This window comes from Peromyscus eremicus, chromosome 8a (genome assembly GCF_949786415.1).
Source record: "Peromyscus eremicus chromosome 8a, PerEre_H2_v1, whole genome shotgun sequence".
In the NCBI taxonomy this organism is placed as follows: domain Eukaryota; kingdom Metazoa; phylum Chordata; class Mammalia; order Rodentia; family Cricetidae; genus Peromyscus; species Peromyscus eremicus.
Window position 1 is genome coordinate 73,256,333 of NC_081423.1, and position 144,179 is coordinate 73,400,511.

At 44.9% G+C, this 144,179-nt stretch overlaps 1 protein-coding gene across 3 annotated transcripts; it reads right to left on the minus strand.

The window, feature by feature from the left end:
• Positions 1-33,093: 33,093 nt before the first annotated feature.
• Positions 33,094-91,547, minus strand: Hlf (HLF transcription factor, PAR bZIP family member). 3 transcript variants are annotated; one of them, XM_059271508.1, is made up of 4 exons: positions 91,007-91,547; positions 88,565-88,900; positions 43,206-43,426; positions 33,094-38,181 (listed from the first exon to the last, which is right to left on the minus strand). In XM_059271508.1, exons 1-4 carry the CDS (start codon positions 91,119-91,121, stop codon positions 37,963-37,965), a joined length of 891 nt encoding a protein of 296 aa, XP_059127491.1. In that variant the 5' UTR covers positions 91,122-91,547; the 3' UTR covers positions 33,094-37,962. The 3 variants fall into 3 exon arrangements, with proteins under 3 accessions (XP_059127491.1, XP_059127493.1, XP_059127492.1); XM_059271510.1 differs by lacking the exon at positions 91,007-91,547 and adding an exon at positions 90,349-90,433; XM_059271509.1 differs by having other exon boundaries at positions 33,095-38,178; positions 91,007-91,543.
• Positions 91,548-144,179: the final 52,632 nt, after the last annotated feature.

Here is a 144,179-nt window from a genome sequence, read left to right on the forward strand (position 1 = left end):
TGCATGCTCACATGTATACACCACACCAACACACGTATATATAAACACACACACACACACACACACACACACACACACACACTACATATCTATAAAATATCCCCTCTTCTAAATAGTCCTTATCTTTGCCTCCCTCCAACCCCTACCACTTTGTCACCAAGAACCTACTAAGTGATTAAGAAACTCACCTACGTTCCCAGACATTCTTTGAGCATCTGCTGTACTTCATTCCTTTGGTGACACCCAAGATAACTGTGTCATCTGCTACGACCTGAATGTCTGTGGCCTGCCATTCCTGTGTTGAAACCCTAGCCTCGATGATGGTAGTATCGAGAGGAAGGGGCCACTTAAATCAGAAGAGCAGAGTCCTTGTGAATGGGACTGAGACACCGACAGAAAGAAAGCAGAAGGAGATTGCCCTTTCGGTGAGCACAGCCACAGAGGGAAGGCATCATCTCTGAGGAATGGACCCTCAGCTGACACCAAATCTACCAGCACCGTGAGCTGCCTTTTCCCAACCTCTAGACCTCTGAGGATGACATTTCTGTTGTTTATAAGGCACCTGGTTTATGGTATTTTGTAACGGCAGTCCAAGTGTTTCGACACTGCCCTGCTCTCCCACAGTTCAAGACTGGATGGTGGGATAGGTGTCTCCTTCGTTCCCCACTGCTACTTCCAGACAATTATTCCTGTTAAAACCAAACTGAAACAACACCACATAGCCATTATAAACACAACTTCTTTCAAGCCAGGACTGGTTTATGTCACCCCTCTCTCCCTGTTACTGGTCACTTCCCCTGTTTGAGTGAAGAATTTAGGACCTGCTGCATGATCTTTGTCTCCCGCAAGCAGCAAGCACACAGCCCATTAGCTTTGAAGCAAGCCAGCTGCTTACCCAATACCCGGGCAGTATGAACTCACTGACCTCCTCACTCCTACCCCAGGTCATGTACTCACAAACATACCCAGGTGTCAGGTGTCACCCTCCTCACAGATTCGTGTGCCTTTCCAAACCATGGTTTTGCCGTTCTCATTTTTTTTTTCCGAGACAGGGTTTCTCTATGCAGTTTTGGTGCCTATCGTGGATCTCGCTCTGTAGACCAAGCTGGCCTTGAACTCACAGAGATCTGCCTGGCTCTGCCTCCCGAGTGCTGGGATTAAAGGCATGTGCCACCACTGCCTGCGGTTCTCATTTTTAAACCCTTTTTTTACCAGCAATTCCTCACCTTCAAAGAAGCTTTCAACCCGTTAGTTGAACTGCCCGTTTATCTTTGGTCTCATGAAGTTATCTCTATTTTATGCTGATCTGTCAGGACCTAGCAGGCCCAGCCTCCCTCTGGCCACTGCTTCTCTTCTGCCCTTCTCACTTTCACCGCAAACTGAACAGTCCCCCATTTACCCCAATGCCTCTTTCTCCGAACTGGTCTCAATGCAGACCCTCAGGATGTTTTTCAATTCAAAGTACAATGCACTCTCAATTAAGAGAGGACTGCGCTCTGAGAGTTTATCAGGAGCTTGGAATTCCTAATGCTTAGTACTTCCCCCCGAGAAATCATGCTGGCTTCTGCCTTGATTTCTAGTCTAATTCACAAAGACTGCTGAAGGCACACTGTTCTTGGAAACTTCCCAAGGGCCAAGAGCCTGTCTAATTCATCCTAAAAATTCAGCTTCATGGAGATAGGATTCAAGCACGGTACAACTCACTCACCACAACATAACTCTAAGGCATTTTTATCTCCTTTCTTCTAACAAACCTCATGCCCTTCAGCAAACCATTACCCCATCCTACCACTCCGTCCCTAGGCAACCATTAATCTACTTTCTGTCTCTATAGTTATTCTGGACATTTTCTGAAATAGATCTGAGCACTTTGTGACTTCTTGTGAATGGATTCTTTCTTTCATTTAGCATACTTTAAAACAACAACAACACTTATTTTGTTGTGTGTGTGTGGGGGGGGGGGACACGGCACACATGCCACAGAGCACTGTCAGGGTAAAAGGACAGTGTGCCAGAGTTGGTTCTCTCTTTCTACCAAGTGGGTTTTGTGGATCAAACTCAGGTCTTCAGGCTTGGCAACAGGGCCTGTTCCCATTGAACTATCTCACTACCCAGAGTAATGTTTGTTTTTAGTTTTTTTTTCATCCATGTTGTATTATCACATCTCTTCAGTGAAGCTGAACCATGTATAAGGACATTTCAGTCAAAATACCACATGTAAATCAGTGGTCCCAGATGATCACAATGGGATTGAAAGACCTCTACCAACTATGGTATAGTTGTAGTAGTACAACATGTTACTGGTGTGTTTGATACAGCTGTACATAAAGCTACTGTGCTACCAATTGTATATAAGTACAGCACATGCAATTAACTACCATATGATAATATTTGGTAGTGATAAGTGCCCACGCTCCTGTTTATGAACTTCCTGTGCTATGCTTTTGTCATTGTTCTAGAGTATAGTCCTGTTCATTTTTGAAATGTTTGGCGTAAAATAATATGCCCTGCTACACCAGCATAAGCTTTATCCTCTCACGGTTGCTGAATCTCTTGATTACATAAAGAGTCCACAACAACAGTGTCGCCTGTACCATGGAGGTTTGTTAAGTGCACTCTATGATGTTTATATAGTGATGAGATCACCCAGCAATGCAGTTCTCAGAACACATGCCCACTGGCAATCCAAATATGACTGTGCTTCATTCCTTTTTATTGCCAAATATTATTCCATGTGTATGTGGTTTATTTATTCATCTGCTGATGGACATTTGCAGTGTTTCTGCTTCTTCAGCTACATAAACAATCCTGCTGTGGACATCGGTATGTGTGTGTTTTTGTGTTCACTTCAATTTTAGTTTTCCTAAGAGTGGACTTACCAGGTGATGGAGCAATACTGTGTTTATGTTTTTGAGTATGTGCCAGGTGGTGTTCCAAAATAACTGTATCATTTTGTATTCTTGGTGATTTTTGCCTCTGTGGTACTTTGAATGTGATTTCCTCCTGCTTTCTAGCCTCCCCTGTTTCCCATGAGAACTTGACTTTTAGTGTTCAGAGAACCCTGTTTTCAGGGTTCTCTCATTTCTTCGACATTTGAATAGGATGAGTCTTTGTGTGTTTACGTGTCTTAGTGTTCACTGATCTGGATGTGCAGATTAATGCTTTGCATCAAATTTTGGGCATTTTATCCATTCTTGTTTCCAGTGTCTTCTGTCCCTTTCTCTCCAAACCTTCTGTTGTTCTCATTTCATGGATGTTGGTGTGTTGAACGGTCCCACATACTACTGGGTTCTAGTTACTTTTTTTCTTTTTATCTCACTGCCTAACTAATCTCTCTCAATCAGTCTATCGATTCATTAATTCTTTCTTCTACCAGCTCATATCTGCTATGGGGCCTCTCTCTGGAGGTATTCATTTAGGTTGTTACCATTTTCAGCTACAGATCTCATCCTTGTTTCTTTGGAAAATAATTTGTATTTGGCGAGATTTTTGCGCATTCACCTTTTCTGTGAGCAAGTTACCCTTCAGGTTTTGAACATCAAAGCAGCTACTTTGAAATTTTTGTCCATTAAGTGCATCATCTAGGCCCTCCCCCAAACAGGTTTGGGGTGCCTGCTTCTCATTGTCTTTCTTATGTGTAGGTCACATTTCTTTGTTTCTTTGAACGTCTCACAGTCATTTCTTGGAAAGTGGACGCATTTGATAATCCACTGTAGCAGCTCTGGCCCTTGGTCTCCCAGGAGTGGTTGTTCCCTTGGCTGTTGGTCTGTCTAGCAGCTAGGCTGAAGCAATTCTGCCAGCTATTTTATCTTCAGCATGAAGCCTTTAACATCATTGCTTGGATTTTTTCTCCTTCATTTTGCCTTTTAGCCAAATGAAACTAACTAGTCCAATACTGTATGTTCAATAACACTTGGCCACAAGATATGGAGGCTGTTATCACAATCCAGAGAGCCTTACTGCTTTTCTTCCACATGCAACCAAGAAACCATTATTTGGTGGGTCCCTCTGATTCCCCCTATGAGGGTGCAGCTTTGGACGTGTACATTCCAAGCTGTGAGGGATGGCTGACTTCACTTCTAAGTCTGGCTTTCTAGTATTATTCTGGTCTCAGTTGGTTATTCAGGTAGCTCTTGATAAGAAGCTGTGGCTAAGCCCTTTGTGCCATCAAGTTTCCAGTCTCTGTTGCTGAATCTGTGGGTGCCATGAGGAACATTTTCAACCTGCCTCATATCCCACACTGGCTGCTCCTAGTGAGGAAAACTTAACAATGTTTCTGACCCCCTCAGGGTAGAGCTCATAAGCTTTTGCTATTGTCTGTGGCTGTTTAGAAAGCCCCTGACCTTCCTATATAAACTAGGATTTCTGCAGACTGAGGCTCTGGATTTGGTGAGAAATGCACTCTGCTTTTCCAGGGGAGAAACCATAGCTTCAGACTTGGGAGAGGCCACACCTCATCAGTGTTATAGTACAGCATAGCATGCCCCAAATGCCACAGACTCTTATGTTCTTACTAAGATGTTATATATTTTCTAGATTGAATGTTCTACCTTTGCTATATGGCACATAGCAGTGGTTCTCAACCTTCCTAATGCTGCAACCCTTTAATACAGTTCCCCATGTTGTGGTGACCCCCCCAACCATAGTATTATTTTTGTTGCTACTTTATAACTGTATTTTTGCTACTGTTATAAATCACGATATTAATATCTAATATGCAACCCCCAAAAAGGTGACTCACAGGTTGAGAAACGTTGCTTGTACACTTTCTGGATACTTTAAGTAATGCACATTTTGAATAATTTTGTCTAATTCAGTTGTTCTTTTTCTTAGGAGAATCTCTACTAACATTTTTGTGAGATCATTCCAAAGGTACTGCCTCTAAATTATTCTTTATATACAGACCATAGCATCTCTTTCCATAACATAGGAGTCAGAGGCACAGAGGCCAGTCTAACCTGCCTGGATTCAAGCCCCTCTTCTGCCACTCACTATCTATGCTCTTTGGGATGAGTTACTCAGCAAACAGTAGCTACCTCGCTTGTTATTGGATTGCTATGACGATGGATGAGCTAACCTACAAAAACTGTCTAGCCTGGAGCGTAGAATTAGGTACCTCTGTGATGACCATCTTAGAAACATCTGCATGGCTTCAGATCACCACCAGGGGGCACCCAGCCCCATGCGGAATGTTGAAGGACTCAAGGGTTTCTAAGCCATCCCAACAGCCACATTAGTAGACTAATCAGAGGGAAGTGTCTTTCCAGACAACAAAACATTGAAATCATTTCCTAACTATCAATATCCCATTTTATACAAAAAAAATTGAAGATCATGATCCTTCCCCAAATCACTGGGCAATATTCTCAAACTAGAAAGTTAGTGTATGAAGGAACTATGTTGCAAGGAGGAAATATCTTTTCTGTTTGTGAGGCACTGTTCCCAAGTACAAAGGTACTGTTCCCTGAACTGGAGAGAGGCAACAATTCCCTTAAAGAACAATAAAACATACCGCATTGGTGCTCACTCACTGGGGGCAGACTGTGTACTAACATTCTAAATAGCCTAACACCTTGGCCTGTTTCTTTCGTTCCGACTGAAGTGGGTCCCCAGAGGATTGGGTAAGGCTTTGACATGTGGCCAAAAGATGATTAAAGAAAGACAACAAGACATTCTGGAGCACAGAAAGGTAAACTTAATGAAGGAGCATTCTGCGTGATTTCCGTAGAGCGAGACACAGGAAAGAAGGCTGGCCAAGCTGAGGGGTGCCTCTAGAAAGGTAGCTATTCAGTGGTGCAAACACTGTTAATCAGACACTCAAAATATATCTGAGTTTTTAAAACCCATAATAGTCAAGAGGAATGAAAATGGAGCTTTTGTTCTGGCTGGGACAATAGTAGAAAATCCAAGTCTCCACCTACTACGCCTCCCTCTTACCTTCTACTATTCTAGAAGGTTATGGCTTTGAAAAACTGAATCGAATGTTGGAAAAATCTTGGATTTTAAAGAACAATCCAATGACTGAAACAGTCAAATGAACGGGGAGGACCTGGGTAAAGGATGGTTGTGGGGAAGGAGAAAATGGAGCAGATTGTGACGGAATACCTGGACCCCACAGGTACCTTTGTTCAGGCAGAGCCACATTCTACACTCTCCATCTCCTTCTTTGGCACTGTTATTCCGAGTTCCTTTACATTCTGTCCACTTCCTGGTGGTAGCGTGGCCTCAGCGTTGGAGCCCGATCTGTGGCATTGATCTTGTTTCTTGTCATTAATTCTAACTCACGGCTGCATCTCAGTCTCCAAAGACAATCTTGCCTGACCCTGCTCCATACGTGAGAGATCACTAGCGAGCATGGGCCCAGAGGGCTAACCACTCTGCAAGGATATTCTAGCTTCTGTGACAGTGAAGAGAAGCGGATGAAAAACACCTAGCTACTGCCTATGCTGAGAGTCACAACAAAGGGAGGAGTCAGTGAAAGGTGGGAGCATTATTGAAAAGCTAATATTAAATGATGTTTTATGGGTTGGATACATTGCTAAGTACGCGTGCGCACACACACACACACACACACACACACACACACACACACACACACACCTACCAACAAATATCTAACTCGGAAGTGGTAGAGTAAGACTCAAATTCACATTGGACTTTAAACCTCTTACACTTTGGTATTCTGTAGATTCTAAACTTCTTTGTCTACTTGGCCAACCATCCATATTTAATCCCACTCCAAAAAACCATAGCTAGTCAGAAGGCATCCACTAACATGAACACAGGACGGCTCTTGTATGTACCATAGCATTACTATGGATTCTCAGCACAATATCTCAGATTGCAGATTCCACTTTACTTAGTGAAGTTCAATAAACACTCACTGAGTGATAGTACGGTCCATCAGAGACCGAATAAAGGGAAAGTAGACAGACCCTGACTATTACAAATCGGCTTCATTACCCATCTTATTACAGCTGCATAGAGTCTCATACAGCAGACATGACAGGATGGTTGTCTCTTTCCTGGAGATGAAGAAACTATAGTTTGACTGCCTCATGTTAAACAAACCTTACCAATTCATCCTGGTCCAAAGAAGCTGACCGCATGACCTAAGTTGTCTCTAAAGAAATTACTGCTGGTCTCTGGCTGTACAGTCGTCAGCACCTGGGTGGTTTCTGTCAGTACCAGCCATAGTTTTCCTGGTCCAGACAGAAACAGTGATTTTACGAACAGTGGGGGTTTGTTGTTGATGGTTGTTTTTGTTTTTGTTTTTTACAAACATAAACAGAAAGCCAGTCTCTAAATTTTCCCACCATTAATAATCTACCGAGTACTCAGAAATACCCATTTTAGATGGTGAGAACTGACAGGTTGTCCTCTGACTTACGGACACAGGTCAGACAGAGTGGGACAGGGATGAGATCCCTGCAGGCAGCCCCAGAGCGGGCAAGGTAAGAGGATGTGAGGATGAAGGCAAAGATTGGGGAAGACTGTGGAGATGCCCACAAACATGGAGTGGCTGCTGAGGAAGTGGGTAAACCGTGAACAGAGCCACTGATAAATGTAAACATCAGCCAAAATACATCGTTCTTCCTTTTAAATCATTTAGTGAGATAGGATGGGCGCATGACTCAGGAGGTGAGGAGGACTCGTCTGGCATGGACAGGGCCCTAAATTCAGTCCCCAGGATGCCAAAGAAAGGACATTGTTAAATTATTACTTCTAGGTATTTTGTTACAACAGTAAGAAAAGTACCTAATATAGTAGCTCAGGCTGACCTAAAACATGTCATTTTCCTGCCTCACCTTCCTACGTGCTGTGATTACAGGCATGTATCTATCTCTGCATCGGGCTTGGGGTTCGTCTTTTTAAATTTGTCATTCAATTCCAGATGTTTGTCACCACATGCTCTGCCACTGAGCCACACCCTTAGTCCTCCATTACTGAGTCTTCAAAATTTTTTCGCTACCTTTGTTCTCCTCTCTCCTGTTTGGTATGTCATTATTCATATATATTAGCATGTTGTGTGCTCGATGTTTGCTCACAGGTCTCTGGTGATCCCCGTTGATGAGGTTTTTCTTTTTTCCGCAGACGTCACAGGCACAATTGACCCACTCTCACGCTCGCCCTGCAGTAAGCTCCTCTAGCCAACACGGTTATTGTAGACTTCTCAACTCTACAACTTCTATCTGGTTCTTCCTTATAACTTCCGGCTCTGTATCGATGGTCTCCATTCAGCTAGGATTGGTCTCACGATTTCCCTGCGTTCCTTGCATATGGTTTTAGATCTTTGAGCAGAGTGATAATTGCTGCTTTGAATTCTGAGCTTCCTCACAGGCAATTTCCATGGAACACTTCATCCTCTGAACACAGAACACAAGCTATACTCTTCTCTCTCTCTCTCTCTCTCTCTCTCTCTCTCTCTCTCTCTCTCTCTTTCTCTCTCTCTCTCTGTCTCTCGGTTTCTCGAGACAGGGTTTCTCTGTGTAGTTTTGGTGCCTGTCCTGGATCTCGCTCTGTAGACCAGGCTGGCCTCAAACTCACAGAGATTGGCCTGGCTCTGCCTCCCAAGTGCTGGGATTAAAGGCGTGTGTCACCACCACCCCTCACTGTACTCTCTTTTTATCTCCAAGTTTTGTTGTTGGTTTTGTTGAAAACTTGATAATTTAAATGGTACAATATGGCACCCATGGAAATCAGACATGATCTCCTCTTAAAGATTTGCTATTATTGCATTGTTGTTTGCTTATGTAGCAATGTTTCTGAACAAATTCTGAGAATTCTCCACTCAATCAGTTGGTGGTCAGCTAACAACTGAATAGAGATGATTTTAAATGCATTATACTACTTTGCCAAGGCCCTCTTTGTGAGCTTTATGATGAGCCTTCTCTACTTGGGCAAAGCATTTACAACTCTGCCTCCTTGGCCTTCACTTCCTGCTAATGTGGGGCCTTGCTGCCAACTGAAGGTAAGACGTTGGAGTACTCTTAGGTCTTTTTGAGGGCACAGCCCTGCACACATGTGTAACCTTCTCAATCTCTTTAAAGATGCTGCAGATCCGTCTTGAGTGTTTCCTTTTAAGGCTTCATCTTTGTCCCAATTGTGACCTCTGCTTTAAGCGACCCCAGTGTTAAACATTGTTCATGATTGTTTTCAGCAGATGCTCCCAACTTGACCTATCAACAGAGCTCTGAAAAAGATTCAGTAAAGTTAAACTCGAGCTCCTTGAGACACAGGCACGGGCAAGGACTTTTTGGAAAGGATTCCCTGATAGCTCATAAAGTAATAGCAAGCATCAAAAACCCAAAGACTTCTGCATGCAAAGGAAACATCAGCAGAGTCAAGAGACAGCCTATGGAATGGGATGACACATTTTCCAACTATTCACTTGACAGGGGCTAGTACATATAGTCTATAAAGACTCCAAATGACTCATCCTATCAATAAGTGGAAAAATGAATGGAAATTGCTAATAAATATTTGAAAAAATGTTCAACATCCATTGCTGGAAGGGAAATTCAAAGTAAAACTATACATAGAGAGGTAGTAGATCTTTGAGGAGAACATACTACCACCACTTTACTAGACTAGCCTAACTCCTAACTAGATTCTAACATGTAACCTTATACCTACAGAGAAGTGCAGCCCTCATCCTCATCAAAGGAGATTCTCTTTGCAGTGACCAGAGACCATTAAGAAAACCACAACTGATCATATTATAAAGATAACAGATCAGGGGGTGCCAGGCTCAGTGGAGATAACACACATCCATAACACAATTCCCGACATCTTAGGATCTGGGAGCACGGAGGAAGAGGGGGGCAGAAAGATTGTAAGAGCCAGAGGAACAGAGAGTCTATTGTGAGACTGTGTCTCCTAGAAAGGAGAGAGAAGCTACAGCCATGCTATCTCAACAATGTAACTTCCTAAAAAAGACCTGAGCAATGGCCATACCAGAAGACATGCTAACATGCAAAGGGAGAGTCTTGCAGAGTCCCATCTCTAGACAAAGAACTGCAGGCAAATAAAAATTGAGTCACCCCCAGGGGTGATCCTCTTGAATTGGCTATCCAATTCCAGATGGTCAGCCCTGAAATTATAAACATACAAGCAATACTAAATGGACTCATTGGTTTCATTTACATATTTATACATGTATGCATATATATACACACATATCATAATATATATACATATAAAATTAATAACAATTAAAGAAAATAAGGCCATGAATTTTAGATGGAGCAAGGGGGAAAAATAGAAAGGGTTGAGGGAGGAAGGAAAGGGAAGGAGTGATATATTTTAATTTTAAAACTAAAAAAAAGTTTATAAAAAAATAAAAACCCACAAAACTACATGGAAATTCTGTCTCATACTAGTCATCAATGTCAAGAAAACAAGCAGCCGGGCTGTGGTGGCTCATGTCTTTTAATCCCATCACTTGGGAGTCAGAGGCAGACAGATCTCTGTGAGTTCGAGGTCAGCCTGGTCTACACAGTGAGTTCTAGGACAGTCAGGGCTACACAGAAAAACCCTGTCTCAAAAAACCCAAAACAACAACAACAACAAAAACAGAAACACCCCCCCCCAAAAAAAAACCAAACAAAAACCAAAACAAGTAATAACAAATGTTGGAGAGGATGTGTGGAAAGGGGAACCCTAATGCACTGCAGTGGAAATGCAAACGGATGCAGCCATTATGGAAATCAAAATACAGGTTCATCTAAAAACTAAAAGTAGGATTGCCATCTGAACCAGTCCTGTGTAAACACCCCAGTCAACTCCTCCAGAGATGCTTGCACAGACATGTTTGCTGCTGCACTATTCACAACAGTCAAGACATGGGACCAGCCTAGATGTCCACCAATGGATGAGTGGATAAAGAAAATGTGGCCTATATACACAGTAGGGTTTCATTAAGCCATAAAGTAGAATGAAATTATACCATTTGTTTTTTTTAAAAAAAGGGAGGATTTGTAGGTCATGGTATTAGGTAAAATAATCCAGACTCAAACAAATATTTTCTGTTTTCTCTCATGTGTGAAATAGACTTAAATATGTATGACATGACAATAGACACACATACCCACATAGGACATAAAATTAAAGAAAACTATGAGGGAGGAGAGAGGAACTAAGAGGGGGGAGGGCATGGGAACAAGAGAGAATAATGGGAAAAAGAGTGTGGAATCTAGATGTAACTATATGCATGTATACACACACACACACACATATCTCTATCTACCTAAATCTATCAATCATCTGTCTAACATATAAACAGAAGGGATGCTGCTAGTTAGGGAAAAAAAGAGGACCAATGGGAGTGAGGAGGAGGGACAGAGTAAGGTCGTGGAAGGGTGAACATGAGCAAAGTACAATGATAGGCGTGTCTATGAAAATATCATCATGAAATCCACTTTAGACACTAAAATTAGTGCTAGTTTTTATTTGAAAGACAAGCTCTGCAAGTAGAGATCTTCAGGGGTTCCCAGACAGGCCAAATAGCAACAGCTCTCTGTGTTAGGTTTTAGGTGGTGCTCCAAACATGCTTTGCTCTCCCTGGGCTGCTAGGATGCTGATTTTCAAAGCCACCAAGATGGTGAGGCTATGAGGTTTTATGGCTATTGTGATGCTGGGATAAGGGAAATGGGGTGAGGTAGATGCTCTAATTGCTTTTCCTGTTGCTTTGATTAAACACCCTGACAGAATCTACTTAAGACATACAGGGTTTATTCTGGTTCTCAGTTTAAGGATTTAACCTGTCATGGTGGAAATCCCACAGTACCAGGAGCTTGAAGCAGCTGGTCACATCACTTCATCACACCCCACAGTCAAGAGGCAGAGAGCGATGGATGTATGCTTTCTGATGCTCAGCTCTGTAGCAGGTTTTCTTAGACTGCCAATCCTCAAATCATGACATGGAGACTTATTATTAATTATGAATGCTTGGCCGTCACTTAGGCTTGTTTCTAGCTAGTTTTTTTTTTTAACTTAAATTAACCCATTTCTATTCATCTATGTGCTGCCCCGAGGAGGCTCGTTTATGTCATCTACATACTGTCCATCCTACTTTCCTGCTTCTTCCATGTCTGGCTGGTTGGCTCTCAGCTGGCTGGCCCCTGGCTGGCTGGCTGGCTGGCTGCCTTTTTCTCTCTGCCTGCCAGCTCTGCCTGTCCCTCCTCTGACTAGCTATTGGCCGTTCAGCATTTTATTAAACTAATCAGGTGCCTTAGGCAGACAAGGTAAAACAGCAACACATGTTTACCTAGTTAAACAAATGCAGCATTAACAAAAGTAATAGATCTTTACATAGTTAAAAACAATTATTCTGTAACACAAACAAATGCAACACATCTTTATATAGCTAAACAAATATTCTATTCGACAACACAACTCCCTTTCTCTGCTTACACAATCCAGGATCCCAGGCAGGAAACCATGCCACCTAGAGTGAGTAGGTCTTTCTACCCTAATTAACTCATTCAAGATAATCCCCAACACAAATGCCTAGAGGTCTATCTTAGGGTTTCTATTGCTATGAAGAGACACCATGACCACAGTAATTCTTGCAAAGGAAAACATTTAATTGGTGCTGACTTGCAGTTCAGAGGTTTAATCCATTATCATCATGGTGGGAAGCATGACGGCACATAGGCGACTACATCTGGATTTGCAGGCAGCAGGAAGTGAATACCACTAGACCTGGCTTGAGCTTCTGTGACCTCAAAGCCCACCCACTAGTGACTAATGACACACTTCCTCTTACAAGGACACACCTACTCCAACAAGGCCACATCTCCTAATAGTACCACTCCCTATGAGCTTGTGGGAGCCATTTTTATTCAAACCAAGACAAGACCCATCTCCCAGGTGATTCTGGATCCTGTCAAACTGACTGATAATACTAGCCATTACAGTAAGTTAACATGCCACAGAGCTCTCCTGAGCTATTAACCCCATTCAGAGGGCTCTGGTGTGCTCTGAGGCTGGCCAGTATTTTTAATCCCTACAGCACCTAGTCAGTAAGTAGGTGCTTATCCTCATGATAATGAGGATCTGCCATTTCTCCATCTATGAGAGCTGCTGGCCTGCTTCCCAAGTCAGGCATACTATACCATGAGTTGAACTGGATGTGGAGAGCCCCAGCTTATGGACACCCACAGCTTATCTGCTTCCTGAAAGTGTCATCACAGTTCCAATGGAGTATGGAGCATCTGTGATCCCGAATGCAAGAGGATGAAAAAGTCACAGGGTACCAAGGAACACTGCTGTTGAGATACAGTGTAGAAGAAATAAAGGCTCCAAGAGCACAGATAAGGGTCAAATTCTTTGGCAAGTTGCTTGGTATCTCTAGGTTTCTAATTCTTAAAATAAAAGCATGTCTCCGATTAGGATTTATAGGAGAGAAAAAGATGTGCAGGTGACACTCGACACCCCAGAGGTCCAATAAATAGTACTTAGGGAATTTCATTTTCCTTCTGTGAGCAATTGCCAACATTTACTGCTAGGTGGCGCCAACGAGCGGAGCTGCTGTTCCCAAAGGCTTTATTTTTCACCCTAGACGCTAGGTAATCCTTCCTCTCTGCCAGTGCTCAGGCTGGCATTTAAAACTCCAGTGCTGCACACAGACTTTGTGTTTTTTGATCCATCTGCTCCATGGAGAACTGTGAAACTCAGAAATACCTATTCCTAGCTAGACATCCATAGGAGTTTTTAGATGATAGAACTTGGTGATAGCTAACCGTGCAGCTGGGCATTCAAAAGAAGCCAGACAACACTTAATTAGTCATCTGTGTCTGCAAGCTTACCTCTATTATACATTGCGAAGGCTGCAAAGAGTTCAGAAATTCAAGTCCAGGCTCTTTGGGGTTTTGCGTCAGTGACAGCATTAGCTTGGACAATGATTTGGTCTCTCTAAACCTCAGTTTTGCAGCTTTGTTGGGATGTGATACTGGTGATGACAAATGAGATAATGCACACGTCAGATACTTAGGAAGTGTTCACTAGGTACACGTGATGATGCCTCCTGGAGTGTGAGCTTTGCGGTCAGATGGATATCGTTTCGACATCTTAGCTCTTTCACCTGAAAGCTGTATGATCTTGAAATTGTTAGGTAACCCCTCTGTCTTCCTTGGGGTTTCTATTGCTGTGATAAAACACCACGACGGAAAGCATCTTGGGAGAAGGAAAAGGTTTACTTTGGTTTACAGTTCCACATCACATTCCATCACGAAGGAACGTCAGGACAGGAAGTCACACAGGGCGGGATCCTGGAGGCAGGGGCGGATGGAGAAGCCATGGAGGAGTGGTGCTGATTGGCTGACTCCCTGTTGTTTGCTCAGCCTGCTTTCATATACACCCTAGGATCACCTGCTCAAGGGGTGGCCCCACCCACAGTGGGCTGGGACCTCCCACACCAATCATTGGCTAAGAAAAAGCTCTGTAGACTTGCCCCCAGGCCAATCATATGAAGACATCTTCTCAGTTGAGTCCCTCTTCCCAGCTGTGTCTAGGTTTGTGTTGAGCTGGCGAAAAACCAACCAGCAGACCCTCTGAGCCCCACGTCCCTTGTCAGTTGCGGAATGCTGGGAAAATTACAGAGGTCTATATACTATATATTTTATTCGCTGTTTAATATTCTTCTCCTTGATCCAGAATTTGAGCTTAGTTGTCCAAAGGGGGAGGGGAAATCTTTCCAAATATTCATTTCGTTTCATTGTCAGCATCAAGAGGGAAGAAAGGCAGAGACAAAACAGGAAAAGAATAAAGGTAAGATTGGCCTTTTATATCGCATCACAGGATTTGGTAGATGTACTAGGGATGGGCCACAGATTTTATTTTGTTTTATTTTATTTTTATTTTTTTTTTGGCCTGGAGCATCTGAGCATCCACGGCAAGAAAGGAAAGGAAATATGGTTGGTTAGGTGACTCACAGTGCCAAGATAAATGCAGAGGAGTTCTAGAGAAGAACTCTGTATTCCTAGGCCCGATACTGAAGACACAGTAGCACATGGAGGATGCACAGTGATTGTCTATATGGTAGCTGTCCTCATCTTTGAACACAGAGGAAAGAATCACCCTAAGAATAGAGGCAATAAAGAGGTAGGTAACTTTGGAGCTGGATTAGGCTGAGTATGAGGTTCCTAGGAGCCTGGAGAGCCAGCAAAGGGAAGAGACTTTCCATGGGGCCCAAAGCTGCAGCATCCGGATGGTCCTCACACACCAAGCATGGTAATTTTAAAGTACAGGGCCCATGCAGTGGAGAGATTCCCTTTCAGGCACAGGAACCTGTGGTATGAGGTCCTGGAGGGCAAGGGGACCTGAGAAGCCATGTCCGCACAGCTGCTTTGTTTTATAGGATTTCCCTCCTGGACATCTGGTACTTCATGGCAATCCTTAGTGGGAAGTCAGCTGTTCTTTTATTGTTTCATAAAGCGTGTTTTCTTTAGTTCTGTTTTCCCTAGGACTGAGGATAGTACCTCTTGAATGAAGAAAATGACCAGAAGAGTTATAAAGGATGTTATCTTTCCATCTACACCTTTTAATTCGTTACAGCCAGAAGAGACACAGGCACAGGGCAAAAGGAAGCTTGGAAGCAGGGGTGAAGAAGTGGGGATTCTGGTACTCAAATGGGTTTGGGGGAGGCACATCACCTTAACAGGACACCAGCAGCATTTCGTTCTTTGTGGCATCTCAGAGTGGGGGACTCTCAGAGCTGGGATGACAACTTTTAGCTCCTCAGTTTATAGACAAAGGCCAAGGTCATGAGTGTTGTAATGTTCAAGTCATGTAGGCCACACAGGTAGCCCCTATCAGAGCAAAGGCCAATGCCTCTGCACTCCCAGGCTTTGGAAGAACACGTTGTCTCAGAGCATGGGTTAGGAGCAGGAGAAGAGATCTGAGGAAGAATTTTTGGTCTCATTCCCCAGGGCAATAAAGCCCATATGAACTAGCTGTAGGGAAACAGCCAGGGGCCTTTGCACAGACTAATGGCCATGTGTCTGCCTCCTGGTGCCGCTTTGACTCCAACTCACCAGCTGGAAACTCAATGGAGCTCCAACTCCTGCCCTGCCACAGGAGATCTGCCTTAAGTAGGCCAGCTGTCTACAAGTAAATGCACAGTCTCATTTTAACTATCCAGTAGATGCCAGGTGTTCTGTCAACATCTGGGCCTCAGGCAAGATACTTTCTCAGGAGCCTCCTGGTCTAGTAAATAGGCAAGGGTAAGTGTAACAATCACGATACAGGAAAATGCTCTATGGGAACATGGGGGGAAAAGAGTATTTTAACCAGCCTGGGAGAGAGAAGGGGTCATGAAAGTTCTGGGAAAGGAACGCTACCCAAAAGCCCAAGGGTGGAGTAGGCACTGAATGGGAGAAGGACTGGAGCATAAGAGGCAGAGGTAGAGGATAAAGGTGTGGTGCATGGAACCAAAGTACATGTTTAGAAAAATGAAAAACGTTTGTTTCCCGGAGTGAGTAGTCTGCAGAGGAGATACTGAGTACCAAGTTCCTAGGACTAATGTAATGAAATGCTTCAACTGGCACCTTAAAACAACCAAAGTTCATTCTCTTATAGTTCAGGGGACCAGAAATGCAAGATCAAAGTCCCAGTGGGGGCTTCTTTACTCTCTGAAGTCTTTAGGTAGGAGAGGGGCCTTCCTGGTTTCTTTTAGCTTCTGGTGGCTTCGAGCAAGTCTTGGCATCCATGGGCTGTCACTAGCCCCTGTCTCCATCATCCCATGAACAATCCTTGACATTCCATGGGCTGTCACTCTGTCACTAGCTCCCGTCTCCATCATCCCACAAACAAGCCTTGGCATCTATAGGCTGTCACTCTGTCACTAGCCCCTGTCTCCATCATCCCATAGATTCTCAACCCTGAACTCTAGGTGCTTTGTAATCCTCTCCTCTTCCTACAAGAACAGCAGTCATTGGATTCAGGATCCACTCCAATTCAGTTTGACCTTTTCTTTTAAAATTACATCTTCAAGGACCTTATTTCTACATAAGATTGGATTCAGAGCTTCTGGGTAGATTCCAAAGAGAAAATCCATAGTTTTTATTAATTTTTCTTCTAAAAAGGTCCCCAATGCAAAAATCTTGAATCATTGCCTAGATACATTTTGATTTGGGAAAGGGACAGGAATCATTGTTCATTTTAACTAACACATTGTCACCCAGTTCTTAACCCCAAAGCTAGTCTGAGCCAGAGCTGCTAACACTCCCTAGCAGATGGTTGTCCAAACCCCCTAGAACCCTTTGCCAAATGTGCCCGGGCAACACAGGTGGAGCCAGGAAGCAGAAAATGGCTGGGAGTTGTCCCTCTGCCCCTCTCAGGGTCTCTCATCTGTAAAATGGGGCACAAATCATTTGACAGCCCATCTCCAAGGCTGCTGGAGGACAAAGTGTTGAGTATAAGCAACTGAGATATGTTTTTCAGGCTGTGAAAGCCCTCACAACTGTAGGGAAAGATATTCTTATTGCCACTCACACCAGCATCATGGCTTCTTTCTCCTTCCTTTTTCATTTCCAAGTTTCCGTTCTTTGAACACATTACCTATCTATCTATCTATCTATCTATCTATCTATCTATCTATCTATCTATCTATCCATCCATCCATCCATCCATCCATCCTCTACCCTTCTTCTTCTTCCTTCCCCTTCCTCTCTCTTTTAGAAGCAGAAGGAATGTAGGATAAGCGTCACAGAATCTGCTTCCTTCTACTATAGACAAGGGAAGGTAGGGGTGAAGGACCATTCAAGTGTCCCATCCCCTTGGGACTTTGTCCTAAACTAGCTGGATTGCAAGGACATGGAGCTGCTGCATTGGATGTGTTCGTGCCCAGGAGGTTGACATGGGCTAATTAGTAATCTCAATTAGATTGAATTCCTGAATACAACACTTGGAATCATTGCCTTGCTCGCAGGGGCAGTGGAGTGTAGTCACCCATTTCCAGGACTTCAGCACCTTTTGTACGCTTCTGCCCAGGACAGACATAACCTGGTTACAAGAGCCCAGGGCAGGAGCCTCATATCTTAGCTGTCATCTGTTTCCTAAGAACTGGCTCTAGGACCAGTTCTCTGTATCGTTCTGACTTTTATTTTCGAATCCTCAGCAAGTGTGACCCGTGCAGTCTGGCCAGGAATCACAGAAGGGAGAAAGGATTTGACGGTCCAGCTATCTGAGTTCTGGGTATGAAAAAAAGAGATATGGTGGCTTTGAATAAGTCAGTTTTAAACTTTGGTATCCAGTTTTACCAACTATAAAAAATAAAAATATCATGTATTGGGCTGAGAAGATGTTTCAGTTGGTAAAATCTTGCTTGCTTTGCAAGCATGGGCACTTGAGTTTGACCCCCAGAACTCACGCAAAAAAGTCTGGCTGTGGTAGAATCCAGGGCTGGAGAGGAGGAGGCAGGTGGACTCAGGGCTCAATGACCAGCCAGGCTAACCTACATGGTGAGTTCAAGGCCAGTAAGAGGCCTAAACTCAAAACAAGGTGGATGACACTCGAGGAACAGCACCCAAGGTTCTCCTCTGCCCTCCACATGGGCACATGTATATCTGCACTTCCACACACAGGAGCATGTGCATACACGGAAATCTTGTGTTTAATTTTTTGACATTACATATTGTAATAATTGGACTTGATGGTGAAGAGAAATAGCTTACGTGCCATATTGTTCGAGAAAGAACCTTGTCAATTTCTGTTCCAAGATGATTTCAGTTATGTGACTCATGATAGCAACAATTTAGAAAGAGCATGACCCAAGAAAGCAATTCAGCTCAATGATGTTGGGACAATAACTAAATAAACAGCCAATTTATGGGGATATGGAGGCTTTAGATACAAGATGAAATTATCTTTAAATAACACTTTTACTAACTCTTCGAGACTTTCATATAATGTGTTTTGATCATATTCACCCCTGAGTCCTCCCAGATCCCACATCTCCATACTAGCTTGACTTTTTGTCTCCTCTCCTCTCCTCTCCTCCCCTCTGCTCTCCTCTCTTCCCCTCTCCTCTGCTCTCTTCTCCTCTCCTCTCCTCTCCTCTCCTCTCCTCTGCTCTCCTCTCTTCCCCTCTCCTCTGCTCTCTTCTCCTCTCCTCCCCTCTCCTTCCATCTTTCTTTAAAATGTATCAAGTACAATTTGTATTGCCCAGATACTCTTGGACATGGGGCCTGCCCTAAGGCATGGCTGACCTACCAGGGGTCACATCCTTTAAAGAAAACAATCTCTCCTTCTTCCAGAAGCTATCAAATGCCAATAACTCCTCAGCTAGGAGTGGGACTTAGTGACTGCCTCCTCCTTCTGTGTTTTTTTTTTTTTTTTCTGCCCTGAGGTTGCACTGGTCTTGTGTGCAGGGTTTTGTTCTGCCCTGAGGTTGCACTGGTCTGTGTGCAGGGTTTTTATCTGCCCTGAGGTTGCACTGGTCTATGTGCGGGTTTTTTTTTTTTTTTTTTCTGCCCTGAGGTTGCACTGGTCTGTGTGCAGGGTTTTTATCTGCCCTGAGGTTGCACTGGTCTATGTGCAGGTTTTTTTTTCTGCCCTGAGGTTGCACTGGTCTTGTGTGCAGGGTTTTTTTCTGCCCTGAGGTTGCACCGGTCTGTGTGCAGGGTTTTTATCTGCCCTGAGATTGCACCGGTCAGTGTGCACTGTCACAACCACTATGGGTTTATATGTACAACTGTTCTGTTGTGTTTGGAAACATTCTTTCCTGGCAGTCACCTACTGCCTCTGGTTCTTAATCCTTTCTGCCCCTTCTTCTGAAATGGTCCCTAAGCCTTGGGGATGTGTGTGTGTAGATGTCCCATTTAGGGTGGGCACTCCACAGTCTCATTCTTTATACCTTCATCAGAAGAGGGTTTCTGTGTTAATTGCCATCTCCTGTGAGAAAGGTTCTTCCTATACAGCCTAAGCTTGCCTCAAATTCGACAGCCCCCTCCCTCAGCCTCCTGAGTGATGGGATCACAGGTATGCACCACCACGCCTGCAAGGAAATAGTCTCTTATGTATGGGTTCTTCTGGAGGAAAGGATCCATGACTATCATCGTTTTTCTCGAAAGCATCTGTAGCCAACAGAGATTAACAACTAAGAATAATTGGGAATGTCAGACATCTAACTGTTGAGCAGCTTTTTGTGGATTGCCAACTGCATACAAGGTCCTTGGGTATGGCCCAAGGCTGCAAAAGCAAATAAGACCCTTTCAAGGAGGCCATTCTCCTGTGGAGAAGGCACAGCTACAGAGAAAGGCTTATACTAGGATGTAGCATATAAGGTACTGTGACGCAACAGTGATACCCTTGGTAGAGCAGCAATGGTGTTCACAGGATGACTGGGGAACACAGAACTCTTAGAAATGTTCGGAAATTCTGTCCTTACTTCCAGAGGAGGTGTGAATTGTTAGAAAAAGAGGGGGCTGGGAGGCTTTTGCAGCAGGGCCTCACTTCAGGGGGCACACACCCTCAAGTTCATCTGAAAGTGCAAGTCACTGGCCTTCTCGTGCCCAGCATCTTTATATCTTTATGTCTTTCTGTCTTTCTGCCATCCACATTAGCGATCTTGGACGGACATGGGCCTCTTCTTTTCTGTCTGTCTGTGTCTTCCTCAGACTTCTTCAGGGTCAGATGCTCCACAAGGAGTTCAGGGTCTCTCAGCTGTTGTTTTTTGTTTTTTCCTGCCCTTTCCTGGTGGCCTCCCATGGTTTATTCTGTGACCAGCATTCCAGGAAGATGGATGTCAGAGATGCTGGTACATGATCATGGCTCAGACCATGTTACTCTAGTTCCTGTGGAGACATTAGCAGTCCCCATTGACCAGGTCACCCAGCAGAAAGCACTGTTTGGGAGGGGAAGATTCAAGCATATTTTTTTTTAAAGATTTATTATTTATTATGTATACAGTGAGTGTTCTGTCTTCAGGCCAGAAGAGGGCACCAGATCTCATTGTAGACGGTTGTGAGCCACCATGTGGTTGCTGGGAATTGAACTCAAGACCTCTGGAAGGACAGCCAGTGTTCTTGACCTCTGAGCCATCTCTCCAGCCCCGGATTCAAGCATATTTACACTGCCATATAGTAGGCCTGGAGCAGCTGGTTCAGTGGGCTTGAGCACTAGTTCCTGTTGTCTTACTTACCCGTGGGATCCAGGCCTTTCCATAATGTCCCTACCTGGAGTCCAGGCTACCATCTCTTCCACTGTGGACTTTTCCACTCAATTTGCGTGCAAGCCTCTTTCTAATTCATTCGCCATATGGCAGCCAGAGGGATCATTTTCAAATGTAAACCAGAGCAAGCCTCCCCTCTGTTAAAACTTTCCAAATATTTTCACCGCTTTTAGAATACAACCCGAGCTTCATACCATGGCCTGTAAGCTCTTCCATGTGCTATGTGCCCGTGCTGGACCCCTCCACATCCCACCAGGCCCACTGATGTGTCCATTCCCTGCATCAAGGCCTTTGCACTTGCTGCTGTACCTCTCTCTTCTTTCTTCAGATGGAGGCATGGTTTCTTCCCCTCATGAACCGTGTCTCAGTTTTAAAAGCTTTTGGGTTTTTTGAGCGTCTCTCCTGACGGTCTACCCCCTCCCCACCATCACAGCCCTTTAGCGCCACCCTCTCTCAGTCTCTTCTCAGTGTTCATTATAACCTGAAACTACCCTGTCCATTCCCTTACCTGCCCTCCCTGCCATGTTCACTGCCATTGACTGCTCCATCCCTGCCATCTAGAATACAGACTAGCTGGCAGGAGATGATGAATAAATACTTGTTCAATGGTTATGATAAAAGGCACGTGATACATCTGAGGCCCCACAATTCTTTAGCAGAAAAACAGAGAAAGGAAAAATGGCTGCATAGTAATCATCAAGGACCCTAGGCAGACTAGGCAGATGCCGCAATTAGAGTCATGTGACTGTTAAAGAACTGCAAAGTCAGGGGCTGGGGAGATGGCCCAGCTGGCAAAGTGTTTGAAACACAAATATGAGGACCAGATTTCAATTTAAAAGCACCCATTTAAAAGCTGGGTGTGGGCTGCACACCTGTAATTCCAGCCCCAGCAGGCTGAGGCTGGAAGATCCCTTGGACCTTCCATCTAGCTGGCCAGTCCATCTAGCTACTTCAGCAAGCCCCAGGTGGTCAGTGGGAGGCCCTATTTCAAAGAATAAAGTGGAGAGCAATTGAGGAAGATGGCCAGTGTTTCCCTCTGGCCTCCACATATGCGTGTGCACACATGCACACATGCACACATACATACACACAAAGAAATACAAAGTCAGGTGGCTTGAGGATTTTGAGTAAAATCATAGTTGTAGGCTGAAAATTAATTTTCATCAAGATTTAAGAAAGAAAGGCAGGAGACAGGAACCTTTAAAAATATATTCCAAATTTTATGTCTCAGCAAACTGATAGCCATTCATTGGCAAGGTGGAACTGAACACTACATGTGGAGCAAAAGCGAAGTCTGTGGCTCAGACTTTGTTTACACACACACACACACACACACACACACACACACACACACACATACTTCTTATTCATGCGATTCACTCTGAATATCTCCATCACACTCACAATTCATTTAGTTACACATAGGCCCCATCCTATCTCTATTGTTGACAGGCAGACGCCCTAACAGGTGAATAGTGGCTGCAGGGAGGCGTCCCTGAATAATGCTAAGGCCATGCTCCCTGATAGCTCCTAAAGCATTTGGTTCCCAATTAGATCAGTTGCTCAAACTCTCACCTCTTGACCAAGTAAGATAATGACCATGATGCCCATTACCCAGGATTCTGGCATGGAGTAGAATTTTTTCCCCTACCAGATCCATCCCATTAAAAAAAAATATAGTTCATATGACTCTTGTGGTCTTTTCTTAATCCACAATCTGTTCGAGCAACTGAAAGCAATAAGCATAATTTAAGTGCTATGTCTTTCCTAATTAAAATCTACCCCAAAAGGAATTCCAGAGTTATTTTAGTCTGTGTAGCACAGGAAGTTCCATTATACAAATCCAGACTTCTAAATCAAGTCCAAGGGGAGGTATGCCCATTCATGTGTGTGTCACACGCACGTCGCATGAGTTTGGGGGTGCTACCAGGAATGCAGAGTTGGCCCTGAACAGGCTGAAGGATCTGAATTGCCAGAGACAGCTGCTGACAGAGCGATAGGGAGTTACTTTTGAGGTTCCTGTGGCTAGTAAAGAGTCCGGGAGTCCGCCCTGGACTTCTCTCGCGGTTCTGAAGAAACATACTTGAATGTTTTTTTCCATGAGGGAATGTTGTCTGAGCTCTCTCAGGAGAGGCCCCACATGCTTGGCGACCCTCCTTGGAAACACTGGTTGCCAGCGCAGCTGTATCGGTCTGACTTCCCCAGAAAAGAAGGCAGGCAGGCAGGCAGCAAGCCCTCTGCTCACCCAGGGGCTTCTTTCCAGGGACAATCCACACAGGAAACCAGCCCAGAGCGAAGGCAGAGGACAGTGGAAGAAGGGTAGAGAAAGGACAACTCGGAAAAGCAAGGGGGTTTTCAAAGCTTACTCCGCAGTCTCTCTGAGGGTGAGTTTGGATCTTCAAGGGCAACAGATTATTTCCGTGTGGGAGGACAGCTGGCAGAAGTCTGAAGATAATTTGGAACATGCTTTTTCATTTTCACAGAATTCTTCCCATCACCTGGCCATGAACCCTCACCATAACTCTGTGAGTGTTTTTTGAAATGGACATCAATGTTTCGATAAATCTGCTATCCCTTGGAAGGAGAAAAAAAAAAATGTTTCATAGGTTCGAGTAGATAAATTGTTAAGGGAGGAGTGTCCTACTTAATTACAGGTGTCAATTTGACATAGCCTAGAGTCACCTAAGAAACGAGTCTCAGCTGAGGGACTATCCAGATCACACTGGCCTGTTAATTGGTGTAGGAGAGCCCAGCCCACTGAGGGCGGCAACACTCTCTAGGCATGTTGTCCTGGGCTGTATAAGAAAAGCTAATTGAAAAGTGAGCCGGCTAGTGAATCCCCATGGTTTCTGCTTCAAGTTCCTGCTTGAGTTCTGCTCTGACTTCCCTCCGTGGTGGACTAGGACCTGGAAGTACAAGCCAAATAAACCCTCTCCTCCCCTAAGTTGCTTTTGGTTAGAATTTTATCACCACAACAGAAAGGAAACTACAGCAGTGAGAAAAAAGCATGGTGGGGCATGCCTGTATCTTGAGCACTTGAGAGGTGGAGGCAGGAGCATCATGAGTTCAAGGCTATCCAGGGCTGCACAGTGAGACCTTGTCTCAAAATGAAAAGAGAAAAGAATTCCCTACTCCCCAGGGGGAGGGGTGGTGGTGGTGGCCGTTGCAGTTCTGAGGAGGTTCAGAACAACTTGGATTGTTTCAAGTGGGAAGGAAGGAAGGATGATGAGCAGGACCACACAGATAAGGAAATAGAAAAATCACTTACACCTGACCTAAAGAGAGTCCTTGGTCCACACAACTCATCCTCCAAGATAGCTCCAAGGCAGCAGGATGAGGGCCGGGAAGGTGTCCAGGTAAATTGGCTTGAAGCCCTATATGCTAACATGCACAGATTCTAGTTGATGAAAGACATGAAGGACAAGAACAGACTAGGTGATCAATAAGGTGACTTTAGGATGCAGAGACCCCACTCCCAGAGGCCAGGTCTGGGAAGACACATTAATCTCCGAAGAACAAGATGAACACTATGAACTCAGTCTCAAATATCCCAGAGGTTAGCACAGACCTGAGGCCGATATGTGGATTGAAACTCTACCACTCACCATCATAGGACTGATAAGTTACACCCGACCCCAATATACAACTCAAGAGAGAGGCTGAGGAGAGAAAAATCATAAGCATTTGTCCTTTGAATTGATCTTCAAAGGGATTGTGTTGAGTGGAAGAGCCTCTTTTAATTTAGAAAAGAGGGAATTACCTTTAATTGGGTAATTAAGGTTTGAGGGACTGAAATAAAGATGAAATCGAGTTCTGGATCTTTTGAAGAGATTCATTTGCCCCCCCCCCCCAATTGAGCTGTTACATCTGATTCTTGACCTGTCTATCATAATGACTTTATGAAGCTGTACAAGTCATTTCCCTGTGTGTGTTATCTCTTGTGAACTTTATATCAAATCAGAATGGATGGTATTATTTTTGATTTCTAGGTGTGGGGTCAGGGGAGAAGAACAAGAGGGAGAGCTCAACAGCATTGGCCAAGTTCAACAACATAAAAGGGAACCGTTTCAGCAAAGCAATGCCAGAACTCCGTCTCTTACCGTGGTTTTCAACTGAGTGACTTCTGGCGGGAAATTCTGTTGTCACAGTCAAGGAGGAAGTACTTCTGGTATTTAGAAGGTAAACACAGAGATGTAGCTGAACATTCTAGGATGCTCAGGCAGTTCCCCCTAATGAATTGTCTGGCCTGTCAATAGTGTCAGTGTGGAGAAACCTTCCACTCTCTGACAGGAGGTTCTGAGGATGGAAAACGTCTTTCTCCTTTCACACTTACGAAAATGGACAAGGACCAGAAATTTAATAAGAAGCTCCAAGTAATATACCTCCTTGCCAGAGACATCACCTTGTTTGAGCTCTGTTTCCAAAATTCTGTGGGGATGTTGGAGATCTTGCCAAAAAATGGATCTCCACAGCAGGGGAGTACCCAGCTTTTGTTTGGAAAGCAGCCAGCTTATAACCTCCTCTCCTCTGTCCAGTGTAATTATTTTTAGTAATGTTGCAACTTGTAAGAAGTAATAATATTGGCTAGAAAGCCATAATTTGGTTCCACTGACTGCCTTATTAAAAAAAAATCACAGTAGTAAAATAAATATAATAAATCGGGGAAAAAAGAGTAGTTATAATAATGTTTTTAATTTTTCACTAATTTTTGTTTGTTTATTGTTTTTAAGACAGTATTTACCTATCTAGCAGAGGCTGGTTGGAACTCGTCATGATCCCCCTGCTTCAGACTGTCAGGGCGTGCGCCTTTAGTCCCAGCACTCGGGAGGCAGAGCCAGGCGGATCTCTGTGAGTTCGAGGCCAGCCTGGGCTACCAAGTGAGTTCCAGGAAAGGCGCAAAGCTACACAGAGAAACCCTGTCTCGAAAAACAAAACAAAACAAAACAAAAAAACAGACTGTCAGGGAACAGAGATTATAAATCCGTTCTACCAAATCTTTCTTATTAGTGTATTTTGTATGTATGCAATATATGTATGTGTGTGTTAATATGTTTGTATATGTGTGGTGCACATCCATGTACATGTGTGCAGAGGTTAAAGACCCACCTCCAGTACTGTTCTTCAGGAGTTATGCGTCTTGATTTCTGAGACAGCCTCTCCCTGGTACCTGGGGCTTGATGATTAGGCTGGTTGGCCATTGAGCCCCAGGGATGCTTCTGTCTGCTTTCTCAGTGCTGAGATTACAAATGTGTGCCTCCACACTTGGTTTTAGATGGGTCCTGGGGAAGAACTCGGGTCCTAATGCTTGTATGGCGTGTACATTACTGACTCGGCTTTCTCCCCAGTCTCTTGTTAGTACGTTTTTAAAGGGAAAAACTCACACTTGAGTATTGGCCTGTTTCAAAACTATTTTTATTGTAGGTTTTATGTTTATGCCTTAACATAGGTATATTTTTTGACTGACTGACTGTCAAAATTGCACTTTTTAGCATATTCAGTTTTTGGACAGGGTAGCTTTTTTTCACATCAAGCTTTTTTCGTGTGTGGGCAATTGGAGAATGCTCAACAATCTAATTTCGTTCACATAAAGCAACAGGTTTACAAATAGGAATTTTCCAAAAAAAATTTGAATATTCATGTGTGCCCAAGATCAGCAGTGATTCATTAAAAAAAAATATCCCATTTCCCGATAGATTCTCCCAAATTACAACACTCCCAATGTCTTTGTTTTCCTCTGGGGTCTAGTCTACCAGTGTTCCAAGTTTCTACAACTAAAATTTTCCACTAAAATACCTTCAGCAGAAATTTCACAATTCTGATTGTATTTGGTAAATGTTTAGATAAGTTTATCCTGAGAAAAGATAAAATGGTCAGATAACAAAGAATATTAACATCATCTCATTTCAGATCACTTCAAGCTAGGCATAATGGCACACTCCTGTAATGTAGTGTGGCACTTACAATGTGGACACAGGAATATGAAGGGTTCTAATGGAACTTTCCCAAGTCCCTGCCCAGATAAGATTCCTCCCAGAGTCCTGGGGAAGACACTGCATCCAGTGTGGGGTTATCTGAGTGAAAAGATCTACATACCCCATGTCCTTTGTCCATTTACTTTATTCCTCTATGACAAAATTCTATCTATACAGCTTCAGTTCCATCCTGAGCCTCAGTTCCTCTCCGTATCTACTTTTTCTGTCCCCTCATTGCCTTAGTAATAACTAAGCCCTTATACTTTCGATCTCATCTTCGTCTCCTGTTCCATCGTCTTCCATCTTTCCTTCCTCTTCTCCTCTCCTGAGCTGATTCACCTACAAGCTACAAGAAACTTTTCCTTGCTCCTCACTCCTCAGCCTGAGTCACTCTGCCTCACCGTCTACAGAAACTCTCCTTGTTCTTTCTTTTTTTTGCCCTGTGGCTCTCTGCCTGCCTCTGGAATTCTGCTCCAGTCCTTACTGCACCTGGTTATGCAAAAAGTCCTATTGCTCCCAGTCAATGCCACTAGGCCTGAAGGCAAGGGATGGTCTGAGCTTCAGTTGCACAAGAAGCAAAGCTATGCATCTACAGTCGGCCTGTCTCCTAGGCTCTGTGGAGGAGTGTTACCTAGTGGATCAGCATCTGAGAAGCTCACACAGTTTGCCAATACAGTCTAGTAGTAATATGGGCCCACAAGAATTTCATAGCAGAAGATAGCTGAAATATTAAAAACTGAATAACACCGAATATTCCATGATAGATGGCTTACTCTAGAAAAAAATGCCTTGAAATTTCTAAGTATAGCTTTAATATACAGCTGAGTCTCTATAATATATTCTTGTAGCCCACAAGAGGTTTCAGTGTCATCCTGAGCTACATAACTTGTTAAGAGCCAGTCTGGGATGCATGAAGTCCTATTTCAACAAGACAGAACAAAACAAAAATCACTTCTGAACAATCGGCTTCTTACTACCTGTACCTGGGGCTGACCCAGCCTACCACCAGCCTTTGGTGTGCACCTGTTGAGGGTGATCCCTTGAGAGGTTGTTTCACTAGGATTGGGTTATACATGGCAAGCAGACTTCAATAAATAATGGTGCTCCAAGGTTAGATTCTTGTCTAACTTTGTTGTGTTTCGTGTGTGTGTGTGTGTGTGTGTGTGTGTGTGTGTGTGTATGTGTGCATGTTCATGTGTATACATGTGTACAAGCATATATGTGCACATGGATTTAGAGATCAGAGACCAACTTCAGTTGTTGTTTCTTAAGTGTAATCCACCTTGGGATTTTTGTTTTGTTTTGTTTTGTTTTGTTGGTCTGGGACTTGTCAGGTAAGCTAGGTTGTCTGGCCAACTGGGGTTGCAAGTGTACAACACCACACCCAGCTTTTTCAATTTCTATATATCATTTATTTTATTTATGTTTTTAGTACTTTCTGGGGGATCAAAATCAGGTCCTGGTTCTTGGAAGACAAATATTTTTACTGACTAAACCATCCTCCCAATCCTTCATTGTGTTTCTCACTTAATCTTCATCAAAAGCCAAGAAGGGTTTGTTGTGTTTCCAAAAAAAAAAACAAAACAAAAAACAAAAAACCACACATACACACACACAAAACAAAACAAAACAAAAAGCTTTGCAAACCAAATCTGTGAGAACAGAAACACATTTTTAAAAAGCTCACACAAAGAAGTAGTTAGGGTTAGATTTAATCACAGTCTCAGGCATTGAGTCTCCATCCTCAGAGATGCTGGCATCTTTTAGGCCCGTACTATACTATGGACCAATGTACTTAATCCACATTATAGGCAGTTAGTCATCACAAGAGAAGGACATAAGCAGCCTTTAGTGGAAATGGGTGAAATTCTAAGGAGGGAGCAACCACTGGCAACATGGGAGACTACAGAACATTTCAGAGAAAGTGATTTCAATTTATAATGAAGAGTGGGCAGGATTTAGAGATTTAGAGCGAATACTCCATCCTAGGAGAGAGTGGACAGAAGGGATGAAGGTCTTCCTGTGCTCATTTCTCCATCTGCAAAACAAGAATCAGACCAGTTTCATGCTTTGGGTCTAGTATGGGGAAATAGCCAAAGAAGAAAGAGAGGGTACCGCATTAACCACTGGACTGGAAAGCAAGGGCTGCTGGAATACATTTGTGTGTAACTGTGTGCCACGTTCTGCAAGTCACCTTTCTTCTCAAGACCACAGACTTCTCATCCAGAGAGTGGAGGGATTTGATAAACGGAATCTAGAAAGGGCACCTTCTGATTCCAACATTATGTTGTGATGCTAGGAGGTCAGTCTTTGAAGATGGGAAGCTATATTGACGTTTTGGTGAATGGGTCTCAAAACCATGGCATGTATATAAGGTCACTGTCAGAGGGCCAGGAGGTCTTGGCTGCCCTCTGGCCTTTCCTCTTGGCCATCCTCTGCGTGGAGACATGAATCTCATCCTCACTTTCCCACCTCTTGTCCATGGGCAGTTATCCCCCTGCACACAGGGGGAGAGAAGAGTGAGAGCCGGGGAGCGGAGAAGAAAGGGAAAGGGGAGATGAAAGACTATGATTGAGAAGGAGAAGGGCTCTCGGCACACAAATATCTCAGATCCAAGGCTCCTACCGGGAGCTGGGAGACCAAGGAACGGCTCATCTTCTCTCTGTACACCCACTTGTCTCCTCTTTCAGACTGCATCCCCCCTACTTCTAAGTGTCGTCTTCATTCAAAAGAACGAAAAGCCTTTGGTCTTCTAAGAGTTCTTTCATGAGTCTCCTCTGTGTCTCCACTCCTGTCTGTAGCTGTGGGAGAAGGCGACCTGAAAGAAGGATCACAGGGTTCTACAGTGCTGCCCGGTTAAGAGGTAGGCAGCTGCAGACAGGGCGAGGCATTGCCAGGAAGCTTTGTCAAAGAACACCCATTTTAACGGCAACGTTCTGAACCGAAAAAATTAGGGAGAACTAGATTCCAGGTGAAGGAGGTTCATTTTGGAGAAGGCAGCCCTGTCTCAGATGGAGTCAGCCCCAAACTGTCATCTCCTTTGCAAATCAGAACCTTCCATTTCAGGGGTAGTGGGTGGAAAAGCACTGGGGTGCAGGCTAGGGACTCAACAAACTGCTTCCGGCATTCATTTTCTTAAATTTATTCAAGATTATTTAGTTATGGCTGAGGACATTTGAGTGCGTGTGCATAGGACTGAGAATGACACGTGACCTTCCCTCTCCTCCCCCGCCACCCCTGCCCAGACCCACAGGGAAGGAGGCTGGGTCAGAATGCACCCCCTTAGGAATAAAGAGATGTCAGCTGGCCTTGCCACAGAGGGCTGTCCCACTTCTCAGACCTTTGGGTGAGGCTTGCCATCGTGAAATCTGTTTCTTTGTGTGTTCAGCCCTGAATACCTCCCAGAGTTCCTGAAAGGGCTGTGTTGAAAACCAGGTGAGAGAATGTTGTTCATCTTAGGCAGTGATATTCAGACATGGTGGGATCCTCATCACAGGGAAGGGAGCAGGCCACCTCCCTGCTCCCTTCTCCACGGCTGCTTCCTCGAAGAAGTTCATGGGAAGACCCACTTCCCCTCTTTCCTCTTTCCCCTTTCCAAGACGTGAGATCCTGAAAAGATCTCAACAAAAAGACAACTGATTTCTGGGGAAGGAAACTGGATTGCATCTGTGCCTTGTGACTCACGCTAGAAGTCCACCCAGCCTACTTCCAAGGAAAACTGCACAGTTTCTAATTGGCTGGTGACTGCAGGTTCAACTCTAGGGCACAGACATCTTTTGTATCTGTAGTTTTCATTTTCAGTAGTGGTTTGGGGGTTCTTCCTAGAAGAGGCTTGGGGGCTGCACTCTGAGTGGAGAGGTTACAGAGCTGAAACAAAACTATGTTAGCCAAAAAAGCACTCTTTTTGCTTGTGCATATACAAAATTGGGGTGCCTTTGGGAGAGAAGCCCACAGTACTTACACTACTGCTTTATCTTGGGGGTGGAGGGTGATGACTGTTAGGAGGCTGTCTTTGTCCCTTTTCGAGTTATTGTGATAAAATATTCAGACAATAGCAACTTAGGCAGGAAGAGTTTATTATTACCACCAGGGTTTGGTCTATCCTAGCAGGACAGTCACAGGAACTTGAAGCCACTGGCCACGTTACATCCATAGTCAAAAATGGAGAGTGATGAATGCCTGCTCAGCTCATAGTCCAGGATCCCATCCCATGGAATGGTGCCACTATGGTGGGCGGGTGGGTCTTCCCACCTCCATTAACCTAACTAAGGTACTCCCTCAAAGGTGTGCCCAGAGACTCATCTCCCAGATAATTCTATGTGTCATGAAGTTGACAGTTGACATTAACCATCACAGAGGTGTATTACTTTTCTCACTGAGATGACCAGATAGACAACAGATATAAAGAAGGTAGCAATTATTTTGCTTGATGGTTGCCGAGCATCTGGCCCGTGGTCACTTGGTCCTTGTGCTTGGCAAAACAATATGGCTGCAGAAATGTGCAGCAGAGAGAGGAGTTCACCTCAGACAGGAAGGACAGGGGTTGGGGGAGGAAGGCGAGAAACAGTACCTCTAAGCATCCATCCCAGTGACTTACGTCTTCCCTCTAGGTCCCAGCTCCCGGAGATTTTTTGAAACCTCCAAGCATAGCTTCAGCAGCTGGTGACCACACATCAATCCATGAGTCTGTGATGGGTGGACATGACAGATATAGGGATCATAACGGATATACAGAGATGGCCGGACCATTAATCCACTTCCTGTCCTCTAATACATTTAAGAGAGAAACCTTGCATGTGACTCTAGCCTGAGGGAGAAATGGCTAAATGGGCTCTTTGTTTCTTTACGCCCCTCCTGGTACTCATTTGATTCTCAAAGGCCAGACAGAGGACACTAATCCTGAGCCAGTTAATTCTAGAGGCTTCTTATCTATCATTTGGAATGTCCAAAGAAAAGGAGAGGGGACTGGGCAGTATGGGGGAGCAACTCATATTTGCTGGGTATTATATATTTGACAAGTGATGTGTGTGTGTGTGTGTGTGTGTGTGTGTGTGTGTGTGTGTGTAAAATCTGATGGTGTAATGTAAATGATATTCAAATAACATCAATACGCCAATTCAGAAATATTAACTATAAAGTTACCAGCTGGGAAGAACTGGTTATAAGGAACTGAACTCCTCTCAGATTAGCCCTTTAAAGGGTGGAGTTGGAGAGGGTAATTCTAGGGCTATTGATTTTAAGGGAATTTGAACAATGAGGCACTGGGAAGGTCAAGACCTGGGAAGTCTGAGGACGTCGAAGGAACACAAAGGCCTTTATAAGCCTGTCTTTCACTACTGCGCTGGTCTCTTTAGCACCTCTTCATCATTTCGAGGAGGACTTGGCAAACTTTGAGTGTGCACAGGGATTAGCTAACTGTCAAACTGACGCACCTGGTAGAAGACAAAGTATTCCCAAGAAACACATGCACACAGGCAAAGTTTAAAAGCATTCCCGCCACATGTATATATGCTTTCCTTTCCTGAAAACTGATGTCTAAGAGAGTACTTGAGCAAGGCTCAACCTGGATACTGCTCTTCTATGCTGTGTAGTGGGCTTGGGATGGTTGCATCTACACTGCACATGCACAGACTTTTCCCCTCTTCATCATTCCCTATAAATACATCCTCTTATATAACGTTTACATTGTAGTAGGCATAGGTACCACAGAGGTGAATTTCAGCATCAGTTGGAGGGTATAAATACAGGCTACATGCAAACACCGCACCGTATTATATAAAGGACTTGCGCATCACAGATTTCAGTCACCATCGAGGGTCCTGAACCAAGCCCTTCAGATCTGGAAGGTCAACTACGCTTGATCATATGTGGCAATTAGCTGGGGGCACTAAAAAAAAAAAATCCCGATTTCTGGGCCCCAACTCAAACTAGCTTCATAATTGCTTGGTCTGTGCCGCTATAATATGTCCCTGTGTGATTTTGTTTACCCAACAAGAACACAGACCCAGACGAGCTTTTGTGATCTCCCTGTATATGGTACCTAGTCAGCAGATCAGTACTCATTTCTGTAGCTATTATGCTTATCACTTTGAGAATGTTTCGGTTTTATTTTTGTTTTTAAATTTTTATTTTATGTGTACGGGTAAGTTTTGCCTGTATAAACGTCTGCACCCACAAAGGCCAGAAGAAGGTATCAGATCTCCTGGAACTGGAGTTATAGGTGGTCGTGAGCTGCCATGTGGGTGTAGGAAATTGAACCTGGGTCCTCTGGAAAAGCAGCCACAGCTCTTAAGCACTGAGCCCGCTCTCCATCTCCTTATGTAAGTTTCTTAACTTGCCTACACTGTCATGGCCTCTTTTGTAACAATTGTTACTTCATTGGTTATTTTGGAACTTACATCTTCCATGTGTATAGTGCAGTATTTGGTACATAAGCCATCCATAAATGATACTTTATTACTAATAGTACAATTAACATCTCTTCAAATCTCCGCAAATGAACTATCGGTTACGTTGACTGAAACAATCAGCTGCTAGTCGGCTGTTCAAAAAAAGTACATGAAAAAAGGGAAAAAAATCAGTTTATTAAACATTTAGAAGAACAAATAAAGTTTTGGACTTGACAGCATAAATACCACCTACGTCATGGTGTACAATTACACTAACCTCCAGCTAACTTGAACCTGTTTAACAGATGCGATCTTTGTGGTGTTGCCGGAAGGATAATAGCTAATTGTTACATCTGGTGAGGTGCTAAAAAATTTACAGATTTTATGTCTCCACTTAAATATCCACACACAAACACACATCGCCTTGCGTACATTGTGGCAAAATGCATTGGCTGTAGTTACTAAAACTTTAATCCGTCAAGACCTATGGTTTTGTTCATTTGTTAATGACACTGATTTTACCAAACATCTGGAGTTGAATTTGGCTTCACCAGAGGGATGTCCTGAGGAGCCCTCAGCAGGAAACAAGCACCTTCAGAGCCAGAGTGGAAGGTATCTACCAGAGGGAAGGCATCACACCTCAGCTCAGTCACCTGCTGGGGACCGACCTCCAAGTTAAATCCTGGCCCATGGAGACAGGCCACACACAGTCCAGTAGGCCACCTGCTTGCGGACCTCATATTTAACTCTGACAAAGTTTCAGTTTTTCCTCAAAGGAACAACAGGGACAAACAGATGAACTCTTAGAAACATCAACATCTAACTTGTATGTTGTACAATGTTAATCACTTCACCCTTGGGCAGGAGAGAAGTTGCCATCTACAACTTTGTCCCCCCACCCCACCCCGCCACCCTCCACAGCTCTCCCCAAAACAAGGCTACAGCCCTTTCAAAGGTATATTTAGAATTAATGTAAGTTCCCACAGTAAGATAATGGGTTAGAAGGAACCTCTGGGTTCTCTAATCTAGTTCCCACTCAGCCAGTGACTGAATTCCATTGTGACTTTCTCAGACACAGGGTCCTTCTGCTTCAAGGGATGGTTCTTTAAAGGCCTGTTATATTTACAGACAAAGACCTAGCTCAGCCATGCCTGATGTGGTTTGTGAATGGTCCAAAGTATCACTTCCTCTAGAGTCGAGACTTTTATTTATAGCCCTCCCATTCCTTCAAGGTAGCATGAGCAGAGGGACACACTGATTCGTTTTTGTTTGTTTTTTGCTTTTTACTTTCTTTGAAAATAGTTGAAAAAATGAGATGACATGACCTGGTAAGGAAGTGCTATACTGTTCATTCCAAATTATGTCTAGATCACATAGCATGCTACAGCTTGGATGCATTTTTAATGGCCAAATAATCATTGAAAGATGCCTAGGTTGAAATGGTGACTGTTGAAAACAGGACTTTCCTAATGGCTGTGATCTGCTGTAATCATCTGACCCTGGGCCCTAGCTTCTTGGGATACTGAGCATCATTGTTTTAATGTCTCCAGACAGACAGAAGTCTGCCAGGGGAAGGAGGGGGTGATAATGACCTATATATAAGGCACCTGTGGAGACTCCAAAGTGGTGGTGTTTTGTTTTGTTTTGAATGAGGTAAGTTCCTAAAACCTTCCCTGGCATACAAAAGAATAAGCTTTATTATGATCTTTTTATGTCTTCTGCAGAAAACATTTGTAAGGTTCATTTGGTACAAACAATTCCAAGAAAGACCAGGCATGCTCTTCTGTCAGTTACCACTTAACAGTCCCATTTGAATCTGGATGGTCTATAGTACAATACTTCAACACTTCTCTACTTAAGTTTAAATATATTCATCTTTGCTCTGATGAATACTGTCATTGAGCAGTTCTGCAATCAGCCTCTTTATCTTCAAAAAGACCAACTCTTTGTCATCTCATGGCTATTACTGAATCATCTCTTATTCAGTTCTATGTGAGGCTGTCGAAGTATTTTTATTAGTAATTTACTTGGAAAATGTATTGCAAGTCTCGTATTCTCTCATCTTCTGCCATTCTCTGTGGCTTGGAACAAAACAGGTACCTGGGACTAAATCCTAAAGGTCTCATGTTCCAGAACTCTGACACTAGACAGAAGAGTGGCTGATGGAAAGAGAAGGGCATCACCAGATCTGCAGAGAATTCAGATACTGTGGAGGCAAGGAAACTGGAAAACATCCATGGATGAAAGGGGATTTTAATCAAGCACAAAATGTGCCTTTGAAACAGCAGCAGACTCTCTTGACATTATACAACTCAGTGAAACAAAAGAACAACCATCTTCATAGTCAAAACATCTATCAAATCATAAGCCATACACATAGCACCGAGGTCAACCTTGCATTGCCTGAAATGCACAGGCCAAAAGAGAACCAAAGCACTTGGGGCTCTGGCAACAACACTCCAATCCAGCAACTCAGAATTCTGAAGTGAACATTTATGTGGCAGATGCTTTTCCTAAAAAACACTGTATCATCCAATAAATATTTGACTAAAACCCATTTTGTGCTTTTGGGTGACGTTAACTGACTTCCTTCTGAGACCTAATAAGAAACAAGAAAGCGTTGGAGCAGGATTCGTCACAGCAAGCCTCAATATTGTCATAAAATTTTAATTTTAAGCAGAAAACATGCTGATGTGTCAGTAATAGGTTTAAAATATTAAAGACTTCAAAAACCCCCAAGCACTCCTCTGAACAGCATTGGTGAATATATATCTTTGCTATATAATTTTAAAACATGGAATAGTTTTCCTTTTTTTCTCTTTTCTATATATAATATATGTCTTCCAAAATACATTGTCAGTATTTATATCTGAAAAATACTGTACAAAAAAAGAACTTCCTATTATTACTCTGTATAAACATTAAACAATTTAATAATCTCTCCTTTTGGTCTATAGTAAACATTTAAATTGATTGGATAAACCACAGTTTGTGACAACACCATCCCCTTCTGAGATACACCAGTGTCTTTTACATTCATTTTTTCAGAAGTCCACTTGACAGGCGCACATATGTTCAAAAGCAAACAGAGGATAAGAAACACAGGTTCCAGAATCATTGATCTGTGAGGCATTCAAAAAGGACACCACAGGGGGAAGGGGGCTTTCCAAAACATCAACCCTTTAACTTAATTAACTGATTTCTAAAAACAGCAAAATATCCTCCCCGAAATATACATTACAAAACAAGTGGGTGAACTGAATCTTAAGTAATTCCATCGTTTTGAATATCAAGAGGGACTTGTTAACTAGAAAAGTGGGAATGAGCTGGGTGTGGGAGAAGGGGGATAGCAAAACGAAGCACATCCATGGCAAAGGCTTCTCCAAGATGCATTATTATTATTATTTTTGGCTTACATACTGATAAATCAACCCCTCATTCTTAGGCCTCCCATTGCCCTCTGCTTCCCTGTCCTGAGAATATTCTGGTCATGCGCAAATGCATTACTTTAATTTTGATTTTTTTTTTTTTTAAAGACAGTGAAATTCCTAGGTAGGGAAAATTTCCTACGTCCACTAGTAATACTCAGGCAGCATGCTCTAGCGTACACTAGGATTATTGCTTTAGGTACAGACAGTGCAAAACACACTCTGTGTTCTATAATGGTACTTACTTATCTGGGGTTGGTAGAATTAAAAGGAAACTTAGTAGGTAGCAGTAAGTAAATATGGGATCTACTAAATCTAAACAGCACTTTAAATTTGAAGACAATGATCACCAAAACTGAAAGGAAAACGAGAAAGGGTAGGAGAGAAAGAGGTGGGGGTGGGTAGGGAGGGGGGCAACCTAAGGAATTCAGCTGCAGCGTAGTGCTAGGGTATGCTGTGCACCTTTTTAGCATGGTAACTCGTGGCTGAAACAGAAACAAGAGCTTATGTTCTAGATAACTGAGATCCACTGCTTTACCAGGGGCCCCCACTTCCTATAGCCACGCAGCCCCTGGAAAAGTGAGTTCGCTGGAACATGAAGCAAGGTGGAAAGAGGCAGGAGTGGAGAAGGGAGGGGAGGAAACCCCACAGGAGTCTCCAGAGTCTAATAAAAACATGGCACCTTTCTTGTTCGGAACTAAAAGACAACAAGAGGACTATCTTTAAATGGCAAATGTGAAGGAATACACGCACATACACACACGCACACATGCACACTGCTGAGCACACATGGGACCATAAGCACGTGTACACACACACACACACACACACACACACACACACACACATACACACAGATGCACACCGAAGTATGAGTCAGTTTGCGTTTATGCCTCTGGTAAAGTGCTGATGTCGGAAAGGTTGGTTTTGGGTGTGGTGCTACCAGACAGGAAACAAGCTGTCCATCTAGTCAAAAGCCAGCCCACAAAAATGCCATCCTACAGGGGCCCGTGCCTGGCCTCGTACTTGGCAAGTATGTTCTTGCATTTGCCCAGCTCCTTCCTTAAATCAGCCACCTCCTGGCGGAGGGCTGAGTTCTCCTTCTCCAGGAACGAGGCCCGGATGGCAATCTGGTTCTCCTTCAGCCGCCGGGCATCCCGGGAGCGCTTGGCCGCCATATTGTTCTTTCTGCGCCTCGCCCAGTACTTGTCATCCTGCTCATTAGTTACAGAAGGAAAAAAGAAACAAGGTATTAGGTTTCAGCCGCACACACTGGGTGTCAGCCAGGGGTGTGCTGGGACACCAGCCTGGCTCTCTTAATTCCTGTCTCCTTCCTTTACAGCGTCTACATGGCTGAGGGCATGGTCTTGCCAGCCATGGCTTCCTTCCTAGAGAAAGGACCGACCTGTCACAACAGGCTTTGCCCAACGCAGTAGTGTGCCCAGTAAAGCAGAGATCAGAGCTCGACTGAAAGCTGGAAGCTCACCACACACCCTAAATTCCATTCCAATTTTCTTCACTCTCTTGGTTGAAAGGTTTTCTTTTTCTTTTTAACTTATTTTTTTCTTCCGTGAATACACATGTAGGCTTTTCTTTTTTTTTTTTTTTTTTTTTTTTTTTTTTTGGTTTTTCGAGACAGGGTTTCTATGTGTAGCTTTGCGCCTTTCCTGGGACTCACTTGGTAGCCCAGGCTGGCCTCGAACTCACAGAGATCCGCCTGGCTGTGCCTCCCAAGTGCTGGGATTAAAGGCGTGTGCCACCACCGCCCGGCTACATGTAGGCTTTTCTATAAGTTGGGACCCTGTTCCTGTAAGGCAATATGGTGATATTTCTCAGTAGTATACATACATAATTTTTGTTTTTTAACTAACAAATTACCTCCCCCCCCCCCCACTGCCCCCTTATGATCAGGTCTTACATAGCCAAGGCTAGTCTTGAACTCACTATGTAGCTAAGGGTGGCCTTGAACTCCTCATCCTCCTATCATTGACCACTTAGCACCATATCATGCTAAAAATCTCTAAAATATATCTTCATGAATACACTGTTGATGTAGCAACTCCACCTCTATGATTTCATCTCACATTCTCCACGTATGCAGACACAGGTGCAATTGTTTATTATAGGATTGTTTGTAAAAGCTAAAAATGAGAATAACTAATCATCTCTAGTAGAGTCGATAACTACATTATCATAGAGTCACACAAAGGGATATTCTACAGTTGTTAAAAATAAAGACCTGTTGTGGGGGGATACTGCACAGATGTGTGCGATACACTATGATGTGTGTAGAAATTACAGCAACCTGCTGGAGAACATGCATGTTTATCACAGTTCTATTAAAACTATACTAGTAGTGGGAGGCCCAGATGGCTTTACAGTGGCCAATATAGGTGCCTCTAATAAGAATGACCGAACCAGTGAGGCAACAGACAAAAGGAAGATCTCTCACCCTTTCAGTTTATATATCCTGAGCTATCAGAATGTCACATAAGGGGCATGTACACTTTGGTAATTGAAAACAGAAATGAAAAAAATGTATTAGCTTTCATTACTCAGTGGACTCCTACCAATGGCTAACATTTAAATAATGTATTCTAATTTCCTATGTAATTGCTTACTGGGCTTCAGTTACCCTATCTGGAATTCCCATATCTGCCTCCATCATTGCTCTCTCTACCAAGACAAAGAAAAGCTCCTAGGAGGACAGAGGGGGATCTTTTTGACCTTCTTAATCCATCCATGAGATGGTGCCAAAAGGAAGTTTCTAACTCCTTTTGTATCAACAACGTGCTACAGCGAATACCTCTGTCTTAGCAAAGCTGATACTTTATGTCACCTAGAATAAATGGGTGAGGCCAGTCCCTCCCCTCTCTCAAGATGCCAAGAGACAGTTAGTATCTGAAGAAGTCACTCACAGAGGTGGGGCTCAAGGCTGCAAAAGAAGGCCAAGATCAGTGGTCTGCCCCTACACTTGTCCATTATCCTCAGCAGACATGTACCTTTTGCTAAGACAGTGTGTGAGATGGAAAATGTGTGAAGGGACTTCCTGTCTGCTGGTCACAAGATTGTCCTTTGTTCATAAAGTGTCTCTGGACTTCTATATATTTCATAATGTGTCACAGGAGGAAAAAGTGATCTTTAGAATAGCTGATATGAGAATTCTTCTTAGGGAGGAGGCAGCCCTTTGGGGAATACCTAGATGAGCAAGTGGGGACAGGCATGTGGTGGCTGTTGATAGAATTTGTTGTTTGTGCTTCTCAAAGCTGGTGAGAATGGCAGAAAAGGAGACTGGCTGGGAGGTCCTGGGTAACCCAGTGACATCACATAGGCGAGGGGAACCAAAGGTATCTTCCTAACAGTCAAGTACCCAGCTTTGATGGAGGCCATTTGGCTCACTTGTTGTCATCCTCCATTCCACCCCTTTATGGTATCAGGGAAGGCACCACACTTGTCATTGTGCCCAGGAGTATGGTTTCCAAGAACATTCCGATGGAGGGCTGAGTCAGAATGGATCAGAACCTACACATGGGAACATGAGGGCACAAGGTGAGGCTGTACATGAGAGCAAGCCCTTGGGAAGTGGTAGAATGAATTGGGCACTCTGTGACAATTCTGACCATGTCTTTAAGGACCACGGAGTCGCCAAATGACCTTAGTGTAACAACCAACTCTTCTTCCTCAATTCTCTTCAGATTTAACTCGGTTTTTGTTCAGACCTCTTATCACATGTAAGGTGCTTTTTTTTTTCCCAGGCTCATCTGCCCACACGTGCAGATGAGCTAGCAGAAGTGTGGAATGGAGAAGAAAGCTCTTAAGTGGGAGGGAAGTAGAGAACAGAGCTGTAAGAAAGGATGGAGGAGATGGGAATGATGGAAGAAGGAATGCCCTGACCTAGAAAAAACATCTTGCTCCTTTCATCATTCTGCCTGGAGACAGGGAGGCAGGATCTCTAGCAGGAATGACAGACTTGGCACAGGGTCCCCGTTCCATCCTGTCCCTGCCAGGAGCTGATGCTATCTGGCTACCCAGGGACCATCACACAGCAGGGACCTACTCATCCCACCCACTTCTAAAAGACACTCCCCTCTTCTCTACAGACTAGAATTTCCATGAGCCCAAATACAGTGTTGGTGTTGGCTTACTTTAGCCTACATCTCTGAAAGATGTCTGTCAAGGGAATGAATGCTCCTTAAGAGTGGTAAGAAATAGATGTGACTGTGTGTGATCAGTTAGGAGCCCCCTATATGTCCCTGTTTAGCTCTCCCTCAGTATTTATGCCAGCCCAACAGGCCAACTTCAAAGAAGAAATCCAAGCACTGATGGGGAAAACCATTCTTGGTAGGTCCCATCCAACTCTATTGCTCTGTCATCCAGTGCTGAAGGCCACCTGCACCTTGTCTCCCACCCACCCCAGCCCTGTCCTCTCTGTGAAAGAACACTTCTTCTTCCTGCTTCTCAGCAGCTCCAGATTTGTGCCTGGTGGCTTCACCTGCAATTGTAAAAAACCCCTAAGGGCACATTGAAAGAGAAGGTTCCTGCCAGTTCCCTACCCACCATGTGGAAAGGGCAGGCTGAGCCATGACAGAAGCAATACGCATCATTCCAGCACAGATGGTTTAGCACGGCCTCTTTGCTGCCAAGAGCACACGGGCCATTAAGTAGGCTCACTCTTCCAACATGCAAACTTGGAGACTCTGTGAAGGTTTGGCTAGAAGTTCAATCTACTGCTCAGTAGCATCCTGTCAAACCACCTTCCAGTCAAGAAGTAGCCTCAGCTGAATAGGCTTCCTGGTTTAGGTGAAGGGCTAAAACTCTGAAATACAGAGAATTAGATGACTAAGAACTCAAAACCCCTGAAGGCATCCAACTGTAATAAGGTGTTTAACTCGACTTGGACCTAATCCTGTGGCCCCTTACAATATAACCATCAAAGCCCTGAGAAGTTTAGATTTTCTGGGATTTTTCCTATAGACGGTCTTGGTTTTGATTGGTCTTGGTCTTGTCTTAGGGTGACAGCTCTTGGTTTATTATGCAAGGGTCCCTTGTCTGGGTTAACATGCTACAGTGACCTTTCCAGAATCTGTCTTACTCTGAAAGTAGAGTTCACCTCAGTTCCCCTTTCTGATTCTCTATATCCTCCAGTGTAAAGTGATAACTTTGGACTTCAGCCCTGACACTTGCCCATTCTGCAGCAATTAAGGAGTTCTCAGATGTGAGATATATGTGAGGATAACAGCTCTCTTTAGATCTTCTGGGCACATCTGCCTCCTGTGTTCTTTCTAGATACAAACAGGTGGAAAGACTGACCTTCATCAGTTCACACAGTGTCCCAGACTCTCATTTTCCTAGGGAGTGTCTCTACATATGAAGCATATTTATGGTTGGGCAATGAGGATTGGGTATCAAAAAGGGCTAATTATGCTTGGTCTTAATGCCTTGCATACATATAATAATTTATTGTTTTCATGATTGGAAAGAAGCATGAACAGAAAAAGCCCTATGCAACGGCTAATCACACATAGTTCTGTGCTGGCATAATTTCAGGAATATCTCTTATCCTAAGGTAAATGTATCAGAATAAACAGGCAAATCTGTTTCCCTGGATAAATGCTGCATCCCCTTCAACACTGTTGAGAAAACCCACTCAGAACTAACTGCTGAGTTAACATCAAGAGACCCTTACATGGCAGACAAATGATAGCAGTGGATCCCCCATCTCTGCCCACAAGATGCCATCCTGGTGGCCCTGAGTCGGCAATATGGAGGGGGGAGTTCAGACTTGTTTAGTCTCCAAGGCACTCAGGGAAATAATGGTAGTGCTCACTATCAACAAACAATGAACAAAGGAGGTACACCTCAGAAAACTGAGACCCAGGTTCCCTTTTCCAATCATCTTTTTTTTTTCTTTTCCTTTGCAACCTTGAAAGATTTGGGCTTGATACATGGGCTCATGGGATTCCTTGTAAAGAGGAGCCAGTTTGCTTCCTGTGGGGACTTAACATCTCTCCAGCCTTTTACTGCTTCTCCTTATTTCTGATCAGTATCAAGACATGAAAGCATATTTCAGAAAACTCCTAGAGAGGAAGTACCATGCCAAGAAGTCACATGCCAACAAACATAATCAGAACTCACAGGCCCTCCCTTTCCAAGTGTGTGCAGCCTTCCTGGAATCACCCCTTTAATTTCTCCTAATCCTGCTTTCCATCTACCCACAGCCTGATTACCAGTTCCAATTTACCTTCAAATCATCTGGGATGAAGACTTTGCGAGCTTTCTTAATCATGGGCTGTGGCTTCAGTTCTTCCTCGGAGAACTTGCGTTTGCGAGGGTCAAACATTTCCTGCCCTGGGATACTGGAGAGGGCAAGGTCTGCTGGGTCTGGTTCATACCCGACAGGGACCTGGATGGCGTCAGGGTCAATGGGACTCGGTGTATTTCGGTTTGCCGGTAACAGCTGGCCTGGAACAACACATGAGTTTTCGTTTATATCGCTTCTAAGTCCACCCAGGATACAGCCACTTAGTGATTCTCTAGGCGTGTTGAGAGTCTTTAACCAACCGATGTCTGGCCCCACTGCCATCTGTCCTTATTTATCTTCACTGTGTTTCTGAGGACACAGCAGTCAGAACATGATCGACTCATGTCTTCTCAGGCAAAACAAAGACACATGCATACTTGTTCACAAACAGGATGAAGACGGTTTAAAAAAAATACACATTCTTTTTTTCCTATTACAATCATTGTGTCTGTTAGTTTTATGTCAACTTGACACAAGCTAGAGTCCTTTGGGGAGAGGGAACCTCAATTGGTAAAATGCCTCCACCATATTGGCCCGGGGCAAGACTGTGGTGCATTTTCTTAATTGATGATTGATGTAGGAGGACCCAGCTCATTGTGGATGGTGCCACTCCCAAGCTTGTGGTCCTGGGTGCTACAAGAAAGCAGGCTGAGTAAGTCTTAAGGGGCAAGCCAGTAAGCAGCACCCCTCCATGGTCTCTGCATCAACTCCTGCCTCTAGGGTCCTGTTCTGTTTGAGTTCCTGTCCTGACATCTTTCCAGGATGGACTGTGATGTTGAAGGGTAAGCTAAATAAACCCTTTCCTCTCCAAGTTGTTTTTGGCTATAGCGTTTTATCACAAACATAGTAATCCTAACTAAGACAGAAATTGATAGCAGAGAGTGGAATGTTCCTGCGACTGACCCCGCCATTCTGTTTTGGGGAGGATTGTGGAAGGACTTTGGTACTTTGGACTGGAAAAGTCAGTCAGTGCTCAGAGATCAGTGGGTTGTTCTATGGGAGCTTTGAAGATAATGTTGTGCAGCATAAATTATGGAGGCCTGGCATGTGAAGTTTCAGAGGAAAGTTTGAGTTCCTTAAAGACTTTATTAGGGCCATTTGATATTTTGAGTTTAAGAAGCTGCGGTTCTGGTCAACTGGGGCTGTAGAATCAGCTGTGATTAACAAGAGATCAAGACAACGGAAGTGAAACCTCTGCTTTACTAGAAAAACTAACTGATGGTGGGTACCTGGGTCAAGAAATTTGTGGTGATTAAGAAGAGATCAGCATCATTGAGATGAAATCTTCTGAGAAATGTTTCCTTGGAGTCAGCACAGAGAAGCTGTGTTCCAGAGGTGGCCAAGGTTGGACCTCATGCTGGCAGCCAAACTTGGCCATGTGTAAGAGTCTCCCAGGTGGTACTGGTTTTGAAGGCATGAAGTCAAGTGCAGCTGAAGGTTGGCCTCATGGGAAGCTAAGTAAGGCCACTAGTGAATGTGCAGCTTCAGTTGAAGTATAAGTCCCAAGACTGAAGAGTTCATGGAGAGAAGTTGAGACTTGCTACTATGTGGATAGATCAGAGTCCTCAAAGAGAGCCTAGGAGAGGCTATCTGTGAAGGTGCAACTGAGTTGACTGCAGAATTATGGAGAGGTCAGAACCACAGGAAAACCACCATGGTGTTTCATCACAGCAATAATAACTCTAAGACACACACGGGGAGCATCAATCCATGCCAGGCCTGCTGGATGGTGTGATGGATAGAGTTACAGGATTTTAGGAATACAGTTGTAGGAAACTCCAGGTGTTTCCCAGGTGAGTCACAGAGACAGGCCTGTACTTAGCCAGTTAGGGTAAGGGATCGTGGTAGAAGGATGGAAGTAAATCCCATATACAGCCAGAGTGGAGGAAAGCATACATAACCTAAGAGAAGTTAGAGGGTGATCCTGGTGATGACACCTGGTCCAGCTGCATCTTGGAACAGATAGTAAGCAGCAAATAGGTACTCTGGCCACAAAGTTAAGATAGAAATTTTCAGGTGTTTCAGTGTGTGTGTGTGTGTGTGTGTGTGTGTGTGTGTTGTGTTGTATGTGTACTTGGCACGTATGCCTGCGAGGCAAGGTGTCATTTCTCAGTCATTCTCCACCTTTATTTTTCAAGATGGTGCCTCTCATTGAACTTGAAACTCATAAATTTAGTTAAGCTGGCTGGCCAATGAGCTTCAGGGGTCTCCACCTGTCTCCATACCCTCTCCCTTTTGGGTGTTCAAATGGGGTCTAGGGATCTCAACTCAGGTCCTCATGCTTTGGTGGCAGGCAATTTACCAACTAAGCCATCTCCCCAACCCCTTTGTTTTCTCTCTTTTCTCTCTCTCTCCCTCCTTCCCTCCCACCATTCCTTCCTTCCTTCCTTCCTTCCTTTATATACTGGGGATCAAACCCGGGGCCTTGAGCATTGTAGGCAAGGGCTGGACCACTGTGCTACGTCCCCCAGCCCTCCAGTTTGCATTTTTTTTTTTTTTTTTGAGAAGCTACGAATCGTCCTCAGTGGTTGGAACTCAGAACCAGAAGACAGAATAGGTTTAGGTAAAGCCACAAGAGATGTGGCCACAGGCAAGGTGAGCTGTGGGGAATATAACAAATGACTCTGAATGTCACAGGAAGACTTTGAGGAGAGAAGTAATGAATAGCTGGCTTAGAAAAAGACTTGCAGTAGAATGGACTGAAGGGAGCACAGGTGGATACAGGTCAGATCCAAGGCTGTCGTGACAGACCAGGCACACTTTAACAGCGGCTTTCCAGACGCTTAAAAGGGGTACTTCAAAAAAAAAAAAAAAAAAAAAAAAAGATCAGAAAGGGCATAATGGAGACAACCTAACTTCAACTTGAACCCTCTGCAGACAAGGCCACTGAACTGCACCAACATCCGTGGAACAATGGGTGGATTGTGTTTCTTTGTCGAGCTGGTGAAAGTGAACTTAATAACAGGCCAAATGTTTATGCTGGGAGTCCTGAAGCTTAACTTCTGGTTTCATCGGAGTTTTACAATTGCGCCTTTCATGCTGGAGGAATAAATAAGAGGATGCAGCTTGGCTGTGTTTGGCCCAGCTCCTCTTCTCCTTCACTGCCAAAGGTGGGCCCTGTGTATGAAGGAATCTTTACGTTTCATTAAAAACCTACTCGAGGGTAAAGCGAGAAGTCCATTGCTTATATTGTAGTGAAAACGAAACCCTGTGTGCCTGTTTCAGAAAAGGCCTGGAAGGGAGCTTGAAAAAGAAATGACCCAAATGACCTTCTAGGTTCCTGCTCTGCTTTGAGCTCTGTGTACTGCTTGCCAGAGAGGAAGAGACGGCCGGCCCCTGAGGCATTGGCAGCTGATGGGGTTTTCTCATTAGCCAAGCTGCCTCACAGCTCCAGCTACTAGGGACTGCAGGGCTCCGTACTGGATGGTGATAGTGCAGTTTCATCTTGTGCCTCTTGACCTTGCCTTAAAAAGGAACCTCATCTCCATCAAATAGGGATGTTATTTTTCATGGAGGAAATCTCTTTGAACTTAATAACAATAATACCTAATGTTCTCTCTTCTTCTAGCTTCTTGTTATTATATTCGTGTGTGTGTGTGTGTGTGTGTGTGTGTGTGTGTGTGTGTATGTGTGTGTGTGTGTTGGCATGCATGTGGAGGTCAGAGAACAATTTGCAGGAGTCAGTTCTCTTTTTCCATCATGTGAGTCCTGGGGATTAAATTGATGTCGTCCCTGAACTTAGGTTATTATTACCAGCCTTGGTGCCTTTATCCACTCAGTATCTTACCCACTTCTTTCCCTACCTCTTCCCCACTTCGCTCCTGTTTTTTCAAGACAGGGTTTCTCTGTGTAGCCCTGACTGTCCTGGAACTCACCCTGTAGAACAGGCTGGCTTTGAACCCACAGAGATCCTCTGCCTCCTGAGTGCTGAGATTAAAGGCGTGAGCCTCCATGGCCGGCTTTGAGTCATCTCTTACTGCGTCCCAAATAGAATTTCTCCATTATTTCAAATTCCTCCTTCAGACTTCAGTGTTCTGTTTATTATACTATCTTAAATGGTTTTAAGCTTTACACACATGAGCATGCATGTGTGGGCAGACACACACACACACACACACACACACACACACACACTTTCTATCAGAGGGCATTTTAACTATTTCATGCCCATCCAACTCCTTGTTATGGTATCTACTTCCACATTCAGCTCTGGCAAAGAGCAATCCTATTTTTTGGGGGGGGGGAGGGGAGGATGGTCCTCTGAGACACTGAACTCTTTTTTTTTTTTTTAATGGGTGCTGGGAATTGAACCTGGGTCCTCCAGAAGAACAGTTAGTGCTCTTAACCACTGAGCAATCTCTCCAGCCCCGAGACACTGAACTCCTGACATGCATCCATGGTCACTCTAACAGTGGCACTTTCCATTTAGGCAGAACATTCTAGCATTCTATCTCTGTAGCCCTCTTCTCCAGAGGAGCAGGTCAGCATTTCCCACAGAAAGGGAAAATGTAAGTGGACCTCAGCAGGAGTAAATGGCCGCCCCAGGGTCAAGCAGAAAGTGGCTAGGGATGCAAAGAGACAAAGCCAGGTCCCTCCTGTCATCTTATTTACCCATCTTGTCTGCTACATTATCTCCTGCTGAAGTTGTTTTACCCTTTCTTGAAAACTCCGAGGAGTCACTGGGTCATGGGGAGAAAGGCTTTTGTTATATTTTTCTACCTTTTATGAATTTTCAGATTTCTAATGTAGGAATTATTGACTTAGAGCAAAGCATTACATTTTACTTTTAAATTACCGAAAACGTTCACCACAAAACCTCAAATGCAGAAATATGTCAAAAAAGTGAATGTGCAGTTCCCTTGGCTCTTCTCTCTCTAGCCCCTCTCAATACCCCCCCCACCACCACCACCCCGGGGATGAATATCTTGATGCAAAACCTTGAATAGTTATCATTTCAAAACTTCAGGGATTGGTATTGGGGATCAAATCCAGGACTTCCAACATGCTAGACAAACACCCTACCACTGGGCTGCACCCTACCCCATTATGCCTTGGCTTTTACACATAAACAGTATAAGCCAAGTGGGAATATGTATCTTATATTGCTTTTTTAATATTTAAGGCATAAAAATATTAATACAAATAGTAAATGTATGATGCATTGCTATGTAAGCATCAAGCTCAGGGACTCTTGCGTGCTAACGAGGTGTTATCACCCCACCTCCAGCTCCGTCCCAAGTCTCTACTTTGTTGTTAAAGAACCAATGTTGAATATAATAATTATCCAATAATTCCCCAGCTAATGAGCTTTCTCAGTGGTTTTTTTTTTTTTTTTTTTACTCTGTAGCCCAGGCTGGCCTCGAACTCACAGAGATCCACCTGGCTCTGCCTCCCAAGTGCTGGGATTAAAGGCGTGCGCGACCACCGCCCGACTTGGTTTTTTTTTTTTTTTTTTTTTTTTTTTTTAAATACAGGAGATCCCTAGAAATTGGGCTGCTCACGTGAAGCCAAGTACATTTTTTTTTTAATATTGTGATGAATGTACTTCCAAATTTTGCCCTAAAATGTCATCCTATTCATACTTACACAGGCATAAAGGAGGGTCCAAATTTCTTTTAACTAAACATTCATTTTAAAATGATGCCAGTTTGAGAGGCACAAGTTTTCGTTTCTCTGGTTACTAGGCATGCTCATCATCCTACACATTTATTGGGTACCAGCTTCTTCTCTGTACCCCTCATAGTTTTATCCTACCCAAAGGGGTACATCTACAAGGCAGCGCCTACACCTATGGCTCTGAGAACATGGAGGAAGAGGGGGCTGAAAGATCGTAAGAACGAGAGGACCAGAAAGTCTGCTCCGAGACTGTGTCTTCTGTATACGACAGGGAAGCTGCACTCATAAAATTCCAACAGAACAGTGGCCTAAAGAAGACCAACACAATGACACTACCAGTTAAAATGCCAATGTGGATGGGGAAATCTTAAAAGGCCCTACCTCTAGATGAAGAACTACAAGTAATTAGTGGTTGCTGAGAGAGGGAGAATTGGTGTTCTCCAGGGACAAGCCCCCAGCAGTTTATCCAATCCATTCCCAAGTGCTCAGTCTTGACTTAATAATATATATATATGAATCTTGACTTAAAATATAAATATGAAATTAAGTAAGAGGTCATGAATCTGAGGGCACAGAGTGGAGGGGGAGAGGAGAGGGAGGAGTGGAAATGATAGTGTAAACACAATATACATATGTGAAATTCTCAAAAAGACTTAAAATGATAAAGTAGATTTTATGCATTTTAAAATACATTTGCTATATTTTATTTATTTGGTGAGCCTGTGTGAATATTTGTGTGGGCTCATGTGTGCACACAGAGTGGAGGTCAGGACAACATGTGGGAGTTGATCCTTTCCTTCTCCCATGTGAGTCTTGGGTATCAAACTCAGGCCATCAGGCTCAGTGGCAAGTGCCTTTACCCACTGAGCCATCTTGTGAGCTCAGTGTTTATTCAATTTTAAATTAAACTTTATAAACTATTGATATACTCTTCTCATCTGGTTTACATATAACAGTTTTCCCCTATGTTTATGATCTTATAGTTTTTCACCACTGAGAGATTTTTCCATTGTCACGGTATATCTTACATATGTACGCAGTGTGCCCACATATCTGCATATAACCCTGTACTTTTCTTTATTACAACTGTAGCTGGTTTATTCCGAATCACCCAGAATTTCTTTTCATGTACAACATAAAAAGGATGTTCACTAATGCTTTCCAATGCCTGGCTCTAATAAATGATAATGGTAAGGCTTAATGTTTGACAGGACAAGTTCTGTCTCCATTATTGTCCTTTGTAAAAAATGTCTCTGGTTGCTCCTATACTTGCATCCTTTTAGGTGAGTTTCAGAATGCATTTGTTGAGTTGTATTTAAAATCTTCATTAGGAGCTTTGTGAAGATCACCAGTGAGCCCTGCAGGAACAGTTATCCTTAACATCTCAATTTTATTTTGGGAGTCTTAAAAAACATGTATTAGTTCAGTTCTTACAGTAGTCTTAGCTTTTCAATTTTTTTGCTGTGTTTTTTAATTTTAAATGCTCTATGGTGGTTGTTACTCATTCCCTTATTTCTTCACTGGTTATGGCTGGGAGGTAGGAAGGAGCTGGTCTTAAGGTGCCAGGCTCACATCCAGCCACTTTCCCCATCCTGCTTCTCACAGTTTCAGCAAGTCTGACTTTTCTTAACTTTTTGGTGAATAATTTTACCATCCGCCTCTAGGGCCGGTTACAGCTTGTTTTGAACGCTTCTAATTCCCACTTCTTCCTTTGGGAGAGGTTTAATCTGCCTGCATCAGCTGCACCTGCAACATGAGGTGGACTGAGGTGAGATGGGTGATCCCACTGTACAGACGTCAATGGAAAATGCTGTTGACTCCTCAAACCATTGAGACCGAAGGGTTAGTCTCATGGTTAAGGAGTTCCACCCGTATTGTATTGGCAGTTCTTTTTTTTTTTTTTTTAATCAGAAATAAGAATGTTAAATTTCCTCAAATGTGTCACCCTCTTTAAAAAATGTTAAGATAATTGTGTGTTATTGTTTGTTTTCCTCCTGTATTTTCTATGTTCAAACTTGATGTTTCTCTAAGGTTTGATTTAAATAATGTAGGTTCAACCTCCACTATGTAGATTCTACTGTCTGCTGCGCATGGGTTTCCTCTTCTACAGGCCTCATGATGACATTTCCAGAGGAGCCAAGAAAGATTCTGGAGGAAAAGGTAGAAGAGAGGTCCTAAAGAAATCTGGGAAGAGATTCAAAGTCACCCTGAAACCCAAAGTTGGTCTCTGCTTTGGCCACCACAAAGGCCTGCTGAAACCTTCTCATTCCTCCTCTTTAGTGAGAGTTTAGCAGCCCCTGTCCAATGAACTGATTAGCTGGCAGGCATCGACGAGTGGGGACAGCTGCACTCTGTGTCCTGTCTGCTCAGGTCATTGGTTTATGTTCTTAATTTATGGCTGTATCAAAGTAATAAATAATCACGTTATTTATTGCTTAGTCCTCAAGATTAGTTGCAGCAACCACAACCCCTCTGGTGTGCTCCACATTCAGGTAGCTCGGTAGACAGACAGGCGTTAGATTTAAAGCAGCCGTGTCAAAAGAGGCAGAGACATGTCGCTCAGTGTTTGTTCCTCAAGAGCATGAGCAAGCTGAGGGCAGTCATCCTCTATCAAGAAAGGCGGAGAAAAGCGAAGGTAGTTTTTACATTGGCCAAATGGACCCCTTTCCATCCGGTGGGTGAAAAGCCTTGTGATCCAGAGCCTGGTCTTGGCTCTTTCTTCCTGCCTCCTTCTCTTCTCTCCATCATTAGCTTGGATCCTTTTGCTTGTTATGATCTTCTGGATCCCAGATGGGATAAGAAAATAAGATCTTTTATTCTCTTGGCAACCCCCAGATTTCAGGAGAAAACAACATTGGGGGTTCATAGCCTGCCTGCTTCAATACAACACACCCCTGTTCCTGGAAATCCCTTTAGAATGTAAGAAGCCCATTGCCTTGGGAGACTATAATGATATTTCAGGATCAATAAGGAGAGTTTGCAGTATGTACAGAGATTAAATAAAAACTTCCGGAGCATATCCTAAAAGTATGGTTCTCCCCAGACTCCGAGCCCAGGCCAGTTGGTTTCTGATGGCAGGGGATGCAATTTCCTTTAACAAGTGCAGATATGTGCCAGTGGTCCAAGGTCCCATCCCTCTCCTGCCCATAACTTTTCCACATGGCTTTGCAATTCCAGGCACAGTCTATTTCCCAGCCTCTCTGATCCAGGCTGGTCTCCTGCCTTGCACTGGCCAAAAGAATATGGGAAAATGCTTTGGTGTTTCTGCAGCTAGGCCTAAAGGCACTATGCAGGTTCCCATTTCTTTATCAGTAGCATGTGTGCCATCACCACAAACATGTCTGGGCAAGCCTGCTGGAAGATGAAGGGCGCTGGAAAGGCCAGGGATCAGCTCAATCACCTGCTTCCTAGATGCGTGGGTCCAGCTAAGGTCAGAGCAGCCACTGACTGACTCACAGCAAATGCAGATGAGTGAACAATAAATCCTTACTTGCGTATGTTCCTGAGGTTTTGCAACTGGTTAGCACTCTCATGACAGCACACGACTGACCCAGGAACTGAAGCTACTCTGCATGGGGGATGTTTACGGTCTCCTTCACATTAAGCCAGAGGTTAAGGAGGTAACGTTGACCTGGGAAGTGAGACACGCTTAGGTTCTTTCGAATTCCAGTTCTGCCACCTGGCTAATATACATCAGGACACTTGCGAATAGAAGGACAAGATGAATTGCTCTGCCACACCCCATCAAAGTCTGTTTGGGAAAAGGAATAATTGTTCTCTCTCTCTCTCTCTCTCTCTCTCTCTCTCTCTCTCTCTCTCTCTCTCTCACACACACACACACACACACACACACCACACACACACACACACACAGAGAAACAGACACACACAAAGAGAGAGAGAGACAGAGATAGACACAGAGACAGAGAAAAACAAACAGAGACACAGACAGGCAGAGACATACAGTGATGAAGAGACACAGAGTTGGAGAGAGAGAGAGATGGGGAGAGAGAGTTGGAGAAAGAGAAGGACAGAATTGGAGAGAGAGACAGAGATGGGGAGAGAGAGTTAGAGAGCAAGAGAGAGAGAACGAAAGAGAGTTGGAGAGAGACAGAGAAGTTTTATGGTCTCTTTCTGAGTTTTGATTTCCTTGACTACAAAAGGAGCTGAGAGTGTTGGCCACACAGCCTGGGGGAGGGATATGTGAAAAGGAACGAGACAATGTACACAGGCAAAATGTTCAGCAGAATACATAGTACCTGGAAAGAACTTGGTGAATGATCTATACATAACCACACATGCAAAACTGTAGATGTTGTGATCACAGAGACTGACTCACACATGGATTCATCCCTGTTTCTAGGCCAGCACCATCCCTCTCCTGAACCTCTGGAACCTCTGTCCTCCTAGCTAGTCTCTGTCCTTCCACCCATGCCCCAACCGTGTAATCCAGCTGCCAGAAGACATTCTGCAAGCAGACAGACACGCAGGCAGGTCACCTCTAGTATCAGAGCTTCCAGAAAAATTCCGCTGTCACATGTGACAACACTGAAGACCCCTGCCCCACACTAGCCCTCCCTCTGCATTCACACAGGCAAGGCCTGGGTACTTGGTATCATCCCCACCTCCATTCTTCCCCTCCATTGCCTGCCTGCTCCTTTGCATTATTTTAGTTCTGGCTCCAATACCGTCTCCTCCCATCCTCCCATGTGCTTCTGCCCCACCCAGTTCCCATCCAACCTCTTTGGGTTTTCTCATAGTATTCATCTCCATACACATTATTATTATTATTATTTTAAATAGCACTGGAACAGGGACTGATTTTTCTCATTTTTGTTTTCGAATTGCTTCTCATGGGCATCTTTGCTTTTCAAACTCTGAAGAATAAAAGCATTTTTAAGCAGGCATGTTTTCTTGGATACCTATGTTGTAGGGAGCTGTTCTACATGTTGCCGAGGGAAGACCACCCAAGGAGCTAGAAAGTTAGAAGAGGAGGAAGAAAAGGGGGAGCCAAGGAGATGTCAAAAGATGGGATGGAGGAAGAACCCAAAGAAGGGACATAAGAGTGAATGAAAGAAGAAATGCAGGTTAAATAAAAAGAAAGGATATGGAAGGGGAAAAAGGAGTTAAAAGGTGGGGGCGGGGAGAAAAGAAAAAGACAGAGATAGAAAAGGTTTACCCTGGGGCTGGAGAGATGGCTCTCTGGGTAAGAACACCTGCTGCGCAGCATGGAGATGATTTCAGATCACAGCATCTAAGGCACAAGGACAGCAAAACTGGGCATGCTCCTGTGGCTGCTATAACCACAGCACTGAGGGACTGGGAAGGGGGCTTGCTGCCCTGCAGCCTAGCTCAGGGGAATGAGCAGAGAATAATACAGCAAGGATGAATGCTTCCTTCTCTGGCCTTCCCATATATATGCACCATACCGTGTGTGTGTGTGTGTGTGTGTGTGTGTGTGTGTGTGTGTGTGTGTGTGCGCACATGCTTGCACATGCATGAACAAAAGAAAAGGAAAGGTTTAGCTTGAGATTATACTGAAATGGGTCCTCTGTTCCCCCAGGAACTAAGAGCTTGCTAAGACTTGAATGTTTTTAAGTGTCCTGAGCCTGGGATCCTGGTCACTCATTCTGCCTGTTTCTGTCTCTACACACACACACACACACACACACACACACACACACACACACACACACTTCAAGCCTTCCTCAGACATGGTGCCAGGAAGTCTTCATTCTCAAGACTGCAGAATAAATACAAAGGAAGTCCCACTGTAAAGATGCCTTTGATCTCCAGGCTCTTATCCAACACCTCTATTCACTGAGTAACAGGCTGTCAGCAGAAACAAGGGTAAGCAGTAAATCTGCAGAGCCATCTGAGCCCTGGTGTGTAAACAGCAGGAGGGGAGCTGCTCTGTTCCATCCAGTGTGAAGATGGATGCAATGTGTCCTGGGGGCAAGCAGGTGGGCTCCCTCCCGTGAGTATCATTGTTACTAACCGAGGGGTAACCAGATGGAACCTTTACTTCCACCAGCTTTTCAGAAAGCTTGTGTTTAATCCTCACGTTAGCGCTCTGAGGGTGGAATCACTAGGCTCCTCATTCTCTAGAAATAAAGGAACGGAGATCAGAAGAACAAAATTGGCTCTGAAATGCCGCATCATTTGCCAGGCATGCCCAGTAACAAAATCAGATTCTTCTGACTTTTCTTCTTCACTCTGCAACAGACAAATGTACCAACGGGGCGGCGGGGGGGGGGGGGGGGGGGGGGGCGGGGCATGAAGCCTAGTCCCACCTCTAGGGCAAGCTAGGGGCAGCCCTGCATCCTGACTGGGCTAGGGATTCTCTGAACAGAACCACATTGAATCATCAGCCTGCCCTGCTCAGGGGACACTGTCTCATGTCTTACAGAAGGAAAAGAAAGAGGTCATAGCGATGAGACCACTCACACTGAGTCAGTCACTCAAGTCAGCTGGACTCGGCCACCAGCCAGCCAGACCCTAAATGCATACTTCACCTCTACCTCACCCTCTCCCTCACAGGCGGCAGAGGAAGAAAGAGGGGTGTCTTCAGATCCCAACATCTCCAGCCCAATGGGCACCTCAACAAGAGCTGGTAATCCAAAGAGACAAGTATAGCCTTCTGTCATGCACACAAGCCCCAGGAAAGTCGGCTCTCCACCCTTGTCCACCCGTCCGTCTGTCCATCCCTCCCTCGGTGTCATCCATCCATCTCCTCCCTGTTCTGGTTCCAGAATAGTGAGCTTCTGCAGAAAGTGGGACCACATTTGCCAAGACAACCACGGACGCACCGGGCTAGCACACCTGCCACTGTGGTCCCTCACACCAGCGTATGTAAGGAACCTCTACGTAGCCAGACGCTCCTCCTCCTGAGGAGACAGGATTCCTAAAGGGCATCACATATACCTTCTGTACATAAACAAAAAGTTGGCTTACAGGTCACTTCATGGGCAAGAAGTGTTTTATATCTGCACTCTTTAGGATTAGCATGACGATGGATGTTTGGTGTGGGTAGAATGCTATTCGGCGGCTCTCACTCAGGCCTAGGACCCTTGTCTGGGACCTGTCCTAGAGGAGGGAGGGAGCATCACTCATCAGAAATGCAGACAAATCAGGGCTTTTCACCCACAGAGCTTGGGGCTAGTCACTCTACCCTGAAGAGTCCTACCCTGAAGAGTCCTACCCCCCCCACTCCCCCCCCCCCCCCCCCCCGTGAATTGGGTTGAGACAACACTGCTCCCCTCTCCTGGAACCATGGGACATACAGAAAGAAGAAAGGCCCTGAGTAGGTCTGGAGCCTGAACCCCTCTCCTGCCATGCCCCTGGCACCCATTTCCTCCAGCCCCAGCCTCGCTAAGCCTGTTAGATACCACCAAGTGTGACCCTGTGCCCAGGACAAGCACTTTGTCCTGGGGCTGTGTATCAGCACTCGGAGTGGCCCTGACTTGACTCGGCAGCTTCTAACTTGGCAGGAGTTTGGCCCGGAGGATTAGCAAGGCCTCTCATTCCAAGGGTGTTTGTCACCAGGCTGCTTGCCAGAGCTGTCAGCAAAATCTGCTTTCTTGAACCCGCTGAGCGAGCGAGCGAGGGAGCGGTGGGACCAGAGCTCACAACCACAGCCTGGCAGAAGCCAGTCGGGTGGGGAGGGAACAGATGTTTCAACTAGAGGTCAGAGTGTGTGTGGCCCTGGGCCTTCCCATTTTTATCATCGAGAAGAGGACCGCAGGGCACCCTCTGCCTGCTCTTCCCTAGGCTGAGGACGTCTCGCAGACCTGGGCGGGAGCATCACAGAGTGGCAGAAGTCAGCATATATGGCTCTATGGGTTCTCTATAGCTGTGACTGCACTCCAGGAGGCCACTAAGTAACTCACAGTGCCAGCTGGGATCTTGCAGCTCTGAAGCCCTAGAATGGGGAAATTCTAGAAAGGGAAAGATGGATACAGATGCTATGGATAGGATGGGAAACAATGCCCACCCCCATCCCATACCTATTCTCTGTCCCACACTGCACCCCAATGTTTGGAACTACATAGAAATGGGCAATGTCCTAGTTTCTGTCATACTTGTGGGGAATCAGGGGGGTGGCAGGGCTAAATCCTGGGGAATGAAAGATGAAAGCAGGTAGCCAGTTGCTGGCTGGCTCAAACTCTGTAAACTGTTTGGCATAATAGTGGTCCCTCTTAAAAGGGAGCAGCAGCCAGATCCCTCTTCTTAGCGCAGCTGTGGGGGCAGAGGTGTAGAAAAGAATAGCCATTCCAAGCTGCCTTTCAACAACCCCACATAATAAAGGACAAGTCAAAGGGTCCAGTGAAGTGGGAAAAATGGAGATAGCCTACAGTCAACCCACTACAGAGCCCCCTGTGGTATGCAAGGTGACAACGGCCATCAATGCCACCATATCTCCACAGAGGAAGGGGAGGGCGCTTCTGCTCTCAACACTAGACCTTTTTGGATATCTGCTGCCCACCTATGACCTCATCCTGCCCCTCTGCCAACCCTGTGAAATGGGTAGGACTAAATGGGTACATTTTCCTGGTAGAGAAATTGAGCCAGTAAGCAATCTACCTGACTCCCCCTAGGCCGGGCGACCTCCTTATCGAGTGGGGGAAATGAGCTGGCCTATACCTGCAGTCGATTTTCAGAAAGCGGCTCTTCCCGTTTTCAATGGCAGTCCCCCCACCACTAGCATCCGTGCTGCCGAGGTCCCCCGAGACTCTTTAATCGCTGGAGTTGGTGGAAATGTGCAGGCCTAGTCATTTGAAATCCGCAGTTTACAAAGTGCTGCCAGGGTTAGTTATTACACAGACGGCTTTCCTTTGGGCTACGTGCAAATTTTGGTTTGGATCTAGAAGGGGGCCGTGAGGCAGGAGAGCAGAGGAAGAGACCGGTGTTGGCTTTTTGTCCATTCCGAACCTAGGCTTGAACCGCAAACAAAGCGCCCATGCGCTCCATCTTGACACCCTTGCTCTCCCCCCACCCCACCCCCAGCCAAATTAAACAAGACAGGAAGGAAAACAGGATTGTTTGAGACATCCACTTCTGGACAACATGAATAGCACTCAGGTGTGTCCCTGGCATCTCAAGGAGTCCCCCCCCCCACGAGGCACCAAGTTTGGCCCCCGCCCCGTAAACGTGCTTCCCTGCCTAAACCACCTTGTCTTGGCTTTTGTCCAAGTGCTCTCTGCAACCCCCCTGCATTAAAGTTCACCCAGAGTGCTAAATGGCCTGCTATTTCTCAACGCTGTCCGGCCTTAAATTTTAACCATCTACTCTCAGGCAGAAAGGAGAAATGAGCCACGGTGTGGATTCCAAGGACCCTCTTCTCAGTATGGGAACCTTGGGAGTAACACCCTGAACCTCAGTTTGCACTCCCATGAAATAATGAGACAAGGCTGAGAGGCTAGTCCAAGCTCCCTCTGGGTGTAGTCACAAATATAGTCCAGTCCAGTCTCTTATTTGTGTTTTGGACCCCTGTCGTGGGCTGGATGCAGGCCTGTTTATATAGGACTTGGACAACCAAGCTATATTTGTACCTGATCTTTCTGCCATCTGCTATTCCAACAGAACATCTTCATGATCCAAGGCAGCCCATAATGTTCCAGCGCCTCTCCGTCCCAGCCCTTTGATGGTGGATGACCTCCATGGTGAGGCGTATCGCCCCTGCCTTGTACAATCTGCCCAAGGCAAACTGTTGTCTTGCTTTCGAACCCTTGTGTTCATCTCTCTCCAGTTTTCTTTGTCCTGTCACCTTACAAGCCCTGATCCCAGCCCTTCACCTCCCCTGAACTACGACAAAGTTAGCTGAAGTTAGGGCAAACTGATCTCTCTCGGGATACTATCTATGCCATTTTGCACTTAACATACGCCAACCTGGAGTTTCTATCATATTAACTGTCTCTTGACGTTTAAGTAATTACCAGTTCTCAAACTTGATTGTAAATCTTTTCAGGCAAGACCGTATCCATGACTTATATAGGAGAGTAATAAATGCTTATTGATAAAAAAAAAATGTGTTTGCTTTAAACACTTTTATTGGGTGCCTATTGTGGACTGGGTTCTGAGAACATAAAAAGGAAATCTAAACTCTACGAACATGCAGTCTGGCTGTGGAGACTGCTAAGTACACGGATGATTAGAGTACAGGGTGTTAAGTGATTGAAAGAACTCTGTCCAAAGAGCCAAAGGTTACAGTTGAAAGGTTGCTTATTAATCTCTCTCTTTGGAGGGAGTACAGGACATTAGGAAACGCTTTTCAAAGGGAGCTGGCATCTATGCTAGGCCAAGTTCTGGAAACTGGCCAGACAGCAAACAGATGAAGAGCAAGGGGAAAGGAACTGAACACACGAAGATTCCAGACACAGGAGAAGTCACACACCATTTGGGGATCAGCTGGAGTTCAGGGGCAAGGAGTGTGGACTGAGAGCCAAGAACAGTTAGAGATGGTCAGATTGTACCATCCAGGAAATGGGTGCCGGCTGGAGAGACTGGAACAAGAGCATCACCGGCATGGCTCTTTTCTGGAAGATGGGTGTGGCTATGGCATGGGGGCGGGGTTGGAAGAGAACCAGAATGGGTGAGGGTCCACACACACCAGGGGCAGAAGCCTCACGACCGATGTGAGATAAGGATGAGTTTCAGCCAACTGCATAGGAAGAGAAGGAGAGGGTGATGGTAACGTGGCTACCTGGACAGGAAGGAGGTGTTATCATTCATTGGTGAGGGAATAGGCAGAGTGAAAACATTCAGAGGAAGAGGCAGAGTCTGGTGGCCCCATCTGCCTGTAGATGCCTGATGGAGCAGCCTCGAGGCCATGCACCGCAGTTTTATGGGTAGATTTAGGTGTCTGAAGAGCTGTGTTAACGGGTTACAGATGTACTGATCTTGAGGCCTCTCCAGGAGAGAACACACAGCAGCAAGAAAGTCAAAGACAAGATCCTGGGGAAGGGACACTGACCCTTCAGGGACAGGCAGAAGAGGGGACTCGGAGCAGCACACTTAGAAAAGGCTACCAGCTCTTTCACAAAACAGAAATGGGACTGACCAAAGAGAGATGCTCCTGACTACACTGTCAATTGCTCAGGAGCAATTACCAGGCCTCGTAAGTAAGCAGCGACCATATCACCTCCATTAAACAAGAAAGAAAGAGTTCAAGCTGAGTGTGGAGGGACACACCTATATAACCCAGCACTGGTAAGTGGAGACAAGAGGGTGGCGAGTTCAAGGACAGTCTGGGCTAGTAGCCAGATTCTGTCTTTAAAAAAAAAAAACTAAGCCAACCAGACAAACAATGTAACTGAACGAATCAAGTCCTTTGCTGAAGCTTAAATGGTGTGTTGAAAGAGACTATATCCAAAGGCAAGGCTAACTCCAAAGTCCTTTTTTCCTCCACCTCCACTCCCACACACCCAAGCCCATCAAAGATATCCCTAACACAAACAGCTAATGCCAGACCATTTCCTTCAAGCAACACTCACATGGCTCCTGCATGAGGCAGGGATGCTGGGGCTCTCGCATGTGTCTTGGGGTGTCGGGTGTCTGCATCTCTGCGGGGAAACCCAGACAGATGCTCCTAAGAGCATCTTAATAGACTGAAAAACCTAGTTTGATAAAGGTGCCTCTTTTTACTGCCTAGTAAACCTATGGCCTCATGATGCTACTCCATTTTTTTTTTTTATGTGTTTTTATATCTAGGTCTGGAGAATGATGTTATGGAAGAAGAAAGAATGGCAAGTGAAATGCCTATAGAGACATCCTCTGTGGTCTACTATCAGGGCCATCTGCCCCGTAGGCTGCGAAAATACCACAGAATAATGGTCATTCCCTCACTATATATTTGTCATTGATAATTCTGAAAGATTATGGAACATGTGTAGTTAGGTGGAGGGAGTTCCAGGGGTAGGGGTTGGTGATATGCTTAGTCAGGAATATGGCTCTCAGAGGACAAGTGGAGTTAATTCCACAGGGGCACCTGGTGCCTAAACAAAATGGATTTCATGTTTCCAAGATCTCAAGGTGAACAATCTCTCCAACGCTACCAGCCTTTGCACTCGGTGACGGACAGGTTAGTGTCATGCATGTATTCAACGCCCAAGTCTTCTTGTGCTAAATGGTATGTATCTGGATGTGTGTATTCTTCATAGCATGGGGGACATCATGGACATCTACAGCTCCTTGGTCAGTCTCTGAGGCAGTAGGATGCTGTGGGATGGTCTGTATGTCAAGTGTGTTGCTGATTGGTCAGTAAATAAATCACTGATTGGCCATTGGCTAGGCAGGAAGTATAGGCGGGACAAGGAAAAGAATTCTGGGAAGTGGAAGGCTGAGTGGGGGAGACTGCCTGGAGCCGCCGCCAGGACAAGGAAGATGTAAGGTACCAGTAAGCCATGAGCCATGTGGCAAAGTAAAGATTAATAGAAATGGGCTAAATATAAGAGTAAGAGCTAGACAATAACAGGCCTGAGCTAATGGCCAAGCAGTTTAAATAATGTAAGAGTCTTTGTGTTTATTTTATAAGTGGGCTCTGGGACTGGCGGGACTTGGTGACGGGAGCTGGAGAGAAATTCTCCAGCAACAGTAGGAAAGGGAATATTATAGAACCACATGTCTATTACAAAAATACCTATAATCTGAATCAACAGTCATGGAGGATATAGCTGATTTTTACATTCAGATGCAAGCCAAAATTTGGAGAAAGGCCTACTTGGACCTTCCAAATAAATTCAAGTCTTTCATGAGAGGAAAACTGTTTAACAGCCATTGATACAGCAAGCAAGAAAAATGAGGGGGCTTCTTAAATCTCTTCTTAATATGTAAATAGGAAAGAGGGGTACAGGCAAATCCTCATACATATACCTAAGCAGACAGTAGTTCAGCTTTGCCCTATAGTCATGCCGCTCTCTTACACATACATGAGAACAATATTCCACCCCAGACAATTTCTTAGAAATGTGTTATTTCAGTTGAAATTGCCCAGCTTGCACTAAGATTAGCCAAACTGAACCCATCTGGCTTCTGCATAATGTAGTCTGTGCAAAAACCTTCATGGGACAAAAGCTGCTTTTCTCTTTCACAGACACAAGGTGAGGTCTGTGTGCCTCTTGGTAAACAGAAACGCAGCATTGAGTCATCACCAAGCAGTTGGATCATCCATGCTGTGGCTCCCTTTCAGCTCCTCTAGCTCATGCCCATCAGGACTGTGCACCAAAAAGAAGTCCCATGTCAGTCTCTACATTTCCATGGACCAAGAGCATCCCAGAGCCTCCAAATCCCATTTGTCAGGCCAGGGTGTTGACAGGTAACACTCTATTTGGTGTATGCTTCCTACACAAAACCCCCTATCAAAATCCATCTTTACCTAACTGTGGGAATGAGCTGAATGAAGAGAAAACCATTTTTTAAGGCTATGCTGAGCTTCATGGTTACTTGACTACCAACTTGACATGACCGGGAATCACACGGGACCACAGTCTTACTGAGGAATTGTCTAGACCAGGTTGGCCTGTGTGCATGTCTGTAGGGGGTTGTCATGATCGTTAATTGGTGAAGGAAGACCTGCCATGAATGTGCGCAGCACACTGCCCTAGGCAGGGGGGTCTTGCACTATACAAGGCAGGAGAATGCTAGATGAAGCAGGCCAGCAAGCAAGAACCCACATGTTTATTTTTTCTCTGCTCCTGGCTGTGGATATGATGCCTGAAGTTCCGGCCTTGACTTCCCCGCAGTGATGGTCTAAAACTTGGAATTGTAAGCTAAATAAACCCTTTCTTCCCTGAAGTTGCTTTTGGACAGGTTCCTTACAACAACAGAAAAGAAAGAAGAACACTAGGAAAACCCTAGGTAGGAGGGGGCAGGAGGAAGCTCTCTCAGAAGGAAAAAGAAAGAAGCCTGGCATGGGGGCTCATGCTTATAAAGCCAACTTATAACACCATCTCATGCTTATAACACCAGCCATTCTCATGCCTAGAACACCAGCCATTCTTTTATTCAGAAATCTGAAGCAGGAAGATCAGAAGCTCAAAGCCAGGTTGAGCTACATAACAAGCTTAAGGCCAGCCTAGGCAACGTGGTGAGGATCTATCTCCAAAAAAAGTAATAAAATTGTGCAGGTGATACAGCTCAGTGACAAAGGAGAGGGTTTGTCTGTCATGTGTGATGCTCTGGTTTAATCCCCAGTACTGAAAAAAAAAAGGCAAAAGAAAGAAATGCTATTAGGTGAAGATGAATGGTCTCTTTCTCTGTCTCTGTCTGTCCGTGTGTGTCTCTGTGTCTCTGTCTCTGTCTCTCTCTTTCTCTGTCTCTGTCTCTCTCTGTCTCTCTGTCTCTGTCTCTCTGTCTCTCTGTCTCTCTGTCTCTCTGTCTCTCTGTCTCTCTGTCTCTCTCTCTCTCTCTCTCTCTCTCTCTCTCTCTCTCTCTCTCTCTCTCTGTGTGTGTGTGTGAAGTATGCACTGTGAGGGAGACAGTGATCAGGGAGAGGCTTCAGAGCAGCTCAGAGGACAGAGACTCCCCGGAGGGAATGAGATGGTACAGCCACAAAGGACAGGATCAAAGAACTGAAGGCTAGTGATGTTTGTCTGAAACGGGTTGCACAGAAGACAGTAACTAGTGTGAGTCTTCGGGTGGAGGACATATTCTGTGTCTCTCAATGTTCTGAGTTACCTAAGCAAGAGAAAGAAGAGACTTTGAATTTCTGAAGGTGGCAAGCTTTGCATCAACCCGGGACACTTCATATTGCAACAAAAGCAAACAGTGTTAACCTTTAATATCTGCAAACTAGCTACTTCTAAGGAATCTGAGGCCATGACTTTTCCTTAAGAGACTGTACAAAGAAAAAAATGCATTGTTACTGAACAATTACAATAGAGAGGAAAGTATCCAACAGAACCTAGGCAGCATTTCTGTGGTCCTTGTTGCTTTAATATACCATGTTTATGGATAGAGATTCATTTAATGCCATGTCTGTCTAAATGAGGATGTCCCGCGTAGTGGGAATTTCAGAAGAAATACATCATTCTGTTTCTCCCAACTCACAACAGCGGACGAGGTCTTGCTTTTTGGATCCCAAAGGATGACCAAGTAATTACCCTTACTCTCTACTCATGGCTCATATTCTCCATCTTGTTAGAGATCCACCTACGAGGCTCTGAGGAACACTGAGGTAACGCTGACGTCCAGCACCCCTCCCAGCTCAATCAGAAGATCTGAAAATGTGGCCTGGGCTCTCCGATTTCTCTTTTCAATGAAAGAGGAAAGAGATTTCTTACATGCTTACAGTGGGAGTGTGAATTGGTTCTCTTCCTCTGGAGCCTACACATTTCCATCCAGCATTTCCACATCTAGGAATTAAATTTTAGGTCTACCACAAACGTGAACGATGGCATCTGTAGAAGAAACTGATCTAAATGCCTAGAAACAACGACAAACCACAGAACACCCAGACAACGGGACTCCACGCAGCTGGCAGATCTCTATGTGCTAATAAGGGTAGTTCTCCAACAGATATTAAAAAGGCAAGTTATGCAACAGCACGTGCCAGGTGCATATAAGTATAAATACATATATTTTCATGTCCCCAAACACATGATATACACACCCCCACACCCCCATATATATATGCATTTTTTTCTTTGTACAGTCTCTTAAGGAAAAGTCATGGCCTCAGATTCCTTAGAAGTAGCTAGTTTGCAGATATTAAAGGTTAACACTGTTTGCTTTTGTTGCAATATATATATGTATATGCTTACAAAGGCAAAGAAACTCTCTGGAAAAGCATGCAAGAGATGGTAGGAAGCCAATCTGGAAATAGGCTGTAAGAACTTAAGCTATATTGCTGTATAGTTCTGACTTTAAGAATGACCCTACAGTACTTTTTTAATGGAATATTTAAAAATAAAAAAATGTCAAGAATCGCCACTAGTTAATTATTCTCCTGTGAGGCCAACTTTATGAACTACTAAAGTGGCCAAAGAAGCCTCTGCTTCAGGGGCTGGCAAACCAAAGCTTGGCTCCAACCACGTTATAGGAGGATTCGTCAGAAGGTGGCGCCTCAGAGGCAAGCACCGAGGTCTTTGAAACTCATCACAGCCAATTTTTCATTAACCCAAATCTTTCTGCCACTCGAAAGTCTATTTTACTTATGTCCCTGAAGCATTCCGTGCTACTGCTTATAACAAAGGCAGTGTACACTCATGGAGGCCATATGCATTTTTGTTTTTCATGGAAATCCACAGGCTACTCCATGCTTTCCAATATGGGGAGATGCATCCTGAAGAGTTGGCAAGCCGGCTCGGGTTCCCTCTCCCTCACCTGTAACCTCCTAGCTGGTTTGCTAACCGCCTCCTTATCTTATTCCAGGGTCAATTTCACAAAGACCGGCTGCAGTGAGCCACGTGGGGCATTTGTCCTTTTGAATTTGTCCAGACCTTTGGCCCAGAGCAGGAGATAGGCGGGCACAGGAGAGTACAGGCCAAAAGCCACAAGCTTGCTTGCCCTCCCACAGACACTGACTCTCTAGAAGTGGGTGTGTTGCCACAGCGACTTCTAAATCATATCAATTATGCCGCCTCTAACCTCCCAACATCTTCTTTAAACACACCATGTTTGAGACACATGATTTGGCGCCCTGGGAGTGCTGACACAGGCCCCACACTATGCCACAAACTCTTCCTTCATCTGGGGAAGGGGAGTCAGTCAGGTGGAGTGTATTAACCACCACTTTCATATTATTTTTCCCTCTTTTCTTTTCTGACCCACGTCCTCTGTCCTATAACACTCTGAATGGTTCTTGCCTGTGATTCACTGGTGCGGACTGGCTATTTTTCCCTACACATTACTGGTACACTGTTAATGCCTGTTAGGAAAAAACTCATTAAGTCTCGTAACACCCATTCAGTCGGAAATCCTTCCTGTCGACTGATGGGTTCTGTTTTTGCTTATTCTTCACCACGTTGAGGACAGAACTGAGGATCATCTCTGCTATTCCCTCTTCTACCTGTGCAGAGATTATCATTCATATCTTCCTTCCCCCTCTTATCACATTCCGGTCACGATGATTTCTCCCCTTTGCACCTCACAGGCTTTAGCAGCTCAAAGGAGGCATCTTCCTTCTATCTCAACTGTAGACACCCAGCTCAGTGCACCGTAAACAGATGGCTCTGAATAAACGTGAGGTCAGGACCGAATGCAAGCGGCTCAAAATGAATATCCATAGTCTCTAGGTTACCCCTCCTCTTTACTGTCACTAAGCAACCGGGGGAATGATGTGATGGCCACGCCTCTGACTTGAAGGTGATACCTGAAATCCATACATCCACACACGCGTTTGATAAAGAGCAAGACTCCCGGACTGTCTTTTTGGCTCTTGTTTTTTTTTTTTTTTTTTTTTTTTCAGATCCACAAATCACATGGGAAGGGAGGCTTCCATCTGGAGAGAAGCACAGAGGGCCTGCAGAGGAAAAGCTGTCACATTCCCCGAGTCCTCACCAGGCAGCCTGACATCTGGTCCACACTCGGGGAAAAGAGGCCACATCCTCACAGGCAGAGCTATTTTTGCATTCTGAGTTGTCGAAGCCTCACTGGCTCGTACAACTTGCCTTACACACAGGAAGAGGAAGGAAACTAATATTTACCAAGTGAGGCTGCATGCCCTGCGCTGCCTCCCGTAAGCATCTCTGAAGAAGCTACTTCCTTGGTGCGTATCTGGAAGGAACCCTCACCAGGTATATTACAGGGAAATAGATGAACAGGAATATTGAAAAAGTGCCTCTATCTCCCTCCCATATCTCACTGAGGGCTAAACCCACAGCGGATGCCCAGCATAGCCAGGTGTTTATGCGTGTGTCTCGCTAAAGACGTACATGCATGTGTCCATACAAGAGAAACCTATTCATGAAAGATGGAGGCTCTCTTGACTATATCCACACATCATCTGAGGCACTGGGCAGTGTGGGTTGTGACTTGTGTGACTATGCTGGGAGCTGGGCACCCGTGGCCTCAGAGGCACAACATCATTCCACATTCCTAACTCCCCCTCGGCCATTCCTACAGATTGCTTGATTGCCAAGTCAAGTTCTTCATCCCGGGTACATCTCTGCTGCTATTATGTCAGGAGGAACTGAGGTTTTGCAAGTCGTACAAAAGCACAGAATTCACTTTTAAACTGAACCTTTATGATTTAAACATAAACCTTGTGCTTTGCAAGCTGGTCTGGCTGTCCTTTAAAATTAGATTCCCTGGTTGCTGGTTGACTAGGGCCTGGGGCTCAAGAGATGCTGCCAGATCCAAACTTCCTTTTCTCGTCTGTCCCTCCACATTCAGGATCCTAGAACCTAGCAGCCACTATGCCATACCACGGACACAGGTGCACTGAGATAGCTCCCGACATTCTGCTATCTCCTGCGGGCAGAGAGCCCTCTCCTGAACAGTGGAGGAGGCCGCAGCGACCTAACATAGAGCCCCAGCGCCAGATGGCGGCACGGCATCCTGTCCCAGCCCTGCTTGCTGACTGCTCTCTCTCTCCCATTCTGCTCACTTTCTCTGGGTCTCATCTGTAAGAGGACAGCAACAGGAGTACCAATCGAATGCTAACGCTAGTAATACCCAGGGGTGGCTTTGGAGTTTAATGAGATAACACATATAAAACTGTGTAGCCTGGCGCCCGGAACTATCATAAGCACAAAAGAAGAGACTAAGTAACTAGGGAGCTGTTCCTTCCTGATAGAAGGTTGACATTCGGAGTAGAGGGTACACGGTTTCTTGCCGGAGTAAGGGTTTCCCAGGCAGAAGGGAAAAGAAAAGCTCTGTCCCCCATCAATGGAGCACGATGATGACCAGCTCTTGTCTAGTATGGCTGCCATACCCAGTGGCCCTCCCACTGCCTTCCTTGTGTCTCGAGTCTGCACTCAGCCCTTCCGTTAAGGGGGCTCTGCTTATTTACCTGTCTGCTTCTCTGGCTCCTGAGAAGGGGGTCTATCCATACTGTTCAAGACATAACCTTCCTGCATCCCAAAGTGCCGCACAGAAGCAGCCCAGGCCAATCAGTCTCTTGCCCCCCTGACACAGTATAAACAAAGGGAATGCAGAATCCCACAAACTAGGGCTAAAATCAGGCATGTTTAGTGATAAAATGAAAGCGCACTTCTAGGAGAGATGAAACAGATGTGGAATCATCACAGTTTGGTCTGAAAAATGAAACGTTTCTTTTGTGAGAACAGGAGTTCTTAAGGTCTGACCTGTTGTAGTTGGATTCCCACGTGACTATAATAGTGAGTGGATAATGTTTTGCCGTACTCAATCTAAAGAACTCTGCTACCTCGACCTGGCAGGATGAGAGGTCCGTTCCTCTCCTTAACAAGTGGATGAACCGAGGCATGGTGCACGTGGGAAGGATGAGTGACTCCAGCTGCTGCCGAAGACTCACATTCCACTCCCTGGCATGGCCCCGTGGGATGGGATGGCAGGCTCAGGATGGATGCAGGGAGGACTGAGGACATCTGAAAGAAGCAGCTAACCCCTCCACCTATCGGGGCACTGCAGTAGTGGCCGCAGCTAAATTGTGAAGTGGTTCTCTTCAGCACTGGGCACGTCTGTTCCCATGTCAACCGCTGGATGGTGTGGAGAGACTCACCATTTTGTAAACCAGTCAAACCCTACACACAAAGAAGCTGCAAATGGCATGTCTATAGAGAAGTGCTTGCCTTTATCTATTAATCAAAGAAGTTTAACTTGATGGTGTGTGTGTGTGTGTGTGTGTGTGTGTGTGTGTGTGTGACTACATCAGCTTTTTATGTGGGTAGTAGGGGATTTGAACTCAGGTCCTAATGCTTATAAAGCAAGGACTTTACCAATTAAGCCATTTTCTTAACCCTTGGTAGATAGTTACTTAAAAAGAAAAGAAAAGCACATCCTCTTCCCTCAGCCCACTCTGTCTATTTACCCAGTTAAATCCCAGCTAAGAACTTGTTGGGTGGGTTCTAAGAACTCTTAACAGGGGATCTGGGCACATGCAGGTGGAGCGGCTGACTTCCAGACATGCCTCTGTGATGAAAAGGTGGAGAAATGGAGCTGGATATCCACCTGGATTTGCAAGCATCGAAATTCTCTACTCTCAGAGGTTTCTTCCTTCTTGCCTGTTTATACAATCAATCAGAAGGTAATGACATGTAACAAAAGCAGATCATGAAAGTGTCATGCGCAGAGGATCCCAGGGCCTGTCATTGCATCGGGGTGGGAGACTACACTTGACCTCCTCCGAGACCCACCGGCTCAGGTGCACCCAGCGGCTCACTGCACCATCAGGACCTTTGTAAACACCTACCGTGTTGGAAAAAAAAAAATTCTATGGGCACCAACATCCATTTAAAGCCATTTCTAACAAAAGCAGGGGTCTTGGATGTATCCTTCACTCATTCACCTACTGATTCCTGGCTACCAATTCTGGTGGAAAACATGTGCCGAGGAGTTATCAACAAAAACCTAGTCAAAGGATTGGCAAGGTCTCATTAGGAAGCATGGAAAGCTTCGGGGTGCCTAGGAGATCAGTTTCCACAAATCTTTTCTTATGAAAAGGCAAAAATCCTGCAAACTTCAAGTTTAACACTGGTAAGAGGTGGGACACAATCCCAGTCCTACAACCTTAATGACTGATTCTCTTAGTCCAGGCACTGTCTGAATAATAATTGTCCTATTGTTATAATGTTCCAAAGATATACATTGTTACTTGTGAAATGAAATTACATTCCCCAAACACTCCCTAAGGATAGAGGTCAACGGTCTTTCCCTAAGTGGCAAACAGTAACTAGCCAGGTATTCATTTACCAGGCCAAGTACACTGAGAAAATAATCCACACATTCACAGTGGAGAATTGACGCTTGATGTTGACAAGTGACTAGCTCCCCATCCTCTCTCAGAGATTTTGTCAAGTACCCCCCCCACCTGCCCCCACCAACAATGTGATGGGTTTGAGGGTGCCTCTCAGTGGTAAAGTGTATGCTCAGAACATACGGAACCGTGGTTCAATCTCCAGTCTCTTCAAAGAGAAAGTAAAGACTTAAAAATGCCCCAGTCTCATATATGAAGAGAAGGGGGCGTGGCTCTGAATAGATTTCTGACCTTCCACTGTTCCTCAACACTTGCAGATAGATCTCTTGGAAGGCACAAGGTGACGTCATCTCCCGGATAACCTGATTTAACCCTACCTGGAATGACTAGAGCGATGGCCACAGCGTTTATTCTGTGAAGCAGCACTCTCTTTCCTACCCACTGAGTTAACGCACCCAGCAGCTATGTGCGAACCCCGGCATTATTTTTAAAGCTAATTACCAACAGGTTTCCAGGCGGGTGGATGGGTCTCTGGCACCTGCCTTCTGCAAAGCAAGCAAAGGCTTCACCAGGAGCTGGCCAGCAAGAAGCTGCAGCCCGGCTCTGAGAGTCTAGGCATCCTCTACGAGAGAAGGGGGGGGCGGGCGGCCGCGGCTCCCAGGGGCTACTTGGCCTAGGAAACAGCAGCCAGACACATGCATCTGCCAAGGAAGGTTCTCTAGGTCCCCATCAGTTGCTGCTTGGCCACACAGTACTGACAGAAAGCGCACCCTTCCCAAGTTTCAAATGTTAGAATGAGAGCAAGGCTTGGCCCTTGAGAAATCCTCACGTAGCTTCTGGGTGGGGGTGAGGGCAAAGACAGAGTTTCTTTTCACGGAGAGGGGTCTAGCTCATTAGGGAATAGAGAGGTCCATACTATGCCAGCAAATGTCTTTTAGCCATTCTGATCTTTCTTAAAGGAGATTTAAAATTCCCAAACCAACTTCATCGTTCAGACACAAGTTGGGCTTCAGGTTGTCACTTTACAAGAAGAGAGCAAGAGGCAGCCGAGGAAGATTACTCAAATTAGACTTCCTTTCCTCTGATTCCTCAGTTTCGAAGTTAGGCATTTTGTTTTACTGAAGGCAGACTAGTGAACGCGGTCCTGGAGAATATGGAGGTGGGGAAAGGAGCAGTATAGAGCAGGCGGGGTACTGCAGCGTGCTGGAGAACGACGGTGGGGGGGGGAGAGAAATAAAAATAGACAAGGGAGGGAGAAGGGAATGGAAGAGGTCTGTTTGTTTATTTTCATAGCATTTACCATTCCAAAGGCTTGCTGGAGTTCCTTCCTTCGCTGGCTGGCTGAGATCCCACCGTAGGGAAGTCTCAGATCTTTTGGAATGAAAGAATTGGACAACAATGTTGTTTTATCTGGGAGAGAAGCCCCTTTGCCCCCGGAGCTGCAGAACTTAGCTTTTGATGTTGTTACCCCGGCCTAAGTTTCTCCAGCCCAGGCAGTGTTGGCTGTGTTTACTGATTTTGCAGGGCAGCCAGGGACAAAAGGGGGCTTCTCTTTCTCCTGCTGTTACTGCCTTTTGCTGGATCATATAGATATCTGGGCACCCTGAAGATGTGAGGATGGGAAAAGTAAAACACGCTCTAAAGGTCCTATCTCCTGACACACTCCTAAGAGAAAAACAACACTTCTCTAACTTACTCCCCAAATAGACACCGCCAGGGATGTTCTGCCAAGGAGTGATTCGAAAGTGTGTTCCGAAGTGAAATGTAAGCTTGGCCCGATGCCCGGCTCTCTGCTGTATTTTGCACAGAGAGCTGCAGGCTGGCGGACCAAGGAAACACATTTCTCTCCACGTGACTGCAAAACCAGGCAGCCCAAGCAGATTTCTTTGTGTTAATAAAATGTGATCTCTAGACTGTACACACACACTGACAGCCCCGGGAAAACATGAAGGACCAGAGATATCGACGGACCTGGCTAGAAAGAGGCGGCAGATGCTGAACCCACGGTGCTAAGGTCTGGGAAATGTGAAATGAGAACCCAGAGAGGAAGACAGAGTCAGGTGCTCCGGCGAGGGCTGCTTGAGCAGTTGAGCAGTAAGGGCAATTCATGGAACCCCATCAAAGACGATGTGTGTATGTCCCCTCTTTCTTTGTGATCCACAGACCTAAATCCTCAGTGGACACTTTCTCAAGGTTTGGAATCTACCTAAGACTCAAGGTATCTGTTGCCCAAACCCAGATGTGGTGAGAGCTTGGTGCCAGGTTACAGGGTTTTTATTCTGACCTTGTGTAAGGTATGGCCAGCTTACATACATCTGCCCTCTCACCCCACAGGGACTCAGGCAAAGGTGGTCACCTAGGACAACAATGATATCCAATCACAAGCATCCTAAACAATCACCTGGGTAGATCGGGACCTTGAGGAGTCTGCAGCCCCTGCCTCCATTGTCACGATGGCCTTAACTTCCACAGACCTCTGCTGGGACCCAGTGCTTAGTGAAACATGTGGGGAGAGGGGAGGTTTACAGCCTGAGGAGGAAGAGGGGGCTGGCGGTCCCCATTGCTGAGTCCCGGGCCTACTTTCAGCGTATTAGATTTCTAATCACAATGACTTTCACATTCACGGCAACCCGTGGTCAACTTAGATTTCCCAGTTTGGAAAGTGTGTTGCCTGAAACACAAGGTGGGGTGAGGGCCCAAGAGCAGGATCCCAGGGAATGTCTGAACCTCTGGGGAACTGGGCTGGAGAATTCAAAGCTTTCCATGACCAGTGAAGACCTCCGGCTGAAGAAAGTCAAAGGTCGTGGACAAAGCTGCCCCTTGCCCGCCCTCCTCTGCTGTAAGGTAGCCCAGTCCCAGAGTCTCCGAATCCTAGAGCAGGCAATCAGCCATAACCAACTAATTAATCAGCAAGAGCAACTGAGTTGAAGAGCACCTCGCAGGCCCAGGTGAGCCCTCACCTTAGTTAATCTGCAAACTGACTAATCGGGCTCAGGATAATTGAAAGTTAATTGTATGCAGAGCTCAAGTGCAGTCATTGGAAAATAACAGGAAGCAGCAGGAACAAAGGAAGTCAGGGCCACTCTCCACTCTGTGAGGTCTTCAGTGGATTCTTCACAGACAATGTTTAGCCTTCAGTCCCTTCTCCCAACACTACCCAACATCCTCCTGAATACACATACCCTTTTTCTGCACAGTTACCAGGATCCCAGGGATCACATAGTAAGAATGCAATACAAGGTAGGTGTTAGGATTCCAATGGTACCATTCATGGGCTTAAAGTGAGGAGGCTCTATGAGAAACACATTGAGAGCTGCAAAAAAGCACTTCTCACCCCCCTCCACTGTTCTTTAAAAAAAAAAATCTGAAATGTTCAAACATCACCGGGAAAGCAGATCAACAGTATAAAAGTATAAATCACATTCCAAAACTGGAGAGAAACAGACCTCAGATGCTCTGTTCCATCAACATGAATAACTGAAAGGTATCCTCAATTTTAAATGAACTGGCAAATTCTCCAGGGCCATTGGATGTGGAGTGTATGATTGATTGCCTACCAAAGCCTAGTGTCCAGGGAATTTGTAGCCTTGACCTTCTGGCCGGAGGCAGGCAAGATCTGTGGTCTGTGGTGGCCTTTGCTGGGCCAGGGGGCACCTTGCCTGGTCTTCATTGGAGTTTCCACAGAATTACACAGTGGAGTTTCCAACTTTCTTGACCTTGCAGCTCCTGTCTTGTGACTGTGGAGCAGAATCAACAGACTTCCTTTCTTCCATTCTCTCTGCTCACTTAACTAGAATAAACCTCCCCTAGAGAATAAAACAGAACCTGCTGGAGGCTTGGAAAACATTTTTTTTTTTTTCAGGACACCGGAAACAACACTGGCCCAAGTCCTTGATCTGCTGCCCAGTGGAGGGGACACGACCTAGAGGATCTTCCCAACCTGCTCTGGGGGCGGGGGCCGGGGGGGGGGAGGGCTCAAATCTCTGGTACTAGTACTGCCACACCTAAGCATGGCAGACCTTGCTAATTAATCCCAGAACTCTTTGTTTCCACTGATCCAGGCTGAGCCTCCGAATCTTTCAAGGTAACATTCCAGGCTGTGAGATGAAACTTATCACCATGAGCAGTCTTAGAAACCTGCCTCCAGACACACCAAAGAGCAGCTGAAGCCCAGATGGGAAAATTGCCATCAAAAGAGGTAGCTGAGGACCTTGAGGACGCTCCCCCTCCCCCTCTGCCTTGTAAGCTGTCTGGCTGATGAACCACTGCTGATGTAGCCAACCCTTGGAGCAACGATTCCAGACAGATAACTGAGGTTCAGAGTAGCTTTGGAATGTTTAAGAAACCAGTGGTTTTCATTCAGAATCGAGGTTGTTTTTAACCCACTTTAATTGTCTCCCCACTTTAAACGGTGTCAAATGCCTGGCACTAAAGCTTCATTTTTTAAACACCATCCACTCTGAGGAGTGGCAGGCTGCCAGGTTCTCAACCCGTTTCCCTGGCACCATGACTCCAAGAGGCTTTTAAGAAATTGTTTTGTTTGTTTGTTTGTTTGTTTTATTGTCCCCCAAATGTGACTGTTAGTGTCACAGCTCAGAGGAGTCTAAGCACAGAGAATCACAAAGCTAAAACCCGCACCTGCATTTCACAGACAAGAACGCTGGGCCCTTGAGAGCAGTGGTCACCTGTCCAAAAACACACACCGTCATCCTGCCAAAGCGGCTGCCAAGCCTGGATCGGCTGACTCCAAGTTCTTCGTTCTTCGGGGCTATGCTACCTTTGAAGTGTTTTTGCTACACGTTTCCCCCTTGGCCATTTCAAATCCAATGGAAATAATACAGCCAACCCAGTTTGAACTTCACGCTGAGCTTTGTTTGTTCCACTTTCTAACTGGCTTCTAGATGACACATAGAAGACATGCATTGTTGTCCTTTTATAAACAAAGAAGTAAAACCCAGAGAGGTGGCTAGCATAAGATGATTCTTATAACTAGCCACACAGAAGAATTACACACAAGATCGCTTCCTGTCCCCAAGCAAGCATCAGGGAACTTGTAAAGACTCAGTCTAGCAACCTGAAACTGATACTCCAAAGCTAGGAACTACACACTCATTTTAGAAAGTTCACTTTAAACAATAGAATGTGACTCTGAATTAAAATGACAGTCACAACTCTGAAGGAGGCCCAGCCCCAGGCTGTTTCACGGGTATCATGTTTAATGTAACTTAACCCCCATGGCAACTTTGTGAAACAGGCCACCATTTCTAGAGGAGAAGGGCAGAGCAGAGCTCAGAATTGGCTCAACTTCTCACGGCTTCCTATAAGCGCTGGGGTTTCAAATCCAGTCTAACTTGGTGACATAAGAGTCCATACAAGTGTGTGGATGCCCTCGGGACCATTGCTCTGGCTAGCTTTATCAAAGCTTGTTATTTCTGCCTTGATGATGATTTCATCCTGATTGCCATGGTTTCTGGCCACTCAGATATGCCCAACTTATTTTTAAGCTGCCTGTAGTCAAGATGGAAGGGCTGATAGAGAACAAAAGAAGAAGTATTTTGGCAAAGCATTTCCAACATTCAACCCTCCTAGGAAGAGGCTAAATTCCAAGAAGCACGCTCATGCTTAGTATGAGTAAATCTCTCCTCCTCTTACATGAAATCCTTAGCACGCCCCCGGCTTACCCACATCATGGGAGCTACAGAGGTACATGGCTCGCCAGGTAAAGCACTTGCTCTCTAAGCATGAGGACCAGCGTTCAGACGCCAGAAGCAGAGTTGGGACCCACTGGGCAAGGTGACTATCCCACCTCAGTAAATAAAGTGAAGAGTGATTGAGGGAGCCACTTAGGGCAACCTCTGGCCTCCTTATGCGTCTGCGCGCGCGCGCGCGCGCGCGCGCACGCACGCGCACACACACACACACACACACACACACACAGAGGAAAAAAAGCCCTTATGCATATGGCAATGATTCCATATTGCATTTTGCTAGTTTAAATTTAGGGGGATTAGATCTAATCTTTTGTAAAAGGAGTAGCCAGAGACGCTTGAGAGGATGAGAAGATCTGATGAGGGCGCTTTAGCTGGGATGAAAGCAACATCCTTCTTAAGAGGGGAACATCGTGTTAGGTCTGGTGCTGTAATGCTGTGTAACCCCTCTGCGTTGCTGTGCCTCCATTAGCTTTACCCTGCCTCATCCACACGTGCATGCAGCACATGACAGGGTGCCCATAAATACGCCGAGAACCTCACACCTCTAATGTGGTATGAAAGCAAAGACGTATCAGGTTCATCACTTTTCTTAATAATTGTTTCTAGCGATCCCTTTATGTTTCCATCTCATGTCAAGAAAAGGGCAGCATTTCCAGTGTAAGCTTTTCTAGTCACCTTCCTGTCTGACACGGTGCTCCCCAAAAAGCACTGAAGAGATTCCTATGAAGTGGAACATGGGCCTGTGGGGATGCTGGCTTTGGAAACCCACTGTCCTGTTTATTCCCATTAACAAGAGTGTCACCCCCCAAATGGAGAGCAGCCATATCTCTCCTTTATGACTCAGAGGTGTCCCCCCAAAAGAAGACAGAAGGGAGCATCGCAAATCTCCCGTCACGATGAAAGGCTCAAGAGTGAAGAGACACATATCTCTGCTCTCTTTCCCTCTACGTACTGGAGCAGTGCTGGAGGATGGCAGGGTGGAGGATACAAGTTCCGGCTTCAAAGATGTGGACTGGAGGAGCTACCCAGGAAAGCATGTGATGTCTTGAAGGGCCAACGGCAATAAGATCAGTCATGGAACTGCAAATGTGTGCTTCTTCCCACAGGCTCAAATGCACACAGGGTCACCTCTCTGCCGCCTCTTTATAGCCCTTTCTTTCCTATATTGGCCCAACAGGTGTGGAACAGTGTCCATCCATCACCTCACTCACACGGGTGTGTTCTCACATAAGTGTCCATAGGTGAGAAGAGGAAGAAGAGGAGAAACAATGATTGTATAACAGAAACAAGAGTGTTGGAAGCCACCATTTGTCATGTATATAAGACGTGCCTTCCTATATACTGCCTCACTGGCTCCTCCCGGGGTCCTGGAAGCAGCTATTTCCATCTCGTACAATGCAGGAAATAAAGAGAGAGGCCATATGCTGCTGGTAAACAGTGGAGTCAAGGCAGAAGTCCAGGGTGGAAGTTTAGCAATCGCTTCTCAATAAAAAGGGAGGACTGAGCCGGGCAGTGGTGGCGCAGGCCTTTAATCCCAGCACTCGGGAGGCAGAGGCAGGCAGATCTCTGAGTTCGAGGCCAGTCTGGTCTACAGAGTGAGCTCCAGGACAGGCACCAAAACTACACAGAGAAACCTTGTCTTGAAAAACCAAAAAAAAAAAAAAAAAAAAAAAAAAAAAAGGATGATTGAGAAATGGCTCTGACAGGTGAGTTTTTATTAGTAAAATTCAAGAAAAAAAGCACAACATTATCTTTGGGAATTGTCTATGACATCCTCTCTGACAACAAATCAATGAAAAAAAAGCTATTTGGCTTTTAGGTCCTTGCAAGGAATTTTTGTATAGGAGTATAAAACACTTCTACATTAAATAGCACTGGAGGGGGCAGCTGGAGACAAAGAGCAGCAATGTGGAGGGGACACAAACGTGACCCAGAAACATCTCCGTGTCACAGGTCCTTTGGCTTCACTAATACATACTCGTGGTTAAGAAGGTCAGTGCAGATGCTCATGGTTAAGGTCCTAAAAGACTTTTTCCTGCCCAGGTAAGTCCAAGTGCTCCCCAAATTACGTTCTCATAATGCTTTCTTTATAAAGAGACACAGGCAATGGCTCCGTAGGTAAAACGTTTGCTGTGCAAGCTGAAGGACCCGAGTTTGTCATCCCAGCACCCACATCCAAGTCAGGTACGATAACGGACATGCGTAATCCTATCACTGACAAGGGAGAGGCAGGAGGACCCTGGGACTCAGTGGCCAGCTACTCTGGCAGAATCAGTGAGCTCCACATTCAGTGAGAGACACTGTCTCAAAAAATGAGAGAGAGAGCCATAGGGGAAGACATCTGATATAGTCTCCGGCCTCTACATACACACACAGTGGACACATGCACATACGATACACATACAAAAACAAAGAACGCAAATTTCAGTATCATTGACTCAAGGTCAAATGATCATAAAATCTAAGTCAATGCAATGCTACCACCTGACAAGCTGAAAGTCAAAAAAGAGAAACAGATGCAAGCAGGCTCAAATGTTTCTTTATGTCTAGTTGATAAAATACCCACACTACTACATATAGTACACCTTCAAACATCTAAGGAATCTAATAACTGGATACTTTTAACTGGCCTTCAATATTTGGGCAAGTTTCACTCATAAGCTAAAAATGAAATGTATTTTTATACAGATCAAAACTTTTTAAAAATTGCTCATTTCCATGCATGTTGCTGGCCATTTAAGCCTACTGCAGATTCTATGAAGAAATATAACTGTTGGCTTCCCTGAAAATATAGGTCAGTATAAAGAACTCAACTGTGGGCTGGAGAGATGGCTCAGAGGTCAAGATCACTGGCTGTTCTTCCAGAGGTCCTGAGTTCAATTCCCAGCAACCACATGGTGGCTCACAACCATCTATAATGAGATCTGGTGCCCTCTTCTGGCGTGCAGGCATACATGTAGGCAGAACACTGTATACATAATAAATAAATAAATCTTACAAAAAAAAAAAAAAACTCAATTGTAATGAAACAAAACCTCTGCAGTTCTTATAAAGTCGGCCCTGAAGGGCTGTCATCCCCAGAACGTCTACCCAGACTTTGTTTCTCTCTACATTCTCTTCTTTCTTGCTTTTCTACCTTTCCCCCTGGGTCTTTCCAGGGCTTTGGGACTTTTAAAAGCAATACTAGGGCAGCAGGATGGCTCCCTGGGTAAAGGCACTAGCTGAGTCTGACAATATGAACTTGATCTCAGGGCATACACGTTAAAAGGAAAGAAGTAACTTGTGGAAGCTGTCTTCAGACCTCCACATATGAACTGTGTCACACAGGAAGCCCTCACATACGTGCACACAGAAACCACACACACACCACTAAATTAAATAAGTAAATATAATTTTAAAATATAATGAAAGTGCTGGGCAGTGGTGGCACACGCCTTTAATCCCAGCACTCGGGAGGCAGAGCCAGGCGGATCTCTGTGAGTTCAAGGCCAGCCTGGGCTACCAAGTGAGTTCCAGGAAAGGTGCAAAGCTACACAGAGAAACCCTGTCTCGAAAAACCAAGTATATATATATATATGATGAAAGTAAAGCAATGCTATTGTGATTGAATTTGAGAGTGCTTCTTCCTTTGTTTCACAGTTCTCTTGAGCAAAATGCAAGATGTGTTCATAATGAGTAAGATGAATTAAGTCTTCCGTGCCAACCATGGGCCTTTCTTTGCCCACATCCTTAACAGAGCTTGTATAATACCTAGGGGTATGGTGATCTCTGTCCTGGCTAAGCTGACTGCTGCGTACCTGGGTGATCTTGCCCATCTGGTTTCCAGCACTAAATCCCATGGTTCAGGGCATCCTTTCCCTCACTGGCAAACTCTCCTCTTTCTCATTCACTCAGTTCAACTCAAGAGGCATTCCGTGTGCATGGATGGACAGTGTCTTCTTAACCCTTTCCAAGGACAGTAGTAGCCCTCGGGCTGGGGAGCTAGTTCAGCTGGTAAAGTGCATATCTCACAGATGTGAGGATCTGGGTTGGATCCCCAGAACTCACATAAAAAGCCAGTGGTGTGTGGTTGTAATCCCAGCACCTGGGAAGCAAAGACAGGGGGATTGCTGGGATCCCTGGCCAGCCAGTCTTGCATAATTGGTGAGCTCAGGCCAACAAGAGACTATGTCTCAAAGGAAGTGGACTGTATTCATGAGGTTGACATCTGAGTTTTCTTCTGACTCCCACATGCACACATACACGCGCACACACACACACACACACACACACACACACACACACCAATTCAAAAAAATATATGGCAGCTCTACTAGACCACTAAGGAGACCTCAGCCTGGGTTCCTCAGCGAAGACATCAGGGAAGACTGCTACCCAGAGCTAATTAGAAGAGCAAACAGCGCTCTTCCGCACGCAAGGACTTCTGCCAAAGCACTTATTTCTGCCGATCCATTTATGCAATTCCACTCTTTGCAAGAACATTCTGTCACAGATGATTTAGTGCTGTGGGTCCCATGAGCATCTTTTTGTAGCATGCACTCATTGTTTTTTAGGAATTCAGGGTCTATGGGGAAAGACTGGAGTGCCAAGGGGTTTCCATTAGCCACCAACCACACCTCATTATAAGACCGGCAGATTCCAAAGCATTCATGCATCGATCATAACAATAATAAACATGCCAGATTAAACTTTCAAAAGTAAAACTTTTTGGAACTTGGTGTGCCCAGTCATTTTTTTTTTCAGGAGAGGACATGAGACTGGGTAGATGGTGATTTCAGACGGTAATGATATTGGTTAGTGTCAGAAAAGAAGGAACACAAACATTATAGAAAATTTCGTGTATACAGTCACGGGGGAACAGAAGCATGCACTGGATAATTTCTTCTTTAGTAGACTCATCCTGGGGATTGTCCACTGCATGCGGCCGGAAGTGAAACTGCACAACAGCCTCTAACTTATTTATTTTTACTTAAGGTCACTGGTTTGGGTTGTCGTAAATCGTCCAGTCTCCTGTAATGCTAGCTTGATATGTGCACCATCTAGGGGGACCCAAAGATGTCATTTCATGCTTGTCTCATGCAGCACCTACCCGCCATCCTAACGCTTCCCACCAAGCCTTCTCTAGCAAGAACAACCCCCCCTAATACATATGGATGCTATAAACAGGAGGTACGGTTTATTCTGGTTTCAGGGAAGCTGGGAGCCACAAATACAAGGTCAGATAACAAGCATTCGGCAGTGCAATGATGATTCCTTCGGTTCTCAAGTAAAACTAAGAACCTGACCAGAAACTTGGTTAATTATTTTTAGCTTGCTATTACTGTTGCAGTTAACCCTTATGATCAGGGACTGCTTGTATCACTGAGACATTCGCTCCTCCCACACTTGCATATAATCACATACACACCTACACACACACACACACACACACACACACACACACACACACAAATGCGCTCATAAAAATTGGTTCAATATGCTTGTTTGCAAACCTAGTAATCCGTATAAAATAGAGGCATTTAAAAGCAATGAACACTAATGGGCTGAGTTTATTAAAATCTATTTTTTACTCCGTTGAGGCCAGCTCTGCTTTTGGACATTTAAATTCTAAACCATTCAAATCCCTCCAACTATTTTCTTGCCAGACAGTGCTTCCCCCAATCACCAAAATTATGGGTTTCACAAGTGAAACTTAAACCCTCTGTTTTGAAATTACTTCATCTAGATCAATTAGAACATCGTGTTTTAAAAAGCTGTTTGATGTTGGAGGGAGAGTGTTTATTTTCAAAATAATTTAAAAAAAAATAAGGAAATCCTAGTTTGCCAGAGGAAACCATTGTCAAGTTTCTAAAAATGTTTCAGATCTAACCTTGAACCCAAATAGAAACGTTCACATGCTGTTTCCCTGTTCCTAAACCTCCAGTGGCTCCTCACTGCCTCCGGAACACAGTTCAGGCTCTGAAGCCTGCCATGCATGGAGCTGCCCAGGCGACCAACCACTATAGAACTCTTCACCGCCTCCTGCAGACACGAACCTTCTGTACCAGGCGACCAACCACTATAGAACTCTTCACCATCTCCTGCAGACACGAACCTTCTGTACCAGGAGCACTCAACCTGTACCTTGTTGCCCAAGCACACTGAGGACTTCATTCCTCTACTGCTCTGTGCCACTTTCCACTTCCCACTCCCCAACCCAGCTCTCCCATTTCTTCTGGGGCCTGAACACTGGGTCCAGCTCTTCTAGGAAGCCAGGCCTGGGGCACTTCCTGTGGGGTCTGTCAGCTAGGGCTGGCATTAATCCCTTCCATAGTTTTAAATGTTATACGTGTCTATTTCATCCTCTTCTTTTCAGTAGACACTTGAGGCCTCAATAAACTCATCACTTGGCACTGATATAGTTGGTCCTGGTACTGATCTGTGTGCTATTAAGTTTGAACTTCCCTCTGAAATGACCACCCTCTGGAGACAAGCAGCCAGATCCTGGCTCATCAGTCTTCCCCCAGGAGCACAATGGTAACCAAACAAAACCTGATGCTATTTCTGGGCCTGTCCATCCTGCCCCTGGCATCTTACAGCCTTCTCTGGTCCAGTCTAATCCCTGTATCACCTGAGAAAGGCAGCAGAGCTGACTGGTGGCAAACACAGTGTCTGCTGGGCCCTTCTTGCATAAGGAAGTTAAAGAAATTTGAGGATGTATACACTAAAGGAAAACCTGGGGGTGGGGTGAAGAATAAACAGTTTTGCGGGTCACCAGGACTATCGACTGAATTCTCCTTTTCCAAGAAGACTTGCTTTTCCTTTCTCCTGGGGTCAAGTGCAGTTATTAAAACTTCCTATAAAAAATTAGGCTGTGGCACTGGAAGATATACTAGCCAATAACTCATGAGATAAATCTAAGCAAGCACTTCTTCAAGCTGCATTTCGTTCGCTTGCTTCAGTTTTTGAATCCTGTGAGTGAGGAGACATGAGTAAAGGTCATCATTAGCCATGACCGATCACCTGAATAAAAACCAGAGGCTAAGTCAGGGACAGGTAAGACAAACTAGACAGGCAGAAGAGAAATCCCGAGTCCTTGACCTGAACTCTGGTCAGGAGGGCAGCGTGAAGACTCTCTGAGTCTCAGGCTGAATCCCCTAAGAGAATGACACGCCCTGGAGATTGGGGGTGCTGCTCACAGTGGCTGTGTTCCAGGCTCTGTGCTTCTGTCCTACCATGCACTGCCTCAGAGGACCTTCACAACCCTATGATGATTCCAGAATCCCACACGGGAACACAGAAGCTCACATCACCTAAATGACTTACCTGACATCAACTGGGAGCCCGGAAGGGGCTGCGTCAGGATTCATACTTGGCTGTGTTTATTGGATCCCATGCTACCTTGTATGTGGACATCCATGTTTCAGACCCAGAAGATTCTGAGACACACGATATGTGGTGAGCCACCAGGTCATTAGGTCTTAAGAGAATTTAAGTTCACGGCAAAATAATGGTTCAGTGGTTTAGGTGAAGATGTTTGCAGGGGGGTATGTATGTCAAACACAAGGGATGAAAAATGTTCAATATGAATGTTCCTGACATTACAGAACCAAACACTGTACCACCTGTCCCTCTCCGCCTTCTGGTTGCTGTTAATGCGTTTTCCCATCTTATTACTTCCTCTATCTTCCTTCTCCCCTTCACTTTCACTGCTAAGACATAAAAAATGATTCCTGGGTAAAAGTGATTAGTGCTAGTTGGAAGAGAGGTGTCGGAGTCACATAATAAATCACGGCTGTCGCCTCACCCTCCGGCGTTCTGCATTAGGATGTCATCAGGGCTTCCTCCCAACTCCCTCATCATCTCTCCCTTTTCTCCACCTAATTCTGTCTTTCGAGTGCTATTTTTCTAGTCTGGTAGGCACAGCGCTGAACTGAAAACGCTCTGCCAAGACCCTTGGCAGCAGCCGGCCTCCAGGAATCCTGCCCACAGCCACGGTGCAGGAAAGACAGAGGAGACAGGGCCTCTGAGAGGCAGGCCAGAGGGCCAGGCTTAGGGGCTGGCTTGGATGCTAGCCAGAACAGGTTTCCCTGGCCTGCCAATGGCCCTCCCTTTGGAGCTCAGCTTTCTCATGCTAGGGTCAGGATTACAATCGCTCACTGGCACTTGGAATAGTTCTCCTGGGAAGAGAAGCAAGAGGGAGGAGGGAAGAAGAAAAAAAGACAAGCCAGTACACCACCCAGAGTTGGGCAAGCTCCACAGGGCATGGCCACGTGCCTGGAGCACACGGTCCTGCAGGCAGGCAGCCAGGGTGTCCAGGGCTCCCATGAGACCTAGGGGTGGGGGATGGATGGATGCTGGGTTGTTTCCCACAGGCAGAAGAGGAGCTGCTAACCTAGAGATGGTAGTGCTAGGTTAACATCAGGGAAGTAAATTTGTTCTAACCCAAGAGGGAGAGACAGGTCACACCAGCTGCAAGAATGATTGTTGGGCATGCTGAGGGAAAAAGAAAGAAAAAAGAAAAAAAAGAAAAAAGCATGTCCTATTTTTTTTTGCAGAGGGAAGAGGACTAGACGAACAAATCCCCAAATGGAGAATGGGGACAGGGAACCCCGCCATTCCTTTACCCTGCCACTGCTCTCCTAAGGACACTTCACACCGAGCTTTCCGTGCCCCGCACTTCATCGCATTTTGCCATGCTTCATCTTGTTTAAGCCTGATGAAACTCCCTGGGGAAAAGATTATTTATAGCCTGCACTCTATTTCTCTATAAAACTGGGGCTTAGAGAGGTTGAGAAGCAGACACAAAATGACCTGGCAAGCCAAGGGTGGGTCTAGGATGCAAACCTCAACCTCCGGTACCAAAGCCGACATTCTTACCGCCAAGCGGTCTTGCTTTCCATTTCCCTCCCTGAACATCTCTTGCCCCAGGCAAGGGATTGCTATTCTGTATATGTCAGCAACATGGACAGGAGAACAGGCTAAGTCTGTCCCCTTTCAGGGCATGGTGGACAAGATAAGTAATTCTAAGAGACTACATTCAGAGCAAACTAGACTTCTTGTCTCCCTTTCAGAATTTTCTTGATCCAAATGAAGTAGAAACTCCCAAGATTCTCAAAGTGCTGTACATGAACACCATCACTCACAGGGCTCCCAGCCAGCGGATGGACATACCCTGGGTAGGAAAAGAGATGATCTGCAGGTCCTTTAAAGCAAGCTTCACCCATTTTCCTCTGTGGGACTTCCCATAATCCTGAAACCACCTGCCCAGAGCTCCCCACATAATTACACAAACTCCATAGCTGGAATTTCCCTCCCATGTCAAGAGTCCTACCACCAAGGACACGAAGCAGAAAGAAGACACAAACTGCAGGCTGCAAAGCCACAGCAAGTGTCCTCATTCCCTTCTCTGGGTACCATTCACTCGAAGTCCTTCTCTTCCCACATGTGACCACACAGAAGGATTTTCACATTTCTGTGCACCCAGCCTTCATCACAGCTCAGTCCCTGGGCTCAGAACTGAAAAGAAACCTTCTTAATTCTCAGCTGAATCTGGGTCTTAAAGAGGCAGGACACCCCAAAGCTATGACTGTCCCTAAAGGGACAGCTTTCCTTAAAGCAGTCACTCAATTCTCAGGGCAAACAGATACTTATTTTTCCAAGTACCCAGCACATAACCGCCAGGAGCATGCTCGCCCCACGACCTCTGATATAATCTGATGTACAAACAGCAAAGCGTACCGAATGACTTTCGGCCATCCTGCTGGGCTGGGAACAGCCAGCATGCTGCATTCAGACACCCTGAGGCACCCACATCCAAGACCCACCACTCTTCCCTTCATGGACAGGACAACCCATGGCATCATCATCATCATCACCACCACCACCACCACCACCACCACCACCACCACCACCACCACCACCACCACAGCTTTCAATGTGTCTCTAGAGTACTACATGGAGGAACTGGATCAGGATGCCTAACATACGGAAAGGGTCTGGGGAGCAGTCATGATGGACAGTTTTCAACTAGGCTCACCTTGTTATTCCAAGATACTCTCAAGCTCCACCTCCTCCTGCATGATCTGTCTGTCTAGCTTCCCTACCTTTCACCCAGACAGGTGATGCAATGCTATCGACGTGATGCTATGTGAGCATAACTCAAAAGCTGCACACCGAGCAAGCCGTTGAAGGCAAATGTCTGAACTGTGCTGCACCATCTCCTGGCTACCCTGATGACTTCATTCTATCCCCTAAAAGTGCAGAAAACTCTTATTAATATCCTTATTTTTTCTTCTTGGCAACCCATTGTCTGTGGACCTTCCCCAAAGTTTTGCCATAGAGTATTATAGGGGAGAAAAAAAGTCCTCATTTGTATGATAGCAGCTGAAATTACGTCTAGATTTTGCTGCCCACGTTGAAGGTCCATGTCATTAATTCTCAGCTAGGAGAGATTTTATTCCGGGGGGACGTTTGGAGGTGACTGAAGATACTTTTACCTGCCACGGCTGGAGGGTGGGGTGCCACTGGCATCTAACGGAGAGAGTAGGGATATCCTTTAACATCCTGTAATCCACAGGGCTGTACACCACAAGACTTGTCCTCCAGGGAGAGTGCCAAGGTTGAGAAATCTCGGTTGGGGCTGAAATCACACAGTTCTCAGAATGCTCATGGTTACATCTGCGCTCTTCCGTTCTGAGGACTTACTTTCCTCAAGATTCACTTGGTATTTCTATTCTGGTCAGCCCTGTGAGCTATGCAGAATAGTCAAGAACTTGGTCTTTTTTTTTTTCTGGTTGACTTGACATAACACATCCATCAAGTCCGTGTCCCCTAGAATTTCATTTCTCAGTATAATCTTTATCATGAGCACCATTGTATGAACTGCAGAATGTGATTTTTTTTATCTATTGTCATTTGAAAAGAGAGTTTTGACTTTTTTTTCTTGTTATGACTACCACTGCATTTTTCCGTTCGAAGAATAAAATCGTTTTCAAATGTAATTCGACCAACTTTTTAAAGGATATTTAAATGGAGGGGTTGTTTTCCAGATCCCTTGGTATGTTTCTTCTGTAACTTAATGAAGTGATACTCACAGACACTTGGGAGCTCCTTGCTATGGACAGCAATTCTGAGTGGGGAATCCCCATCACGTGAGTCATGGACCACTGTGGTCTCTAAGGAGCGCTGAGAAATGACTTGAGCCTAAAATTCTAAGATCCCGATTTCTCACTCTCAGTAGGAACACCCTAGACACTGAGCAAACTCTCCTGATACTTCCCTCCAGAGAGAGGCTGTGTACTGTCTCTAGTGACTTTAGGAAGGTATTTCAGGTGACACTGTCATAACAGGGAAAGTTAGCAACAACCACAACCACTTGAATTAACGAAATGCCCGAAGCTAGCCACCTGACCTTGGTGCATTGTCTACAACTTCCAAAACAGCCTCCATCAAATTGAAATTATACCTTTCTATTAAAGGGGAAACTGAGGCTCCAAGAGGCTATGCCATTGCATATCACTCAGATATGCAGCAGAATGTGTGAAGTGCCAGTGTCCACTCTCTGGGACTCTGCTCTCTCTCCCTGTGGCACATCGTTATATCCAGCATAGTATTTTGCTAGCTACCTTTCCCAGTGAAGAAACTGAGGACAGTGGAGCTATGCATTCTTCATAGCAAGCCATCTAATTTACATCAGGAGGGTGATGCTGTCTCCGGGGGTAGCGGCAGGTTAAGACTTCATTCCAATAGAACCCGTGGCCTAGAGTTATCAACCAAAGTGGATTTGGGAGATGGGGTAAAACAGATTTGAAAGCCCAGAGATGTACAAAAGAGTGAATCTGAACTCCAGAACTAACCTAGAAAGGTAGGTGGAGCTCTCTCCGTCCCCTCTTTCCCTTCCATTTAAGCCCCCTTCTATATGTGACAGAAATTTCTGCCTGAGTTGAGGACACAGAGTTCAGCTGCAAATGCTAACACAAGTCTCTCCTTGTCCTGTTTTCTGCCTTTCCCTGCAGCTAAGACCTTCCGTTCGGTGACCTTCCTGTCAATTTATCAGTTTGAATCTTTGTTCCTGGAACCGGCACATGGGCACATGCAATGATCTTTCTTCCTTCTTGGTTGGTGCTGTGGAGTATTAAAGGTATGGATCCAGGGCTGCCTCAGTCTGTGCTTATCCCTGTCCATTTGGCAATGGGGTTTTTAAAGGCTAGTTCTTTCCAGGTTATGTTTTTGTGTCACTTAAAAACATCTTTCATTGTTCATTTGCATATATGTGTGAGCCTGTTTCAATGGGGGGTGTGTGCATGTGTTTGATTTGGTTTAGCTGGCTGCCCACTAACCTCAGCAATCCTCGGGTATCCACCTCCCCAGCACTAGGGTTACCAATGTGCCACTATGCCTGGCTTTTTTTACGTGGGCACGAGGGGTCAAATTCTGGTCCTCATACAAGCACGTATTGCCTGAAGCTTCTCTCCCCAGCCCTGTCACAGTCCTTGATAAAGGTGGAATAAACGTGGTGAACAGATGACAGTGAAAACTAGAACCGAAAGGCAGATTGGCTCCCAGGAACAGAGTGCTAAGAAGAGGCTTATGGGAGAGCTAATGGGAGAGCGCGCTATTGTTTAGATTCTGGGTCTTAGTCAATGACAAGAGGAGATGAATGAAGAAACAAACTGTCCCACCCCTTTCCTGGTGTGTACCCCTTTGGGCCAGAGAACGAATATGGGTTAACCCAGCCTTCTGGGGTCTACTCAAATTATCCAGCAAGATCCTATTATGTTTGCGTTTGGGGACCCAGGAGGAGGGGGCAGGAGATAGGATGGATGTTTACATTAACCCATTAGCCCAGTCATTAACTCTAGACTGGAGTATCTTAAACTGCAGCCTTTGAACCAACTACTCAGAATTCTCCTTGGAGTTGGTTAAAATGAACACGCTGGGTTCGCACCCCAGATCTGAAAACACCAGCTTTCTGAGGGCAGGTCCGTAGAGTCCGAATTTAACTGACTCTGCAGGTGAGAGCTGGGCACGCTCACTGAAGGAGGAAGGATGTTCAGAACAGAAAGAGGAGAGGCCTCCTCTCCTCTAGGAAGGTGTGCCAACCTCTCCCCCCTCCCCCGACCCCCCCACATCTAACGGGTGAACTTTCCAGAATTTACCTGGTCTGATAGGGCTCTGCATACAGTTCGGAGATGGGATGCCAGGGTGGAGGGGTGCAGGGGCCCGGCTGCTGAGGTCCATGACCGAGGGAGCCGTGGAGGACGCCGGTTGCAACCCAGGAGGGTGAGGGCTGTGGTCATGCTGTGATGGGCTGGGGGGGATGCCATTCTCTGACAGAAATTCCTCCAGGTCCATGTATTCCAACTGGAAAGTATCTCCGTCATAGGGAAGGGTTTTGTCCCATAAGGTGGGTCCCAAGAAGGCCGACTGGGGGACGGTCGGGCTGTTGCTCTCATCATCCAGCTTCTTTCCTTTGTCTTTATCTTTGCTAAATGCTGGAGGAGAAGGCAAAGGTGAGCTTTGTTTTAGAAACAGAAGAGAAAAGGGGTCACCAGCTTTCCTGCCGTCTGTTACCAAACTACTTCTCGGGGGCACCAGAGGCCCTCTGGATGCTGTCTTTTGTGGATCTAGAGTTTCAACATCTTCCTATTTACTTTGGAAAGAAAGCACCGGTCTGTAGCACCGGGCTACAGGATGATTTGGAATACAAACAAGAGAACAGTCGTCCTCGGTGTGTTATTTGAAGGGATAAGTCACTGAAATCTATGCTGAGAAAATAACACCCAAGATTATGTACAACTGATGTGATTTTTTTTTTAAAAGGAAACCGCCAAGAACCTGACATGATTTTTATCTTCCAAAAACTGATGACAGCAAAAACCTGAGGTCACTCAGATTTATAAGCCAGAGTATTCATGCTTAATCTTAGTAAAAGCAGCCCCCCCTCCTTAATACTATGTATCTAGTTCTTACACTCTCCCTTTCCATATATTATCTCAATAAACTTGCAAGACTACAACTATCCCCATTTACAAGGAAGATAAGGCGGCTCCTGTCTTAGAAGGAGCCAGGGGCCTGTGTGGGAGGGGTAGTAGGTGGGGGTGGGGGTGAGGGGTTGACGGGAAGAACCTTCAAACTCATCCATTTGCTTGAAAAGCCACGGGACAAAAAGAGTAAGGCTGTTTTAAACGGTGGTTTCTTCTTCCTTTTCCCTAAAGATTTAAGTATTACCTAATTTACAAAAAAAAAAAAAAAAAAGTATACATTGATGCATCCCATCTGAAGCAGCTGCACAGGTGCTGTATTCTACACTAGGATGGAAGAATGCAGCTATTTCCTGCCTGGAAATACAGCTCCCCCGGGTTTGGTCTTTACCAAGCTCTCTGCATTTTGCCAATATTCAGGTGTGGGTGGAATCTAGGATTACAGAATTTGCTTCTGAGTTTTTATTCCTTAGAGCTATGCAGCCCCACTGCCACTCAATCTAATCTCCAAATCCTCCACAGTCTCATTAGAGAGTTAGACTTAAAACGTCCACCGCAAAGAGCCCACCGCATCCGCTTTCTTCCAAATGCTACTCCTTCAGACGCAGGAAGGGTATGGGTTTGGGGAGGGGGGGGAGGGGGGGTCTGTAAGCGCAATCAAGCACTAGCAACTCTTGCAACGCAACAGGCGTTCTCTCCCAGAGAAAAAATGATGCAAACACCCCGAGGCTATTTGCAGCCAAATAATCTTTCAAGACTTTATTCTGGAGCCGCATGATTCGCTTTTGTCACTGTGATACCACCAAAGGCAAGAAACTGCACCCGCCCCAAACAAAACACAAATCCGTGGGGCATCAGCCGGTTTCCCCGCCCGGTCTCACATGCATGCCCCCTTACCCCACCCTATCCTTGTCTCCCCAGCCCCAGCCATGGTTGCCTAGGGAAGGTTTGAGACTTACCAAGAAAGGGCTCAAGCCAGAGGCGGCTCCTGCACGCGGTTACACGTGAGCCTGCTCAGCTCTCCCCTCCCACCGGGAAGAGTGCACCGGGAAAGTGTCAGCGCTGGAGGCGTGCACCGCTTCCCGCCGACAGACCACTCCCCCCACCACCCCCACCCCGCTTTGTGAATTGCCCTGCTGCAGGAGAAGAAGCCTCTCCGCTCCTGCCGCGTGAGTTCACAAGACAAAACAGTAACGGAAACAGTAACACAATCCAAATATCCAGGCTGCCGAGTGAGCGCCTCCCCCTACCCCCGCTCTTCACTCGGACCCCAGGCTCTAACCAGCCCCACTCCCCCATTTCCCCTCCTCAGTCACAGAGACAAGACTCTCCCGCAGACTCCCGTGCCCTGTCACTCTAGGCAGCGATCCAGACCTGTCAAGTTCACCTGTCACCTGCGTTGCAGGACAGACCTAGACAGTCCCGGCCAGGTCCCCAGCGCTATTTCAAATGTTGCCCGGAGAGATCCCCTTTGCATTGAGGAGAAAGAGTGATGAGTGAGCCCCCAATTTCCACTAAAGCCAGGCGAGGGGAAGAAAGATTCGGATGCCCAGCAGAGCAGGGGGTCCCTGGAAGTGTTGTCCCTTCCCTGAGCCCTGCTGTCCAGGCAACGCTCACCGTCTTCAGGATGAAGGGGGAGCTTCAGCGGGTTCTCCAGCAGGGACCTGAGCACGCCGTAGGGAGGCGGGATAAAGGTGGGGTTCAGGGGGAGCTGTCGGGACATTTTCTCCATCGTGATGCACTCAATTGTCTTTTAAAAAGAAGGCCAATCGCCGCCCCGAAATGTTGATGAGCTTTTTTCCTCCGTCCTTTGCCAACCAAAAGTACTCGCTTTCAAAACAGTTGCAGACAAGGAAGAAAAAAAAAAAAATACTTCTGTCTTTGTAAATACACCAGCATACAAATATCAAAATAAAAAATAAAAATAAAAACTTTCGGGTGCTCGGTGCTGACAGTCCCGGGAAAGCGCACTCACTCAGCGCCGCGGGATCCTCCGGCCCTGGGCAGGATGCTCTCACCTGCCTCCAGTCACTCAGACTTGCAAAATGTTCAAAATTGCAAGGGGAAAAAAAAAAAAGAAGAAGAAAGAGGAAAAAAGAAAAGAAAAAAAAAATGTAGACGGCTGCAGATGAGCAGAAGGCAAAGCGCGGGCCGCGGACCCTCGCACGAGCACCCGAGGCGGTGCCGTCCCGCCCCACCCCCCTCCCCGCCGCGGCCGCTGCTCCCCGCGCTCCGCGGCCCCGCAGCGCCGGGCTCAGCGCATCAGGCAGTCCATGTGCCGCTGCACTGACAAGAGTGACGTCAGGGCCCGCACCGCGCGCCGATAGGCGTGCAGGGGCGGAGCACAGGCCATCCCCGCCCACCATCCCCGCCCTTCCCGGGCTGCGTGTGTAGCATCGCCGCACGCTCTGATTTTTTTCTGGACCTTCTTGCCGCGACGGTGGTGGGCTGCTAAAAGCGCAGATGCCAGATTTCCTAGTTCACTGACTGCCTTGGGCTCTGAGGAACCCCACTCACCCCCACCTCGTCTCCTTTTGCGCGCTCGTTCTTTGTTTTGTTTTTGTTTTTTTGTTTTTTTCCAGAGTGAGTAGAGCGATGAGGAATTGGCATCAGTGGTTTTCAGCGTGGACATTGGTGCTTTTTAAAGAAAAAAAAAAAAAAAGAAAAAAACGAAAGATGGCCACTGGCATCCCAGGTTTAAATTAGACCCTCCCCTCCGGGGTGATGTCCTGGCAATTGTGGCTTTTTAAAGCTCCTGGGGTGGCTTCAACCAGAGGCCAAGTTTAGGAAACTCCTGTTTGGATAGACCTAAAGCAGATGACTTCTGAGTATTTCTCCTGGGCCCTGGCGAGCTTTGTACCTTCTTTCTAGCCCCACTCCATATCCAACCTAAAATAACTACTTTCCTGAATTCTAAAGAGGGTGCAAATGTAGAATGGAGACGGGAGTGGCAGACTGAGCTGAAGTGAACTATCTCCCACGCTGTCAGAGGGAATTAATGAGACAGACGTTCGCTTGCAAAGGAAGGATGGCATGAGAGACTTACACACTGAATGAGATTTGATGAGTGTTTCCAAGACTTAGCGCAACTGTAACTGGGCACAGCTGCAATTGGTCTGAATTCTAATGAACATAAGTTTATAAACTATTTGTTAAAAGGTAAAGAGGATCTTGTCATCTGTGACTGCTGCACTTCCGTCTGGCCTTCTGAAAGCTGGTAGAGCGGCCAGTCTTCTGACATTGGTGCTGAGGTGTGGAGTGGATGGGGTGGGATGTGGCCATTCAACACCACATGCCAGGAGAGCAGAGACCCACAAACTGTATCCCCACAGCCCTCTTTCACCTTTATGCCCCCTCCATTACATGTTTTCTAGCCAATACTAAGTCCCCCTGCCCCGTAAAGGAACCTGTGTAGTGGTTTTTGCAGTAGTGATGATTGAACTCGGTCCTTATTCATGTCTGGCTAGTGCTCTGCCACAGTGAGCTGTATTCTCAGACCTGTGGGGAAGGGTCTGCAAGAATCTGTTCAATGAGACATAAAGACCTTTGTGGCCATAGACTGGGTCCCTGGGTGCAAACATTAATGCCCCCCCCCAAGCCTCACTGCCAAGAGTAAAGGGTAAGAAAGGGGAGAGAAGAAACCTAAAACTCAGGAAACCCTGAGGGGCCGTTGGCCAGGGGCACAGGAAGCTCATAACAAGTGCCTTTGGCCGGCTGTAGCTCTTTCCCTGAGCAGAAGTTTCCTGGTAAAAGGATGGATGGTTTTGTGGCCTTCATTCCCTCAGGCTAAAACCCGGACAGAACATTGTTAAAGTAACATGCTAACCAAGATGCTCTTGGAATGCTGGATTCTAGAAACACAAACCTCCGTGGTGAGTGCTGTGCACATCTACTGGGCACCACTGCATGCCAATGACTGTGCCCGGTCTGGTCTGAAGAAGATGGATAAGACACAAACCTGTCAAGAGTGAGCCATGTAAAGACTGCCATAGAAGCAGACTACACACACACACACACACACACACACACACACACACACACACACACACGGGCTTCCCTTCCCATGATCTTTTCAGAGAGAGAGGTATCTCCTCAACTTACTCTCCCTGCAACTCTGTGAGCCAATAGACCAGGAGAGGTGCAAGCATTCTGACTAGAAACAAGTGAAGATTCCAAGCCTAAGAAAGGACTCCAGACCCTGTGTGACAGCCAGGCCCTGTGTGACAGCCTGTCAGCATTCCTCAGTGCCACCTGTTCTCTGCCCTTCCTCACTTCCCCATGTTTCTGCATATGGAACCCTTATTGAGTCAAGGAATTTGTTTGCCCAAGCAACCTATTCCTTCTCTTCAGAGAGAGCCTAACACCATGGCTTTGAAATAGTTCTCATTTAACTGGCATGGTGACTCATCACTCAGTTTACTGAGACGCTGGGTCATCTAATTTGCTTTCACTAGGCCTGGTCACCTCCGGATGTAGGCACCCTGGAACTCCATCCCCTTAGACAGTTCTCAGACTGTGGGTCACGACCCCTTTAGCAACTCTCTATCTTCAAAAATATTTACAATATGATTCATAGCAATAGCAAGATTATAGTTATGAACTAGCAATGAAAAAAAAATGTATGGGCTCACCACAACATGAGGAACTGCATTGAAGGGTCACAGCATTAGGAAGGTTGAGAACCACTGCCTTAGACCACAGTGACTCTCTCTTCTGTCCAGCTCTGCCTCTTCACTTCCAGTGTATAAGCTAGTGTTACAGAATTTTAATTACAGGAGACACTGCTTCAGAGCAGACTTCCTAGCATTCTGTCTCTCACAGTCTTTCGGCTCCTCTTCTGAAACGTTCCCTTCCATATACATGTAAGCACTGCGATTGTGGGGCGGTGCTCCCCACGATCCATTTACCTCCGCATTGTGTCCAGCTGTGGTTTTCTGTGATGCTCTCCATTTGGCAGGAAAAGGTGGTTCTCACCCTCAGGCTGATTCTTTAGTCTATGCAGACCTGCAAATCATCGGAAAGGTTGACCTGAACCCACGCGCTGAGTTACAAGTAGCACGTGTCTGTTTTCAAGACCTTTCCACGCCATGCTATTGTTTTGTCCTGACAAGTCCATTAAAAAAATTATCATCCCAATCTTCTATTGTTGGACAATAGCCTCCAAAGCAAGTGGTTCATATACACCTAACATTTTATTGTTTCTCATCACTTTACATTGTGGGTGAAGCTCAGTGGGGATGCTTGCATGGTTGGCCTTTCTTTTTTCCCCCTGTAGTATCAAGGTCTCTCTCTCTCTTCCCACATGGCCTCCTTGGGTGGTTTTTTCCATGTCTTTTCTCAGCAAAGTAGATAAGCCCCCATGTGCTGTGTTCCTGAAGCTTTACTTGCTGATGCCCATTGTTCAAAATCAGGTGTGTGGCTAGGCCTGAGTCAATAAGGGAGGGGAGTACATAGGGCATGGAAGTTAGGCAGTATAGTTCATCAGGGAAGTTAGTAAGCACTAGATACTTTGGCTGTCAGCTCAGTGAGTCACTAGTTGAATGTATGGCCCATCAGCCATTCATTCCATATCCATTCTAAGCAATGACATGTAGAGCTATCTATGAAATGTAAAGATAAACCAGACTGAGCCAGTGTCGGGAGCTCAGTCTAAGTGGGCTATGCCAGGAACAGCCACAGTACATGCCAACTGGTTTCTTACGTCTTCATTCATGCTGTTCATTTCTGGGATGTCCTTCCTTCCTGGCCCCATCTCTGAATTCCAATGGACAATGACTTCTTAGCATCCTAAGAACTTTGCTGATTGCCTTTCTTCAGATCCATCAGTGTGCTGTTCAGAGAGGGGGATAGGACAGACCATAGGAAGAAAGAAAGATTCTATGATAGCTGTAAGGCCCTCTGCTCTGGTTTTGGCCAGTGGTTTCTACCTGTTATCATTTCAAGAGACTTAACAATAAGGTTAAGCAGGGACACTTTGGGGCTGTGCAGGAGAATGGAGTGGAAAGGGCAGGTGGGAGTGAGCCATCTTGGCCCTGGCCAAGCTCTGTGGAGGGGGTCTTTGCTATGTGAATAGTGTCTGTGTTTCAGACTCCTGGTGGCTGTGAAATCTAGCTCTGCACACAGTGCCTTCCCCTGTTCCTGTGCCCTCCCAGGGCCTGGGAACCTGTGCATTGGTAGGACTGCCTAGCGATTATGAAGTGCATTGTATGGCCGGGCCAAAGCTCTAGGTGAACCTGTTTGTCCTGTCGCCAGTTTATCTGGGGAATTAATTTCACAGTGAAAAGCACTGAATTGCCAAGCCAAGGGTTGTCCCTTCCGCTCTTCTAGAGGCCTCCAACTCACCCAAAACGTTGAAAAGGACAATTATAATTAATTAGCCTAACTACTGAAGAATGGATTCTCTGGCTTCAGGAATATGAAAAACAAAATTAAGACATGTACTGGGAGTGCTAGGCTCTTCTTCAAGAATGACTAATGAAAGAATTGTGGCTAGACTGCCCTACTCTTTCCCTAAGGCCTGTACTGCTCTGGCAAACATCAATGGCAAATACTAAGGGAGGTGTAAAAAGAATAACACTAGGTACAGATGGCAAGACTTACGCAGGTGTGTTAGAAGACCAAAGACATTGTTTAGAAGAGAAAGAAAGAAAAATATATAGCAAGGAGAAAGGAAAACAGTGTAGAGTGTTACACAGAGTGAGAGCACAATTTGGGGCCAAATGTACGTTGGTTCCTGGGTACCTACCTGCTGCCACTAGTCTACATATCAACAACAGCATGGAGGAGGAAGAGGAGGAAGAGGCCATGGCAGCAACATGTTTACAATGTGCTTAGCTGTGTTCTTTAACTGTGATACAAAGTATTAATCTTGGTAACTCATCATCTCATCTATGACTTGTCACACAGTATAGGGTATATGGCATTTTCATCCCATTTTACAGACAAACCAATGAGATCCAGAAATGAGAGACTTGGTGTTTTCCTGTGATTAGCTAGCACACATACAAGTTAGGAGTCAAAACCAGCTCTGCTGGACTCTAGCATGTGTGTTCTTTCTCTCATCTAGAGAATAAATGATATACATCCCTTTAGTAAACCCATTGAATTTCCAACAGGCTCAACTCCTGTCCTGTAACCTTGGATAATCCATCTGATCTCCACGCTCTTTGGGGGAAATATAAACAGATGCGTGTGTTTCTCAGCTGGCAGTTACTAGGAGACTGAAATGCTGCAATGCATAGGAAAGTGCTTAGCAAACTTTGAAGGCTAGACTAAGGCGAGGCCTTGCTATTGGAGACTTCATTTTCTCTTTCCTCTGAGGTATACCCACAGATTAACCTGCGTACCCATTTCCTTGAGTCTACATTGTTAGTGGCTATTTTGCATCTAAATATGAATACTTTTTTTTAACCTTCTTTCTCTCTCACCAGGTAGCCATGTCACATTTATCCTATCCTCAAAAAAATGCAACCTAAAATTCAATAGTAGTAATAATAATAATAATAATAATAATAATAATAATAATAAAATCCAGCAGATTCTGGGTAGAGTTGCCCTTATCTTGGTTCATAGTAAGGGGTGACAGAAGAGAATTGTGTCGATTCAGTAACAGTTTAAAATGAGTAAATATAGCTGAAGAAAGAGACTGAAGGTTCACCATGATTCAGAATCAAATGTGTAATTCGATCAATTGATAGGTCAGGGGAACAGTTTACCAAAGTTAACATTCATCAACTGCATTCTAAAATATCACTTCTAAACTTCAGATGACCAGAGTTCACTTTTAAGCTGAGGAGGACACTCTCAAACAAGCTTCGTAGACCAAGTACTGAAGCAGACAGTGCTTCCGGTAGAGGAGACCTGAAGTCATGTCCAACTGTTTTAGTTACAGTTTCTATCGCTACGGTGAAACACCATGACCAAAAAGCAAGTTGGGGAGAAAAGGGTTTATTTAGCTTACACTTCCAGATCATAGTCCATCATTGGAAGGAGTCAGAACAGGGCTGGAACCTGGAGGCAGGAGCTGATGCAGAGGCTATGAAGGAGACCCCCCCCCACACACACACACATCTTGCTCAACCTGCTTTTTTATAGAACTCTGGACCATGAGCCCAGGAATGGTACTGCTCACCATGGGTTGGGCACTTCCAGACTGATCACTGACTGAGAAAATGCCTTACAGCTGTATTTCACAGTGGCATTTCCTCAACTGAGGCTCCTTCCTCTCCAATGACCCTACTGTATGTCAAGTTGACACACAAAACCAGCTGGTACAGTCCATTATCATTATGGTATGACATGTTAGTGTGCAGGCAGACATGGTACTAGAGAAGTAGCTGATTGTCCTACATTTGGCTTGTAGGCAACAGGAAGTGGTCTCAGACAATGGGTGGCATCTTGAGCATATATGAGACTTCAAAGCCCGCCTCTGCAGTGACACACTTCCTCCAACAAGACCACACCTACAAAGCCACACCTCCTTATAGTGCCACTCCCTTCGGGGGCCATTTTCTTTCAAACCACCACAGCCAACAGTCTTAGGGCCAACTCCCCTATTAGTTGAGCCTTAAAAATCAAGATAAGATTTTGATTCATAAACATTGCCACCATCCTATAAAGTTCCTGGGCTTTCGTGTGAGCCATGTCATGAGTGATTGGCCAATTTTATGTTTATATGTGGTATCTCTGTTGGATCGTTAGTAATCGGTTCCCTTATTACAGGCCATGACAAGCCACTACAACTCAGACACATGGGTGTCCCATGTGCAGCCAGATTAGCCTGGCACGGCTTTTCTTTAGACAAGAATTCTTTCTAAGGAGCATGCCAGTTATGTGGAACTTCAAGCAATACTTAAAAAAAAAATATCCCTCTCACCTGGACAGTATGTTCTCTGCCCTGTGGGGCTACTCTTCGTGGGAGCCTTTTTGCTAAACATGGAATCAGAGCACCGGAAGTGACTAGCATCACCTTAATGATATGAGGCAGTGCCAAGCAGGTGTGCAGAGCCTTGCTGGTTTCTCTCTAGTGGAGCAGCTGTGTGGATGTGGGCATTCATCACAGGGACGTGGACTGAGGGGAGAGATGTGGGAGGAGAGACTGTGTGTGGCCTGAAGTGATTTAGATCTTTTGACATGTGATAGGATAAATTCTCAGGTTACTTTCTTCCTACTTGTTATGCCTCTCAGGCATCTGCTGGTCTCTGTACCATGCAGGAGGCAGCGTTCCTGAGTTTTTAGCCTCTGCTTTACTAGGCTCCAAGCACACTATTCCCCATCTATTAAGGCCAGGCAGAGAACATTAAGATTGATGGGCTCTCAACAGGACTGTTCTCCTGAGATGACAGCATCATGGTCTTCTGGATGCACACACACCGCCAGTGGAGGGCTCTTCTGGACCAGGCTCTGGGCTGGGCCCTGAAGATTGGAGCAAAGGGTACAGATTTAGCTCCAAGGCCCCTGCAGTCTGGCATCTACCATTAATGGTGGGATGGGGAGGGGGGGGACACAAAGGGCGATTAGCTCTGAAGACGAAGAGAAGTCTTCATAGGGCAGCTGTGGGGAAGGCTTTGAAGATAGGAGTGGACTAAGGAGGCAGGGAATGGGGAAGGAGATCCAGTCAGGACAGACAGGTGGGAATGGCACAGTTCAAAGTACAAGCTTTTCAGTTTTCTGCAACGTGAGGTTTACCGGATGGCTGTAAGAGGCACAACTATTGTTTACTATACTCTGCCTCAGCAAGGCACTTGGCTAGAGGGTTTGCATGCCACATGGTCATCCGTCTTTAAAACAACCCCATGAATCAGCTGCTAACATTCCTTATGAAACATAACTCTGAGCTGTATCACAGGCCAAAGTCAAACTGGCTGGTGCAGCACAGGGCGAGTATCAAAAGCCTCTGCCTTGTTACCTCTCGTCCTGATGCTTCATTCCCTCTCTACAGACTCACCTGAGGCACACATGGGGGCACGCCACACCCGGGAGTTCAAGAGTTTGTTTTATTTGGATTTCCTCCACTGACAGGAAAATTCTCTCCCTTGCTTTTAGTTGGTGCGTGCGTGCGTGCGTGCGTGCGCGTGTGTGTGTGTATGTGTGTGTGTGTGTCTGTGCGTCTGTGTGTCTGTGTGTGTACTGGCCACAGGGCAACACTGGACGTCTGCCCTCAGGCACCATCCATCATACTTGTTTTGAGGCAGGGTCTTTCACTGTCCTGAGCCTCACTAAGTAGACAGCCCCGGAGATACCCCTTTCATTGCCACCAGTGCTGAGATTTTCAGCCCATGCCATCAAATGCAGGTTTTCATATGGATTCTTGGCATTGAACACGGGTCCTCGTGCTGGCAAGGCAAGCATTCTATCCACCGAGCTGTATTACCATCCTTGGGAATCACATGGAAGGCATGGCCTCATGGCTTGAAGGTGTATACAGATTCTAGTGGGGCGGGGGTGGAGGGGGTGAGGGCAGTGCCGAAGTCCGGGGTCATCTGCCTGGGCCATATGCTTGGGCGGATCTGTTTGTAGAAGGGTTGTGTTCTCTCGCTCTCCAGTTTCAGCTGTTCTTCCTCGCCCACCTCGGAAGGAGTGAAAACTATCGCTCTAGAGTGAGCAGCTTGTTCCTTCCTCCTTCGCCGGTCAGTTCTTACCCACCCCTGAAGGTTGGCGGTGTTTGTTATCAGTGCCTCCCACAGTCTCCATTACCTCCCTGGCTTGGGTTTCTGTTTACCTGCTGGGGCTTAGTCCTGACCATTCAGCTCTCCTTCCTTATTCCTTTCGGAACACGCCCAAGCATAATGGGTTCCCATCCAAATGAGACCTACTGTTGAATGTGTTGCCTCGGGTATGCCTCCAGTTGCCAGCTAGTCAGCGCTTACGTAGTTACAGAGGTCCAGTAGCTAATAATCTGGGTATCTCATACCACTGCCTAATTGTCTTGGGTATTTTGTTAAGAAAATGGCAAGCAGCCTATGAGATTTCTATGTTTAGTTCTGAAATGTCTTGCAGTACTAAGCTATTTGAGTCCAGAGAGACCAATGCCGTACTCAGTTGCTCTTTTCCAGTAGCAGTCAAATGAGATTGTTCCAAAGTTCAGAAGGATGATTCAGAGTGCAGATCCGTGGGTCTGTCTGCTGCAAGAGTCTGTTCTGCCTGAATTACGATGTGTATGTGCTTTTTAAAAATATATAGTTATTCAAGATTTGTGTGAATGAGTGTTTCGAGTTCCTGTATGTCTGTGCATCATGCCCAGGCCTGGTCAGAAGAGGGTGTCAGATTCCCTAGAACTGGTTATGAGCTGCCAAGTGGGTGCTGAGAATCCAACCTGAATCCTCTACAGCAGCAATTCTCAACCTGTGGGTACTGACCCCTTTGGAGGTTGCATATCAGATAGCCTGCATATCAGATATTTATATTATATATAACATAAATAACAGTAGCAAAATTACAGTTATGAAGTAGCAATGAAAATAATGCATGGTTGGGGGTCACCACACCATGAGGAACTGTACTAAAGCGTCATAGCATTGGGAAGGTTGAGAACCACTACTCTGTAAGAACACATTGTCTTCATCTCTGAGCCATCTCTCTAGCCTGGTGTCTGCCTCTTAGAGACGTGCCTTTTTTCCCTAGAGCTGCCTAGCACAGCACCACAAATTCGATGTCTGAAAACCACAGAAAGCGTTCTCTTACAGTTTGGGAAGTCAAACGTCTAAACTGAACATGCCAGCAAGGACTGGCTCAGTGTGAGGGGGAATCTTGTCTTTGTTCTTCTGGATCCAGAGCAGTTGGGACTTGCCTCCCCAGCCACCAGCTTCAGCAGAGTTTTGTGGGGAGATATTGTCCCCCAGTCAAAGGCATCGGGCCTGTGACTTGAAATAGAAATACCACATCTGTAATTGAATACACAAACACAAAGGCATGGGGGCAAAGTTCTCTTCATTCGTTCAGGATTTTGTGTATTGAAAGGTGAAGAAAGATTCCCCTCCCCACTCTATAACACACACACACACACACACACACACACACACACACACACACACACACATCACCCCAGTGTCTTATCAGTATACATTTACAAATGAGATAAGATTTCTCCTTTCCCTTCCACTGCCTTAGTCTCTTTTCCATGCCGATTCAAAGCCAAGGTTTTAACCTAGGAACTGCACTACTGCTGGCTCTTTCTGCAAGAGTGTGGAAACTCAGTCTCAGCTCTGCTATCTGCCTTGTCCACAGGGCCCCTTCTCTGCTGTCCGGCATTCATTTCCTGTGTCCCTAATCCTCCAGCTATCAGCTACAAATCCTTTCCTTGGTGTCTCTCTTGGGACAAGACACAATTTACTTTCTGTAAATCTTCCACTTCCTCTTTGAAGGCAAGTCCGGGTCCTTGGATGACCCCCAGATGACCCTCAAGTCAGGCATCCTAGCCCAAAGCTTCTTTCCCTCAGCTAGCGTTATACTCAGACCTGATCTTGGTAGCAGAACTCTAGCCCAAACTACCTCTTCACGCTGTTCCTCTCCCCTGCTCTTGCCTCCCTGCAGGGAACCATTCGCCTCCTAGTGACTTCATGCCATGTTAACACTAGGGATGAACCTCACGTGATGTGGATAGAGCCAGAGAAATGAAAGCCCAAGAGTATGTACTGTAAACAGCATGCCCTGCCATCGTGTGTGTGTATGTGTGTGTGTGTGTGTGTGTGTGTGTGTGTGTGTGTTGTGCACGTGTGTGTGCCCACATGCAGGGCTTGTGGGTGGAGACCAGACATTGATGCTGGGGGATGCCAATCACTCTCTTCCACCATGCTTAGGTTTTTACTTGGGAGCTGGGGGTCTGAACTCAGGTCCTTAGGCTTTTGCAGCAAACCCTTTACCCACTGAGCCATCTCCCTAGCCCTGAACTACAAACAGTTTGTAGGAATTTAGAAGCTACCATACTCTTGTCGCGTCCATGTCTGCCCAACAGCTGGCTCTTTGGGCAAGTCAACCATGATTTTTCAGTATTGGCTGGTTCCCACAGTGTCAAAGCTCTTACCATGGCTGATTTCAATTACTAATGTGACACACTTAACGTGGAGTTGGGAAAAGGAGGCTGTCACACAGAAGTATGAGGCTTTTCTTCCTGACAGTTTCACGAGTCAAACAACCTCAATAGCATGAACCACAGTGGACCTTTCTACACTAACCCTGAAGTAGCTCATTTGAAGTGATTTTACCCACGTCCAGACGGTGAAAGATCTTCCCAGCAACTCCCTTTCACTCTGAGGCGAATGCTTCAATAGCTCATGTCACCTGAGATGACAGGATTAAGCTGGCTTTCATTCCCGGCCACACCTTTGAATACCACCTTTCTCATCTACCCCTGAGTTTAAAACACACTTACTCCGTTGTTTAACAAATACAAATAACCAAGTTTGGGTACTTTTTTCTTTCTTGACAGTTTTACTGAAGTTTAATTGGCATATAACAAACCATGCATGCAACTTGATTAGTTTTGACATCTGTATACACCCATGAAGCTATCATTATAATCAAAATACAAAAATGCCCAACCCCTCCCCCAAAGATTTTAATGGCCCTTTCTGGTCCCTCCCTCTCTCCTCCTGCCCCAGGCCACATAGATCTACTTTCTGTTGCTATATATTAATTTTCATTTTCCATGTATTTCTTACCTCTGCATTTAGCATGCTTTATTTAACTGCAAGTCTATATGAAGTCATTTTTAACAGGACTTTGTGTAATTATCAGATCCAAAACTGAAAATGTGAGCATTAGTTCTCAGAAGCACCAAGCTGGCAGTTAGGGCATGCAAGTGAATGGAGTAGACCCTGGGAGAGGATTCATAGGATTCGTGACTTGGGGGAGTGCGTGTGCGTGTGCGTGTGCGTGTGCGTGTGCGTGTGTGTGTGTGTGTGTGTGTGTGTGTGTGTGTGTGTGTGTATGGGGGGGTTGTGTTCATGTATGTGCATGAAGATATATACATATATGTGTGGGTATGTAGAGGTCAGAAGTCAACCTTGGATGCTGTTTCTCAGGAGTTGTCCACCTCATTCTTTGAGATGGTCTCTCACCAACCTGTTATTTCGTTAGGCTGGCTGGACAGCAAACTCCAGAGATCCTTTTCCTGACTCCTCTTCCCCCCAGTGCTGGGACTACATGCAGGCACTATCCCATCTCCTTCTGAATGAAGATTCTGAGGATAGAACTCAGCTTACCTCATGCTTACCCAGTAAACACTTTACCCAGTGAAACACCTACCCTTCCTCTCTTTCCTCTCTCCCTCTTATATCTGTATTTACTCATTTTTTCTTTCTTTCTTTTTTTTTGTTTTGTTTTTGTGAGACAGGGTTTCTTTGTGTAGTTTTGGTGCCTATCCTGGAACTCACTCTGTAGACCAGGCTGGCTTCGAACTCACAAGATCCGCCTGCCTCTGCCTCCCAAGTGCTGTGATTAAAGGCGTGTGCCACCACTGCCTGGCTCATTTTTTCATACTTAAAAAAAATACTTAATTGTTTTGGTCTGACCTGTGCCCAGGACTGAAGTGTCCCGAAGCTCCATGAGGGTCGAAAACAGATGAATTTTGTCCTTCAGTGTGGCCGAGGTGTAATGCTTGCTATCTAGGGATTGCTCAATTGAAGTGCTTGACTCTTAGTTTTCTTGAACAATACAGGAAAGCTGTGCCTGGAGGTATGTGTGGACTTAAGGAAGGAAGTAGGGCATGCTAAGGAAAGGAAGAAGAAGTTGGCCTGGAGTGCTTAACTTGGGACTCTTTCTGTCACTCCTGTACCAGACACAGGATCCACATCCCTTCTCCCTACAGTGGCTCAATGTAGACCATCTACCTCAATTCTAGCACCCCATGTATTCAGACAACTGAAGCCCAGAGGGCTCAAAGTGATGAGCAGAGGTAAGAGAAACGCCCATCTCCAGACTCCTATGCACAGCTGTTACTTCTGTCTTCCATTGTCAGAGGCACCAATTCTGCATAGAGGGGACAGAGCTGGAGCTGGGGTGGAGGAAGGAGCATGGACATTGGCTAGATCCAGGCAGGGAAGTAAAGCTAGCCTTGCCATCATCTTGTTCACCATTATTAACCAATTAGTCAATGCTTCCCAACGTCAGTTTTCCCACCAATAAAACCAGGATCATCACAGCCCTTCCGGGAGTCTTGTGAGAAAGTAATAGAAATAGTGCATGCAACACTCCTACCTCATTTTTGGGACTTAGCAGAAAGCCCATTGGTTTCCTTTCTCACCTGCAGCTTGTACGGTTAATGGGAAGCGGGGAAGGTAAAACCTCTCCTCAGGATCCCACGAATATCCTAAGCGAGACGCTGATCGTCGCACAGTTTAACTGACGTGCCAGCAGCAGGCTTGACATTTACAGGCTCTAACTATCTAAACAAAGCGCCGGCACTGTGCTTTGCTAACACATCAAGCTTCTGCCGCTGAGTGTCTAATGTACTCATTCCTGTAGGCACTTAGAAGAGAGGAAAAATTAGCTGCAGATTGGACAGAATGTCTTTATGACAGTTGTAATGCATATAGTCAATAACTCCCACTTTCCCAGAGAAGTAGAATCTTTTAAAAGCCAGATTATAACCCGATACCTCCTGACACACGTGTCTAGTGAGGCTATCCTTTTATTGAGCAGTTTTTTCCAATGGTAGGTATTATTTAGGGCCCCATTAAAACTCAGCTACACTGATCTCAGAGTCCCAGGCATTAAAATCATGTGCTGGGTGAACAGGAGGAGGAGGAGAAGGAGACTAATCTATTTTTAATCTTGTTCCAGGCTCTGTATTGTCTTCCTGTGAGAGACACACAATCTTCTCCTAATTAAGGACCTCAGGTTTCACTGAAGTATTACAAGAAATATGTCAGCTACACAGGATCTAAGAGTCTGTGGCCATGAGATTCTGGATGTCCCCAAGTTCCAATGCCTTCCAACTTTGCTTCTTGCTCACATAACTATCCAGAGAGATGCAGCCCAGGATGCTATGACGTCTCTAAGATCCTCAAAGTGCTGCTTCCATTTCTGGGTCCAACACGGCTGCCATCTTTGTTATTATTGTGCAGAGGCAGAGAAGGGCAAGGTGATCTTTTAAGGACACAACCCAGAAATGCCGCACATAATCACCACTCGCATTCCTAATGGCAGGGATTTGAAAAACATAGAAATATTTTCTCCCCTGTGTAATCATCAACGGCTCGACACCTCCACAGGGCCGGGAACCATATTTCTCTTCAGTTCATCATCCTCAGGAATGACCGCTTTCCGCATGGCAGACAGCAGTACCTTCTTCTCATGTGGGTCCTCACTGCAGCCAACAACAGAGGGAAAAGAGGGGGACAGTCCTTTTCTTCTTGCGAGCACAACCTCGAAACCGTTCACATCACTTCTGCTCAAGACCCATTCACTGGTCAGACTTTAGTGGCATGGCCAAAACTGTCTCTAAAGAGAGATGAGAAGTGTGTCCAGCCCACACTGGATGATTCCATTCCTGAAGGAAAAAGAAATACGGGAAAATAACTCCCTGTCGTAGAAAGCCATGGCTAGGCTATGTGCAAGGCAGTGACATAATGGACTTGTCTTTCCCAAGTCCCTGTGGATACGGGGTGGGAAGGGTACTCCAGAGGGTAGGCTCAATCGTGAAAGCAAGAGGAAGTGAGGTAACAGTAGCTTGGTTGCCCATGTGACAGCTAACATGGGGAGAAGTGGTCCGATTCAGGATGCATTTTGAAATCACTTTTCAAAATTCCTCAGCGGGACTTTGAGGGGGGCCAGCCCCAGAATGTGACAAAGAAAGACCATCTGGGTGAATGGCTTCTTGCAGTCTCTCGTGGTTCCACTTAAACTATGGGACATCCTTGTGATCCACTGCTCTGCGAGAGTCACACCATCGCATCGCCCTGGATTCTTTTCCTGGAATGGATCTCTGTCTAATGTGACCCTGTTTAGTTTCTGTTTGCTTAATTCTTTTCCGCCTCTTTCACTGAAAGGCATGCTCCATGGAGTGGAAACGTCCTATCTTGTTCGTTATTCTAGTCTTGGCCTGTTGAGCAGTGCTTGACACCTGGGGATACGGGGAGCAGAAGCCAACTTTATTTAATATTTGTTGGATGGATGGATGCGTTGAGATAGTTGAGTTACCAGGCATGGTGGTGCATGCCTGTAATCCTAGCATTTTAAAGGTGGAGGCAGGAGGATCAAGAGTACAAGTCTAGTCTCTGCTATACAGGGAGTTTGAGGCCAGCCGGGGCTATATGAACGAACAAGCAAACAAACAAACAAACAAAAAAGATAGTTAATGTTTCTAAAGACGATAACAGAATAAAAATAAAAATTAAATAACAGAGTAAGAAAATGGGATCATCAGGGTTCTACACATTGCAGGGTTTATGATAGTCTTTAAAGATGGTTAAATACTGACTAATATTGTCACATATATTTGTGACACTGTTCTTCTAAAGATCTAGTAGACGAGTAGAAAAGACCAGTGGCTGTCTCTAGAGATTTAAGGAAAAACAAATGTGAGCCCAGAGTCAGTGAAATTATCATTCAACCACATATAGGAGTTCGGTCAGTCCCTCACTCCTTTATTCGTAGGGCCTCTGTGCGTGGTTGGAGTGTGTGATGCTGAAGTGTATATTAGTGTTACCAGTGAGCACTGAAATGTATTACACCTAAAATAAAGTCTGAACATTTTAACTAATGGTGGTCATAAAATGTAACACAACTGCTGTCATTCTTAGAAGGGAAGTTACACAATGCAAAGCAATAATAGAATATAAATCTGGCTGCTCTCACTGTGCTGTGGTTTGGCTACAAAATGTTTTCCCAGGACTCCTGTGCTAAAGGCTCCATCTTCAATGCAACCATGTTCAGAAGCCGGGTTTTGGGGAAACACTTGGCTCACGATGGCTGTGTTGTCAGTGTCTTCGGCTTGACCAAAGCTAGAATCACCTGGGAGATAGGCCTCTAGGGAGGCCTTGGGTTTTTTTTTTCCCCTTGATTACTGAATTGAAGTGGGAAGACCCAACTTAACTGTGGGCAAGGCTATTCTCTGGGCAGAGGATTCATCTCGCTGCTTTCTGAGTGTGGATTTGATGTGACCAGCTCTTCCAAGCTCCTGCTATCTCGATTTTCCTGCCATGGTGGACTATATATTGAACTGTTTAACTAAAATAAACCCTTTCTCTTTTAAGCTTCTTTTTTGTTCAGAGTACGTTATCATAGCAACAGGAAAAGTAACCGAGACACTGAATCTCATCTTGTGAGTGGATGAATCCTCTCACAGAGTCATAATTACATGGACAAGTGAAGATGACATCATGGTTAAATCCTATGGAAGATGGGGTCAAGTGAAGTAGGTCGATGGAGGCACACCATGAAAGAGGTTTCTTGTCCCCAGCTCTGCCCTCCCCCTTCCTTGTTGTCAGGGGAGCAGGTTTGCCACACCATGTATTCCTGACCATGTCAAGCCTTCCTTCAGCATCACACTGATGAGGCCAAGGACTACGGGCTGAAACCTCTGACATCATAACCAAACCCATGAGCATTTGAAATAGTTTCTTTAGGGTATTTTGTTACAGTGATGAGATGTTGACTGATACATGCAGGTGTCCAATTCTTAGTAATGTGAGCAAGACAGAGGTTTATTCCTTCTCTCATGATAGTCTGGATGCAATCATTTGTTGCAACGTTGTTGCTACTGTGTTGAAACATTCCCCCCTGGTAAAAGGAGAGGTTCAGAAGACTTGTGACACTCACAAGAAACTTACAATAATTATGAACCCCCTATTCCCCCAAGGGCATATAAAAGCAGTGAGCAGTTGCTGGGGGAGGGAAAACTCTTGGGTAGAATTGCCTGAAAACTGCACCAGGCACTCCAGTGATGCAGCTTTTGTGGGTTATCACTCCTACTGGGCTGGGTGTTTCACTGATGAAGCTCCTGGAATCACCCATTCTCTTCTGAGTGATCCCGATTTCCTGAAAGTAACTTCAGTAAATGCATTGGTTCACTAAGCTGGAGTTGGGCAAAGTTGGCCTTTCGTCAGCTCTCAGCAGCCCATCTGAGATGAAAAGAGAATTATTCATGTCTTCCCAGGAAAAAATCATACCCTAGCATCCCACAGCTCTAGGGTTTCTTGGTGGTAGACACAGGCTTCCTCTTTGTTGTTACTCATTCCTTAGTGGATGGCCTTCTTCAGCTTGGTTGGATATGGCTCATCACCATGTCCCCTGGATCCATGTTCTTCTTAAAATCTATATGCGTGTGCAATGTGCATCCATGAGTGCTTGTACTTGCACATGGATGAGTGTATGTGTTTATGGATTTGCATGTGAGTGCATGTGTGTGCAGGTGCATGTGGAGGCCAGCGGTTGACAATGATGTCTTCCTTGATCACTCCTCCTTCAACTTATATGTTGAGGCAGGGTTTCTTGTTCGACACTAGAGCTCACTGACTTGGCTAGTCTAGCTAGGCAACTTGCTCTGGGGACTACAGGTGCTGGGATTACAGGCAGGTTACCAAGCCCACCCAGGATTTACATGGATGCTGGGGGTATGAATTCCAGTACTCAGGCTTACACAGCATGTATTTCCCCTCTGATACATTTCTCCAGTCCATAGATCCATATTCTAAACATGAGAAAGATTAAAAGGTGGAAAGGGAGACATGTACATGTTGTCTCTCCCACTTGTATCCAGGCTGCCATGTGGGTCTCCAGTAATCATTAGATATTCTTTTTGAATGAAAACAACCTTATTGACATGATAAATAATGACTATAAGGTGATCCAATGGTATAAAAGACCCCCTCCCCCCAAAAAATACTGCTTGGAAAACCATCTTAAGAGTCAAGTACCACACACTCTGTGTCCACAGTTGATCATTTATAAAGCTCTTCCTTAAATATAAGATGTAGTAGCTCTTTAAAATATATCAATACTTTAAAAAGATTTATTTTCAATAAATAATAAATAATAAATAAATAATAAACTTCACGTAGCTCCATGATTTCAACCAATTAGCCATGTTTCGTACATTTTACTCTGTTGTTTGGTGCAAAGGCCCACTCATAAAATACCTCAAGTGTTCCCCCTCTATTCCAACTGTCTGATGTTACGATCTCAATTGTTCCTTTTGGCCCCCTCTTGTCTGGACACATTAAAAATGATACATAAACTCACTCTCAAGCAAATTCAAGACCTGAGTACGTTCATTCTTTAAAGGTCTGAATTTTCTTCTCCCCTTCCCTTACAACAACTAAGCACCCCTTAGAGCCATGTGCCTTAAATTTATTATTAGGATCTGCAAGAACCTGTGATCTTTTAAGTGTGTTTCTTATTGGGAGGCCTTTCTCCCATAAGGAAGAGGACTGAACCAAATCAAACCAGTGACTCATCTCCACAAGTTTGTTGTCATTCTGGTCTTTCTATGTAGCCTAAACTCTCCTCAACCTCGGGCTTCTCCGGTCTCCGCCTTCCCTGTGCTGGAATCACAGGCATGCACCACCACGCTCACCAAACCTGAGTCTTCAGCAGATGGCAAATGAAACCGAATTTACAGCTACTGTGTAACCTAAAGAATTTTAAAGTCTTCAGTTTGACTCCTGTGCAAATGTCATACACACGCTAACATTTTGTACTCAGTCTACAGAGAAGCCTACATATCAGAGTTGGTGCTCTATTTACAAAGAGTCAAATAAGAATTTTCCAGATTTAGTCTGATTCCTTCTAAAATTCTAAATTCATCTCATTGAGATGAAACTATGAAGCAAAAGTAAACAGGGCTTCTTTGCACCTGCCTAATTTTTGTAAGAAAATAATGATGATGCTTTTAATCGTTTGAGAATGCCTAGTATGTGTTGGGCATTTTATCTACAACGTTCTTCCTATGAGTCTCATAGCAGCCTTGTCATGGAGTCTGGTGATGGCCAATCTGCAGGTAAGCTCAATGAAGCTCAGACATGAAAACAGAGGAGGAATGGTGAGTGTGGACTAGACATGTCCAGAGAGAACTGGAGGTCAACTCTATTGCATTTGACACCAAAACTGCTGCTCCAGTAGTTGGGTCTTTGGAGAAAACAAGTAATTGTTCCTCAGCGTTTTAAACGGTGTTTTCTCCTTTTCTCTCCTTCAATTTTTTTTTTTTTTGATTCCTTAATATAGCAACAGAAATGTGAGTGTGAAGGAATGGAAAGCCAGAACCTGTTTGATTTACAGTTCAGCAAACAAATACGATTTCCTTAAGTAAACTCTCCGGGAGGGTTGATGGGATCAAGCCTCTTGTTATTTCAGTGCTGTAATTCCAGAATGTTCCTTAGTGACTTAACAAAGAGCATTGATTTCAAATATTGCTCCCCATCTATTGTGAAGGGCAAACTTTTTTGCTGTTGCTCAGAATGTGTAAGTTCTGTAGCAGACCATCACACATAATTTCATTTGCAACGACAGAATAACATTTTCTGAATTGCTTCATTTTATGTCTTACAACCAGCTAAAGCTCCTACTGTGTGTCTTTGGACCAAAGATGTGTTGTCCATCTGTGGTTGGTAGCACCGGGGTTTGAACCTAGGCCCTCACATACACGAAGTGAGTGCTCTATTGCTGAGTGACAGCCCCAGCCCGGAGCTGTTTGTCCCTCTTGATTACAGATGTATATTTCCATTAATGTGAACTGTACTGGGCAAGACATAATGTTTTAGAATCACTAAGTGAAAGAACATTGACATGCTCTAATGTAAATGAGGAAATGATGGTTTAGACACAAACGCGCAGCTCTGACCTGGTGGTAGGCAGCACTGCGGAACTATCGACTCAGATTTACTGAGTTGAAGCACGAATCTTAAAAGGTCTTATTAATAAAAACAAACCCAGAGCCAGGTATTGGGGGTGAACGCTGAAAGATCAGAGAGACAGAACAAGTCACATCCAACCTTACCTTGCCAACTTCTCAGCTGATCTTGCTTCCTCAAACTGGAAGCCTCTGAGTCCTCATCTGAATGGATCTCAGCTGAACTGCTGCTCAAAAGCCTAAAAGTTAAAAAAGCTAAAGTTTCTGGTCCTTATGCTTTATATACCTTTCTGCTTCCTGCCATCACTTCCTGGGATTAAAGGCATGTGTTTTTCCCAAGCAAGACATGAGATCTCAAGTGCTAGGATTAAAGGTGTGTGTCACCATGCCTGGCTGTTTCCAGTGTGGCCTTGAACTCACAGAGATCCAGACGGATCTCTGCTTCCAGAATGCTAGGATTAAAGACATGTGCTACCACTGCCTAACTTCTATGGTTAATATAGTGGCTGTTCTCTGACCCCCAGATAAGTTTATTAGGGTGCATAATATATCAACTACATTTCCCTTTTTTTTAATTAAAAAGTTATAACTAATAAGAAAAAGTATATACAATAAGTATGTACAATATATACAGTCAAGAATTACATTAACAATGTCCAGTCTATTAATATTTGACAAATTCAGACAAAAAATTTCATTACTTATCCTATGTAAAACAAGTAGTTCCTTTTTAAAAGTAGATTCAATAATCTACCTTTTATCTTATCATTTCCATATCTTCCCTTTTTTAAAAAAGTCCACCTTTCATCTTATTATTTCTATATCTTCCCTTTTTCTTTTCAGAGTAGATTCAATAATCTACTCTTTCATTCTATTATTTCTATCTTTTTTCAGATAGATTCAATAATCTACCTCTTATCTATATCCTTTTTTCTTTTTCTTTTTAAACAAGAACACTAAATCTAATCTCCTTTGTTTAGCCTTTTTTTCCTGACCATTAACAATAAACAACTTGTAACCAAACATCATAAACAATAACAATGTCCATAACTCAAATGACCAAAAACTACCCACCCCACCTCTTGGGATTGTGGGCATTATTTTCTTAAAATTACTTCTTGCTGTTTGGGGGCGAAGTCATCTTTAGGGGATCCTGAAAAGAAAATTTTGGGGTTAATTGTCAGGTTCCAGGAAAGGTAGCTATATCATTTGTTGTCCAGTCTCTGTATAATGCAAAAGTGCAGGGTTTATCTCAAGTCCTTGTTTGAGTAGTCCGTGAGGCTGGATCACCTCAGCTACCCATCTCGAAACTGTTCTGAGTGGTTTGTAGTCCAAAGCAGATCTTTCTGTGGTGTTAATCAGCTTAATGGCTTTATCATAGTCCATGTGGTATCACCATTTTGGGATCCTGTCATCCTTTTGAAGATTTCAAAGTTGCTTTTAGGCATAGTCATGTTTCCCTGCAGAAATTTTTTTTGTGTGTGTGTCTGTGTGTGTGCCTCCTCTTTGGTTTGGAACAATCACAATCTGATAAATGTCTGTCTCTTGGAACCACGGACATTTTTCCCTAGAAGATAGTATCTTCACAGCAATTTCTCCTCCCCACCACTTGCCTTGTCAAACTTCTCCAAACTGTCCTTTGCCGATGCTTTCTTGTAACACGATGGTCCTGGCAATTGTTCTCTGAACAAGCAGCAGTAAACACTTCGTTTCATTAGCAGCATCACCTCAGTCACCAACATGATGAGCAGCCAGCAACTCGAAGCAACAGCTGCTGCCTCCATGGTCCCACCGCCACTGTTTGTGGCTCAGCCTGGCTGCAGCTTCTCTTTAGCAAGCCTTCCAGGTTGATCCTCCTGCCTCTGTCTCCTTCAGCAAATCCTACTGGCGTGCAACACCACAACCAGCCAAGTGCAGCTCAGGCTTGAGCTGTGGACTGCAAGGCCACATGCAAATAGGTTTTTCGAAAATTCTTACCGGACAAGTTGGACACCAGATGTAGCATGAATCTTAAAAGGTCTTGTTAATAAAAACAAACCCGGAGCCAGGTATTGGGGTGAATGTTGAAAGATCAGAGAAACAGGGAAAGCCACCAGCCAACCTTACCTCACCAACTCTGCAGCTTCCAAATGTAAGTTACTTCCTGTCTACTCATGCCTTTATTGCCTTGCTGTTCTGCCCTCTCATTGGCTATCTTAGCCCAGCTACTTTACTTCCTCTTCCTACACAGCTCTGTCACTTTCTGTCTATACCTTTCTGTACAGACCTCCAGGTCTCTATGGTTGATACTGGGATTAAAGGCATGTGTCACCATGCTTGGCTCTGTTCCCTAGTGTGGCCTTAAACACACAGAGATCCTGCCAGATAAGTGATAGGATTAAGGGCATGTGCTACCACTGCCTGACTTCTTTGTTTACTTAAAATGGCTTGCTATTTCCTTTGATCTCCAGGAAAGCTTTATTAAAGCACAAATAAAATATCACCACATTTCCCCTTTTTTTGTCTAATGAAAATATAAAAAATAAAAGTTATAACTAATATAAGGAAAACTATATACAATAAGTATAATAACAATATATATATATATATATATATTCCACTTGCATTTGACAAATTCAAAGAAAATATTCCATTATCTATCCTATTTTGGTGAGTCCAAAATGTACCTAATCACTTTCTAACCTATCTTGTATTATCAACAGAAAATTATCTTATGTTGTCTTTGAAATCTATACACTTTACACCTCTTAGTGAGTTTCTTTTCTGAATTTCTTAACAAGAAAAACTGTAACTACAACTATCTAATCTTCAACTCCCTCGGAAACCCAAGAAGGAAATAATATTACCTAGTAAAACAGGAAGTGCAAACAAGTGACTTCCAAAAAAATGTGAGTTGACAGAAACAGCCAGCTGCCTGGACAGTCACCCGAGGTTTCTCTGCAATGTTGGGGCATCATCTTTGGCCTACAGGCTTAGCATACCTGACAGACTTATTTGTGAAGTAGGATGTATGTACACAAGGCCTACAGCTGGACCTCACATTCAGTGCAAGTATTCCATGTACCAGATAAACTTGAATTCCACCAGTGTCCCATCATGATTCAGGATTTTAAATTCTGGAAATTGCTGGTTTTTTGAAATTTGGTTGCCCATTCTTCTCAGCTTGTGGGTGGCTTCATCTCTTTTATTAAATGCCAGTCTACCACTGAGAGGTTAGACTCTGTCAGCCTGGTTACTCCTTAAAGAGTAACTGTTTCAGCTACTGTTCCACTGCATACTAGAAGCCATCGACCCACTGCCTTCAAAGAAAGGGGCACTGTACCGTTTCCAGACTGCAAAGGCCAATTCAGTGATGGTGCCATATTGTCCTGGCCTCAGAGGATGCCTGTTGCCAAAGCTGCAACCACACTTGTCTTGGCAAGGATCAGTAGTCCTTTGTTTTGTGTCCTGTCTGTCCACTTTGGATAGCATACTGTCAGCAGTTGATGCAAGGGCACTTTGTTGCCCAGTGGCTAACTTTTGCCACAATGAAAGATAACTCCATATGCATTTTCTTCAATGTTCATATCTTCTCTGAAGTAGATTGGCACTGCCAGGAACAGACGTGTCTCATAGTCATAAAAAAAGAAAAAAAATCTATGCTACTAAAACATTTTAAATGCCATATTCTGTAGATCTCTAAAGGGTTTGAAGATGACCTGTCTATCTAACATATATCTCTGCTTGACCTTGAAAACATACCTAATATGACTACAAGTTCAATTGTAATGTCTAACACCAACTTTCATTTCTTCATATCCTAATAGTTGGTAATAATAACATTCAAGGATTAGCAAATTGCATTATATTGTTAAATGAACTGTATAGGTACAATATCCTGAACAAAATTAGAAATATACGAACAGCATTTTCTAACTAACTAACTAACTATACACACACACATACACACACACACACACACACACACACACACACACACACATATATATATATACATATCGTTTGTATACAATATACAAAAATCCAATCCAATGTAAAGTACTTAAAACTAGTAGGCTGGGCGGTGGTGGTGCACGCCTTTAGTCCCAGCACTCAGGAGGCAGAGGCAGGTGGATCTTTGTGAGTTTGAGGCCAGCCTAGTCTACAGAGCGAGATCCATGAAAGGCACAAAGCTACACAGAGAAACCCTGCCTTGAAAAACCAAAAAAACAAAAATTAGTAGTTGTCTTTTAAAAAGTAGAGTTCTCTGACCCCCAGATAAGTTTATTGGGATGCGTAATATATCAACCACAGTGAGTCACATTTTTTTTAGGAGTAGAGTCAAAGGAAATGTATCTAGCAAATCTCCCAAGTGATTTTGATGTCCATCTTTGGTTAAGATGCTGTGAGACTCCAAAAAAAAAAAAAAAAAAAAAAAGCTGGGCAGTGGTGGTGCACACCTTTAATCCCAGCACTCGGGAGGCAGAGGCAGGCGGATCTCTGTGAGTTTGAGGCCAGCCTGGTCTCCAAAGCGGGTTCCAGGAAAGGCACAAAGCTACACAGAGAAACTCTGTCTCCAAAAACCAAAAAAAAAAAAAAAAAAAAAAAAAAAATTGCTGTGAGATTGAGTTTTCCTTTACTGGGATATATCCACAGTACACTGGTTAGCAATAATTACTTTCCTTGGCTGTCTGTCTTCTATTACAAGTAATTGGTCTTCCTTCTCTCATTCCAGAAAAATAGAGAATTATACAGTGAAATAAAGATCATAAGATGCACAAAGATGAGCAATCTGGACTATCTCATTCTCAGGGACAAACATTCACAGTCTGTCATGAATATGGGACATAGGCAAGGCTTCATGGCCACTTGCATGCTAGGAAAGGTTTTGGGGAATAATGCCTGAGGCATTTATTAATACCCTCTTTTCATTCACTAATTTGATGAATAGGTCAATACTAGAAACCATGGATTCCAACAGCTTCGTTTCACTTTGAGAGAAACTGAGACTGAAGTGGAAACTGTGTCCCACAGTTTGTCCTTAAAGTACAATCCACCCAATTCAATGGCTAATCTCAGAATGCAAACCAAGCTCTTATTCCTTTGGAGAATGCTGCCTTACTGGACTTGGAAAGCGCACACAGGCAGTTGTTTAACCATGCCTAGAACTGAGGTCCCACTGCTCAATACAACACCAGCAGTCTGGCCAAGAAATGTTAATGGAAAAGGGAAAAAAGAAATCATCCTGAGACAAGTCCTGTAGCATCACAGCAACAGACAAGGAGTAAGATATCCAGAGTGCCTTTTCTATTTGCTGCCCATTTGACACCAACATGAATTGCTCGCTTGGGAAACATTTAGTGGTGGTAGGCTGGCCAAAACTTCACATGCTCTTTGTTTATTTGTTTGCTTTTCATTCTGGATCTAGTCTCAGAGGAGACCTTTCTAAGCCCAATCCCAGTCTCCAAACACTAAACAAAACTTAGAAAAGATAGTTAAGATACAGGCATATGTCTGATACCAAACAACACATCTTATATATATCTTAATATCTTGCTGGATTTTATAGGCTAAACTGTGTCATTAAATGCAGAGGCTTTGTCACATTGTATGACACTATTCCTGGGAAGACATGAACAAATGTCTATTCACCCCAGAAAGGGAACTAATGACAGACCAATGTAAGGATACTATAAAAGTCCATCTTGGCGAGTCAGCCAGTTTTAGTGGGGTTACATACCGGAGTATGAGTGAGGGGTTATGTAGATGTAACCAACCTTCTTATTAAATAAGAAACACAGAACCAATGCAAAGAAGAAAGCCAAGAGGTCAGAGCTAAGAGCTAAAACCTTACCCTTCCTCCTGCGGTGGTCCTACCTCTCCCAACCAGAGCTACCCCTGTGTTAAAGTCTTTATATAGAGTTCCTGTTCTGCCTTCTCATTGGTTGTAAATCCAACCACATGACCGCCTCATCACGGCCTGTCTGTATAGGCCCCAGGTTTTCTATGATTGGTATTGAAATTAAAGGCATGTGTATCCAATACTGGCTGTATCCCTGAATACACAGAGACTTACCTAGCTCTGCCTACCAAGTGCTGGGATTACAAGTGTACACCACCACTGTCCTGCTTTCCTATGGCTTGCTAATAGCTCTGACCCCCGGGCAACTTTATTTATTAACATACAAATAACATTTTAATACAAATAAAATATCACCATAGGGTTACTTACAGAAATGACTCAAAGATGGCTGCCCCACCAAAGCCCACCTCAGCATGAGTGACAGCTCATGAAAGCTGGAAACTGGAGCACACTGGACAACCTTCAGTCAGCTCAACAGGTTGGAGAGTGTCTTTCCAGGTAACTCAGTTGGTCTGAGCCTTTGCCAGTCAACTTGGCTGATCTCTACTACGGTTAGGTAGCTCTCCTAGACAGCTTGGCTGGTCTGAAAGTGTCTCTCAGCAGTCCTCACTGCTCATCTATGGTTGAAGAAGGAGGGGGCCTAGCAAATCTGGTGAGTTTCGGTGACTTCCCGGCACTTTATGCTACCAGTCTCCAGGAAATGGGCACACTGGACAGTGCGTTCATCTGCACGGAGATGAGATTTCATTCACTCTATCGTGTTCATGCTCAGAAAGAACAAAGCCAGTATCATTATTTAGTGCCTCGGTTACATGTAGGCCAGTACATGGCATGAGCGTGATTTTTGTGGGCAATGAACACAAAACAAACCCTGCAGATGGGAACAATAGGCAGCAGGTATTTGGCTCGACTGACAGAAATGTCCGCAAGTGTAGTCTGATCCAGGGGAGGCCTTCTCCATCCCTCTGTGTATTAGGTCGGCGGCTAGGTCATCCTTCCCCTAAAGTGGGAAGATGACATAAAAAAAACCATCCATGCTTCTTCACCCTCACTCCCGGAGAAAGAATGGCACCAAAGGAAGTCCAGGAGCACCTCTGACCGAGCAGCCATTGTTAATGAAGGGACAGCAGCAGTAGCGCCAATTGAAAGTCACCGAGCACTTAGTGTGCGCCAGCCTTTTCTAAGAACTGCTGGCTGCATTCATTCCCAGTCCTCCTATGAAGAGTGACGGTATGTGAGGAGAGACAGGAATTAGGCGAACCGCTCAATGGTCCACTGACAGATCAAAGGATAAGAAAAATGTGGTATGAACATCCAGTGGAATAACTCCGTGACCTCGAACAAGAAGGAAAATTTTCCATATGAGACAAGGTAGACAGATAAGCTACACACAGAAAGACAAATACTTCATGGCTGCACATCCATGACGTATCTAAAACTATAGAATCTGGCATGGGATGGAGGTGGCTTGGGGTTAAAAGAGGAGCAAGAGGCGTTACAAATGAATAAACATGAAGTTTTAGTCAAGCAAGATAAACTATCTCTAGAGAGCTATCTTATAATACTAAGCAATGATAATGCACCATAAAAAAATTAAAAAAAAAAACAAACATAGAAATGGTGAATTTTATGTCAAGGGTTGTCACAGTAAAAATTAAAAGCAATAAAAGAAAAAAAACTAGCAAAAAACAAAGAGCAATAGCACTACCCTGATACACTAATTCAATCCAGGCCAATTCCTGAATCTGAAGGGGAGGTAGATTTCCCATCCCTTCTGAACGTATGTGATGGACGGGTACACAAGAGGCAGAATGGATATTAGGAAAACAGCTGTCGTGTGGACCACAGCCTGAAGCTGCTCCAGTTTTCCTTGATGATGTGGTGTGATGCAGGCAAAATCACACCATCCAAGGCATGCTCTTCCTTCAGTGCCATTGTTATCTCTGTCCCAAAGGTCTCTCTATGTACCCCTTGCTGTCCTGGAACTCACTATGTAGACCAGGCTGGCCTTGAACTCATAGAGATCTGCCTGCCTCTGCCTCCTCTGCTGAGATTAATGTGTAAGCCACCATGCCCAGCTCCAAAAGTTGAATGTCACATTAACTCTTTGTACAGATTACCAATGCAAACGAACATGGGAGGCACACTTGCTTTGGAAAATTACCAAACGTTTCCCCAGCCTTCCTCCTGTACATAACAGTCATGTCCTTGGTCAAATTACCCAGACGACTTTGGGCCTACTGTAGCTTCCTCAACATTTGTAGCAAGGGCTTAAAACGACTCTGGATTGTCCTCAGAGTGTCCTGTGCTAAGGGCTTGATTGACAGCTGGAGGTACTAGTAGCAAGTACTGGAAAGCAGGTATGTCATTGTCATTGGGTGTGTGTCCTTTAAAGACTCTTGGAAGCCTCCTTCTTACTTCTGCTTTCCAGACTTAAGTCCTAACCCTAACAGTGTGAGGTGAGCAGTATTCCCCTCAGGTACCCCTAACCAGGAGGTACTCTCTCACCACACGCCAGCAGGGCCAAGTGACCACGCACTGAAACTTCTGAGATGGCAAGCCAAAAGAAAAAATGTTTCCTTTTCAGCTGATTGTCACAGCAACGGAACACTAACATACCATGTCACTTGTTCTGGCTCAGGGGTGGGGGTGGGGTGGGGATCGCTCATCTCTGTTACCCTTGATTCATAGCAAGGGTTGCATTCCACGTGCACCCCTTTTCAACCCACCCCCAGTTGTGATTCCCTGTATGGATTAAATGAACTGACTGGACATTTTCCAATCCCCAACTTCACTCCAATTAGACTTACGATGGCCACAGAACTCAGAAATGCATACATTGGGATTTATGCCATTCTTAGAGATCAGGTGTTAATCTCACTGGCTCTCGTGGATTTGAAATAACTGGCAATTTACCAGTTGAATGCTAAATATCTTACAGTAATTCAATGCTGATTTTTAATATTTAACAGTAGTATTCAATGTTTGCTATCTTGGTACTACTTAAGAAAATATTTGACAGTGTTTATCAAAAATTAAAAATTAGGGCTGAGGAGGTTGCTTAGTGGTATACTGCTTGCCTAGTATGTGCAAACCCCGGGCTCCATCCTCGGCACTGAAAAGAAAGGGTTAAAAGATATTTGCATTTTTCATAGCAATGTGACTCCATAGGAGTTACTCAAAAAACAGGAGAGAAACATCATGGCCACGGACATTCTCTCACGGACCAGCTTAGAATCACATACACGTAAATAATATACATCTCAGCATGGCTAAGACAATTCTCGTAAAAACTCCCCAGGGAAATATTATGTAACTATTAGTAGTTCCTTTTGTTTGGAACACTTTCCCACCCCCTCTGCCTAGCGTCTCTGCCAGCTCACTCCCACTTAGCCTTCAAAACTCAGGGTACCCACCCCTGCACTTGGACGCCCCTCTTCCCCTGCTTATGTAACTCCTGGGTACACCTCTTGTCAAGAGATTTATAACCTGCTGCATGGTAACCCATTGATTTGGCTTGCCAATCTCCTCTCTGGATTGCACTCATTAAGACAGAGGTATCATGCAACAAGTTCAAAATCATGGAGAGGGTGCAGGAATCAATTATTCCTAATACATACAAGCTTGGCTTCAGCCATCTAGGAGTTGCGATCACCCCCTGCTCTCCACCCTGTTCACTTGTCACCCCCCTTCCCTGTGTCCTCGTATAGAAAAGGGGAAATGTGCATTGAAATGAGTGTTTTCTGGGGTTGGTGGGTGAGACATTAGAAATGGGGACTGTGAGTTATTCCTGCAAAACTCCAGGAACCGTTAACTTCCTTTGCATTTTCTTTCGAAGTTTGTTTGCCGGAATGTTGGAGTTGCCCCAGGTACACACTGAGACTGCAAAGGATCCTTGAGATTATTTCCACTTCAAGGTGACCCAGGTTCCCTCTTTCCTTGCAGAATGTCTTGAAGATGGAGAACAGTGGCCTCAGTCTGGGCTCCTAGGCCAGTTTCCTCCCCCATTCAATTGCTTCTCTGCTTCTATCCACCTCGCGCAGCATCGGCTTCTGCCCGCCCGACTCCCGACCAAGCGCTCTGAAGGAAGGAGAACCCACAAATCCTCGCGCGGCCGGCCCGCCCCTGCCCGCGCCCGCCCGCGCCCGGCCCCATCACGTTGGCTGCCGAGCGCACCCGGCTGCGCCTTGGCGGGGAGGCGCCGAGGGTAGCTAAGGGGAGCGGGTCACGTGAGAGGAGGAGCCTGACCTACTTTCAGTGGCCGGAGGCGCATGCGTCCTGGGCTTCTGCTCTCCGGGCGGGCGGCTCACGTGGAATCGCACGTGCCCGGGGCATCCAGGCCAGGGCTGCACAGTCCTGGGGTAGCAACTGCAGGCGGAGCGAGTGCGGACCGCGGAGTGCACGGGCACTGCTGTGGTCACCGTGGACCTGAAGTTTGGAAAGGACTTTTAGGAGTTTCATTTGCCCTTTGAAATCCGTAATTCGGAATTGATCCTGTGCATTGAGGTCCCTAGGAGAAGGATCATAGCACCCCTGCCAAGGCAAGAGGGTGAAATAACTTCAGTGCCCGACAGCGTCATGGGCTCCGTTTGTGGAAAAGAGAAAGATAGGGCTGGACCACGCTTGAAAAGAGCAGTGACTGTGAAATAGCTCTGTAGACATCCAGGCAGAGAAATCTTGAAGATACATTATGTGCTTTTAATCTTTTTTAAGGAGTAGGCTGGCAGCAGTTAGTTTAAACTGTAGCGGAGGACAGACTGGCCTCAAATTAGTGGCAATCCTCCTGCCTCAACCTCCTGAGAGCTAGGGTAACAGACCCCTCGCTCTATTATGCGACTTGGCTTTAGAAACACACCTATCAACAGTGTGTAAGATGTTAGCATTTGAGCGAAAGATTACATGCACACCCACCCCCACCCCATCTACCCCACCCACCCCTCCACTAAGGCACTAACTGGAAAGGTAGAGAAAGATTTGGGAGGCTGGGGACACAGGCTTACTACCTTACTAACTCTACCGGCGCTGGAGTAAAATTTAATTTTGTACCTTATAGGACTAACTTGTTTTTAGAGTTAAAAACAAATAAATAAAAAACCAGAACAATTTAACATTGTGTGGGGCGCCTGATTTGGGGTATGTAAATCATTTCCTTTTCTTTTACAGTATCTGTTACATTGCCAGCTCTACTCGGCCTGCCTCTGAATGTCTAAAGTATTCTGATAATTTGCATGGAAAGTTTTGAGCTTGTCAGATGAACCACATAAGTCAAGTCCTGCCTGTTGAGGAAAGGGATATTGCCCAGGGATTCCCAGAGGTAAATATTTGCATAATAAAGCAGTTTTACACCTGTCATTGGCTTTCAACGCTCCTGGTTGCTCTGAGCTGTTAGTGAGGATGTTATTATTTTTGTAGTTATGCTGTGGGTAGCTAACAGAGACTCCCATACTGGCTGGGATTGGCTGCAAGGAGCAGAAAATAACCAAAGCAAGAGCTCTGATGAGACAGCTGTCTAACTGAAATATGTAGTAAGACCGCCTTTCTGGGTATTTTGAGTTACCAGCTAAACAATGCATAGTACTTAAGGGTATTTTTTGCTTTTTTTTTTTTTTTTTCACCTGTCAGAGCTTTCTGTGGCTTCAGCCATGACACCTCATTTTCTACCACATTTCTTCCCAGAGACATCAAGCAAACATCCTCGTGCTCATTGGCCTGTGCTAGGGCCAGTGTGCACAGGCATTTGAACCCTTCCTAGAACTCAGGCTTAGGGACTGTGCTGACTCATTTGGGTTAATGTACTGGCCTCTGAACTTTGGGGGAGCAAGAGAAAACAGACCACAGGTAGGAGTGCTGGGCAGACAGCCATTGTGTCCCTCACAGCACCACTGCTATTCCAGGCGAGGTGGGATGGACTGAGTGACAGCCCTGTCTTCCTGCACATTTGCACCCAGCATTCTTCCCTGAGCTGTACACTTTTCCAGTTTAGCATAAGAACAGAAGAACTTCTTTGCTACTGAAAACAGCACCCGAGAAAGGAGAAATCAGCATTGCTGATTTGGCAGAATTCTATAAAAGGAAGTCTGCAGACACCACGGTGGAGACGCCGTTTCTTTATCTACCCGTACAGTAAGCAGTCAGTGCCTACTATATGTAGAGGCACCAGCGCTTTTGGAAAACAAAAGATCAGAACAAAACAAACAAAGAGACCAACAAAAAAAGCCCAAAAGACATCCATGACTAAATCCCAGAAGCCAAAGGGAATGTAATGAAGCAGACGGTGATTGACAACTATTAAAGCAGTCCTAGACACCAAGCAGCTAAGAGCCTCTGTAGAGGCTAATGCAGTGTGGTCGGTGTTCAGTTGCATAGGCAGAGAGTGATTGAAGAAGATAGCAAGTGGGAGACGGTCATGAAGGATTGCTCGGATCCAAACAATCAGGAGAAAAATGGCTGTGTATATGGCTGGACACTGTGAGCACTGTAGACTGTTAAAGTTAAGAGACCAGAGTTCATGACATGGGGAGAGTGTGCCAGAGGAGTGAGAGGTGATGAGAGAAAGGTGAGGAGCCAGGGTACCCAGGTCCTACTCTCCTGTGGATATAGCTGCATTGTAAGCACTTAAAAGACACTGGCTTCCGTCTTCCCAACCGCTCATGCAGTTACACCACAGAACCGGCAGGCGCTTTCATATGTGCCCACAAATTACCCCCAAGAGTATCTGTCATGCTTGTCCTTTCCCGGATCTGGTCCCTGTCCTAGCCTACACAAAACAAGATGAAACAGGCCTCACTACCACTTAGCTAGCTGTTTGGGAAGGAGAGGGAAGACCTAAGAATGTTTGCTGCGTGCTGAGCCCTAGCTGCGCACATACCCAGCACACCCACAGCCATCAGGTCCTCACTGAAGTATATTCCAACATTTAACAACTATCAACTCAAGTCCAAGGTGTGCTCAGCGCAGGACCAGCACCAAGGAGAGGGAAGCGATGCAGCTAAGGTGCAAAACTGGATTGGCATTTATCCTGAGGTCACAAGAGGGTGGTTATACAGAAAGGCCATGCTGCTGTCTTTGTCTTGTGGACCACAAAGGCCAGTAATAGTAACCTGAAAATGTCTCTTAGAAACTCCAAGACCACAGTGCACTGAGGGCATCCTGAGACCAGATGGCAGGAGACACAGACTCTTTTCTTCATATGTTTTCTCTGTCTTTCAGAAGTCTTTCTATCCATTGTTTTATCCTGTGGTATAAGCCTTGCTTTAGGCTGAGTTGTCAATGGATGTGTGGATGTGTGGATTTATGTAGATGATCTGGAAATCTGTATACTCATCCGATAATTAAGCACACATGCATAAGGCTGTGAGAGGCTAGGTCAGGGTTTGCCAGTTGTTGGCCTCTAGCCAAGATCAAATCTTGTAGAGAAGCTGGTTATGAGAGTTCATCTTTATTGTCCTCGTGAGTGGATTTGGAATCGCCTAGGAGACACACATATGGGTGTGTCTGTGAGGGTGTTTCCACAGAAGTTTAACTGAGGAGACAAGACCACCCTCCACCCCCACACACCATGTGTTCTGTATTGCCCCATAGACTAGGATTCCAGACTGGATAGAAATGGAGAAAGGGAGGGAAGAAGAAAGAGAGTGGGAGGAAGAGGGAGAAGAAGAGGGGAAGGGAGACAGAGACTTGAGCATCGTCGTTCATCTTTGCTTCCTGGCTGGGGACACTGTGATGAGCTACCTCATGCTCCTGGCACCATTCTTTTCCTCTCATGATGGACTGTGTCCCTTCAAGCCCAAATAAACCATTCTCTCCTTAAGTTGCTTTGGTGAGGTGTGGTGTCACAGCAGTGAGAGAAGGGAGTTAATACTGTACTCTCTGGGTCACAGGGGTATAGACAAATAAGAACAATAAGGAACTGTAAATTCTTTTCCAAGAGGATGCTTTTCTTTGAAGAATGCATGGATGTTTCTGTCACAGTCAACATCCTACAGTCAAGCAACATATGGTACCTGAGTTAGGTCTTCAGAGGTGACACCTCCCCCCCCCCCCAATTTTACAAGACCTTGTGTTAAACAGCTGGGGTAAAGAAAGAAATGATATATTAGTCCTGGATACAAAAGAAAAAAGAAAAAAAAAACCTTCAGAGGCTGTTAGGGAGCAGGCTTGCAAGTATAAAATTGCCCAAATCCTAAGAGATGACCACCTAAGGATTGAACTCACTTTCACCAAGGGGTAGAAGGACAGGCAAGATCCCTATTTTGGGAACTGAGAGATCAGTTTCAGGCATTACAAAGTTCCCCATTCCATAAGGCCTGGAGATTAAAAGGTACTGGGTGGGGTTGACCATGCTGGCATAAGGCGGCAACTATTACGACGGGAGGTCCTCTTTTTCCCTCTTGATGTTCAATGTTATTTGAAAACGCCCGATGACTGGTAGATTGCCATGAGAGGGCACTAGAGTGTCCAGGTGATGGCACATGGCCAACAGGATGTCAGGGATCAAAGTGAGAGTGAAGCATGTCTTCCCGGGTAGGACAGGGTATCGCTAAGATGTATTGCTGAGGAATGGCCGTAGTGTTAGGAGCTTCACACAACGCATAAGTAGGAGTCCAGTTTTCCTTTCTCTACACTTCCTGTGAGACAAAGAAAAGCCAAACCAAACCCTCAGATACGATTTAGGACTAATAGTCCCCCCACCTCTGTGTGTGTGTGTGTGTGTGTGTGTGTGTGTGTGTGTGTGTGTGTGCGCGCGCGCGCGCGTGCGCGCGCGCGCGTGTGCATGCGTGCGTGCACTCCCACACAGTGGTCAGAGGAGGGCATCAGGTGTCCTGCCCTGTCACACTCTCAGCTTTATGTCCTTGAGGCAGGGTCTCTCACTGAACCTGGAGCTAGGCCAGCAGGCAGCAAGCCCCAGAGATCCTCCTGTCCCCATCCCACCATTTCTGAGGTGTGGGGCTTACAGAGGTGTAAAACTTAAAACTTCTTTTGAGATTGATTTATCTTTGTTTTTTTGTGTATGGGTATTTTGCCTGCATGCTTGTCTGTGTGCCAGTGCCTGCAAGGGCAAGAAGAGGGCATCAGATCTCCCTGGAACTAGAAGTATAGATGATTGTTAGCTGCCATGTGGGTGCTGGACTTCGAAGCTAGGTCCTCTGCAAGAGCAGTCCATGCTCTTAACCAATGAGCCATCTCTCCAGCCCCCACACTTGACTCTTTATATGGATGATAGGGATCCAAACTCAGGCACTTACGGTTATGCATGTGTAGCAAAAGCTCTCGCCCACAGAGCCGTTTCCTCAGCCCATTGGGAAAATTCTTTTGGCATTCCCTGTAAGGGTTAGCTCCCTGCTTTGTTGACACACTAGCCATGCTGCAGCTTGTTCTCAGATACAAAGTTACGGATGTGTATCAGTCAGAATGGATCAGGGTAAATCACAGTAACAAAGAAACTCAAATCCTAGTGGTTTGAAAGAGTAAAGATTTATCTCTTGTTCACTACAGGTTGGTGCTCCATCTCATCTTTGTTGTTGGTTGGGGACTGAGACAGAAGGCACAGCCATTATCTGGTTTCCTTGGCAGAGTGAAAATTGAGCTCAAAGGACCCGCAACAGCATGAAACACTCCAGCTTGGAGGTGACTCTTCAATTCTTTGGCTAGAACTGATCATGTGGCCCCATTCAACCAGAGTGGGTAAGTGCACTTGTGTCTGATTCCAGGAGGAAGAAGGACCTGGAATTCTGGTGAGCATCTTTTAACTGTGTACCTGTTGCCTCAAGGTGGCTCAACAAAGTCCGACTTCCATGGGCAAGCTGAAATACTAGAAATGATATTGACGGTAGGAATAATAATATATTGTATTCACTGGACACAACTTACCAGAATGGAGCTACACACTTGTCTAAGCACTTTCCCTGTGACCTCGGAGACAGAGCGGATAACAGAAAAGGTTGCCGTATGGTAGAGTGGAGTACAGACTTGGAGCCAAGTAGATTTTATTATTAGCAGAAAATTAACTTATTTTATAAACCAGGTTTAAGAATTGGTATGTATTGCTGGGCAGTGGTGGCGCACGTCTCTAATCCCAGCAGTCAGGAGGCAGAGCCAGATGGATCTTTGTGAGTTTGAGGCCAGCCTGGGCTACAGAGTGAGTTCCAGGAAAGGCACAAAGCTACACAGAGAAACCCTGTCTCGGAAAAAAAAAAAAAGAATTTGTATGTATACATCCATGTTCACTGCCTAAAGACTGGGTTTGGCATATAAGAAGACAATGGAGGTGTTCATTCAAGGATACTAAGACATTTGTAGGACCTTGTTTTCTGTCCTGTGCTGTCCACAGTGATATTAGTTACTCTGTCAATTCATGCACAGCATGTTATCTCTGGCTTTCTTCATCCTGAGCAGCCACAAAGTCTCAAGGGAAACATCAATGATGCCTCCTGCATCCACATTGACTCAGGGGTGATCCTCAGGGAACAATACTGGAGGGTGATGTGCTGGGTAGAATTCCATCAAAGCGACAGATGGAAAAGGTGTGTGTGTGTGTGTGTGTGTGTGTGTGTGTGTGTGTGTGTGTGTGTGTCTGTGGTGGAGGGAGAGGAAGAAGAGAGAGAGAGAGAGGGAGCGTTCTGTGTTTTTCTCTTGATGTCTCTATACCTTACCCAGAACTCACTTGAGAACCTCTCTTCTAGGGCCATTTTTACAGCCTCTGCCAGAAATCACTTACCAAATATTTTGAGCAACTGATGGTGATTTGGGAAAATGTTTCATGAATTGAATATAAAAATTGTGAAGCAACATTAGCTCACATCTCTGAGTGTACTGTGTGACAAACTCCATGTTAGCTATTCTCCATACATTATGCTCTGCCATCCTCAACAGAACCCCAGCAGCAGCAAGGATAAGGTCCTTAAGCAGGACTGTGCTGGGCATTCAAGAAGCAACAAGAGGGCCATGGTGGCTGCTGCCCACAGAACAAAGAGGAGAGGTAGTGAAGAAGGAGATTGTGGTGGGTGGGGCTGGTGCCCATCAGGTCAGGTTCTTTAATCGGCTGAAGGATAGGGTTTAAATGAAGAGGGGTGTTGGGAGGGTGCTGAACAGAAGAGCAGCATGATGCGGTGTCCAGATTGGATAAGCTTTGCTCGTGGCTGGGTTGACAGTAGACTGTAGAGGGGAGGTCAGGGCTGTTAAAGGGAGGTCACACAGTTGACTATTGCAACCATGCACGGGAAAGCCAACAATGCTGAGTCTAGAGCATGGTTATCAACTACACAAGTCTCCCCCCTTGTGAAATATCTGGCAATGTCTAGGGATGGCTTGGTTTTTCACACCTTAGGGGAAAGGGAGATTGGTATGTGTTCCTAGTGGGTAGACAGATATGAGAGATGCCACCTCAGAGTGTACCCCTGCCTCCTCTTTACAAAGAATTATCGGGCCTGAATGTCACTAGAGCTGAGGCAGAGAAACTGGTATAGGGTGGTAACTGGTAGTAATAGGGAGGGACGACCAGTTTCTGAATCTGTTTTAAAGGTAGGACCAGTGGGATCTCTCAATAGACTGCAGATGGGCTGTGAGAAGCAGAAAAAGGGCCAAGGGTGGCTGTCAGTTTGTCACAGGAGCAGTGAAGAGTGAGGTTTCTGAGATGGGGAGGAGCAGATCATGGGAGTAAAGCCAGGAACTCAGCTTTGGTCCTGTTAAACCTCATCAGGGCTTTGCCCCCATCCCTAGGGGTCTCCTCCCACATTGCTAGTGAAAAAAATGCATAGCTAATCGAAAGCAGGGAGCCAGCCCCACGCCCAGTCATTTATAGTTAACTCTGCGTTGCATTGTCTGCACCTCCTGCAGCTTTGCTGCCTTGCTTGTCGGTCGTATTAGTGCCTTTACTTAATGGGTTTCATTCCGACATTTTCATACCTGTGTATCGCTGTTCTTTGCTCACACAGCCCCATCGCGCCCCCTGGGCTCTCTCTTCCCCTTCTGACTTAGTCCTCTTCCTGACCCCAGACGCTTTTCTGTTGTGTATGTTGTCTTAGAGTGGGACCGGAACAGGATCCCCATCCTGAATCACCACAGAAACCCTTTACACAACTCTAAGGGCTGCTGAAACCCTTACCGCCAGGTAAGCAGCCCTAAGAGGAACAGGGAGAGCCCAGGACTGGACAGGTTATGTTACTGTTGTATTATTATGTTATGACGTTACAGTATATTATGCTAGTCTATGTTACATTACATGTTATTTTAGTTTTTGAATTTTATTTATTTTAAGTACATGAGTGTGTTTTGCCTGCATGTATATGCACCACAGGTGTGTCTGGTGCCTATGGAGGTCAGAAAAGGGAGTTAAATCCCCTGGAACTGGAGTGACAGATGATTGTGAGCCACGCAGGTGGGTGCGGGGAGCCAAACCCTGGTCCTCTGCAAGAGCAGCATGGCTCTTAACCACTGAGCTGATGCTCCTGACTCATGATGTGTTATTTTTAAAGAGAAGGAAGGAAGAGGAAATGGTGATAGCTTGAATCTGTGATAAAGGAAAAGGAAAGAAAAGAAAAGCCAAAGACTCCTTCTACCCAAAAGAAGGGACAGAGCAGGGTCAGTGAAGAACAGACACTTGGGTGGGCTTGAGTGGCTCTTGACAGTGTCTCAACAAAGTCCAGCTGCCATGGGGGGCAAAGTAGGAGAGTGCCAGTGAAGTCATTGGAAAGACACAAGCTTCATGGCCAAGACAGCAGCATCAAGAATCTGTACATCTTCTACCATTTGTTCGCTCACATTCACTGAGTGCTCACCATGGACTACATCACCACATCAGCTGTCTGAGATGCAGAGAAGGAAGAGTTACTGTGCCCGCCTCCTGCTGTCTGACTGCACGGTGATGTAGATACATGGACCACTAGTTTAGATGCAAAGCCAGATGGAATTTAAGCCTTTCGTTAGAGGAGGCATGGGGAGCAGCTCATCCCTCTTGAGCATCATCAACTATACAGGAGAAATGCTAACTTTGTGTGGGAGCCTTGTGGCTTTACCCAGCAGGTCCTCATAGAGAGGATGATTAGGATCACAGGTCTGAGGTGCAGGTGTCTGAGATGGTCTGCACTTGGCTGTGCTGGGGGAGGAGGTCTTTTGCTCCACCCCTTGGCATCTGTATAAATACCCTGGGGCAGAGACAGTCAGGGCCCGTTGGAAGGTTCTAGGCCCTCTCAAGGTTATCCTTTATTTTCTATCTGTTTATCTCCAAAATCTAAATCCTTCTATCTAATATTTCCTGCTGCTCACACTCAAGAAAACTCTGGGGAGCTGTGGGGTTGGTGGGTAAATGCCCCGCAACTTTGATCTAGACACAGTGCTGAAAAGTGAGAATTCAGAGATGAGCAAAACAGAGTCTCTGTCTTTGAGCAGCTCCACAACCCAAAAGCCCTGAGAATGTCTGGGTGTGGCAGATCTGTGTACAGAAAGATAGCTGTGTCCCTGGGTAGAGTTCCCATCCTCCCCAGGATGCTTTGCTTCCCCCTCAACCCCTCTCCTTGTTGGGACATCACTGATGTTTACCTTGTGAGATTAGTAACTCTGCTTAGAACTGCTTAGAGGCTGTCCATTCAATGGCCTTCAACTTGGTTCCAGGGGTTCCCAGGGACTATAGAGGCAGCTGCAGGTGCAAAAATATAAAGAAAGGGTGGATCGCATTCTCTTAAACTTCAACCAGGGCAGCAGGTTTTCACTTATTTAATCGGTCTTCATTTTCATACAAGATTGCATTAAATGGTGCATTATAAAGCTGGAAATGGTTTGGGGAGCCCCAATTCTACCTTTGTAGGGAAGAATTCCAGGTGAGAAGTTGTTTCTGAGGATATCACACTCAGAAAGTTAAGACAGAGCCTGGGTTCTGTACCTATGGCCACTTAATTTCTGGCTGTGCCCAGCCACCTCATTGCAGTGGTGCCCGTCAGAGGGCCTCTAGCTTCGCCTTGAAGCCAAGGGATCAGGGTCATGTCATGGGTTCACTGAGCAGGGAAAGGAAGAGCTGTGGGGAGCCATTGTTTATGGATTCTGCTTAGAACCACTCTTTGCCTGCAGGTCGAGGTGGTGCTGGGCGAGCGTGAAGAACAAGGGTATGTGCTGGTAAGAATCTTGCATCACTCCAGAAGCACCGGGAAGTCCAAGCAAGAGCTGGAAGGTGGTAAAATAGGAAGCTTGTGAAGTGTTCTAGAAGGAAGAGAAACAAGAGGTTTCTTCTTTGGCACCATGAACTCATGTAGGTTTTCTGATAAGGACTCATTTCCAAATTCTCTGAGGGAGAAACAGAGGAACCAGACGTTGTGACCTAAAGAAGCCTAGAGCAGTGTGAGGTGCACGTTTATAACTGTGATACGGAGAGAGCAATGAGAATTAAGAGGGCAGGGACCATGCCACAGACTCTGGTGAAGAGGCATTCACTGGTGCTTCCTCCACAGGAGGCTCTGAGGGGCCACTGAGGCCAGACAAAACCTGACAAGGGGGTTCAGTGGGAATTGGGACAGGGAGATCCTCATTAACTCTGAAAGGTAGGGGTGAGAGTACTTAGGTATAGCTTTCAAATATAACACTAAATCCCATTCCTTCTGGAAGGTGAGGTGGAGTCTTCATGGCATTCCTGTACTTTGAAAACAAAATGGGCCATAGTACCATAGCTTCCAGAGAGCTGTGAGATTTGAATGAAAATGACCCCTACACTCTGGTATTTGAATGCTGAGTCACCAGGGAACTGAGCTGTTTGGGAAGGACTGGGAGGTGTGGCCTTGTTAGAGGAGGTACATCAATGGGGGCGGGCTTCGAGGTTGAAAGGCTCTTGTCAGCTCCAGTCTCACTCTCTCTGACTGGTGCCTGTGAATCCGATGCAGCTCTCAGCTACTTCTCCAGCAGCATGTCTGCCTGCCTGCTGCCACACTCCCCAGCATGATGATAATGGACTAACCAGCTGAATCCGTAAGCAAGCTCCCGATGAAACGTTTTCTTCTATAGGTGGCCTTAGTTAGGGTGTCTCTTCACAGTAATAGAACAGTAACTAAGATGGTGGCTCCTAAGGAGTTGGGTTTGCTGTCTGAGGGAAAGAAATCACTTACAGACAGAGACAGTGGAGGGTTTCCAAGTAATATAACATCTCACCTCTTCCTCTCCCTCCCAGCAGAAGAAGCTGAGGACAATGATAAGGGAAGGGACCACAATATGCCTTGGTGGATGCTATGTGGATGACATTCATTGGGACTTCTTTTCTGGATTTGCTTGGAAAACAGCCCGACATCCTAAGGAACTACCGTCCTTCCAGATGCTATTTATTATCCTTTTGGCCCTTCTCCAAGTTAGTCACATGACATCACTCAAAAAGTGGTGAGAAGATGAAGCATTGTCAACCCCAGGCACCCCCGAACCCTTCTGGAGAGATGGTAAAGAGGTGGGGTAGTGGGGAGGAGGTATTTAGAGCTGTCCTCGACTGATATGGTGGCTGGATTCTGATACAATCAGTGCTTAGAAAAATCACGTCAGGATTAGAGAAAACTTGGAGGTAGTGAAACCTTATTCTCCAGACCACTCACCTTGGCAAAATACAGTTCTAAGTGCATCAGTGTTCACTATGATGTGTAGACACTGGATCTGGCTAATTTCGCTGTGTGATTTTTTTTTTATTTACAAGTTCTTTATAACAAAGTTCAAATTATTTAAAAAAAAAGCTCTACTGTGCATTCTTCAATGGTCTAGAAGTAGAACAATACTTTCATGGTCACAGCATCTTAATATATTATAGAGCACAAAAGGTAGCAACGAAGTATTGCATTTTCCACCACTGTGACAGAACACCGGAGATAAACAACGTTAAATAAAAGGGCTGGCTGTGGGTGTGCGTGCCTGGAATCCAAAACTCAGCAGGCAGGAGAATCATCCTGAGTTTGGGGCCAGCCTGGGCTACATTTGGTCTCAAAAAAGGAAAGTTATATGTTGCTTTGTGGCTTTGGGGATTTCAGTCCCTGGTTATGTGACTCTGTTGCCTTTGGGCCTACAGACAGAAAATTACGGCCAGAAGCACATGGCAGAGGAATTTGCCTGTCTCATAGTGGTCAGGAAGCACATGTGAGGCAGGAACAAATGGAGGTGGGTGTGGGGTGGGGCTGGAAATCCCAATTCCCCCTCCAAGGACACCTAACTTCCTCCCACTGGGCCCTATACTGTGAAAGGTCCCAATATTTTCAAATATTGCCATACTTTAGCAAACTGGCCTTTAGCATAAGGGCCTTTGGAGGAGGATGGCAGTGATAACAAGTAGGAGTCAACATTTATTCTGTAAATATATATGTGTATGTGGGATGAATATACATGTACATTTGAACTTACCTGTCTTCTCCAAATTTTAAGTACTGAACATGCTTTTGTATATATATACAAAATGGAGATGTGGTCTGGTCTTCACAGAGTAGGTGGAGAAAATCAACAAAGTCAACAGCTGCTTGTGAGGCAGGAAAATAATGAAGGCCTGCCTCCTAAAGTTCCACCATCCCAAACGGTGCCCCAACAACAACAAAGCCTTTAGCATAAGGACCTCTGGAAAGTATTTCAGTTCTAAACTATCACAAGATGGTTTGGATCTGCACACAGTGCAGGCTGCCCTGGTGTGTTTTTTATGCTTAGATCCAGTTTATGCTTACTTCTAGCCAAGTGAGAACCTGCATTTTCTTATTTGAAAAGATTGACCAATTTATCAAGTCTTATGTCCTTGAGCTATATCTACAGTCAGAGCATGCATGGTGTGGCTCCCAGAGACTAGGCTCAGGCATGAGGGTGCATAAAGCCAGAGAAGTCAAAACAGCATCAAGAGGGTCGGTCACATTGGTGGAGGGGTACCTATCATAGCCAGGGACAGCAGACACTCTTTCGGCAGGCACTGAGGCACAGAACTGTGCAAAGCACAAGTTATCTGGTGGCACTGGCCACTGAGGCTCAAGATTTGGCTAAGAAAGGTGCCGGGGACTGAATTTTCTGTATCATTGCTTATGTGGCATGGAAATGGTTTGGTTAATTTAGAAGAATTCAGCTGGATCACATATGTGGTTGATCTGTGGACCCCAAGTACGTGCCTTGATATTTATCTGCATTAAATTCAGTCTTGCTATATTCAGTCCATTGTTACAGCTCAAATGACATTTACTGGGCGCATGATTCTGTCACCCATGTGTTCTTGTTCCTATCTCTATGGCCCAAATTTGATCAGTGTGTATTCCAGGCATTCATATAATCTGCAGAGGTCCATCACCAAAGACCCTTGCTGTACCTTCCATAACGGTTCTTCAATCCTATGTCAGTTTAACCACCTTTTTCTTTCTTGTTTGTAAGAAAATTCTTTAGTATAGATCAGTCCTGGGCTCCATCAGTTAATAACCTTGACCCAGCATGAGGTGAATTTCACAAGCCTCATTTAATAACCCTAACCCCTAAAACGTGAGGTGAATTTGACAAGACTTATTTCTTAGCGGATGATATCTCACCTTGGCATTTTCTCCTATGTAAGGTAATCCCAAGGGCTCTGAGGGTTTTTTCCTGACTCCAGCAACGAGGATAATGAATTGCAATATGTGGCAATAAGCTAAATCCATCTCCATATACGTGTCCAGATTTTGATTTGCAAATTTCTGTTCATTCCCAAATATTTCTTAAGGCCATGCAGTCACACTGCCTACAGATTCCAGCTGTCTGGCTACCCAAGCACTGGACTTTTCCACTAAACTTGGCTCAGAATCTGTCACTTAGGTTTGTTCTCCTAGAAATTCTTGGGTTAATCTCTGAGAATCCAAAGTCCAGGAAAACCAATGCATAGAAATCATAGACTCCTTCAAAAAAATTATCAGCACATTTTGAGAAAATAGTGTTCCTTGAGATTCTGCTTGTCGACTGGCAGTGCTCAGGCTGCTGAAGTACAGTGGCAAACACGTGAAGTCCTACATCTCCCAGAGCTTCCATTAGTGAGAACAATCATACAAACGGGAAGACAGGTCAAAATAACATGTCAGGGTTGTGGAGGGAGCTCAGTCGATAAAGTGCTCCCCTTGCAAGCATAAGGACCTTGGTTTGGTCCTTGAACCCTTGCTGGACATGGTGTGTGTGTGTGTGTGTGTGTGTGTGTGTGTGTGTGCACACTTACAGTCCCCTGTTGGACATGGTGTGTGTGTGTGTGTGTGTGTGTGTGTGTGTGTGTGTGTGTGTGTGTGTGTATTTATAGTCCCCTGCTGGACATGGTATGTATGTGCACACTTAGAGTCCCCTGTTGGAGATGGTGTATTTATGCACATTTACAGTCCCCTGCTGAACATGGTGTGTGTGTGTCTGTGTCTATGTCTGTGTGTGTGTCTGTGTGCGCACTTATAGTCCCAGTGCTCCAGAGACAGAGACAGAGCAATCCCTGGGCTAAACTGGTCAGCCAGCCTAGCCTACTTGGAGAGAGGCCAATCAAAAAGCAAACAAACAAAGAAAAAACAGTATATGCTATTTGAGAAATGATATCTATTCCATAAGTATATGAATGCACATGCATGCACATACAAACACACCCCTACACATACACACACATCTTCATACGTCCACAAACAGTAATATAATTTCAAATAGTTGCAAATGCCATACAGAATAATTTGGGGTGGGACACAGATTTAATTGGCATGATGTAAGATGTAATAGCTGGAAGGGTTAATAATCATGTCACCATATTCATTTCTAATATGGATTTTCTTATCTGTAAGGAGATTAGTCTTTACTCTAGGACATGAAGGTAGAAAATTAAGTAGAAGAAAAGTTAATAATCTGTATGATGAGAAAAGGATGCAATAGGTTACTGGTCTGTCTTATTACATTTGAAACTGCTAAATAGATATGTCAGAATAGAAAAAAAATGAAAGTCAAAACATTATATAAGTGGTTCAGCAAGAAAAATATCTCCAAATGATAAGATAAAAGGTCAATTACTGAATCTACTATTAAAAAGAAACTACTTGTTTTAAATAGGATAAGTAAAAAAAACTTTTTTGTCTGAGTTTATCAAATGTTACTGGACTGGACATTGTTAATGTATATAATAGAGTTTTTGTCTGAATTTGTCAAATGTTAATGGACTGGACATTGTTAATATGTATAATGGAGTTTTTGTCTGAATCTGTCAAATGTTAATGGACTAGATATCATTAATGTAATTCTTGACTGTATATATTGTATATACTTATTAGATAGTTTTTCTTGTATTAGTTATAAGCTTTTTTTAATTTTAGGCAAAAAAGGGGAAATGTGGTATTGTGTTCCCCAAAATATTGTGTACCATAATAAACTTATCTGGGGGCCTGAAACCTTAACCAGCTAAAAGTTTCTAGTTTCTAGTCTTCATGCCTTATATATCTTTCCTTTCTACCATCACTCCCTGGGATTAAAGGCTTGCTTTCTGGGATAAAGGCATGAGTCACCATGCCTGGCTGTTTCCAGTGTGGCTTTAAACTCACAGAGATCCAGATGGATCTCTGCCTCCCAAGTGATAGGATTAAAGGTATGTGTGCCACCATTTTCTGGCCTCTATATCTAGTGGCTGTTCTGTTCTCTGACCCCAGATAAGTTTATTAGGGTACACAATATTTTGGGGAACACAATACCACCACATCCAAACTGAGATTATATCTTAGATAAGATCTGACCCAGCTCGTCTCTCTCTCTCTTACCTCCCAATCCCAAATTGTGTAAGGACAAGATGCATGTACAGTGCTGGGCTGTTCTTATCACCCCACTACCACTCTGTATGGCTGTTAAGCCACCCTACATTTGGAATGTCCTTTAAAGACATAGAGGGTCTACTATCTGCTCACTCGAATTAGCATGTATCCCACTCACACACACTGTGTACAGTGCTCACTGGCTACTATGGTATTTTTAAAGTCAGTGAATGAAATAATAGCTGAATTGGGTTAAGTTCACTTTTCTCACACATGCACTACACTCAAGGAACATTGGTCTAGAGCAGACCCAGAACAGTCAGCACAAAATTTGGAACTAGTCTACATATTTTACATGGATGCACGTCTTTCAAGTCTTATAACAATAAAAGAGAAAAAATAGGCATCTTAGTTAGGTGAAGAGACACCATGACCATGAAAGCTCTTATAAAGGAAAATATTTCACAGGGATGGCTCACTTACAGTTTCAGAGGTTCAGTCCATTATCACCATGATGGGGAGCATGGCAATATGCAGGCGGCATGGTGCTCAAGCTGAGAGTCCTTACATCTTGACTCAGAGGCAACAGGAAGTTGACTGCCACACTGGGAGGTATCCTGAATATATGAAAATTCAAAGCCAGCCCCCCAGTGACACACTTCCTTCAACAAGGCCACTCCTAATAGTGCCAGTCCCTTTGGGGGTAATTTTCTTTCAGGCCACCACATTAGGTAAAATGATTAAATGTTGTGTTAAATTAATTCCTAAAGGAGAGGTGGTTCTGGGTTGGTAATGGGACTTTGCACCATGTAGTCACTCAAATACTCAGGATGTTGGAGGTTCTGTTACATCCCTCAGTAGACGGATAAAGAAGATGGAAGATTATGTAGAGCAAGATTGTATGTACAGTCTTGGAAGAGTCATATACTACTTCAGCTCATACCTCCTTGCACAGAAATCAATCTCATGATCATTCCTCAAATTACAGGGAAGACTGGGAAATGTAGTCTGTCCACAAGGTGTTCAGGTCAAAGAGACAAAAAAATAACCATTATTATTGTCTCATTTTTTTTTTCAGATGAAGAAGCAAAGCTCAGAGAATTTAGCTACTTAAGACAGTAGCTAATTACTAAGTGAGTCGAGGCTCTGGTGTTCAAACTGAGTTGGTGTGAGTATCCTAAAGACAGTCCTAGCCAAGTGCTATGTGCTCTGTTTATTACATGAGGGCTCTAGAGAGTATCCCATGGGCAGTATTGAGTGCATAATGCCAAATTTGGTTGTTCTGAGGTATTGAGAGCCGCTGGTAGCACAAGTCCATAGAGTATACAGCAGTGACTACTAGAGTTCACAAGGCCAACCTATCAGAACTAAGGATTCTGTTAGGGGAAACCATCATGCAAGACATTATGGAATTACTGCCTTTTGAATGAACTGGCTGTCTCTTGTAAACTTGTGCAATAACAGCTATGATTCTCCCCATTTACCATGCATTTCCATGTAATGTATACATGTAATCTCATGGTTACATCTCAATCTTATGGGCACACATAGTTGTGGATAGTCTAGAAGATGGTTTCTTATTTAACTGTACAATTTTTATGAATAGAAACATACTAAAATATGCTTCATAACTAGGTCTATTTTTCCATGTGGACTGTAGACACTTAGAGGTCTTGCTCTCTATCCTTAGCCACTGACAAGGCAAATATTGGCCAGACAAAATGTCCTCGTAAAACTTTCACAGAGTGGAATTGCAGGTGCCTGGCCTTGTTAGATCAAAACCCTTCAGAAGAATTATAGTGAACCAGAAGTGATAGTGCAGGTGTCTGGCCTTGGTTTATCTCAGTCCTTCTAGAGATCAATAGCACCTATGTTACTTTAAGCTTCCTCCACCAGCCCCTCCCCACTCCTCCCCACTCTGATTCAAATAACAATTAACACTTTGTATTTACTTCTACACCAGTTTTTAATGCAAGATTTTAGGCTCAGTAGACTAATTATATATAGGTCCTGGGATTCAGGTGATTAACAGAAAAAGGCTGTTAACTGACTAACCATGTCTGGATATTATTAATCACATAAATAGCACACGTGTTCTTTGCCTTTTCCTTAAATCTCTCATTGGTTTAATTTCTTCCCTTGTAACCCTTGTGGCTATCCCTTTAAGAGATAGCCAGAACTTTTTACAACCCACAGCTGTTGTCAATCACCAATTAAGCTGACCAAGTCTTGCCAAGTGTGACTCTTATCACAATACTTCTCCCTGAGAGTTTACTTTGTAGTTTTTATTAACAAGTTGTTAATGAATGGATATATATGTGCTTGTGGAAACAAAGGAGAGGAAGAAGATGGAAAGAACTAGATAGATGTGAGAGAACAGCAGGAAGGACTGAGAGCAGGAGGGACTGAGAGGAGCTAAGAGAGCAGAAAAGAAACTGTAGATAGAATTGACTTAGAAGAATAAAGTGAACGGACTAACGAACTCAGTGTGCTTAGATTCATTGAATATCCCTCAGATTAGAATCCTCAGCTGGTTGTTAGACTCTTCCATGGACCCTGGGAGTAAACAATGTAGGCTGGACCTATTATTGTTTACATTACTGGTATCCATTTCTCTATACTCTAGCTAAACAACTCTCTTCTGTTGTGATGTATGGCTTTAGGTTGGTGATTATCTATGAGACCAGGATCAAGTTTTCATTTGCTTTGTTCAGGAACATTTTCCATATTGTATTCTTCCATCGATTCTGCGTTCACACTCTCAAAACCCTGGGGTCCATTCCACTCACTGCTTCTCTCACATAGACAATTTTGCCCTTTGTCAATGAAATCACTGCAGAAAACTGGGATAGTCTTTGACATCTATTTCACGCCTGGGCATTCAAGACAGTCAAGTTAGCACTCTGTGTTGTTCCTGCCAGTAGGCTCTGTCATAGTTTATAACAATCTGAAGTCCCAGGATCACACTGATCTGTATGTCTCTGTTTAGTCAGATTTACTGACCTCTTGAGTACATGCCTATCATGGGAGTAGGCAGGTCAAAGACAGTTCACAGGACTACACAATGATAAAGGTTTATAGCTGTTCAGGCTCTATCCTGTCTACATAGCAACACCACTCTTACCCTGACTCTAGTTCATTCTGCAAACGTTCTCACCTCGCTATAACATCTACATCTTACAATATGTAAAAGGAATTTCACAATAAACAGAAAGACCAAACCTTCTTACTGTTGACTCCAAGGATCTCGTTTTGTTGTGGGAAGATCATGATGTGCTCCGTTGGGAGTAACTGGAAATAACTGGTCCCTGTTTTCACAGTTAAGCCTGAAATTCCAGCCTCCTTATCCCAGAGAATGATGCCCAGAATGCACAATGAATAGAATGTGCATTTATGGCTAAGAGTAAAGTACAGCCTCAACTACCTAACGACAAAATTCCTGAAGACAAAAAGGAACTTTGGTAGTCTCTGCCATACAGGATTTTAGGGCAGAATAAAATAATTATCCTAAAGAGCTTGGAATGATGACATGCATCTCTAATCCCAGCACTCAAGAAGTTAAGGCAGGAGGATTGTACATTGTAGCCCCCCCCCCCCGGACTAAATAACATGCTCTTGTTTCAGGGGGCTGGGGAAATCTATCCTGAAAGGGAAAGGGTAAGGAAGTGAGTGAGATACCTGACCTCCTTAATCTGGAGAACCCCTAGCATTAGGACAAGTTTTCCTATTTTCAAAGTTCACTAAATAATAAATACATTTTTAGGATAAGCAGAAACATCTTGTCATATCATTGCTTTCTGAAATCATCCATGGTTTCTTCACTCTTCAGCCCTGAGAAAAGTGAGCAAAGCATATAAAATGTATCTCCAGCAGTTCCTCCAACAGCTGTCACTCCAACAGTTCCTTGCCTACAATTTTTTAATACTGTGAATATTCAGGTCTTGGGTTTAAATATTCTTCCTTATCTTTTCACATGTAATCAACATAGTTCTGTCTTACCGGGACAAATACAACTCTATTTTCAATTACATACACAATCTCTCTTGGGGACAGCAGTAAGGAATGGATGGAGTACTGGCTTCTATAACCTGGTGATGAAAAAACCTTGGAGAAAGGTGTAGAAAAAGGGAAGTGCCTGAATTCATTTCAGTGTGGAGAGGTGGGACGGCCCTGAGACGCTAAGCATGCTGAACAGGTATGAATGCCAGCCCAGGAAGTGCCACCCCAGGGTTTTCTGTACTTGACCAGCTTGTTTGAATGGTGCTCAGCACAAAAGAGGGGTAATACCAACAACAGATAATGCACTCCACCAAGTCCACAGCTGCCACCAATGTCTTGCTCCCCAGTGTCCCAGATAAAAGCCTAGTGCCAGGCATGTGGTAGTTGATAGCTGAGTGCGTTTTGGATACCTGCTGCATGTCCACACGAAAACAACAGCCAGGCAACTCTTGTGGCTGCTTGCCAAAACATTGTTAGGGAGGAAAACGTCCCTCTTCTTGTTGACAATAGATCAAGCCAGGGGCTAGCCAGGAAGTTAGGAATGTAGCAGTGAGACGAAGAAAAGTCTCTGATGGCAGTAGCCATCACAGAGCAGACTGAGGTCACAACAGGACAGAATGGCAGTCGAGCAGCATGAAACCAGTACATGACTCTCAGCTTTCCCAGGATCTATCAGGGAGAGGAGGGGGGCAGGAGGGTTTAAAAACTGGTAATTTAAGCCAGGCAGTGGTGGTGCACACCTTTAATCCCAGCACTCAGGAAGCAGAGGCAGGTGGATCTCTCTGAGTTCAAGGCCAGCCTGGCCTACAGAGCAAGTTCCAGGACAGCCAGGACTACACAGAGAAACCCTGTCTTGAAGAAGAAGAAAAAAAAAGCCAATAATTCCACTGGAGGAAGAATATCAAACCTCTGTGATTATTGCCTGCACCTGAGTGGGAACAAGACCTCTCTCATCTCACTCTCTCCTACTTTCCATGTTAATGAGACTTGGGAGAAGTGAGGACAAGTTGGTGATTTTAAAGAGAAACTTCTAGCCCGGAAGTGTCACTCACTGGGATAACTCTTGTCTGGCATATATTCTCTTTTGAACTTAAGCCTGATTCTGCCTCTTAGAGGAAGAGGCCCAGATAAGTAATTTCTTTCCTATCTGTTGTTTCTTCAAATGGAAGGGGGGTGGGGGATAGGAATGAATTCCATTTTCCTTCCATGATTGATCAGAGACTATGTCCCTCTACTTATAATTGTCCTTTGAGACCTTTGTTTAAGTCATATGTTAAAAATGTTCCTCACCTTGTGGAGGCTCATAGGGGTTTTAATTACATAATTCACAATGATTGATGAATGGGGGTGGGACCTTGTGTTCCCCAGTTAACTTTCTAGACAATTCCAAAGTCATTTCAAGCTAGAGGCATATTAATCTGCCTTTGTTATAAAGTTAAAATACATTCTCTGTCTGATATGGGGGAGCCAGGGGGATAGAATTTCTCCACTGTCATTTCTCATTACCAGATTTATGAAATTAAAATGTCAGACAAACAGGTAATTCCTTTTGGGTTTGACTGCCCTTATTTCTACTCTTTATTTCTGGGGATACATCTGATGTAGGAGGGCAAGGGTCTGGAGGAAACATCTCCTGGCTGACCTCCGTCACTGTCTAGCTACTCTAAGGACCTTTTGGTGACTGATGGAGATGTGTGTCTGGTGTAGATGGTCTCTTTCACCAGATATAGGCTCAGGAAGCTAGAGCTTCCAGCTTCCTCCTTACTGGTTCTGAGTAGAACGGAAGTGGGCATACATGGGGTGACTTGCGTCAAATGACGGGAAATCTGAAGTGTACCTATTACGGACAAGCACTGGATTGAGTAGACTTTTTATTTTTTATTATTTTCTATAATATATATTATTATCAGGAAGACTAAAGAGTCCAGATAGTTGTTAAATTGAGCTACCAAACGTTTGCAAAATTATGTTTTTTGTGTCTATGAATTTTGTGGCCAGATAATTACTGCCTATTACTTATGTTATAGTTTCTCAGTGCCGAAACAGAAAATAAACTAACTACTCAATAACTCCTGGTTTCACTTAAGCTCCTTGCTTAGCAGAGGCTATTTGCCTTGTTTTTGTTTGTGGTGTTAGAGATTGAATTCAGGGACTCCTGCATGCCAGGCAGGCAAGCAAACACTCTACCACTGAGTTAACTGCGGTTTACAATGAGGTCTCCGGCTGACATGGATGGTGTGATTATAACTCATAGACACAGAAAGCAAGTTGATAACATTAAGGAACCATCCATAGGCTGACTGGTTTGATAACTACCACTATCTGTACTCTCTTTGATTAATTAGACGAATTCCAGTTTTCCAATAGGCTTAATTCCCTTTATAGCTTATTTATTATTATATAAACATTATAATTTAAAGAAATCTTTGCTGGAATACTGAACCTCAGTTTTTGAAGAGAGCAGAAAACAGCTTATCCTGTTTTCTCTCTGCTTCCACATCTTCATTTAGGAGGGCACACTCTTTCCTGCCCTTTTGGGTGAATTCTGAGGCAGACACTATGATGCTTCAGGCCTCTTTCAGATCATTAAAAAATCTTTGGGTCACATTAGACATCTAAACATTCTCAGCCTAGTCTAACGTCTGAACCTTGATTGAACTGAAAATACCATCATCTGCTGGAGGTTTTGTCTCTCTGCTCTTTAGAGCCCAAAGGCAGGGGACATGGTAGAGAGGAAGTAGGGGCTGTCAGGGGACAGGGAATGTCCTATTGCATTTGTAATGTTCATCATTCTGTCTGGTTCAGATGTTTAAAGCCTGTTGGAGTGCTCTGAGGGTGCTCTGTGGAGATCCTGGTTCTGAGGACAGGATGAACTCTTTAAATAGTTAGCCAAACTCTTCCCTCAGTGCCTGAGTGTCACGTCACCCACCTCCAGCCTCCTTGGTCAAATTCTGTACTGCTAGATGGCCCAGCTAATCAGAGAATTCTCACTTGGCCCCGGGAGAAACTGCTATTGGTGAGACATAGTTCCTTCTTAATCGCAGCCAAGAATTCTCATCTTCAGTTCTTCATTCTCAAGTACATGAGATATGGATTAGATTCCATACAGCTGGGTCTTCACCTCCAGGGTACACTTTTGAAGTTCTTGAAGTTTCCAGGTAAAGCCACTCCTTGTGTGTAGACAACAGCATCCTGTCCCTTTCTCCATGGTGTATGTAGAAGGTGAGGCAGGCTGTGGTGGGATGCAGTGTGAGGACTGATATCTCCTCTGAAAAGCCTCTGATGTCCAAACTCCCTTCCACCCAGTCATAACCTTCCTGGGAGTCACAGTGACAAGCTCCCTGGATGTGGGGAGCGTCTCCCAGCAAGAGCTCCAAAGGGTTCAGAATGACCATCACTCTGAATGTAAAAACCCCAACGCTGAGAGTTTAAAGAGATATCTGGTGTCAAAATTATATATTCGAG

Excerpts from the sequence above, each read along its gene's own strand:
- Hlf (XM_059271508.1), bottom strand. The coding sequence starts at position 91,121 with ATGGAGAAAATGTCCCGACAGCTCCCCCTGAACCCCACCTTTATCCCG. Across the intron at positions 43,427-88,564 it reads GCAGAGCCCTATCAGACCAG|GCCAGCTGTTACCGGCAAAC; the intron begins GTAAATTCTGGA and ends GTGTTGTTCCAG. Across the intron at positions 38,182-43,205 it reads TCATCCCAGATGATTTGAAG|CAGGATGACAAGTACTGGGC; the intron begins GTAAATTGGAAC and ends GTAACTAATGAG.